The sequence below is a fragment of the Barbus barbus genome (assembly GCF_936440315.1).
Source record: "Barbus barbus genome assembly, chromosome: 27".
NCBI classification, from domain to species: domain Eukaryota; kingdom Metazoa; phylum Chordata; class Actinopteri; order Cypriniformes; family Cyprinidae; genus Barbus; species Barbus barbus.
This window is the reverse complement of record NC_136755.1, coordinates 20,068,718-20,197,329: the sequence shown is the minus strand read 5'-3', so window position 1 is coordinate 20,197,329 and position 128,612 is coordinate 20,068,718. Positions and strand designations below refer to the sequence as shown.

The window sequence follows — 128,612 nt, the reverse complement described above, 5'->3', positions numbered from 1 at the left end:
GGCAGCAGAATGTAATCTTATTTCCTATTTGATGAAAGAGGGAACTTGAGAGAGAGGGATACAGACAGAGGAAGAGCAAATGTGTGTAACTGACTGAGTGACTAATGGGGGAGAGAGGCCGAGGGACGCAGAGAGGAAAGGCGAGGGAGACCATCTGTTCTGCTCTCTCCTTGTTCTACCCCCTCTGCTTTCTAATAACTATCTCGCTTCACTTCAGATTCATGATGGGATATGGACACACACATAAACATGATGCAGAACAGCCACTCCAATTAGACTACTTTAAAAAAGATTTTGTGATTAACATCAAGCTAAATAGAATAAGCATGACAGCCTTGGCAAGTGCAGGAAATGACGTTCATCTGTTGGCTGGGCTGCAAAGATGGGTCCTGATGGCAGGCATCACTCAGCAATACCAAAAAAAGAAAAGAAAAGAAAAAATGAGAAGAGAAGAGAAGAGAAGAGAAGAGAAGAGAAGAGAAGAGAAGAGAAGAGAAGAGAAGAGAAGAGAAGAGAAGAGAAGAGAAGAGAAGAGAAGAGAAGAGGCAAACAGACGAATTAAATGGAAGGGATGGACGATCTATTACTGAATAGCCGAAATTGAGACTGCCTCTCAGAGACCTTATTAAATTCTCCAATTAGTGTGAAGACATAAATAACTGCTTCCAATTTCAGTGTGTCACTCAAGGGCAGGATCCAGCTCCAGGGAAACAAAACAATTTAAATTACGTTCTTCTCGCTTTGTGTCGGGCCTCTCTTTTAATGCCATAATTACGCTGCCATTCTTTCGCTCGCCCTCGCGACGATACATCACCTCCTGCGACCCCGATGATAAACGCCCTTCTCAAGAGAAACGTGAGCTAAAAAACAGCCGCTGTCCACTTTCCTTTTTTTCGCAGGAGCCCCTCTCTCTCTTCTTCACCGTGACAGTATTTCACCGCGAGCTGCTGAGCCCCCACATATATAATTCACGCGTCCCTCGACTCGGTAGCTGTCGGTAAAAATAGGAAATCCATCACGGAGACAAATGGTCGTTAAATGAAGCCCCGCGCAGCAGATAGGCAAAGCGGCAGATGAGGTTTAATTGTCTCTGCGTGCTCATATGAAATCAGTTCATGACCGTGGCGATACGACCGCGGGCCTTTTGAGGTTGTGGGGCACATTCTTTAGGGCTACATAGAGTCAGCCAATAATTAAAAGGCTTTTAATATCGGGGCATATCATATGAAATGGCAGCAGGCTATGGTTACTCGGTCTTTTGTAGCCTATCGCTGACAAATATGATACATAAAGATGCATTAAAAGGGTCAGATATGCAAACGTGGGGCATGTTTTGGTAGATTAACTTAAATAGCTCACTTGTTTACGGCCTGTGACCATGTTAGGACTGCATTTCACTTTGCCTTCAAGTGGAACAGACAATGTTTTTAAGTTTATGGTAAGTAACCTTTGTTTGCTGGATTTAGCCTAATACAACAACGTCTTCAGATAAATGAGTCATGAAAATTGAGTAAAATTAGGGTTAAAATGAGTGGTTAAGCTAGTGATAGTCAATATGGTAAATATCAGAAATGTGATATCCTTAAAACAACCTGAGGACATTGGGTTACACCAACAGAAGTAGTTTTAGGAATCAATATAATAGTATTTTTAACTACCAACACGTTTTCACTTTATATGGTGCCTGTGGGAGTCACATTCAAAGAGATACATTTTCTCTAATTGTACAAAAATACATCTATTGAGACATGAATTACAAGTTATGAAAATGTTTTAAATATATGATCGGAACACGATAAGCCTGAAAGATGAATAGCAATTAGCAATATGTTCATTTTAAAGAGGTTAAAAAGACAAATTGGTCTTTCAGAGAGGCGCTAATGAAGAACATGAAATACTACCAGACCACTAGAGGGCACTGGCCATGTGGGGGAAAAGGGGAAGGGTTAAGTTTCCCGCAGTGAGACTTAAGGTAAGATTTTCTGCATCACATCGCATATGTAAATATCACGCATGCAGCAAAATACAAAGTGCCAGATGTGTTCTCTGCAGTAATGAGATCAGACCTGCCCCTAGGAAATATATGAGCAGTTTGTTTACATCAGAGCATGTTAATGTGAGCCAGAAAAAAATCCATTTCATAAAATACATGCTTTAGCAAACACTGAAAATAAAAGTGATATTCCAACCATATACAAGCATATACGTTCCAATTATGAATGGGCTGCGTAAAGTTAGCAACCATTACCAGCATGGACCTTATTTGGCACAAAAAGGAAAAAAACTGATGTGATTGTGATAAAGAAATAATTGGCATACTTAAATTTTCAAATATTTGTGCTTGATTAAGACAAGAGCTTGTGCAGGTTCTCTCTCTCTGTCTGTGTGTGTTTGTGTGTGTGTGAAGGCGAGTGCACTTGAATGCATTATTCATGGGTCAGTTTAAATAGGAATTTTAGGCTGTACAGCAGCCTTTTAAATCTCCCATCAGTCTGTCATCCTCTGATTCACGGCAGCACTTCATCACCTACCTGAGAAGGGAAAAGAGAGGGAAGGAGAGAACAAAAGAAAGACACAGAGAGATCTTTTTGTCTGTCAAGCTGACAAGCTGCAGTTGCTGTGGCAACTCCGTAACATCTTTCTCTGCCAGTCGGGAGGAAATGAGCTGCCATGTAGCCTGTCGGCCATCTATCACTCTACACTTAAATGTGCACACATACACACACATTCATTCTCTCTCTCGCACACAAACGCTACATCATGTTGCAGGCTATCCGTGTTTTTTTAGCAATATGTTTGTATTTTTCTCTTATTGATTAAACCTTTTCAAACTGAAGTTTTCAGAGAGAAAGGGAGAAAGAAAGACAGGGGGGGGGGGGGCGATAACAGAATGAGCTTAATAACTTGCTTCCCTCTGCTGTTGTCGAAATAATTACAATGTGCTCTTCTGTAGCTCATTACCATAATACATTTACAATGAGTATGCAATGTCATTCAGAGGGCAGCTTCTCTCAGACACAGAGGGAGTCTGCAGGCGTAAAACTGCCCTGTCAGCAGCTGGAAGTCTCCCCAATAGGTGGCAGGGCTATAATAGTGCAGCATTAACTTCTGCCGTGCTGACAGTGCTCTCTCTTTGAGCCACATAAAACATAGAGGATAAAAGAGATAGATAAGGAGAGAGCGAGAAAGCTGAGAGAGTGACAGATAGAGGAGGGGGACATGAGGGAAAGCGTAAGGTAAAGTGAAAATGAGATAGAAGGGAACAGGAAGGAAGAGAGCAGGACGCAGGAACGAGACCTCTGGCCTAAAGGGCTCCTGGACATCTGATGCCCCCCTGTGCCATGTGTAGAGTTGCTTGTCTTTTATATAAACAAGAACACACAACTATGTTTATTAAGCTATTTAAAAGACTCCTGTTGTTTATATATAAACACAAATTCTATACAATTTATATTGATATATAATATATAAAAAATTAATAGTTTTAAATGCAAAAAAGTTAATTTAGGCATCACAACATTATAATGTACAGAATTCAAAAGGGATATTCATGATGACATTACATTTATCATTTTATTGACAGATAACATTAAATAAAAACCAAATCTGTGGTAACACTTTATTTTAAGGTGTCATAATACAGAGTAATTACCTAATAAAGTACTTAGTAGTAGCCGTTGTACTTACATGTAAGAAAATGTACTTATCATGTAACTAAGTTATGGAACAGCCTGTAATTACAGTTTGTAATTATATAGATGTAATAGGCAGCTACTGTTACACATATGTAACAACCCGAGTCTGTTACACAGCTACTAGTATACTTAAGTGCAATCTTGATACACTTTATTTTAAGTAGCTTATGCCTGTGTAATATTCTGTCATTTTAATGTAATTAGAAAGGTATTACATGTATTTAAGCTGTGTACTGGTGGGTTAAATCAAACTGAGGTACAGCTGGATAAGGTGTACAGTATAGATACACTTGAAGTACACTTAAGTACAATCTTGGTACACTTTATTTTAAGTAGCTTATGCCTGTGTACTTACATTTGTAATTGTGTTGTATAATGTCTGCAACACATGTAACAATCTTTTGGTTACATAAGTAGCTGTATAACAGACTCTGCCTGTTACATATGTGTAACAGTAGCTGCCTATTACATCTATATAATTACAAACTGTAAGTACAGGCTGTTCCATAACTTACATGGTAAGTACATTTTATTGCATGTAAGTACAACTGCTACTACTAAGTACTTAACTAGGTAATTACTCTGTATTATGGACACCTTAAAATAAAGTGTTACCAGATCGGTAATACTGTCTGATAATCAAAATGATATTGTGTATCCCCAATAGATAATAGCTGTAAAAATTGACATAATATTTATTAATATTAGTATAATTAATAAAGTGTGTGTGTATATATATATATATATATATATATATATATGGCTGTGAAAATAAATCTACATTGTACAATTTTTTTTTGTACAAAATTCTAACCTTTCATTGAAGTAAAACAATGGAAAGAGGGGGAAACTCACATTATGAAATTAATGTTTTTCTCTAGTTCACGTTAGCCATAGTTATTGGCACCCAATTATTGCAACGTCCTTTTCCCAAGATAACAGTTCTGAGTTTTCTCCTATAATGCCTGATGAGTTTAGAGAACACTTGTCAAGGGATCAGAGACCATTCCTTCATCCAGAATCTATCCAGATCCTTCAGAATACCAGCTCGATGTTGGTGCTTCCTCTCTTCAGTTCACTTCACTCATTTTCTACAGACTGGGACAGGCATGGCAGAAGCTTCATTTTTGCTCAGTGACACATTTTTGTGTTTATTTTGATGTTTGTTTTGGATCATTATCTTGATGGATGATCCAAACATGGTCCATTATAAGATTTCTAACAGAGGCAGTCAGGTTTAGATTTCTTATCTGTTGATATTTGATAGAATCCATGATGCCATGCATCTGAACAAGATGTCCAGGACCTCCGGCAGAAAAACAGGCCCACAACATTAAAGCTCCAGCAGTATATTTAAACGTGGACTTTTTTTTATCCCTGTTTGCACCAAACCCATCTGGTGGATTTGCTGCCAAAAAGCTCTTTCTTAGTTTCATCTGACCATAGGAGACAGTGCTGTTTGGAGTTCCATTCGTGTCTGACAACTGAATATGCTAAAGTTTGTTTTTTGGATGAGCCAGGAGTTTTTTTCTTGAAAACCATTAGAACAACATGTGGTGATGTACGGGCTGTTTGATATTTTTTAAGCTTTCTGACCCCAAGACTCAACTAATCTCTGCAATTCTCCAGCTGTGGTCCTTGGAGAGTCTTTGGCCACTCAAACTCTCCTCCTCACCGTGCATTAGGACGATATAGACATACGTCCTCTTCCAGGCAGATTTGTAACATCTTCAGTTGATTGAAACCTCTTAATTATTGCCCTGATGGTTTGAAATGGGGATTTTCAATGCTTTAGCTATTTTCTTACAGTCACTTTCTATTTTGTGAAGTTCAACAATCTTGTTCTGTACATCAGAACTATATTCTTAGGTTTTACTCCATGTGATGGATGATTAAGGGAATTTGGCCTTTCATATTTATAATCTTCTGGAACAGGAATTAATTTCTGGACAATTTCATGTTCATAATCACCCTGGTTGTGCTAAAAATGTAAATATGAATAGGAATATACTTCAGAGATATTTTACTCAAAATAATTTCTAGGGGTGCCAATAATGGTAGCCAACATGCATTGTAGAAAAACCTTTTTTCATAATGTGAGTTTACCCCCACTTTCAATTGTTTTACTTCAATGAAAATTTAGAATTTTGTGAATTTGTTAAGATAATGATGCAGATTTATTGTCACAGCCACCTTTGCTCATATTTAACAAGGGTGCCAATATTAGTGGGCAGCACTGCACACACAGTATTAGTTCAAATGTTATATTAATATATTACTTTAAGTATAGCCTATTAACAATTAATATTACAAAATATTATCTATAGATAGATAGATAGATAGATAGATGGAAATCTTTCAGCATTATTACAGGTTCTTTAAGAAAATTGTCATTAAAACACTGAAATATTAAAAATTGGTACTAAATAGACCAACAATTAAGAATAAATTAAACAAAAATTAAATATTAAAAATATGCAAATTACTGATCTGAAACTACAAATCTACACATGTAGGGAATTTGGGAATATAACTGAATATCTATGTGAATAATATGATATATATATATATGATGTATTATCAGAACACGATAAGCAGGATAGATGAATAGCAATTAGGGTTCATTGTAAAGAGCTTAAATATACCAAGATATACAGTATATGAATATATATTAAAAATACAGATTTTTTAAAATACATGTATATTCATTTAGTTATTTAATGTGTTAATTTTTACTATTGTTGTTGTTCCTAAAAGAAGGTTTTGTCAGGTTATCTGTTGGGAACAAATTTGTCCTCAAATTATAAGTAAACCCACACATGCAAACTTACACACAGAGATAAACATTTGCAAAAAGCCTGTCAACACAAGCATAGTTCCATTTTATTTCTACAGTATTTCCAATATCCACGACAGGCAGTTTGTGTGTGTGTGTTTATGGGTGTGTGCCGAGCGGAAGCCGATAAAGCGACAGCTGTCAGAATGATGGAGTGTCTGTCAGACAGGATGTGAGCAGCGAATGAGTTCAGTGCTGCTGCCTGCATCATTGACTCACATCTTTCAAGTCATTCAGAGACACATGCAGTCAAACTGAGACCCTCACAGAACTCTTAGAATCTGTCTCTCATTTGCATAGGACACGTGTTATATAAATGTTTAGCTGAGCCATTTCTTATAATCATTTTCAATATTAATTTTTTGTTTAAATGTAATTATTTACAAAGACACTAACTGTTGTAGGTCCTGTCAGCCATAAGGGAGAGAAGGCCTACTCATACAAATTGTCCCAGGCCCTGATGCAAAGACTAATTGTTTCCAAGCTTCAGAAGCATAAGAGATTTACATAATTATTCCATCCATTGATGCTCATAGTTTTACAGAAAGACACACAATCTATCCTGTTATTGGCATTTGTTACACTAAATAACTAAACTCAGACTAAGTAGATTAACTTTAAATTTAATTTGGCCATGGAATATGTATTAATGTTTTGTTGTTAATCTTGCCCACCTAAAATCAAAACATGCTTAAATCTATTTCTAGTGAATTAGCCAGTAGCTCCTGATAGCCTGTAGTCCCAATTTAAATGCTGACAAATCTCCATAGTACAATATAAGATCTCTAGTGCCACCTAATGGAAAATTGACAAAGGACTGTGCAGGTCAAAATCTAATCATCATGAGTGCTCCTTTTTATTATGTACCTGTCCTTGTCCCGTTTCCATTGTGTCTGGAGTGTCATAGACACAGTAGTAGGCCTATCAAAAAAGCCAATAGAAGTAACAAAGCAGATTTACATCTATAAATAAATAAATTAAAGCTTGAGCACAAATGCGCAACCAATTGTAGAGAAGGGAGTTGGCAAAATAAAAAATGAGGGAAAAAAATAAAAATTAGATTAGATTATTACTTTTATTACATTATATTACATACTAGATTACATAAATTACTTGAGAAATATAAAAAGAGTATGCTACGCGCGAGAGAGATTGGAAATACAATTATAATGAGCATAGTTTGCTTATTTATATTCGGTCAAACTCCTAAAGAGACCTGCAAACAAATCAAATAATACTGCAAATTTATCATTATAATGAACAGATTCATCTTACAATTTATCTCGAATTACTGTTGCAAATGTGACAACAATAGCGAAGGAATCCATAATACCCATTCAACTGCATGCCGTTTTTACCATGATTCTCTTCCCTTTAACCACTAGGTGTCACACAACATCATTTAACGAAGACGAGGGGGAAACGCTGGGAGCGCGCTGCGCGCTGCCAGGTGAAGAGTTCAGTGCGCGCCTCCGAGTGTGATGATGCGCGACCTCACATCAAACTATAACTCAATTTGCCACGCTCCGACATGTAGTATTGCGATCGTCTAAATAACGTCCTTAAACTGAGGCATGCCAATAAACAAATGCTCCGGACTATTACGAACACTTAACCTTATGGTCGGAATATGTCTGCCCCCATTAATTTCAGCGTTTCACAGCGCGCTCAGACATTGCAGCCACGAAATGTATAACGAGAAGGGGCCGTTTATATCTATTGAGTATTATAATTTTAAGATGATGCCATGATTGAACAAAACTAACTCTACTGCCATGGAGAATGTAATAACTCTGACATGGAGGGTGAAAACCTATTCATGATGTTTGCTGTTTGTAAATTTCTAGATATGATCTCGAATATTACCAGAAGAAGATCTATAAAATTTTACTTTGTACCTTTATAGACAGCCCATGTTTTATACTTTGTAGTGAATTAAATCAGTTACTTGTAATATACCACAAAAAAACATCCCACTGTTCATATTTTGTAAGGTGTTTTTTTAATGGCTAATTAAACAAAATGCCTATGAAAATGATTAAACATTTTCTTTAATGGGCTGATGTATGTGCTATCAAAGAAAGTGTCCTTTTTTTATCAGCCAGAAAGCTTTAGGGACTTGCAGGTCAGTTGTGAGCAGAGCAAAATTCTCATTCTTGAGAGCATTTTATTGGACAAAAATAAAAAAATTCCGCCCATTTTCCCAGAATAGAAAGAATATACATTTTAAATGCATATATCTGCTAAATCATTGTTTTTATTCAGTTTTGAGAATACAGTAGCTTCAATGCTAAAAGATATAAACCAAAAAATCTTGACTTGAATTTTTAATTCAAAGTTCAACCCAGAAGTAACCATGTGGGACAGCAAAGGTGTGATCTTTTTCACTTTTAGAAATTCAATTTCTTATGCACACTACATTAAACAAACACATCTGTGTTTTATGTATTTGGAATTGCCAATCTGCACATTGTTTGATACTCAATCCCTATGAAAACAGACCTACAAGTACTCATAAGTCCTGTTAATTGCCATAATTACGAAGTGAAGACATTGTGATTAAATTACGGCAGCACCAGCTGCTCTGAACCAGTCACATGAGACGTTCTGGGCATGTGTGTTTGTGTGTGTGCGATGCAATGACTGTAACCTTGACCTGTTATCATGAAGTTCATGCTGTCATTTCCCCAAGAAATAATTTATGTGTACACAGAAAACAAAACAAGAAACTAGGATGCACACACATGTCGGATTCTTCCTCTCGTGGAGATTACAGAAGTTGCCTGAAAATAATGCACACATGACTTTTGTCAGACTGACAGGAAGAGTCGTACACCTTTGCCCTGCATGCATCGCAAAGAGTAATAGTTTATCAGCCAGCTTTGCAAAATTATACACAGACACACGTGCACTGGCAAAGACAAAGGTGTGAGGACTGATAAAAGTAATGCAGTGGTCAGCATGCAGACGGCTTCTTCTGTTGAATGCACAGGCTTCCTGTCGTAGATCCACAAATTCTGCCCTTTCACACTCTAAATGAACATATGGAGAGCACTAATCAGGAGAATAAACCATGTTGGCTTGAGCCAACTTGTGGTTGAAATACAGTCTGTCCCAATCAGAATGTCTCCATTACTTTCTGACCATCTGGTCATTCGTGTTTACACATAGAAATGATTCAATTAATCAGATTCATTTTCTTTTCCATGTTTAATGGAATAGTTCACCCAAAAATTTTTATTTGCTGAAAATGTACTCACCCTTAGGCCATCCAAGATGTAGATGAGTATGTTTCAGATCTGGAGAAATTAAGCATTACATCACTTGCTCACCAGAAGATCCTCTGCGGTGAATGGGTGCCGTCAGAATGAGAGTCCAAACACCTGATAAAAACATCTCGGTAATCCACATGACTTCAGTCCTTCAATTAACATCTTGTGAAGTGAAAAGCTGTGTGTTTGTAAGAAACAAATCATCATTAAGACGTTTTAACTTTAAACTGTTGCATCTGGCCAAAATTTCAAGTCCATAATCCATAATAATGCTTCCTAAATTTAAAAAAAAAGTCCTCTGTTGTCCTCTCACTTTCACGTACACTGACATATTTGTTTAGAACTGTTCTGGACTGTTTTCACTTGTAAACGGTGTTTGATCTGTACATAATTCAGACAAGATGACAATGTCAGTGGAGAAAGCAACATTATAAATAGAGGACTTGTGTTTTATAGTTTGAAGTTAAAAATGTCTCAATGGATTTATTACAAACACACATCTTGTGGATTACTTACATGTGGAATATTGTGATGTTTTTATCAGCTGTGTGGACTCTCATTCTCACGGCACCTATTCACTGCGGAGGATCTGCTGGTGAGCAAGTGATGTAATGCTAAATTTCTCCAAATCTGTTCTGATTTAGAAACAAACTCATCTACATCTTGGATGGCCTCAGAGATAGTAAATTGTCTCCGTTCTTTGTCGTATTCATAAAGTAGACTTCATTTTGTGCAGCGTGACTCTGAATTTGACTCGCTTCTTAATGATATGCACCGTGAAGATATTTGAGCTGGGCCAACATTTGTGCTGTGTATCTGAGGATCGATGAGTGGTCTTAAGTTTATCTGATTTTCCACTGGCCGGACCGGGAACAGGTCGATGGGACTCTGCCGGTGTCAAGTTGACCTTTTCAGGGCATTGGTGACCGGTCGTCCCCTGGGCACCCCCAACGTTCCTGTGTCACACTCTGAGTGACACCGGTCCGCTCGGCTCAAAGACAAAGTCCGGCCGGACGTCTATATTGCGCTGTCGCGGCAGTGACAAAGATTGGCTGCAGTATTTGTGAGCTGTCCTTTGCTACTGACACTTTGCCAATGAATGCAGGCTAATTTATGCAGCCAAATCTCCTCTGTGCAAAAATGAAAGCTAATTGAGTCATTGCCTGCTAATTCAAGGCAGGATTGCTTGTGTAAATTGGCTTACTTTGTAAAGCCATGTCCCAATAATCTCTATTATGTCTCTATCTCTTTTTAAAGGTTTTTAGACTCGCTGGTATTCAATGTTTTTCCATTTTGTATTAAAACATTTTGTTTTAATGTTTTTAATTACATTTTCTTACTGTATATCATGATTGTAACTCATCAGGGCATTGCATTTTTACAAGTGATGTCAATGTTTTTCAAAGTGCCTAGAACTTTTTAAAAAGTAAAAGACCTTTTCATTTTCTTTTCTACATTATATGTGATTGAATTATTGTGTCAGTTGCAATTATGATGTTAAATGTTCATTTTAGTCATATTGCTGGAGGCTTTTCCTATCCATACAGAACAGAACTGATGGCTTATCATACTGATAAATCAGTACGCTTCTGATACAGAAAGAGCAAAAATGATCAAAAAACAACAATTAAACTCCATTTAAAGTGAGATCTAAGAAAATAAACTTTTATCAAACCAGTTTACACTTTTAGGACATTATCTTATTATTTCACAATCTCAGAAAATAATTATTTAATTATTCACAAGCTAATGTCTGCAGCACTGCATCATTCATTATGAATCTCAGTGGTTTGTTTATGAATCGATGTAGACTTTTCCGGAAGGACAGTCACACTGACATCATCAAGATTAATTAAGATGTTTCCTGCATAGCTAATGGATTCAAAGCCATCACCATGACAACTGTTGAGCACCTCAAACTTGATGTGTGTGTGTGAGTGTGTGTGTGTAGATAGAGTTGTAGCAATAAACAACTCTAACTGCATTTTTCAGACGGTTGTGGTTTCCAGTGGAATTGAATGTAATGATCTTTCCTCCTCCGTGAGTCTGGTTGAAATAAAACTGTCCATTTCTCTTCCTCTGTGGTTTCTTATGGGAATAAACACAGTAATTTGTCTTTCTTTTGTGGTTTTAGCGGAGTAAATGTGAGACTAACATCTGACACCCACCCTGACCCTACTGCCGCAATATGTACTAAAAGGCCCCTACACTAAAACACTTTCATTTGCTATTAACCAGTGATTGGATTTTACAGCTCTCGAAAGACAAAAGTTTCTGGCTTTCATACAATGTCCAAATATTTTGTGTAATATAGTGTATATACAAATATAGTGCATATTTGAATGTAGTGTGAATAATGTTGGTGTCAATGCTTAGTGTTGGTATTTAATACAAGTTATCGGGGCATATCTTTAATATTTCAATATAAATTGTACTTTAATTTCATGGTTTTATCACTTTAGTAATATATATTCAGTAAATTGTAATCGGCTGTATATTTAACTGTAGTAATCTCTTCTTCAAATTGAAAGACCTGTGTTCCAGTGTTGAATTATATACAGTATCTCACAGAAGTGAGTACACCCCTCACATTTTTGTAAATATTTGATTATATCTTTTCATGTGACAACACTGAAGAAATGACACTTTGCTACAATGTAAAGTAGTGAGTGTACAGCTTGTATAACAGTGTAAATTTGCTGTCCCATCAAAATAACTCCACACACAGCCATTAATGTCTAAACTGCTGGCCACAAAAGTGAGTACAACCCTAAGTGAAAATATCCAAATTGGGCTCAAAGTGTCAATATTTTGTGTGGCCACCATTATTTTCCAGCACTGCCTTAACCCTCTTGGGCATGGAGTTCACCAGAGCTTCACAGGTTGCCACTGGAGTCCTCTTCCACTCCTCCATGACGACATCACGGAGCTGGTGGATGTTAGAGACCTTGCGCTCCTCCACCTTCCATTTGAGGATGCCCCACAGATGCTCAATAGGGTTTAGGTCTGGAGACATGTTTGGCCAGTCCATCACCTTTACCCTCAGGCTTCCTTCTGGGATGACAGCCATGCAGACCAATTTGATGCAGTGTGCGGCGTATGGTCTGAGCACTGACAGGCTGACCCCCCACCCCTTCAACCTCTGCAGCAATGCTGGCAACACTCATACGTCTATTTCCCAAACACAACCTCTGGATATGAAGCTGAGCACGTGCACTCAACTTCTTTGGTCGACCATGGCGAGGCCTGTTCTGAGTGGAACCTGTCTTGTCAAACCGCTGTATGGTCTTGGCCACCGTGCTGCAGCTCAGTTTCAGGGTCTTGGCAATCTTCTTATAGCCTACGCCATCTTTATGTAGAGCAACGATTCTTTTTTTCAGATCCTCAGAGAGTTTTTTGCCATGAGCTGCCATGTTGAACTTCCAGTGACCAGTATGAGAGAGTGAGAGCGATAACACCAAATTTAACACACCTGCTCCCCATTCACACCTGAGACCTTGAAACACTAACGAGTCACATGACACCGGGGAGAGAAAATGGCTAATTGGGCCCAATTTGGACATTTTCACTTAGGGGTGTACTCACTTTTGTGGCCAGCGGTTTAGACATTAATGGCTGTGTGTTGAGTTATTTTGAGGGGACAGCAAATTTACACTGTTATACAAGCTGTACACTCAATACTTTACATTGTAGCAAAGTGTCATTTCTTCAGTGTTGTCACATGAAAAGATATGCATAATGCGTAAAAAAAAAAAAACTTAACGAAACAAAACTTTTGAACAATATAGGTATATCTGCATTTTACCATTTATATATATGGAAACCATGTAAAAAATATTGTTTTAAAGAAAAAGGCTTTTTCTAGCACTGGCTGTCATCTTAAATCACATTGTTACCTGAAAGCCTCTTCTCCTGCTGGTGATAAATGGGTGTGGCTGTGACCTGGTTTGCCTAGTTTCTTCATAATGACTTATTTTAAGCCATGCTTAAAAATGTCAAGGAGATATTGGGCCATGTTTTTGGATGGCTCCATAGGGACAAAAGGAGAAAGTTGAGGAGACAGAAAGAAACCCTTGTTCATTCCAAAATGCCAGGCTGAATATATATGATTTATTGTATGGTGATAAATTGTCAAATGTAAAAATGTTTTAAGGGGATTTTTTCCCCCAGTTTTTAAGTATACAGTTAATAATGATTCAGCATTAGAGCAAGTCTCTGCTACTAAAGTACTGGGCTAGTAACTTACGATATAGTTGGTTGCATTTAATTTGCAGCTAGCCTCATAAGTTCTCCTTCCACTCTAGTGTAATGTTACATTAGTAAAGTACTTTCAAATTTTCTGAAGCTTAGTATGATGTAATTATATCATATTATGTTGAAGAATTTAACATTCACATATTGATGGATTAATGAAATCTTTCAATCACTGTACAGCTAACACGACTATTTTGACATGTGCAATATGATGATTGTAATTTGAGATGCCCTTTTGGCCGTGGTACCATCTAATGTCAAATAAATCCCTGGTTAAGTAGTTGGACTGTCCTTTTTCTGAGATTAATGGGCTTATTGAACTTACATTGTATGAAATATAAGAGACCAATTGATACTAAGGGAGAGGAAGACAGTGGCAGACTGATAGTGATCAACTCAATAGACCAGTGAAGGTGGCAAAAGATCGTTGATGTGCACCACGGTCACACTATTTTAATTGACAGCATTTCTCTCTGTTTACATTTATGGCAGTTTTTGGACAAAAAAGATGAGGAAAAGAATTTTGAATCACACTGAATCATAGTGGCCACGCAGGAACACTTCTGCTTTATTAACATTCTGTTATCAAACTGTGAAACTGTCAAATTACCTTAGTGTGTGATTTAATCTCTGCTGCTGACAAATCTGCCAGAGATGGGATTTTAATCTCTTAATAACTGTGCTAACACTTTTCTGCATCCCTGAACACATCTGTCCATACTCACCAGTTAAACACACTTTGGAAAAAGAGAGAGAGGAGTAGAGATACCAAGTACCAAGAAAAGAGACTGATAAATAAGCAGAAATTATATAAAGCAGTGCTTGCTTTATATAAAATTGCCTATACAAACAATCACAAAATACCTAATTATTGTTAGATCTTTGATTTGTTTTACACAAAGACATACTTGTGTCTTGAGTCATGCTGAGGTTTCAGGGTTCACAAGCTCTAGCCTTTGAAATGTTTAGTCACGACAACCAAAAGACATTTTGTGTGTGTTTTCTCTGCATAATATTTCCTGTTGAACAAGATGGTTATTAGCTAATCAGCTAATTAGAACCCCTGGGTTTAATTAGGGCAATAGAACACATATACACTCACACACACACACATTTAGACCATCTACATCTTGCTGCTCTGTCAGAGCGCTTGTTAATTACTTCAGTGTTCATTAGTGACAGAGCCCCAGGCCTTAATTAGAGAACTGGATACAAGAGGAATAAACAAGAAGTATGGTCTTGATTACACACGCACACACACACACACACACACACTTTCACTCCCGCTATTCATGCTGTATGTATATTAACCATGTGGAATCTCTGAACTTCCTCCATCGTGCCGGTTGAATTTCTTCTGTGCTTTGGCTCCACTCACCCTCTTTAGTGTATTGACAAACAGATCAGGTGAATGACTGACCAGATGACCAATTGATCCATTGATTTGCTTTAGACAGTTGTCCTTGAATAGAAATTCATTTCCAGGCGTATAGGTCTTTAGAGATAAAAGGTATACTTTTGTTAAATATATGTACAAATGGTAATTAAATGCATTTTAAAAATAAATTGTGCATTTTAATAACATTTTAAATGATGCCCTGCTTCTGCATAAATTTACATTTACGCATTATGCAGATGCACATCCATTGTAACTTAAATTAAGTTTTATTTTAGTAGCATTTAGTAGCATTATTATAGTTTTTATTAATATTTTGAATATCAGTTTTTAAGTTGTATATTCTCCATTTTCATTTTAACTTAGTAATTAGTAGTTAGTAATTTTGTTGTGTATTTGTCATTTTTGGTATTTTTATATACATGTCTATTTTTAATTTTTATTTCAGTTTTAGGTACTTTAATGCATCAAGTTAAACTACATTAAAATAAGAAATGTCTGCAACTGGCTTAAATAAAAATTGTTTATATTTTTTCAGTTAACCTTTATTTCAAGTAACAACGTTTTTAATAGTTTTAATTTTACTTCCAGATTTAGTTTCAGCTATCTATAATATCCCTGCTTGCATTGCATTAAAAGTGTATATTTTAGCATTATATATGTATTTTGCATTCCCTGCATTGAATCCATGACCTTGGCGTTGCTATTGTCATGCTCTATACTGTTTGACCTGTAAATGCTATAAATTAGGAACAACCCCAAACACAATTAACATGAAAACAGAACAGATCATCAAAGACAGGACATTTAATATAGAAATATAGTTTTTTTCATGGTTGTGTTGTTCACAGCTGTGAATGAGTGAATGTGCTCCTATGGGCATGTATGCATGCGTCTATGCTCATATGTGATGAGGCCTTTATATGAAAGATGGTCCACAGAGAAGCTGGACAGGTGTGTTCTGTATGTGGGAGGTTGGCTGAGTTAGAGTTTGGAGTTCTAGTCCATGTGTGAGTGTGTGTGTCTGGAGCGTAGAATTCAAAGCCCAGCGATAAATCATTTGGAACCTCCCTCTGTAATCACACACACTCAGAGTTGTGATGTATGAGCCATGTCAGAATCAGAGGCCCCATGACACACACTTCACAAAGGAACACAGGCAAACACACACACACACATGGTGTAAGAACAGGGATGAAGTGAGAATTTGCAGTAGTGTTTGGGTCTCCATAGGCTTCATGCTCATCCTCTGTCTCTCTGTCTCATCTGTGCCATTTTACTGTCTGCATCTCTCATTCTTTCTCTCCTCCATAACTTTTCTCTCCAGGTTACTCTCAAACAAACATTAAAAACACCACAACCTCTGTATTTCTTATATTCAAGACTTATATTGCTGTTGCAAACTGGTGTACTAGTGTATAGAATCAAAAAAACAATTTTAAAGAAAAATACCGGTTGACAGAATAATTTAATTTACATTTGCCAGTTTTGGCCCAGAAAGTGCCTTCTGAAGTCTAATTTGCTTCCCTGAAACATACCTTTTTAAAATGGGTATAGATATGGTAAAAGTTGCTGAAAAAAAATGTAAACCATCCTCAGCTGGTTTGTTCGTTTTATCTAGCCTCTTGGCTGGTTTAAGAGGGGATATGTATACATTTCACCTGCTCAGACTAGGAATCTAGGTAGCCGTCCAGCTAAACCAGCTAAACTTGACCAGACTGCGATACTAGTTTAGGACCAGCAAACCAGTTTAGGCTGATTTATGCCTTGTACTGTGCTGAAAATCCTTTTATCTAATTTGGTGTTGCCGGTCAAAATCATCAATTGCTTGTAAATCTCTCATTATATTATCTATATTATCACCAAATCTTGGATACAAACTTTTGTCAACTTGTATTTCTTTTTTGGATCTGATTTAGTCATAGGGCTCATTGACCTGATCTTAAACACTTTAGTTTGAAAGAAAAAAAGCCAAATAAATTATTCATTTGTAAATCTTATTGGCAATGTCCACTCAAAAATTAAGATGCATAAACTCAGATTAATGAGGCCTATGATCAGTCAGTTCCAAAAAGAAATACAGAAGATTGAACACAATATTTGTTAATAATATAGCATAACAATAAATCTCTAAACTGATATTTTGTTGGCCAGTCACTAAGGAACACAGTGTAACAAGGTGGAGAAAAATTATTAGGGTTAAGCAGTTTTTTTGCAATGTTGTTTTAATGTTGAAATGCAGAAGGTTAGTGTGTCATACGGAGTATAAGGCAGACATGTTGACTTATCAGAGGAAGAGAGAGGGTATCCACGGGGACAGGTGAAAGCTCTTGATCAGCAGTTTTCATAGTGATGCCTGGGAGAGGAGAGTCAGACATGATGAATACTTTAAGATTCATGCTGAACATTGGACATTGACACACACACACACACACACACACACACACACACACACACACACATACATACATATTTAAAGACAGGAGAGTATACTTGCTGACAACCAGAAGAACTATGAGTGCACTCTGGGACTCTTTCACACTGGCTGCCTCCTGTTCACTGGCATTCCATGTGACTTATATCCTTTGAAATTGTTTTAATATATGATGATATGCGAGTCTGAAACATAAAAATGCTGCCTCATCAGAGAAAGTCTGAATCAAATGTTGGCATACAATCCTTTCTACTGAGACAACATCATCTTGGCTGGAAATACTTACAATCCAATGCATTTGACTCAGTAGTTGATTAAAAGAAAAAAGATGCAATCTGACAAAATAGTTCATTTAAAAATGTATTCTGTTTTATTATCATGATGATTATTATTATTATTAGCATCATTTTTTAACAAGTCATTCTATAATTTGTCTATTGTAATCATTAAATATTGTTTGACTAACTGCAAAAATGTATTTTTGAACAAACCGTAGGCTATATCAAAGATAAAGCCAGTTATTCTGAATACAAACAGGATATTTTGTGTTTCACAAACTGGGCAATAGTGCAGCAAAGAAATTGCATTTTAGTTCATTCTTTTCAAAACTTTATTCATTCAGTCGACCACTGAATCATTCGTGTAATTACATCAAACGCCTATAGGTGTCAGCACTAACAGCATCTGCGTTGCTTTAAAAAACGTCGTATTGGTGGGATTAGAATCATTCATTCTCTGTCTAGTTGTGAAAATGCCAGTTTGCCAAAGTGTGAAGTCTTCCTCCTTGATTTGGGTGAGCATCTTTTACTTCTAGGCAATCTGTAGAGCTGTATTAGAAAGGTGAAACGGTTCAAATTAAAGCACCATCTGTTCTAATTCCACCACAAATAGAAAAATAGACCAAATTGGTTGTCAAGGTAACATGCAATCTGCTGGGACAGGTGTAATGGGGCATTCTGACAGAGTGTTCTGGGTTTGTGTGAGGGAGGCAGGTTGTTTTGTATTAGCCATTGTATGTTGATTTGAAAGAATATGCATTTACAGAAATATAGTGATTTGTTTATTGTTTTGAGAAATTATCAATGTTTTTATAAGGCAGTAGTGAAACACAACTGTGTTCCATTTCTTTTGCCTATACGTTCTCATGTTTGTCTGTATGCGCAGAAGTGGCAGGTTACCATAGCAATGCCCTGGCACCGTTCTATCACAGCTGGGATGAGAGCGAGGACTGGGGCCTGACCCCTGAGTGAACCTATGTGATGCCTTCAAAATACAAGCTGGTCACTTCACAGTATGAGCCAACATATGCGTTCCACAGACAAGCCATTATAGACATGTGGGGGAGAGCTGGAATATAAACAGAGACCTTCACACTGGTCTTTTTACAACCTCTGTATGTCCTTGGACTTAAGTCATAGTTTTGGTTTTGTGTGTCAGAAAAGGAAAAAATACATTTAATTGGTGTATATTAGTTGTGTTTTTCATTGCTGTTTATTGTGTGGATTTTTTACTTCAGTCTGAAATGTTATACCTAAATATCTGTGTCATATTCTTGTTATATTATATTACATTGACTTTTTTAAGTTATTGTCCTGTTTTTATAGATTACATGATGCTTTATCATATATTTCACATGATCATCTCTTGCATTTTCTTATGCTTTTGTTCTCTCTCTCTCTCGCACGCACATACACACCTTGAATTTACCTGTATTTCCTTCTGTTCACGTGCAAACACTCACTCTCTCACTCACTCACACACACACACACACACACACACACAGACACACACACATATATAAAAGACAACATCCCGTTGTGTAAGATCAAGGTGTCTACCTCTATGAGGCCAATATGTTGCTTTCAGAAACAACAGATAATATTATGGATGAGAGGATGTGTTTGCTGATGAGAATGAACATGTAGACACATCCGACTTACATGTCTGTTACCACTAGCAGCACTTGACCTGTTTATATGGAGCATACAATACTGATGCTTCATTGACAAAGCACACATGCAAGCATTCAAAGGATCTTTGTTGTTATGATGTATTGTCAACACAAGGGGCAGTAGTGCTGTGCTCTCCTCCAGTCTGTGGTATTTCAGAACAGAATTTGTGAGAAAATATTAACATTGTATCAAATTTAGGTTGTCCTGGTGGTGGTTTGATGTATCATAAACATAACATCTGATGTTCATAATCACATTTTTTAACTTAAAGCCTAGTTTCCTGGTATTGTTAGGTATATAATAGCGGATACAGCCAGTAAACTACACCCCCTGAAAACATATTTTGTATAGCTTATTTTTTTAGCAACTTGTTGGTATATCTGGGGCAGGCTGGAATAAGACAGTATATTGAATAATATTTATTTGTGTATCCAACTTGTTATTTGGCATTGTGTTATCTTTATCAACTGGTATGGTTAGAAGAAAGAAAATAGCCTACAGAAAACAAAATATTTGTTTCAGGTCATGACCCACTGGAGTAATGACCTCTTGTGGTTCGCTGGGCACGCTGGATATCATCTTTACAAAACAGTACCCACATGGACACATGCACACAAACAAAACATCCAAAAACTGGCAAAGCACAACAAAACATTTACATATACTTTGATCAAAAAAGGAAGTGTAAGGGCAACTGTAGCTCCTGGCTGGTTGGCAATCTTTGACATGCAGTCTCTGCATTTCAGTTCATGAATAACAGTAGTCAAGAGCTGTAATATGTCATGCGTGCCTGTTAAACAAGAGAAAGAGAGAGTATGAGAGACAGAGACCGATGATAGAATCTTCCAATTTATTACTGTCACATTTATAGCGTCTTATTCTTAGCACTGAATACTAATATTACTATATGAAAATTAGTAGTAAATGAAAATACTAGAAAATACTGGACAATCCAGCATATTCATGTCTTTCCGTTTTTATAATGGCCTATACTCCTTAAAACCCAGTCAAGTATTTTATATGAGCCGAAACAAGGGTCTCCAAAGTAAAGTAGAGTAAAGAGATATTTTCCGTGTGCTTGAAAACCACATAAATGAATAATCATTCAAAAGACAAAGAGGGGTTGAAATAAGACATGCCCTTAAGGTATCAGACATCACAGCTGCAAACTTGTGGGTCACCAAAATGTACAAAACATATTACCTCCATCTCTGCATTATGTGTGGCTGCAGGGCTTTGAAAAAAAATTCTCATTTGAAACTCTTTCAGAGGTGTGGTGTTGGTTTATAGGAGCATAGTTTAGGAGCTTTCAATCATTAAGATGGTTCCTGGGAGAAAAAATGTAACTCTGTCTCGTGTTGGCCTGTCACACAATATCAGTCTTGAGAACATGAGCTATTTTGTCTTCCTCTAGTACTAAATTAACAATGAAAACTGTGGACCCAGCAGGGAAAACACCCAGAGATAATTTAAGCTAATTTAAACAGATACTTTGCTCCTTTTCCCTTTATAATCATCTGAGGAGCTGTTTTCCCAGCATACCTTCAGCATCATCTAAGATGGGAAAATTTCTGTTTACTATGTAAAGGAAGTAGAATATTTACCGAATACAAATGTTTGACTGTGCCTTGTATATTAATGTATGGATAGTAAATATTATTGGTAAGATGTTGTAATTGGGATGTGAACAAAGGGGAACATTTCTGCTTAAACCTCCTTGTATTAACTACAAAGTGATTGCATTTACCTAATAGGCCCTTTCAGTATGCCATCTCAATCGTGATGTGAACCAGTGACCTAAGGATGATAAAAAATATCCTAACCTAATGGGATCTCAGTCATCTTGGTCAGCCCCCTGAGAGATTGAGAATGGATTAAACCGCTGTTTACGTCGCTAAGCTAACAGGCTAACACCATGCTAATCCCACTAAGCGGCTGTTTATGTAAACGCTCGAGCCGAGGAATCCCTGATGAGGGCTTTATTGACCTAAGGCTCAGACATGTGCTTGCACACCTCCACGCATTTAGATCACTTCACAGTTCCATGGACGTGTCAATGGAGGGATGGACAAATGATCCCAAAGGCACTGAAATGGACACACACACCCTGTCCGTTTCTATAACCCTTATCCACATACAAAAACCTAGAAAAAGAGTTAAAGAGTTAAGTTGACCAGATTTCTGACATGAATATTTACGACATTTGTAGTTCAGGGGTCAAATTATTACTGAAACTTCCAATGTCATTGTATATGTATTTAGGAAAGGGAGGCAATTCAAGCTTTGTGTATTTTGACCATAGTAAATTCACTGTGATACATGTAAAAATACTCAAATATACAGTACAATTAGTCATTAACATGTCAAGACTATTTAGAGTGACTAAAAAAATACTCTCGTTCCCCAGCTAATTATTTTATGTATTTAGTTTGTTTAGTTCAACAATGACATTGCACATTAATAAAACATTTCTGTAAATGAACCAGAATTAGCCAAAGGCTATTTTTCATCTGTAGTCCCTGTACAGAATGCTACAAGTCACTCTGAAAAGAAATATGATTAAAATACATGGAAAAACACATAACACAATCCATAAAGCAATAATAAAAACAATCAAGAGAAATAGAACAAATACAAAACAAATTAAAATAAAAAATACATAACACAATCTAAAACTATCTATCAATAAAATCAATCAAGAGCAATAGAAATGAATACAAACAATAGTAAGACAACCAGCTGATAGAATTGTAATACTGACAAAGCAAAATACTAATTAATAATTTCTTTAACTGAACGCTAAATAATTCATATATATCTAGATCTTTTATAGTTGCTGGAATAGTTTTTTTGTTCCTAGAACGTTTCAAGAATGTTAGTTTATAGTTATGAAAATATAACCTACAAAACACAGAGAACATTCTTTATGAGTTCTTATTTGTGACAGGCAAACAGTCCTTACAATGTTCTGGAAGTTATTCATGTTTTCTCTTTTTATAATAATTTATTATGTACATATATTATTTTGTTGTTCAGATTTATTCATTTAATTTTTTAGCCTAAAAGGATTTTCATTATAAGGTTAGGAATCATCTGAATGTAAGAAAAGAAAAATACTAAACTGTACACTAAACTTGAAGTGTTCTGTTTGCATGGTAATGATTGTCGGCTGGCGATGACTTCAGCGCGATTTCAAAACAATTTGTGCATTCACAGTTTGCTAACAATTTGCTATTTAATCCAAATGATAAAATATTGTGTATCCTCTAAATAATTATTGCATTTATATAATGTGGTAGAAGTAAAGGGGGAAAAAATCATATTTTATTGTAACTGTGTGGCTAGGTGGTTTGCAGATTGATTGAAAGATAGCCGTCATCCTCAAAGAACTTCAAACACAACATCATTTTTATAGGTTTTGAATATCTTGTGTTCACTGATGTTAATTTTTTTTAGCCATTTAATGAGATTACGCAAAGTGTACGAAGATTAGATGTGCTTGTTTTTTTCAGTAGGCTGTAGGCTAATATATATTCCACATATAGCCTACTGTTTAGCTTTGAATGCTGTTTTAAATGCATATCAAAACACAGGGACATTTCAGAAGACAACTTGCTCTAGCTTTACTTCACTTAACTAGGCACACAATAAAAACAAATGATTACAGGGAGAAAAGGTTTAAAAACTCAAACATGTAGATCTGTAACATACAAAAGTATATTTTCAGTTCAAGATCATGATTGCATTCCCTCTGTGTTATTCCACATGGTATTCTTCTTTTGTATTTAAGCAGAAATATAATAGACTGTCCTAAAAATAATCTCCACTGATTAATATACTAATCAAACAAATCATCTATTCTGAGAAATGCATTTGTATGTAATATTGTTTAAACTGTACTTAATTTTATTTTATTTTTTTACCTCCTTCAAATAATTTGACTCTGTGCAGCCAGCTGCCATTTGGCTATTGGCGCTTGTGTCTTTAGCCTCTCCCTGTCCTGTCTCAGTATTGCCGTGACTGCGTTAAGTTCCTGTCAGGATATTGGCTTACAGAGTGTTTAGCATGCACGCTGGGGTCTGGTGTCTGAGCGACCAAAATGCCAGTCTATAGATCATGAGAGGACTAAAGATCACATCAGCGGCCACACAGACACATGGGTGACACGTCACGCTCCGGTGGAATGATGCCTGCCAGCGTCCGGCAGTGATGGTTAGGGTAAAGACAGCTCTGTCATTAAATGCTGGCTTGTACTGGGAATAACTTAGTCGCTGTTGCACAAATTATAATGTGGGGAGATAATAGTGCACAGGTGTGAGCCTAAAAGCCCAAAGAGGTCAGGATCTGCATATATACCTAGGCTGCCTATGCAAAGTATCCTAGGCCTACTGAGGCTTTCTGGTCCAGCACTAAACAAAATAGCAGAAATGCATTTCTGGTCTACTCATCCTCATGAGCTATTTGTCTGTAGGATTAAATGGCACAACACTAGGCTCAATCCATAGTTTAGCATAAGTGGCAAGACGAAGGGATTGCCAGAAGGATAACTTCATATGGACCCTTTTGACAGACTACGATGATACAATTTCAAAGTTATAAACATCGTAAATCTTGAAAAATGTTCTTATGTTTTTATTCACAAACATTTTTATGTACATTTATAACACTATACTTTGTGTTTTCTTGCCTTGGAATTCAATAACATAAAACTAGTTAATGCTGCTGTGAGTGTTTTTTGATACAAAAGCTGAGAGAGTGACAGCAAACTTGACTTCCATCTCTCTTTTGATCAACATATTCAATCTCTCAAAATTTTCTTCTCTTTTGAAAATCCATAGACTGCTATTGTACTTTTTTCTTTTGGCTTTTGGGGCAAATGAGAATGCAAAATTGCAGCAGTAGAAGTTATAGAAGTGACATAAACAACTGTGATGACTTCCGCTTATGAAAGCTGGAAATGTGAAAAGTTCCTTTGTCAGTAGACATATTTTGAGGACCATGACCGTCCATAAACCGAAACGTCACAAGCTATTACTACCACAAATACAGAGATATTAGAAGATTTAAAAGGATAGTTCACCCAAAATGGAAAATTATGTAATCATTTACTCACCCTCATGTTGTTTCAAACCTGTATGACTTTATTTTTATGTTGAATGCAAAACAGATTTTGAAAAATATCTCAGGGATATTTTTCCATACAATGACAATCTGTGGGGTCCGGTGATGTTTGACTTTCCATTGCATGACAAAATAATCTGTGCTCTACAGAAAATAAAAATCATACAGGATTTGAAAGACATGATGGTGAGTAAAATGTGACAAAATTAGCATTTTTGGGGGGGTGAACTGTCCCTTTAAGAATACCTCTGTTTATCCTATTATCTATTTGTCTATAGCTAAACCTGCAATACTTAACTAGTTTAATTTCTCTAGCATCCTCCAAGTCTACATCAGCACCTGGTGATGATTCAGCTCAGTAACATGTCCACCATATCCAAGTCATCCAGTCAACCATGAACACCTATTGCCTTGTGGGAGATGTAGTTTGCATTTCAGTCCAGTCTCATGCAGGTGTGTGTCAGGTGTGATTTGGCTTTGCCTAGAGGGGACAGACAATAATTACTCTTGCATAGCTTCACTGTAAGTGTCTGACAACTTGTCTATCTTTGCCTTTTTCTTTTTTTTATATATAAATTACATTTAGTGTGAGAGTGAGTAGGTGTGTGAAAAAGCATGATGTTTCAGTTCATAAACATAGCTGAGTGTCATACCCACCCCAGGCTGCACTTTCATTCTTTTGAGAACAAGAATATCATTATTACTCAGACACTGACAGTATGACTATTGTAGGGATTAACAGGAAGCAAAGAAGCTGATTTTGAAAACCCTGATGTACAAATGATAACAAGCACATGCTTCTAGCCCTACAGTCATCTTTGTCACTGAAGACTGTACCTTAATGTGTGCATAAATGTGTGCATAAATGTATATGTATATATATATATATATATATATATATATACATACATATACATTTATGTATGTGTGTGTATGTAAGTGTATATATATATATATATATATATATATATATATGCACACACACACACACACACACATACATAAATATGTGTACATAAAAAACAGTGGCGAGAATATTGTCAAGTCTTAGAGCAGGACTCTTGAAAAAGTTTCTTAAATAGACTGATTACATTAAATCTTGTGATAGCTGAAATCTCCATATGTCCTTCCTTAGATATCCGACAACTCCAAAAAAAACAAAAAACAACAACATCAATTTGTCAGACAGACGGCAAATTGCACCAAATCCACATAGACAATGTTTAAATGGTAGGCCTGTCAAAAGGCATGTGAGCATCATTTTTCATTTGGATCTTGTGTATGTATGCTTTGTATATGTGCGTGAATGCTTTGCAAGGGAGGAGGACTATTTCCTCAGGGCTAATTGGTGCAGGTGAGCTGAACTTGAAACAGAATCGGTTTTATCTGATGAACTACGCTTTTGCTTGTAGGGAAAAACTGACTGTGGAAATGTTCCCCACTTCTCATAACCTGTCTTTTCTCTCTACTTCTGTTTTTGTACTCAAGGGCATTTTCACATGACCAGTATCAGTAGTTTTTTGCACACTGTAATAATACAATTAGATATAGAAAACTGAAAATACATAAGCACACACAAAAACACAAGGACCTAAACCATTTTGAACAGGAATTATATAAAAAATATTGTTATATTATATTATATTTTTAAAATGTATTAACATATTATAAAAAAGTTGGGTCACACTTTAGAATAGGTAACATGTGTTAACTATTAACTATGACTTTTCCATCAATAAATTCTTAATTTGCTGCTTATTAATAGTTGGTACTTGTTAAGTTTAGGTATTGGGTAGGATTAGGGATGTAGAATAAGGCATTAATATGTGCTTAATTAGCACTAATACATGGCTAATATTCTAGTAATATGCATGCTAATAAGCAACTAATAGATGTAACCGGAAAATAAAGTGTTATCAAGTTGCTTATGCAGGTGCTTTGACTGGAGCTTTTATCCAAATTTATTTTTTTAATTTTCCATAATATTATGAAGATTTAGCACTATAATTTGCTGGAGCTCCTTAAAACATATTTGAGATCTTTGCAGCATTTTGACTTCAAAAGTTGTATATATGTCAGGAGGCTGTACTGTAAAAAACTAAAAAAATAAAGATTAGTAACACTTTAGTATAGGGACCAATTCTCACTAGTAACTAGTTGCTTATTAGCATGAATATCACTAGCATATTGGCTGTTCATTGATACTTATAAAGCATTTATTCTGCATGAGCATATTCTAAAATCCTATCCAATACCTAAACTTAATAACTATCTAATTAATTATTAATGAGCAGCTAATTAGGAGTTTATTGAGGCAAAATTCATAGTTAATAATTAGTTAATAGTGAGAACTGGACCTTAAGATAAAGTGTGACCAAATGATTTTTCAAAATTAAAAAATGTTTTACAAGAAAATACTATTTCAGTCAGTCTTTGTAAGCAAAATTGTTTAATTAAATGTGACGTGTCGTGTCTTTGCAATTGTGAAATTATTAGCAATTTCTTAATTTGTATGATTTTTTTTTATCTGTAATTCAAATTAGCCTGTCAGTTCACTATTACCCTCAAAATGTTGCCCTATACAGCCATTCCTATGCCATGCATCTATGGAGCATCAGAAAAGTTTATTATTAAATGCATGATTAGATTGACCCTTCAGATAAAAAATATTCTATAATTAATATATATTAGTTTGTGTGTATGTGCGCATTTGTTTCCCTCATGTGAATGGTTGTGTCCTTATATGCATACAGTATAATCCGAGGTGCAATATCAGTGTGATATTGTGGTTCCAGTCATTTCTATCAAGTAGTGGCATTCAAATCAGTTAAGTTGTAGTGAGACATTCTGGGAGGTGTTGACAGACCGCACAAAAAGAGCATGCTAAAATGTTCAGTCCATCTCCACGGTTACCCGATCTCCTGCACAGACGGGAGGTGCCTCATTGGCTGCCAGGCTGGGGTCACTGTGAGGTTAAGACAGTGTGATGGATGGACCTCTCTCTTTCTGTCCTTTTTACTCTATCTGCCTCTCTCTACCCCCCATTTCTTCCTTTTTTCTATCTGATGCTCGCTTGAACACCCATCTATAATGTTCTTCTTATATCAGCTTTTTTGCTTTTATAAATTTAACATAAAAAAATACAGGCTTTATGTATGACAATGAGAGTAAAATTCTGTGTATATTGTGTTTGTGTTATTACAGTACAGTTCCTTTTACTGAAAGGAGGGGTTTACTACATAATCACAAGAACACAGAAAGCTGTGTTGAAGCTTCACACTAAAGTGAAAGTCCTTTTATAACCTGAGACAACACGTCTCATCTTATAAAAGTACAATTGCAGCTAATACGTAACACATTCCTTTTCAGCTTTCTACATGTATGGCAGTTCCATCTTTAGCTGTTTAAGGATGGACATTTGGAAATGTTTTCGTATGTTAGTGTTTTTGTCAACACAGGAAATCTCTGAAATTTAAGTAGCATGAGCATCATTCAAGCATGTAATCCCTGTAAAACAACTAAAATCATTTAAGAGACGTCATGCTTGAAAAATATTTTCATGAATTGCAGTCCAGAGCATTTTTTTAGTTATGTTATATGAAAAAACAATATTCTTTCAGAAAGAGTTTGATCTTTGAAGAAAGTATGTTTTTGCTTTATATGTGTTGCCAAGTTTGTATCCGAGTGTATCTCTGTGTGTGTTATGCTTAATACTCTTTCCAAAGCATTAGTTTTTTTTGCTCACCTGTTTTTTTTCTGAGGCTTTGTGTTATGTTATTATGGTTACTCAAAGCAAGGCCACAAGAAAATGAAAGCGTTTTGTGTTGATTCTTCATTTTTGCCTACTTTAACCAGTTACCAGTCAAACTGTATTCTTCTGGTTTGGATTCAGCCATATTCTTTTGCAGAGTGAGTGAGGTTTTTAATTTATACTTTTCATTAAAACAGGAGAGCATAACTGAGTGAAACTAAAACTTTTAATAAGAAGAAGACTGAATATAGACAAAAATTATAGCACATTTTTTAGGTTGCTTTACAAAATAATGAATTGTAAGATCAGTCCGATGTGGGATGGGATGTGTGTGTGGAAATTAATTATTGTTAGACATTTGTTTTAACATCAAAATTGCAACACATTTTTTCCTCTTGTACTCTCTGTCTCTCACACACAATCCAAAGTGACCATGCAGGTCACCTTCAGCAACCTGCCTAAACACAGACAAAGAAAATAATTGAAGGAAATTTGTGAAATTAAATGGGTCAATATTTGATGTAAATGTGTTGGTCAGTCATCCATAAAATCTAATCATTCATAGTAATATTCATATACTTTAATAATAAATGATTTAAATGTAGACTAATACTTTCAGATTCACATGTTAAAATGACTACATGACTGAACTCCTGACTCATTTGACATGAAATGACTCTTATTCCAATTATCTCTGTCAAAAGCAATAAATTAATAAATAAATTAAAATAAAAATTATGCATTTTTCTTCCTATTCTAAATGACCTTCAGACATCTATCATTAATTTGTGTTGATGCCTGAGTGCCTATATGTTCAATTAAGCCATTTTATAGGGAATTGCGTTTCTTATATATAAACAGCAGTGAATTAAATTATTTTTTGTTTTAAATGTATAAAACTTCTCACTCAGTGTGAAAATCTTGTACACAATAATCTCAGGGCTCAGTGGCCATTCAGTGACCCCGGGGGTTTTCTTTCGAGGGTCAGGTCAATGCAAAGTCGCATCTCTCCTGGATTTCGACAACAATTAATCTGTCAATGAATATTTGCTGGAAGAATACAATTTACAACAATAATATCATTTTTACAACGATAGAAACATCTTTATTATTGTTGTTGTTTTGGAATAATTAATAATAAGTTCTGTTTTGTATTTGTAGCGTATTCTATTTTCATGAACGCTCATTTCGTTAATTTGCTCTCTTAATTTCTTGCTTAAAACCTGAATGTTTAATGAAGTTTGATTGTCAAGAGCTTCAATATATTTTTTTTAATCCCTGATCATTCTTTCAGTTACTCAATGAATAAACAAATGTGTCACTTCAGTAATTATAATAATAGTAGATCCTGTCTCCCTTTTATAGAAATGTAAATATATATATATATATATATATACATATATATATATATATATACATATATATATATATATATACATATATATATATATATATACATATATATATATATATATACATATATATATATATATATATATATATATATATATATATATATATATATATATATATATACTCACTGTATAACGAACATGTAATTTCTTAACATTTATTTAACGTTTTTTGCTTTATTGTTTTTGTTTTTGGCGTAGGCCTACCTAAACTGCAAAGAATATGCATTTATGTTTTCACAGTCACGAGTCCTCCTGTTGAAATCTTGTTAGAGACGGAACAGGCTGACATTCAAATCTCAGAATGGAAATTTTAGATTGATTTGCGTTTATCTCTTCTAATTATTTCTTATGTTTACTTATTATTTAAATAATTAGATACATTTTTGTCTAATGCTTTTGTTACTCTTTTTTGTTTTTTGATAAAAATGTAGATAATTTGATCGAGTTCTGAACTTTTCTGCAATGGTTACTCAATGCAATAATAAATATATTATTAGGCGTATTATTAAATTCATACAAATGGCATAGAGGGCCTTCTTTTGCGTTGAATTTTTTTTTCGTCACTTCAGCATGAGGACAAATCGATGGTGCACGGCATTTTCAGTGAGTTCACAGGTGTGCCCATGCCCGGAAATGTAGAGAAAAATCTTACTCATAAATTTAAAGGAAAGTTGTCTTTCCTTTGATATAATTAATCCGAATATCTAAACTGATTTCATTGCATTGTTTTAGAAATGACATTAACACGATTATCGTTTTGAACATCCACAAACAAACACACGTCGCGCCTTAGGAAGAAGAACTTACGCACCAAGGAGACCAGGAGATATTTAGGCTCCATGCAGACTCACACGCAACCCTCATGTTCAGGTGGATTTAAGGTAAAGGTGAAGCTCAAACAAGACCGCTGTGAGGGTAGAGAAAATGGCGCGCTCTCTGTACACAAGGAAGTATTTTTTTTTAATTAACTCAAAGAAAGATATTAGTTTTTAAAAGACAGCATGCCAGTGGATCTTAGAAAATATTTTCTGTGCTCTATGGGCAACTGTTTGGTCATGCCTTTATAGCTGTATTTGAGAGTGTGTGAATGAGAGAGAGAGAGAGAGAGAGAGAGAGGGAGGGTGGGAGGAGGAATTGACAAGATATCTGAGGTCTACTTGAACGTGATGTTTGGCTTTCAGCTCTGTTATTCAGACTTTCTGCTCGTTATTTTGCTCTGTTACTGCCTCACTCGGCACTCTGTACGCAAAACTGATAGGTTGTGATATGAGGAATCAGACATGCATCTGATAGGTTGTGATATGAGGAATCAGACATGAATCAACACAATGGGGTCAGACAGACCCATTCTTGTCGATAGTTGAGATGATTTAATCGATGTTCTCTCTTTTTTTCTTGTCCTCCGTCTCCTTGGATAAACTAGCAGGTCAATAGGGGTGTCATCACGAATGACGGTGACAGCATTGCGCATCCTCTTTCGTGGATAAACATGCTTACCATGTGCCAATATAGCTTCGTCCCTGAGGAAGACACCACGCGCGGATGCATATTTCAGTTAAAGAGCCAGAGAGCAAGTTATCTGTGGATTGAGACTATGCAAACAATCAAATCGATACATCAAACAAAACAGTACAGGCAACAAAAAACAAACAAACAAAACACTCTTTGCACACATGTACCTAATACATGTGTGTACATACATATCTTGTAGATTATTTAAAGTTACCAGATAGTCAGAAATATTTTGACAGTCCTATACCAGGCATTGGCACCATCACGAATAAAACACCAGTATTCAAATAAATTCTAATTAAGTAACATTTTATTCACACATTTAATTCACCCGTATCTTGATCGTTTTCTAAAGCATGTTTCTAAAGGAGACTTGAGTCTTTATCTTTGACTGATAAAACTCAGTACGATGACAACTTTGAAGAGTTGCGCATCATGTTGCAGAACTCACAACACATACACAACATCAGGGTTAGCACTATGCACGGTCCAGAAAAGTTGTCAGTGTGTTGAAAAAAGCTTTGGCGAAACGTACAACTGATTCGTCTCTCTTAATAATACATCTCTTAAATATATTGCACTACTGCCTTTGGTTCTTGAGGTAGGTATTTTGACAAGAGGTGCAAGTCCGACCAAAGACTTGTAAAAGTGCAGCATTTGTTATTACTGTGCATGAAAATGCACAAGAAACTTGTTATTTCTAGGTGCTTGACACGGTGCCCTAAGACAATTAACAGTCATTTCAAAATAACACAAAGTAGCACAGGTAAATACGGAGTGGTCAAAATCTCTAAGTTGTGCACTGGTCTCTGTATGACACTGATGTTACATGATGATTTTGACAATAACCTTAACACGAGAGTCACTAACAGTAGGCTACTGCAATATCATTAACAGGTTGGCAGAACAAACGTGAGAGCCTTTTAATTCGAGGTGTGGGCATCAGCAGTCGGGGAAGGGGAAGAGGGAGAAGGAGTGGGTGGTGCGGAGAGCGACTTTTCGGATGCATCCTCCTGTTTTTCGAGACCATCCTTCGTCTCGGACTGAGATTTGGGCAAAAGACCTTCCTTTTCTCGCTTCTTCTGCTTCATACGACGATTTTGGAACCAAATCTTCACCTGAGTCTCGTTTAATTGGAGCGCAGCCGCGATCTCCACCCGCCTTGCACGAGTCAAGTACTTATTGAAATGAAACTCCTTTTCTAGCTCTGTCAGCTGTTTTGTAGTAAAATTGGTGCGTACAGTGTTTGGCTGCCCACCAAATCCATACTCTCCAGCTTTCCCTGAAGAGAGACGATAAATAGATGAATAAATGAGAGTGTGCATGCATAATCTTGTCTTAATTATATAACACCGGTTTTCCAGAATGTTACACAACCAGGGTGTTCGCAAAGCAATAGCCTATTAAGTCAGTACTCGTTTTCTTTTTCCTTCGTAACATGCATACTGTATCCTGAAAACAAAATCATGTGAACGTTCTCTAGCCACTCACCTGTTTTCGGCGGGTTCCGTTTAACCTTCATCCAGTCAAATGTCTGCCCTGTTGACACGCCATCTGATAGAGGTGAACAACATGCGTCGTGATGAGCCACATGCAGAGGGGATAGCGGATTTGAGCTGCCCGCCACAAACGTTAGGTTTGACTGATCCGAACTATTACCATATGTGGCTGATGCATACTGGAACTGGCCATGGAGGTGAACGTTTCCGCTGCTATAACCATGGCGATGGTGACGGTGCTGCACAACCGTGGAGGAAATATTTCCAGAGTAAACTAGCGGGCCGCACTGGGGAAAGCTCACAGATGAGTCCACATCCTGATTTAGGGCATAGTGATTGTATCCGGCACAAAAACTTTGAGTCCCGTAACTTGGATGGGCGCTGTAGGTGATTGACAGAGTCCCGGGGGACTGGTACGAGCCGGCTTGGTGTGGCTGAGGGTTAATTGCGTTTTGGGATGATCTACTGGACATGTACCTCTCATCCCCACCGCAGCTATTTACCCTGACAGCACACGATGACTGAAATGTTGAAAGTCCGTGGTCGCCATGAAACGCTCTGACTGAGCACGAGCCCCCGCCACCTGCATCTCCACCACCACTTATGGCCGAGAAATCTAGGAATGTGCTCATTGTGGCATCTTGCTGGGCGTCTTTGCGCGTGGCTGCCACACTGACAGATCTTTGGGCCCAGAAACAGATTAACGTCGCACCACTCACCCGGGGTTGAGCCGAGCCACCCTTCTGCCTCCTTCAATCAGTCGTGGATTGGGGGGTGTCCGCGCGCTAGTGATATGAATGACCAGTGACAGTCACGTGGGCTGGGTCAGCCAGTGATCAGTTGTTCTGTCTCATCTTGATCTTAAGTGGCCTTGCACTGACAGGTTGTCGTTAAAGACCAGGCTTATGTAAATGCCGACCTCTTGTCGATCAACGTGACGTAGGCCCACCTTATCCCCCATTGAAAGGATGGATTCGCTGGCAGAGGAGCAAGGAGGGACGTTGTTTCACAGACAGCGTCCAGGCAGCAACATATCGGTGTGGGGAAATATGTTGAAGAAATGCGTCAGGTAAGATGAGCTCCAAACAGGGGAATAATATAAAGTGAATGTATTTTTATCTCCTTTTGGGTTATTGTATTTTGAGTTAGTTGCGCTGCTTTGTGAGGTTGCTATGCAGTCATCAGCTTTAGTCAACTTGGCCTTGTGTATAAAAATGGTAAACTGGTAATAAAACTGATTGTATTTCATTAGCTTATCTTTTCATTAGGATGGTTTTGTTATTTGATAAGGCTGAGTCTTATTTGATAAAAAGCCTGCATAGCCCACTGTATATTTATTGCTTTAGCCTAAGCAATTTTTGTGTAAAATCCATGTAAATTTTATGCAAACATCCTGAAAAAAAAAACTTTTGTCACATATTCCTTAATAAACAATTGCTTGTTTTGCTGAATGATGTTTTTTGATCAGTGATCACAAAGTGATCAGTTATCACATGAAAGTGTATTCCTATCCCCTAGTTGGGCAGGGGGGACGTGCGCCCCCTCTGGATGAAAGGGAGATTTTTTTAAGAGATGTCCAATGTTATTTTTTGTCCTCAAAATGGCGCTTTCCACAAGCTTCTGACGGCCTAGTATTTCTCATCCTCTCTTCTTAACACATCGTTTTCAAACATGGTCCCTGACAATCAAGGCAAGGAAAAATAACAGCTGTTGTAATGCACTTACTGTTTGTTTATTGCGGCTGTTCTTCATCTTGTAGCGAGCCAGAGTGTTAACATAGTACAAATTAGAACCTTAAAACAATGCATTTAAGCGAAAATACGACTACGAATCAGTCATTTGAGGTTTAGAAAGTAGAACCAACTAAATCTTGCATAGCTTTTCAGCCACATTCACAGGCAATATTCGGGGAAGATGTATAGGAAGTGTGGGTGAGAAATATATGAACAAAAATATGACTTTGTCATTACGATTTTGCTATTTTATTAATATTATAAATATTTTTAAAAAGTTTTTTTTTATGTAGGGTTCATAAACCATTTCTATCACATTATTTCGGTCAGGCTAGAAGGACAAGAAAAAAACTTAAAAGAGACAAAGACAAATAGCGTATGCCACGCGCAATGAAATATGTAGTTTATGCGTCTTTTGTGTAATCCTAATGCCGTGTGTTAAAACGCCAATAAAAATGAATTATTATCCGTCCACGTGGGTTGTGCTTCGGGATCCAAAGTCTTCTTAATGATAAACAGTGAGTGAAAACACTTATTTGGGCAGACTTTTCTCAGGCAGTGATTGTCTTGGTGCTGTCAACTTGCCTGAAAGACTTTGATTTATGAGTTCGTTATGGAAAGAAACATCCTCGGCATTTCCCCACGCGGAGCGGAGAAAAGAGTCTGAGACAAAGAGCCCAGCTCTGCAGAGCTAAGAAGCCATATTTTAACACGGTTTTGTCATTTAAATTGTGACTTTAAATTAAAGATTTGAAAAGTGTACACGTTAATATGTAGGCCTATAATATCAAATATAGTAGGAGTAATTATACAGTTTGTTCATTTGCATCGTGCAAAATGGGCAACAACATAGCCTACTATTTCATAAGTAATTATTTCTTAGTGCACATTAATTCAGAAGTTTAAATAAATATTTAAAATGTTTTAACTGATTTCTCCATGTCATCTAATAATGTTTCAGCATGGAAATCACACATGTGAGGAACGTAAAATGTGAAATTATCAAATCAATGTACATTTAGCACACATTTGTATGACTTCTGCAAAGAACACTGCAGTAGACGTGAATCTAATAGTACATTTAATTTGGTCATTATTTATTTATATTGAAGTGTTATGACTGGTATAATGGATTTATATTTCGTAGCGACTAAGCATGTGTAGCTATACTTAGAAATAATAGGTTGTTGCAAATGCTGTTGATTTGAGAACAGAATATTGTCTTGACATTTGTATTTACAAAGTATGTTTATTTTTACAGAAATAAGCAGCACTCGATACAGAAATAAAAATAATCTAAACTAATTCTTCCGTTATGAATGCATTAGGCCTATGCATTATGTATTACGAAATACAGGGCACAGGGCTTATATAGCTTACCTTCGATATGTTATCATAATCGCGTCAGTTACACGCATATTGCAAACAAAAAATAATTTAAAACTCCTGATTTATCCTTTCATTTGTTCACTGATCCACTTAGATAGTCAGTAGTTTGCATTAAATAAGCCGTAGTCAGAGAATCCGTAAAGAAATCAAAGTCTGTTGAAACATCATCTGTGCTTTCCAGAGACTTGTACAGCAATGGCGAAGCTGCATCAGACAGACACGAGTCGGTGGAAAAAAAGTCCTGCACAGACATGTCCATAACATGCGGGGAATCGCAATGGTCCGGACTGGCACATCGGTTGCATATTATTGTCCCCTTGCCCAGAGCATTAGGTGACTGACTGGAAACATCTTTTAGACGTCTTTCCATAAAGCTGTTAGAAAACATTTCAAAAGTTTGCATGTCGTTATCATTACAGGACTGCCCAGAGAGGTTTGACAGGTCGTTTTGAAAAATATTCGACTCTCCATCTTCAACGCCCAATCTGCCATGACTGAGGCCACAAATGGAAGCGTCCTCGTCGCTCTGTGCACCACTATCCTCTCCGACAATTGTCTTGCTTAGCTCCCCGTGGATGTTTTTAGTCTGGGTCTTGCGTTTGTGTTTCATCCGTCGGTTCTGGAACCATACTTTGACCTGGCGTTCCGTAAGGTCGAGCAGCGCGGCTATTTCCACACGGCGAGGTCGGCAAAGGTATTTGTTGTAGTGGAATTCTTTCTCCAGCTCTAAAAGCTGTGTGTTCGTGTATGCTGTTCTCAGGCGGCGCGAACCTCCTCCACTAGACAAACCGCCCTCGGGAAGCTCGGGTGAGCCTGAAAAAAAAATAGTCCACAAAGGAACACACGAGCACTTGTTATGTTGCTTAGTCAAACATACGACTTAGGAGCATGACAATATTTGTCTATCGCAACGTTAATGTAATCTTAACTTTAAATTGCGATAACACAAACTGATGAACTAAAAAGTAGTAAGAAAAAAAACTGTAGACTGCGAACAGAATCACCGTGTGTGATACCGACTACCGTCTTCTAATGAATGCTTGAGTGGCTCCTTCCGCCACAAGAGTAATCTATCATTCTCCGTTACACGTCAGACACCAGAATTTGAATTAAGCTACAGAGTCAACAAAAATTACAGAAGTGGTAAATGAGAATAATATGAGGTAAATATCGTGGATGCAGATGTACGGCGATGCTCATATTTTCTGTCAGACCTTTAATGACCTTAATTCTTCCCATCTCTCTTCGCTTAGGTTTTCCTAAAACTCACCTTTTGGAGAGAAGCAAATGACTCCCGCTGTAGGAGTCAAGAAGCCGGTCTGGGTGAGAGGGCAGTATCTCTTGTTAGTCTTCTTTTCGCGCATCCACGGGTATGCCTGGGTCAGAGATTTGGCGTGTAGTGGGCTTCCCCCATCTACGCTGTGCCGGGGCCCTGCATGGCGTGGCTGAATCCCGAAACTCAAGCTTGGGATGGTGTGCCCGAAAGGAGGTAGGATAAGAGGGTGAGGGTTCGCGAGCGCTGAGCTTTTGATTGATGACTTCTGAAATGAGTCGTCAACAGGGGGGAAAGAAGTAAGGCACTCCGCGAGCGATGGCCGACTATTGATGAAACCCGTCTCACGCTCAAACTCGTAATTCATTGTAAACCTGTTGTCTCAGGCCCAAGAGCGCGGTTAGGCAAAGTTTGGCTTCGTTGAAGTTTACGAGTTTTCGCTCTCAATTAAAATAAGCAGGCTATGTGGAGAAAAAAAAGACATTCAAATAATTGTGTAATATGCCCGTGTGTACCGCTTATATTGACAATATTTATTCAAAAGGAGACCTGGTTGAAATTGGACGGAAAAGACGTGTCACATGATTACCTTTACCCAATGGCAGTTTGGGGTTTATTCAAGAGGATTCAGGTTGAAAGATCGATCCGTAGAACTTATCAGGGAGCTCACTGCTGTTATGTGGGCTACATCGGAGTCATTGTGTTCGCTAAAGGCAAGGGCCCTGAAGCTTCATTGTCAATCTCAAAACCGGCGGCTGGTGCATATAAGAATTAGAACCTCCCTTTTGCCCCTGCTGCACAGGCACGTGCATTCTCTCTGTGTAATGGTTTCATAAATAGTGTGAGGGAATCAGTCTTGCTTCAGTAGCCTATTTGCCAAATAAGTTAGCCTGCTACTGACAGAGAAGTTTTTTTTTTTTTTTAAGTGCATCTCATTTTGACTTGAAAAGACAGCTGTTTCAGCCTAGCCCCTCGTACCATTAACATGGCACATAAATACATCGCAATCACATATCCCCTCCCCCACACGCAAATCTATTGACGTAACTTTCCGCCTATCGATTTGTAAGATACACGGGTTAGACAAAAACCTACAGCTCCATAAAACAAATCCACTTACAGAACATTTTGTAAGGTCATCAACGATGGTAGATAATCGCACTGAAAGATATCATAAAATGCATTATTATTCTATTAAGCTCTATTATTTATTTATTTTTTTTTTTTACAAAATAACGCGCAAGATAAAATGCAAATTCGAAGTCTGCTATATTTAACTATAAGGATACACTCTCGCTCGCTCTCTCTTTGATAGGGACCTACATCGTTCTCTAAATATTTGAAGTAAAAGGCTTCCTGATACCAGATGTTTTCAACTGGAAGCTTCCGAGCATACCCGCAATGTTTGAACAGTGAAGATTAGAGTAAGTACTAAAAACCTTAATATCACATAAAACGTCACCTGTGCTCTATCTCGTTAATATGACACAACACTTTACCTCTACTCTAGCTTGTTTCCTAATCTAACTTCTAAACCTGGCATTGTGATGTCTACTAGCCTATATGTTTCTGGCTCTGCGACAAATTGCTTAATGATGTTTCAGTTGGTAAGTCGCTTTGCTTAAATCAGTGAATGTAAAATGTAAACATAAGTTAAGTTATTGTTTAAACGAAACAATTTGCGTTCAAGATCTTTTGGATTATGGTTAAAATAAAAGTTTTTTTTTTTTTTTTACATTTTGTTTCATTCTACACAGGGAGGGGATTTTTTTTTTATACTAACATTTTGGAAGTTTTTTTTTATTTTTTTGCCGGACTGTTTAAACGTAGCTATAAGGGAAACTAGTATTTCGGTCGTTTGTAGTTTCAGTGCTTATATACTAAACAAAGAGTTCTAGAAGCATGCACGCTATCAATCTTACTTGCCAAAAGGTCTGACAGCCTCATGCCCCCACAACACATTTAAACCTTCTAACTCTACGAGGAACAAATCCTGGTAGAACGAGCTGGAAAAAGCTCCATTAGAGAGATTTGTCCGTTTCTCTCGCTCATAAACAGACTAAAAGTGACCTGCATTTTCAGATTTACATACAAGGGCCAGTAATTTGCTGTCGATGAGTAAGTAGTTTCTTTCATATTAGCCTAATTTGACAAATGAAAGAACGCGCTAATTTTGTTGCGGCTTAGTGTTATACAGCACGTATCTGGAGTAGCCAAGAAAAGAGGTTACTATGTGGGATGTGGCACTCATTCCAAGTCGGTGAAAACATGGCCCTGTTTTTTTTCCCATGAAACCTATAACCACATATTGGGTTAACATGTCCTAAATTGATTAACTTGGTCTCACGCAAGCTCCTGCTAACAGTATGCTATATTAGGACATTTTACAGAAAACTACAAACTCCTAGTATTGCATTTATTTATAACATTAAGACGGCAGTAATGTAATTTGATAAAAATGGCTAAATATGCTAAATAGGCTATAGACTAGTGAAAAAGGTCTTTTTGTTTTAAATTATATTTGCTGTTCTTTTACTAACAATTCTCCTTTTATCCATGTATAGCCTACTAAACAACAAGGTTAAAGTAATTTAATTTAACGTCATTTCATGTAAAGTGAAATTATGAAACAACATTATTGATATTAAAGAATGAGTCTCTAAATTTAGACTTAAAATAGTTAAGAATTATGTGTTCATCTCGAGTACTATTACTAATGACAATAACAAAATTTGGACTCAAACGAGTTCTTTCAGAGAGTTTTGCGTTGTTGTTGTTGTTTTTGTGTGATGCGTTTTCTTTCTCTCTATTGCTTATGTTGCATCTGTCTTTTATACATTGCACTGTTGTTGGTCTTAAAGAGGGCTGGGCTTGAGCATTTCAGAGTTTTAAAGCCTTTTTTTCTCCCACAGGCACTGCTGGAGGCCTGTAGGAGACTGTCACGACAATGGATGGGATTTCTTGCACATTTCACAAATTGCAAGACTGCAGGAAATGACAGTGTACCACTCATACTCGGTACATCCATCAGTATTAGGTTGTCGCTCCCTATTTCAAAATGTCTTTGTCATTTTAATAATATATAAGTTTATTTTTATTTTGCTTATTTTGAACCAAAGAGCGACGCACACTGAGCAAATTATCCACTTATTGTTATATTGTTGATTTTGTGATGCTTTTTGTTGTGCAACACTTCTACTATGAAGGCAAATACATAAGTCAATTAGTGTCTTTTATTTCTTCAGAAGTGGAGCAGCATGTAATGTATGACATCAAAAAAAATGTTTCAAACTAATAAAAAGCTTCTGATCGTTGTCTTTTTCGACTGTTTAAGCAACACATGATTAACATTTGCACACATCGATTAATATTCGAACACATTGACCTTTGATAAAACAGTTTTGCCTGATAGCACTTGTTTCAGCACTGACATGACTGGGAGAATCGCAGAATCTGGATTCCTTTTACTCATTATCTGGAGGATTTGGGCTAAATAACACAATCTACTGTCCATGGAAACAAATAAATACATTTGAAAGACCTAAAAGACACGAGCTCACGCTGTATAAGACTGTTGAATAAAAAATCGTGTTCATATGCATCCTTCCTCAAGTGCAAAATGCAAAACAGAAAATAAATCGTGGACTGAGGAGAATTTTGAAGACTTAAAATTCACATAAAAAAAGTTCTAATATGTGTTCTCATACCCTGTTTCAGATTTCATCAAAACAATGCAGTATACATATTCCCATGATGCCATGACATTTGAGCTTTGAGGAACTTTAATTTCCTCTTCTATGTTTTAAGTAAAACCAACAACAATGTCGTTTCACCTGAGGCTACGTCAGGAAACCAATATGAACCAAATATATGCAGCTGTAGGTGGCGGAAAACTCAGTTAGACAGGGAGCGCAAATGTGTGCCGTGGACTGGGACAGACATTGAATCGACACTATAGATGCGTCAGTTTGGGCGCTTCCTGAATTCTTCCCTGAGAATAGTGCGGTGTAAGGTCTGTGAAAGTGCATGGGTTTGGTTCGCACGTTCCTTGCTGATGGCTGTTTCCCATGGTGATAGCGCCGTTGTAGTCTATATTGCCTTGAGGTGGATGCGGTAGATGTGTCAGGCCAAATACCGAGGCCCCCATCCCCACTAAAGAATCCGAGTAGCCTCCACCACCACTTACATAAACCGGGCTACCCTGCACTTGCGTCCCGTAATTGTTGTTGCCTTGAAGATGATGCGTGTCGTATTCCGGTGTGGCTGTGCCAGTCCCCGGATACCGCTTCTGAGGAGGCGGGCAGTTATTCAGAGGAGGTGGATATGACGTAGGAAGGCTGTACGCATTAGGCTGGGGTTTGTTGTACGATGCTGGAGAGGGTGAGTCGTAGGGCACGCTGTTAACCAGAGAATGCATTGAACTTAAATATGCACTTCCACCCCCTCCTCCGCCACCAGATATGGCAATGGGACTGTGAGGAGACTGTGCTCCAGGAGAGGGCATCATTCCTAGCCCCTTCTGGTCTTTTTTGTACTTCATCCTGCGATTCTGAAACCATATTTTAATCTGCCTTTCCGTCAAATTGAGCAGATTTGCCATTTCCACTCGTCGCGGGCGGCAGAGGTAACGGTTGAAGTGGAATTCTTTCTCCAGCTCTACTAGTTGAGCAGACGTGTATGCAGTACGAGCGCGCTTGGAGGCGGCCGAACCGGGGGGACTCTTGTCTCCAGCGCAGCTCTCTACTGTACGAGGACAAAAAAGTAAACGAAAAGCGTTATTGCGCATGTGCCAATATGAACCTCACTGTACAATATTCATCGTGCATTACCTTTACTGTTGTTTAAAAGACTGAATCACTAAAAAAAAACAAAAAAAAATCTGCTGGTACAGCACCATGTATTGTGCCATGGAAAGATACAGTTCTACATAATTTTAAGGATTATATAGAAATGATATCATGCTATCTCTGTTAAAGCAAGCACATTATAACTGTATCAAAAATATAATAACTTACTTCTTCTCATTAGGTTATACAAAAATAGGTATTGGCATAGAAGTGGGGCAGAGGGAGGATGCAATCAGAAGCCAACTGTACTGTTTTTCCACAACAGTACTACCCAGGGCCGGTTCTAGACATTAGGAGGCCCTAGGAAAAAACATGTTGGAGGCCCCCCACCCCCAATAAAAAGCAGTTGAAACAAATATGATTCCTAACATTTGTATTTATACAACATTTAACTTTAAATGTTGTATATTTATACTTATACAGTACAAAAATGTGGAAAATTACTATGTTAAATGTTTTTGAAAGAATTATCAAGCCTGGATTTAGCCTATTTGATCAAAAATACAGAAAAAAACAATAATATTGTGAAATATTATTACAATTTAAAATAATGATTTTCTATTTTACTATACTTTAAAATATATTTCTGTGATGCAAAACTGATTTTTCATCAGCCATTACTCCAGTCTTGAGTGTCACGTGAACCTACATAAATCATTCTAATATGCTCATTTATTATCAATGTTATAAACAGTGCTTAATGTTTATTTTATAACCTGTGATACTTTTGTTTTTGATTATTAAAAATATATATAAAAATCTAAATCTTTTATAGCAATATGGCCCGGTTTCACAAACGAGGCTTAGTTTAGGACTAGGCCTTAGTTAAATTAAAAATGTAATTAACTTCTAAAAAAATGCTTTAGAAGAAAACATCACAGGGCATCTTGACATAGAACAATGACACTGACATATTTTAATATATGCCAGAGCAAGTTGGGGGGGGGGGGGGGGGGGGGGGGGTCAGTATTTTTGATCACATAAATGCAGGCTTGAGGAACATAAGAAATGTATTTAAAAAACATTAAACATAGCAATGGGTCCAAACTTTGACCGGTACTGTATGTACATATTCATCAAACTTTATCTAAGGTAATATATTTTTTGTTTGATGAAGATGTTATTGTTGTTATTTTTGTGGTTATTTTCCTGTTTTATTTAATTTAATCACTGTTCCAGAATACCACTTCAGTAACTGCTTTTATCATATTTTCCCTAGCTGGGTTTGGGCAGGATTTCCCCCTCCCATTTAATCAATATTGACTACACATATTGTCATATTATTCAAAGCGTCGCGTCTGGGCGCGTCAACAGCGCGTCAACGGCGCTCTCGCTCCTTTAAACACGTAATAAAGCGGTCAATGATCGATCAGAAATTACGGTGATCGACAGAACAAGTTTATATTTAAAATATATTGCAATCACTCCAAAATAGATGACAACAACCTGCATTAGGAGCTGCAATTCTTTGCGTGCCTATTAAGCCGTTTGCATTGCATAGTTCTCCTAAGTTCTCAGCATCTGAAGTATGTTTGTTACGCAAACATTCAGACTGGCGTATAGGTGATATTACGGTTATGGAGGCCCCTCCTCAAAGCCCGAGGCCCTAGGCAATCGCCTGCTCTGCCTATAGCTAGCACCGGCCCTGGTACTACCAAATAATTACCAAATAAAATAGCTGAATGAAACTATGTAACTGTGAAGCAGATAGACAGGGGTTTGTTGGGGGTGTCATGCAGCACAGTCTTTGGAAAACTAGGAATTTAAACATCAAACCTGTCCGATTACCTCCAAAAGCACTATCATAAGTGTGGTTTACATGTGGTCAAATGTATCATAAATAAACAGTGAATAGCAATGGAAAGGCAATACAGGCTAAATTACAATTTCCATGCAGCATATAGGCTAGATGTCCGTTTATATATTTTATGACATTTATGTCTTTACTCTTTTTTACCATAGCAACAACACACTGCACAAATCATGTTAACGAATAAATTCCATGTGAAAACTAAATACATGGGCTAGATATAAGATTAGACGCGTTATAGCTCGTATTAATTTATTTCTTATTTTATAAACGTGTATATTTAGGCTATTTAATTTAAGGATTTACAGTGTGGTTGATGTAATCACCTGAAATGGTGCTATAGGATTTCTGCTTTGTGTTCTGACGGGATTCCTTCATCCACGGAAAAATGTGTTTTCTTGTGCCTGGCGTTGGAGATGCGTGCCCTGGGTTCTTGGCGGTGGTATCACTGCTCGGAATTTGGTTCAGGGTACTGGGGGAAGACGGTCCCGAATGGGCAGTAGGGGGCTGGTTGTTGTCGGGGATGTCTGGTACTGGGGCTTGTGTCCCGTTACTCCGTTGGCAGCCCTCGGAGATTTCACTGGGTTTGTGCAGAGCTCCAGAGCCACCAGGGGACTGCAGGGAGCAGGCCGGTCGATGGTACTCACTTTCCACATGAAGGGCCTGGAGATATTGCTGCTGATTGGCATCATAACCTAAACCGTTTGCGCTTTGATAGGGGAAGCCACTGTAAATTGCCGAGCCGTCGCAATAGGTCGCTTTTTGCATCTCGCCGTTTCCCAATGTTTATTTCTCTTTCTGACAAGGTCCTGACACCTTCGTAGAAGAACATTGGTTCGACGTAGTCACGTGACACCTCTTCGCCAATGGGCTCTACTGGTGAACCTACGGTGAGAGAAGATACCGTGAGCGGGTGAAATAAGGCCTATCCATCTTACTTTTCAAAGCTCAGTTGACACTGTGGCTAGACTGGGAGAGCCGGTCACCACTTACCTTATGGCCAATTGCAACAATAGACAGCATAACTGAGAATATGATGCCCGCTCAAAGTATTTAACTTAAACGCACAATCAAAATAAACTATTGCTATGTTAAAATAATCTATATGTTTAAAAAACAATAGACAAATAAACACACAAAACCAATATAAAAAACAGAGCATGCGTTGTTGTAAATAGGCAGTGTGAACTGAATTAAAGTATCAGGGCTACAAACATCAACAATCATTGTTGTGAATTTATGCTACTTTCATTTTCATTGTCAGAACAGCTTCTTCTAATGACGTCTTTTAATTTTAATGATAAATATAAATTTTTCTATTCTAAACAAAGCTCATTATTCGCGTCTGATTTTAGTTCTTAAGGTGATAAAGTGTTCATAACATTTTAGTCTAGCTACATAAATACAAGCCCCTGCGTGTATTGTTTGGGTTCGAAAGTTGTAGTAGCAGGAAACCTGAAAAACCGGGCAGACGCGCGTCTCCACACCACGCCATGATTTCTTCCTCGCCAACCCAAAATAATGGATAATGGTAACTGGCACCAGTGGATGCATGAGAGGTCATCAAGCTGGGAAAGCGATATTGCCAAGGCCCGGGACTGGCGCAGAGGGCGGAGATAACCACTGAAACGTTTTACATTTGCCTAGTATAATTTTCCACTCTTAAGTAATATTTGATATTATTGATATAGCAACATTAAATACCCTGTTAAATATATCCCACCAGTCCACGTGCTTTTATATAATAAAAAAAAACCGAAGACAGGATCACAAAAAAAGAAAATCAAAATAATCATGCTTTACTTGGAGCGCACAATAAAATATATGGAAAACAGTCTATTTCAGGAATAAAAGCGATAGTAATAATAATAATAATAACAACAACATACCCAATTAAGTACTAATCTGCTCAATAATAAAAACAATAATTTAAAAATGATTTATAACAAATACAGATACAACATTGCTAAATTCACGCCCAAATAGCACACTGAGAGCACATAATTGCACAAAACTAAACCAAGCTCTTCAATTTCTAGACGACCCATCCATGCTTGACTTCCACTCACTCAAGCTAAAAGAAAAGACACTGAAGCCACAAAATAGGAGACCCAGCTGCTGCACGGGAGGAATCTGGCTTGACTGTGAGTGAGTGTGTATGTATGTGCGAGTATGAACTCTCTCTGAACCGAGATTTCAGTCGCGCGGTCATAAATCACAAACTCTCCATTTAACAGCCATGCGAGAACTCTGCCTCTGTCCCGCTTACCTTCCTCTCTGACGAGCAGCGCGCAGCACGGCGCGAGTTTCTCTCATTCAGCGGCAGAAATCGATCAAACAGCGGTCCAGGGTAAAGCTAAATCGGGAAGACAACAAAGCCAGAGTTGCACTTGCAGGAGTCATGGGACGTATCTGCAGTAAAGCAGCGACTCGGTCGCGCTCGAGGACTTAAATTCCTTCCTTCTGTCTTTTTCTTTTTTGACGTAGATCAGTAATAACGAAAGTTGTCTCGTGCGCCTTGGTTGTAGAGATTAAGCACCTTCACACATAGCCACATATTACATGCTACTAAATGAATGCCTGTTTTCTCGGACCTATACTAAATGCCACCATGGGCTGCGCTCTAGTGAGTCTTTTGTGTACCACTAACGTGCTCAAACTAGTACGTTAACACATACTCATGCACACCCCAGTGAACTCCCTCGAAACAGAGCGTCACCGTAGACAAGAAAAATTATGCAAATGAAGCGCCTTCTCAAGCACAGAAAGCAGTTCCACTCTCATGTGAACACAGTCAGGACAATATACATACAATTTAATAAAATCTATAACTCTATAATTACGCAAAGAACTAGATTATATATTAGAAGTTTTGTGTTAAACAAATATAAGATTGATTGTTACTAAACAACTCAAAACTGATTGTACAGATACTATTGGCCTGAAAGGACTGAATTACTTAGGCCTAAATTAATTACAAATCATTTAATCATTTAACATCAGGCCTATACTACTACTACTGCAACTACTACTACTAATAATAATAATATAGTGCAACATTTTAATAAACTCCATCCATTTAAAAAATAATTGGTCATAAATCCTGAGCTAAAGACTATCGGTAATAAAGTAAAGGATGCTTTTTCGCTACACAGAAAAATAATATAAAACTCCCGGACCTCCAAAGTAGCAGGAAGAAAAAAGGGAGCCGCGAGCTGAGGACAGGAGGTTATGGATCAAACTCTTCTGCATACGAATGAATTACCAGCATCAGCTTGTGTATTTTCTCGGTCAAGCTAGAAGATTTATGTCCTTACGCAGCACGGCAGTAAACACAGAGACAGATTCTTGTTCTCGCGCTGCCCACTGGATTACAGATGACCAAAACTAAAGAGAAAAGAGCGGGCGGCGTGGGTTGGCGAGTGGGATTTTAAAAATCCTTGCGTATGCGATTTTTTGACAATTTCAGCATTTTTGACATTTACGCAATTGTTTCCTTTTTTCTTTCATTAAAACGATGACTAAGAGATTTCATTTATGGCGCGGAAACTGCTAGGTGAAAAGAAGATTAAATGTTCGGCATTTTTTGTAAAACATTTCAAATAGCATATATAGAGCTGAAGTTACTGCGATTTTACTTCTTATATTAGATGTGTCTTGCAGTACAGCATGCATTAACCTGCAATTAATCTGCATTATACCGCCTAAAACCGTTACAAGACATTTCTCACGTTAGCTCCTGAGCGTTGATCCAACAGACTCCCTCGTAATGACAAATTGCACCCCAGAAACATGGAAAGGAAGAAATTATGGGTCTTCAGTTTTCATATAGCCTAAGTGTGTGTGTATGCGTGCATGTAGCATGTGTAAGCCTCTGCATAAATTAAATGATAGTAAATATATATAGCAAGACATGGCAGTTGTGTAATCTAATAGAAAGCTCACCTTAAGCAAAACACAGTCTCTCGTAGGCTTAGTGATGGGGCACATTCATTTATTTGGAGATCTACGACAAGAAATAAAAGTATGATCATTTTTTGTTTCAACAGCCAGGAGAAATGTAGACAGTAATTAATGTCAATGTCTCTTAACTGAACAATTCAATAAGTGAACTCTAAACTCTAAATAAAAATAAACAAACACACTTCTGTAGGTTTGTCACTCATTTATGTCTTTTTTATTTTAACCTGTTAACCCGCATCGGCCCGCGGGCGGGCCGGAAGGGCGTGGTCGGGCGTGGTCGGACTTTTTATTACCTTTGTTTTAGAACAATATTCAATCAATTATCATTAACTATATATCATTTGAAAGCTAAAACACTCAAGATTAACGATGTGAGCTTGTTTTTGAAATCAATACACCAGAGAGGAAAGGGTTAACAGAAATGCTGAAAGACCGGCCATTTAAAATGAACAAAGCGAACCGCAGTACTCACGTTTGATCGCCAATAGCGCTGGTCAGCTCAGACTATTCCAAGACACACCAGCATACATTTCAAGAGAAGGGTCCACTCTTCAAAATGCATCCACTTTTTAATCCAAAACAACGAAAAAATAGGGGAAAACACGATAGATCCTCCTTTGTTTACATAAGCGATTCGAGTTATAGTTATCGATAGCGTCCATTTTCCAATAAATATCGATTATAATTCGTATTCCAGCTTTGAAACGCCATCTATTTCCAGCAGAATCGTCTCTTCCGAGTAAGAATAGCCCTCCCTCGTCTCTCTCCTTCAATCGCAGGAGCTGTTATAACCCGGGACAGTAAGCGCGTCCGTGAATGGGTCAGCGAGGTGTCAATCCGGACACATCACAATAGGGGTGTTTGAACCCAGCCAATGCCTCGCCAGCACAGTTTTGATGGATGGAAGTGTTAGCCAACCACAAGGACGTTTACAGTGATTGACAGTTTGAATAGTTTACGTAAGATTGTTTAGAGAATAGCTCGGCGTATTGTCCGTGTGTTTTCGTGCGCTCTCGGGTTACGCATGAAGCGTACACATAATGGCGTCGCAGCGCTACACAGACTGGCTATCAGCGAACAGATGTTGTCCAAAGCTCACATCTGAATCTCTCCATCGTGGATCTTCGACTTGAGAAGTGTTTCTGTGGCGTTTGGTGGTGTTTTGGAGGACGTGGGGAGAAAAATGGCTAATTTAGTAGCCGAATACGCGCTGAGATCGCTGGGAAGCGTGGATAGCATTAGCACGTAAGTGTCTCCACCCTCCTCTTGAATGTTTATGTGTCTTTATCATGTATTTGCAGCTTTTGTTTCATGTTAGCTGTTTTAGATTCTAAAAATGACAACGGAGAGGGATAATATGAGGGGATTACATGAGTTTTGTTCGTGTGGGTGGGTGGGTGTGTTTGTTTGTGGGTATGTCCCGGTTATTGTGTGTGTGTGCGTGCGCGCGTGTGTGTGTGTGTGTGTACAAAATGTAAACAGTGTTGCAAGTTTGATTTGTTTTGCTTACACACTTTCTCACTCTTTTTCTCTCACTCTTCCCGGTCTTTTCAGAGGTCTGGTGAATCCAGATGGTCAGAAAAAAAACCATTTTAGTGGCTGCTAGAGCGTCTTCCTCCACTGTAAATACTGTAAATAGTTGTTTTTTTTTATTATTTAGTAATATTAGTAATAGTAATCTATTACTATATTAGTAAAATAGTAATATTCATAATATTCACCATATAAAATAAATAAAAAATACAAATGTTGTAAAAACAATGTATTTTGCATGTTTTGTGTTTTCACTAGTTCAAAAATGATCAAATCTGTTTTGGTTCACTGTTTTCATTATTGGAATTGTTCAGAATAAAGACTGTTTAGTTATGTTCAAATTCTGAAATAGTTTTGTGTTTTTTTGTGGTTTCATTGGTAGAGCAGTTCTGAATTGATATACATATGTAGTATGCAGTGTCTTATGGAGTCTCTAAATAGCATTTTTGAAAGGATTCCTAGACTTTTCTTGAAATAAAATATCCAAATGACTTTTCCAAAGCTTTTCTTGAAATGAAATACCATAAAGATGTACTTTCTGTAAGTCTTTACCTATAAAAAATTTATTATTTCATATTTTATTTCAGGAAATATTTAGGCGTTTTTTTTCAAAAATGCCATTTGTAGACTAACCAAATGACTAAATGAGTCAGCACTACAAATGCTGTTCAGAAATAGTTTTTTATTGTGTGTTTTGGTGGGCAGAGCAGTTCTGAATTGATATACATATATGTATTATGTAGTTTTGACTCATTTGGACATTTGTTTACAAAGTGTCTATTTGGGGTCTCCAAATGGCTTTTTTGAAAGGACGCCTAGATTTTTTTTAAATAAAAGCTTACAGAAACTACATTTTTGGGAGTATCATCCTCAAATTTGAATCAAAACATGGTCAGATGTTCAGCTTTATCTTTATGGTGTTTTCAGGCCTTTGGCATGAAAGTCTCATCCATTTTTCCCTTAGTGAGCTTCATTAAAACATATCGCGAGTCAATTTCATGTATATTTTACCTTGTTTTACTCTATTGCTATACTAATTTTGAGTTATTATGACTCTAGAGTAACAAAGGATCAAGTGTCTAGTTTCAAACAACACCAGATTTTTAAATATAGACCTTAGGGTTCAAGAGCTACAGACATTTTTATTTGGTTATATCGTTTTTTACAAAATGCTCAAAAATAGGGGCGCAGGGTAACAGGTTAAATGTGTATTTAATTTAAAGTTACCACATCAAATACTTAGAATTCTCCTTATTACAAATGGGTTACAATATTTTCATTGTAAATCCATTGCACTCATTACAAATAGTTACTTATTTGAACTCTAACTTGTGTCTAACACCAGCACAGTGATAAACTGACATAAAAAAAATTATTTAGCCTACTGAAAACGACCTTGGTATAATGTATCCTTGAGCTTTGAACAAACGAATATTAACATAAACAACAGACGAAAGCTCGACATCTTAACCCAGGCTTTAGAGAAATATCAGGATTAAAATCCTTTACTTACGACTCTTTGCTTCGCTAATGCAATTAATTACACTACTAATAGGTCTAAATGTATATAATAATGAATAGGAGGAGGAACTCTAACAATAACAGCACAAATAAATCAAATTAACGGATGCATTTTTTACAGTTAAAGATACAAAATATTGGCGCATGTGTGAAAATGAGAATGTATCATCAGGAATATCATAAGGAATAAAACACTCGGGCAAATGTATCGAGTTCTCCTCCATTTTGTTTCCTTTCTAGAGAATTTAGATCGAATAGTCATTAGCTCTCAAGCAGCGGCCGCCCTAAGTCCCCCAGCCCATAAATCAAGACTGGAGCGTCGTGACCTCGTGCGGCAGCGTGCTTCTGGATGATACTCCTTATATTATATCCTCGTTTCCCATGCGAGCCTCCGCAACAAACGGGCCGCCACTGCTCTGTTGAGTTTTATTCGCTGTCTTGTGATTTATTCTTCCTGTGAAAACCCAGTTTACACACCGTCTACAACCTAGAAGGTTTACAGCCACACACAAGTGTTACCGATTAGAGACTACGTGCAATACAAAGACATTATCATTAATCATTCACACAGTTCAAAAAATGAAAACATTTGGATAAACATAAATAGTTTTATTCTACTCCGACAAAAAAATGTGAGTCATATTTTCGTGATCGAAAATACTTTTGGCCTGTAGACAAATTTTGAAAAGTTTGAAATGTTTTTAGATATGAAATTTACTCCATGAAGTCAATAAATTGCTCTTTATCATCCTGCACAATTACTTTGTTTAAATACATTTTAATTGTATTTCTAACTTTTATTTATTTGTACATTAAATTGTATTTAATACAGTCTTGATAAAAAAAACAATACAGCAAAAAAATACAGACTTATCACAGAAAACACCTATCTATTTAAAACTCAGTCTAAACTTCTGTAATTTTGTAAAAATAATATTAGATTTAGAGAATTGTTGCTTAAAGCAATGTAGCATTTATGTAAATGGTTGTAACAATTAATTTCATTTACTTGTTTAATGGTTGTTTCAGTGCTGTTAGGTGAAGAATAAAAGTTCACTGACGAATATGCTTCAAGTTAAGTTTATTTTAATGATCTTAAGTTCGACTCTCTCCGCCATTCTAGGGTAACTGACCTTCTCTTTGAGCCGAAAAAGTCACTATAGTAGTGAACAATCAGCGGAAATACCTCAAAATAAAATCCATCCTCATGGTGTGCACGGCTTTCTGTTTTTTTCTGTGTAGAAAAACATATCCGTTCATGACAGCTGTATAACATCATCCGCAAAACGTACCAGGGTCTTTCGTTCTTTTTAATTTTTTCAATCCCTATCTCTCCGGCTTTCAGCAAGTCCACAATGACACAACCCCACTTTAGTGAAGTAGGCTAGCGCTATCAGCACAGCAGCAGACCGGGGTTCGCATGCCATCCACCCCCTTCATCATAATATCGCAACCATATTATGCGCCCCACTCACGTGACCAAGTGTCTATTAAAAAGGAAACCTTTTTTGAACTGTGAATCATTAATAGAGACTGCTGTTAGTCCCCTTTGAGGAGGATCACAAAGATGGAAAACATGGAAGTAGTGTGTTCGAAATACTTCGTCGCAGTTTAAAATTTCATTATTATTTTTTAGCCTTTTTTAACCAGAAAAAAATAGCACATCACAGATTAGTAGAACGTTGTATATGGGAAAAACATATGTTTTGGGGATATGGGGTGTCCCCCACATATACAAAAGCATGCCACAAGTATTTGGACCTCTAAACACTAATAGTCTTGTGTGCCAGTGTTATAGGAAACGGATGCATTCGCAATAGAACAATACCTGGCGTTCTGATTTATTAAAACCATATTAATAAAAAAATATAAATAATCTGAATTTCCTTGATTTTTCCCCATCTAGCATTATATTTTAGAAATAAACCACCCAAAAACTTGCTACCAACTATATATATATTAAAATCTAATATATCACTTTTACCTTTAAAGAACTCGTGTGTGCAAGGTGGCCCTCTCTCGGTGATTACGGTGTATCAGTCAAACAAGACTTAATGGAAGTTCTTGTTATCAGCGGACCTACCAAGCATATGAACTTTTTGACCTTAGAATTTGCTCGTGTCAACACTGCAAATGATGAATGTGCATATGTAACAGTGTATGTGTAGAAGGTAGTATTTTAGACATCATAACCTTTAGCTACAAGAGTCACAGGAGCTGAAGCTACAGTTCTGACATCTTTATAGAGCAGTGATCTATCAAGTCTACCTCAACAAACAAACAAAAGAAAGAAGACCCGTCCCGAAAGGGGCCTTCTCTTTACCACCATTTGGTGCTTGTTTTCCGGCAGCAGAGTGTTTAGGCTGAAAGCTCATCCAACAGACGTGGTGAAGCCCTGTATATAATTAATCACCTCAGCCAGGCAGGACCGCTTCTCCCCCTTGCTTTGTTCTTTCCAAAGCCATAATTTTAAGAAGTACAAAAAAAAAATCAGATTTTAACATGAGCTGAACTATGTTATTATTTTATTTCCATATGCAAAGAACTCTTGGACAGAGGCCAGCGTTGCCCGCTTTTTGAGTGAACAGTGCCAAAGCGACGCATTATACATCTTCATTCTGACGTGGAGTTACTGTGATGTGCTGTGTGCTTTATCAAGTGTGACTTATGAAAGTCTTAATATTTAAAAGAGTAAACATGTTTCAAAAACCCCTTTAGTCAGACTTGTGCTGTTTAGACCTTTTTGTATTCACCTGTTTGCTATAGAAACAGCTCTGGGGTGTTGCGAGACGCAACGCGAACCTGGTCCCTGGAGTCTGTCTGTTTGCTTTTCATACATTTCAGCATGCCTCCTAAACTGACCGAGCACAAAGTTCATTAAGAACGCTTTTATACCGTATTCAGGTCCAGGACAGTGCATAACGGGTGCAAATAATCCCCGTCTTTTTATGTAATTTTGATAACATCACTTATTTTTTATTTAATTAATTGTCATTACATTAGTGACTGCAGACCAGCATAAACGTATTTCAACCATTTAGTTTTTATTTCTTAAAGTGGTCTGCTGCTTTTCAAGAAGCCAACAGGCAGGGCTGTATTTTTACTCTAAATGGTTCGTGGAGTTTCGCCAGGGGCAGAACAAATCTGTTCTCAATGCTGAGATTTGGAGCTCTCGAAGCAAGCTAAGATTACTACAACACGCAGACGAAGATAATTATTTTCCTTAGATTTACCGTGATCATCATCAAAGCTAATAATGATGTACAGTTCATCGATTTTTGACTGTTTAATTGTTCTGCACATGAGTTCGGATAACGTTTGTTGAATGTGAATTAAATAAAAATAGAAGTTAAAAATCTTATCTTTTTTTGTAGCCTGTGTTTTGATAATGATGGAAACAGGTGACTGACATAGCCTACATAGTAAAGATATTTAGTATCTTATGAACATCTAGAACATATTATTGTTATTATTATTATTATTGTTGTTGCTGTTGTTGTTATCATTACTACTAGCCTACTACTTCTTGTTGTTATTTACAATTACCTTATAATTGAGATTGAGTCCAAAAGTAGCCTACATAATGACTACATACATCTAAAAGTAGGCTACAGTAACTCACTATTTAACGTTTTTATATAAACCGACATTTGACACTTAAAAAATCTGAATTATTCAGAGAAAATTCCCTATACTAAATTGTTGGATATGGTCATGAGAAAACGGGTTCACATCAATGCAAACAACATCTGTATATAACCTGTACTTTGAACATGTGCTATATAGTTTTCTATATCTAACATCCAAAATTTAGGATTTTAAAAAGCTTAGATTACTTACTTCAAACCCTCTTTTTGAAGACTGAGCAGCTGGTCGGTTCTAAGAGGTCTCGCTAAGTCGACGGTCAACTGCAAAATGAAAAATCCGACCGAACCTCCTGTGTCTATTTCTAACCAAGAGATATCTATTATTTAATATGGTCATGTGAGCCAGTCAATTAAAATTTAAGCATGGTAGATTGAGAGGTGAGGTGCTGGTGTCATGATGGAAGTTTAAATTTCCTGTCTGTCAAGATCTGAATCAGTGATGACTGTGACTATCTTAGTGGCTGCAGTTTAAGTTTTCTCTCTCGAAATCTAATTATTTAAAAAACGGTCACCAAAACTGGTTCCAAATTCTACAAAGTAGTAAACAGACCAGATAGCCTACTCTTTCAGACCCACTACTATTGTTGTCTCTGGGCAATAACTGCTATTCTTGGTGAAAGTTAGTCTAAATGCACGCAAACAAAAATATTAGTGCACTTTAGATTACTAAATTGGCATCCTTACATTATTATCGACCATTGATTTCTTCTACCAGTTTAAATAGTCAATTTCACAGCTTTTGTTCTCTATAATAAATAATTTCGATACGTTTTGAAAAGAGTTGTTGAAGTGTAAATAATTTAGCCAATTTGAACATTTAATTTATATTTTATGTCAAATTAGTCGTGTAAAGTAAGTTCTGCATAAACAGAGTACGGTTTTGGTGTCCGTCTAAATTTTTAAATACAGGCCTTATTCAAGTTCCACTACTGCCTCATGCGTTTGAGGAATAAATAGACCATGGTCTAGAGGGTGCTGAATATGGCGAGGTCAGAGGTTAAGGGGTCGTTCACAGTGCTTCAGTTTGATGATTGGACAGCTCGTTTGTGTCCTCTGCTTGACCCCAACAATAGTTTACACTACTAAGTAGCTTACTCTCCGTCTCTAATTTATTTCAATAGACTTCTATTGGGGAAAGAGTTAATGGTATTTGTTATTTAAATAGCCTATATTTGATTTTGGAAAGGTACTGCACAAGAGAAATAGCTACAGTTTAGATTACATTTACAACGGACGTAAATTCAACTAAGTAGGCATTAGATTGTCCTGAGAAAACAAAGAGACTGGGTGGTGCAAACGAGGTCTGTTTGTACTAAAATTATTATCATTTCAAGAATGGCTCAAAGTGTTTAGGCTAATATCAATGTATATTTTGTTATAATAGCCTACAACAGTTTGGATATTTAGAAATAAATACTGCAGTATTTAAGTTAAATATGCAATATTTCAGCGAACTATCAAGTATTTTTTTAACGCTGTATCGTAATTAAGTTCAGCTTAAAGGAACAGTAATATATAACCGCTATGCGCGCTTTAAGTATTTTACCAAAATGATAACCAAATGGAATAAATAAAAACTAAATGTCACAAGACTGAGGACAATATAACTTGGTTTGTGAAATGAACCGTTTTTATAGGCTATGTTATAATACCTTGAAAAATCAAATAAGCAAACCTAAACCGGTGGCCTAAGTAGCATTGGCAATTTACGTTATACAAATTTCGGAGGCAAGCTTTTAGTCTAATAGTGACTTTTTAAAGTTTTTGTTATTAGTTATCAATATAGCCTACACTGGAATAAAATAGTAACATGATTAAGTAAACAGCTAAATTGCACAGCCTACATTAGTTCTGTGGATTAAACTAAGTAGATAATACACAATAAAGTCATTTTTATTATTTTCACGGGAAGCCTACAATTACAGGCTTACTAAAACAACATAACATCATTCACCAATATACAAATAACCAAATACACGAATATTCACAGCTTTGTTGACACTTAACAATACTCTAAAATATGGGACTAAGACAAATAAGATAACTACTCCAGGAAGATTGTTCCTATACTTGTGCCTTCAAGTTAAAATGTCAATTTGTACACGCGTAACTAGCGCAGATCTTTACAAATAAGACTCGGTATGTCTCGGTTAAAGACAGAAAACGTAACGATCCATTGTCCAAGTTAAAGTACATTCTACTATTGTTCCTTTAAGAGAGAGAGAGAGAAACTATTTTTACAGGAAGGATGTGATTTCCAGCTCAAATTAGAGCGGAGGAAGAGGTTGGGAAGGCGAGGTTAAGTTGCCTCATCGGACACTGAATAAAAAGAAACCCTGTGAAGTTCCGATCCTAATACTGCTATGTGTTCTTCTTTCTTGTTCAGTTCCGTTTGTGCCGATTTGCTTCTAGCACTATAGGTTCGAGGAACAAGGCGTAGGAAGCAGTGTTTGCTGCTGCTGAGTGGCGTCCGTTTTCACGTGATGGTTGGAGGGCGCAGAGCTCGAGGAGCGGATCTTTGTATTAGGCAGCTTATGGTCTTTCTTCCATTTCATGCGGCGGTTCTGAAACCAGATTTTCACCTGACGTTCAGAAAGACACATAGTGTGCGCTATCTCCACTCGTCGACGTCGAGTCAGATATCGGTTAAAGTGGAACTCTTTCTCAAGCTCAAGAGCCTGCTGGCGCGTGTAGGCGGTGCGAGACCTCTTGGGCACTCCTCCAGAGTAGTTGGCGGTCACTAAACACACAAACACATAACCAAGCAGGTGTTATTGACATTCTCGGGTATTGGTGAGATGTCGGATAATTAGTACACTTACTAAACATTTTGAAGAGTACTAAATGAGTAGAGTATGAAACAATGGACATGCGTTCTTCGACGACAGCATTCCATTCACACGCAGTAACCTCTTGATGTAACTATTTGGTAGCACTGCAAAATGGAAAATAACTAAATTAAAAGGCCTGTTTGGTGCTAACTTGGTAAACGATAAACTTTCTTTTGAGTCTTACGAAACAAACGCAAATGGGCAGAGTGGAACATCGAGGGAAATAAAATTTGCGAGAACTCGTAATCACCGGGACTTCATCTCGATGGCAGTAAATCCTCTAAATGAGCAATTACAACAGGGTATGTTCCCCACATGCCTTACGACGAACGCCCTCCACAGGGCTCCTAGAGCTTTTATTGCCCCTGCACATTACTTACCGGTATTAACATGGACTTTTTTCATCCAGGGATACACCACCGGCTCTTTACCCTTCTGTGCGCCTGGGAGAGCCTCTGACACGAGGCTACAATCCTTGTTCGCAGTTGAACCAGCACAGCTCTCTGTGGTGAGGCGGGGTCCATGATTCTGCGGAACGGATTGAGGTTGCGCGTGATGACGGTCGGTGAAATCGTTGAGGCCGTTGGTTGACACATTACCGTAATCATAGCTCGGCTCTTGGTAGTTTGATCGCGGGTATGATGCCTCCTCGTGATGGGGGAAGCCCGCGTCTTTCGGCCGCTCATAATAATCAGAGGACACGGGCATGTATCCATTCTGCTGATATTCCTCGCAGGGTGGGAAAGAAGGTTCGATGTAATTTGAATTGATCAAGTAGGAACTCATGATCATTAATTTGAAAAGTGCAACAATTCTAATTTTTATCGTGCTGTCGTTTTTCTGATCTCTCCAAAACCCACCTACCCCTCTGTCAAATGTACAAAGTTGGTCGGTCACGTGAGAAATGCGACCAATCAGCGGCTTCTGTGGGCATCGTGTAAACAAGCACCAATAGCAGGCCAGGCATCAGCACAGGAAAAAATGTGTTCGAGCGGTCAATGCGTCTGTTTTTGTTATCGAATCAAAATATATCAGAAATAAATTCGATATAGTTACCATATGCATCGCATAGAAAACGAAACAGCTGACTGAATGTACAAGATGTATGTTAAAATGCATTATACAATGAAAAACAATTGAGTGCAATAGAGAACGTAATTAATCACGAAAGCATCCCCTTCTAGTGTTAATGCCCTTTCTCATGATAAATGTACAAAATATCTCATTTGTTTGCGAACCACGACCTGCAGTTTTGTATCCTTCAGGGACTTTAACATTTCTATAGGTTCCTCAAAAGAACCTTCAAGAAGGCCCACGACCACTTTAACAAAAGCAACTATATCAGTATACTCAGTGACTAAGTATGCACCTGTTAACGAATAGCACAAAGACTATACTTTTAAGCCAGCAACCACATCAACCAATAATTTCACACGTCTTTTGTAACAAATGTAACAAACACAATGAACAGACTTAGCTTTGGGGGCTCCACCACTGGCATAGTCACAGAAATATTACAAAAGTCCATCAGTTTGACGATTTGCTCGACACTAAAGCGGCCCAATCGTGTGTAGTCAAGAACAACGAGAGGATGCTACATGAGCCTTTTAGTTGCAAACATTTGCATCTTTCGATTTTTATCTTATTTATTACTATTATTACTGAATTAATAAGAAAAATCTCAAATGTCTTCAGCAAAAGCAAAAATACATAAAATGTAATGTCAAAGTTTCTAAATAAAGAAACGTGGCTTTCCTTTTTGTCTCATATTGTCTTTTACGTTTTATTGTTTTTTAACTGTTTTTTATCTTGTCACCTTTCATGTATTGCACAGTGGCTTAGATCCATTGTATTTCGTCTTCTACTCTAACAAGAGTAGACCAAATCTAATTCATATGGACGTATTAAACTATCATATGTAGTATGCAGGCAACCACTTGTTTAATATAGTTGGCTTTTTTAAGTTTACTGCAATACATAGCACTGTTTATTCAAATATATCCGTATTGATATTGCTTAAATGGTAATGAAAATGATTAACATCCATTATAATACAGACGGCAATGTCATGTTTATGATCTTGAAATATCTCTATGAAACAACCACCTTAAAAATAATTATCAAGCAATTACACTTTTTTCAACCATTTCTCGTTTTCTGGGAAATGCACAACGCAGACAGACTCAATTCCATAAAGTTACCATATTCCTTTTAGACTTTTTAAATAGCAGTGTTTATATGAACACTAAAATATAACTCAGAAGGCCTACCTTGTGTAAGTTAGTGAGCAAAATATTATCCCTGACCCTGAAGTTTGTATGCCAGGCCCAGATAAACCAAAAATAATGACACATTTGCGCGACAGGTAGTAATGTTTCTTTATCCTTAACATTTCCATAGTGAATCAACAGCCACCCTGAAGTGAAAACTCCTGTATCCACGCGAGCTTCAAGTTAGTATTAACTATGTGAGCCTCATGCGGTTCCCTTCAGAACCGCTCTGGCTACCTTTCTTTAATAGCTACACATAGATAACTTGAGTTTGACCTCTCAGTGACTCAACGTCCATTTCGCCTCTTATTAATCTTGTTCATTGACAGTCTTTGTTAAACAACAAGGCGTGCCCTCTGAAAAGGTGACATTTTCATATTTGTTAGACGCAGTGACCTTGCGTTTACCCCGGCCTTGGACTTCGCTTAGCCCCTCAGGGAACAGGGTCCTTCTGGAGGTCGGCATTCAGCATCTATATATATATATATATATATATATATAGATAGATAGATAGATAGATAGATAGATAGATAGATAGATAGATAGATAGATAGATAGATAGATAGATAGATAGATAGATAGATAGATAGATAGAGGGATAAGGTATGACAAATTCATTATTCATTTTATTTTCTACTTTATTATAACAACATTTATTACTACTAGTTCCACCACAACTATAATAACTCTTATTATAATGTTGTTTAATTATTGGATTTAACTTATTGATAAATTACAATTGCTAACGAAAAGTCTTTTAACCGTACGAGTTAAAGCCAAGGCTTTAGTTTTCTGAGGCCCATAAAAAATAATACCATGTCGTCTGTTATTCATTATATATACTTCTCTCTCCTTTGTGTACAAAACTGGAGGGCTAAAAATAAAACAAGTAAAACTAACAATTAATCACAGGATCAGATGAAAGAAAACTCTGATTATGTATATTTAAAACTTGCATCTAAAAGTCTTCATCATCGATATTACGTCGATAAAACATAAATAGGGGAGACCGGTGTTAGCTGTCAATTTTTATTCCACGTATGTTACTCGGGATATTGAAAGTCATTTAAATGAGAGAAAATGAGAATGAGAAACTGGCAATACATTGGCTATAAAGAGCCTTGAACATTAAACCAACTGTTACGAAAAATGTAAAAAGTAACATAGGCTACATTTCGCCAGCAGATTGTATCAAATCAATCTGATTACACAATTTAAAACATTCGTCGGCAACCTGCACCATCGACCTGTGTTTTTTTTTTAAATACCCTTGTTATGAAAACCTGCTTTTACTACACAACTGGCTTAAGTTTAATTTAACCTAGTGTAATCTTATTGTGTTAAACTGACCCAACTGCTTTTACAAAATACAATGATTTTTCACTTTAATTTGAGGATGTAATTTTAAGATAAATATCCCAGATTATTGTTAATTTGAACTGCTTTTGTCTGAAACCAACATATAAAATCAAAATCATTTCAAATCGCAAGCATTTCTGTAATTGGACTTTTGACTCAAACTCTTATGATTACAGAGATAACCGATAGCCTACAGCCGTTGTGTTTCCCAGTATAACATCTCCGGTCTCTTGTGAAAAGCAATACGGCCATATTAAGTCATCGCGTTTTCTATAAACTCGTGAATTGAACGAATATACAACATTGGACAAAATTATTCGAAATTACTTACATTGAACAAATTTTGTCGACACAAATGTGTGATATTCAGATTTATTTATAATAGCATTTGTTGTTTAACATTTCTGTATTGCAAAATTATGAAAGTTTTTTTTTCTGGAAAAGGTCAGATATTTTCACAAAATGTAGGCCTATGCATTCTTAAAAAAAAAAAAAAAAAAGAAGAAAAAATATTAAACAGAAATAAACAGTTAGGATATCCAATAAAAAATATGTAAATTTGATGATTTATTATTTGAACAATTTGAGGCCTGTGTTCGAAATAAATAAATAAAATAATAAATAAATAAATAAAATAGAGAGAATTTAATAATATATTAATATTATATAGCTATTCGATTATTCTTCGCTTGTCTAAAACGGGATTTGTCCAAAAGTGATGAGTAGGCTATATTACATAAAATTATTTGTAAGACAATTTCAAATCATTTTACTACAAACCGTCTCAATACCATTTCGGCATCGTTTAGTCCTTACCAGTAAATAGTGCTAACAGCATATTCTCCTTCTATGGTTTTTCTCTTTTCTGTTGTCTTTTATTTTCTTCTGTTAAAATTAACGAATGTTTCGTTTTCAAGATGCTACAACATGAACAACATGAAAAAACTACTCTTAAGAACTATATGCAAACATAGAAATGTTCATTGCGGAAATATTATCAATCCTAAATGCAAATGTCCTGTCGAATTTATGGTCATCAAATGGGATTTATTCAAAGGAAATTCACCAATCAAACCCCTTAATAAAACCTGAATACTCAATCTCTGGCGCAGGCGGAGGAGGTAGTCTCTTGGGGATGCTAACCCAGGGTCACCCAGCTTGCAGAGTTCATCGCGAGGTTAGACCAGAACTCACGGGATTCACAGCTATTCCATCTTTTGTGCCATTATAAAAGTGGCACTGCGCTCTACAAGAACAGATGACAGCTACTTGTTCTGCTATAAACTTTTGACCCCGGCCCTCCCCCTGCCTTTACAATCTCACTCTCTCTCTCAGACAAACAAGCACATATAAACAGATGGACACAAACAAGCCTTCGAGCTCTTCAACTTTCTTTCTCCCTTTTTCTCTCTTTTTCATTCTTTTCTAAGCTATTGTTTTCCCCATACATCTTTAATAACTTCCATTTATCATGACCACTAATATTAGGCCAAAACTATTAATATGTTATCAAACAACCTTTATATCTCCAGACAGCTTGGCCTGCTGTAGTCATCAGTTTCGTTCTGCTGATATCCATGCTGCACCCAGATTTGTAAACCATTTCTATTCTACTGAGAGTCCCTGAAATTAAAGGTGTATGCGGGAGTTATTATTCTTTTTCTTTCTGTCTTTTCTACCCTTATAGGGAGAAGGGGCGGCAATGCGGGTGACACTGAACTTGGCCAAAAGCAAGCTCTGCTGGTGGTTTACGGCGTGTGCACATTCATCTTCCTGCCGCCGCTGACCTCACGGTGAACCAGGAGCGAAGACATTTTTCTTCAGTCCCTCTCTCTCCTTCATTATCTATCGAATTCTGTCTATCTCCCACTCGCTCTCACACCTCACTTTAAGTATGCGAATGTTATATGCGCATTTCCTCAAATAAGGCAAGCAAAAACATCTTTGTGTTCTGCATTAACGTTTTTATTTTTCCTGATACTACGTTTTGTGTGCCTTAAAGATAAAATAAAACAGCTGTTGGTTTTGATAACTAAGTGTTGCTGAGCAATAGTGGTGCTTCCAGTCACAAAACAGCCAGTTGGTCAAAATGTGCCGAAATATTAACAAGTTATAGCCTATATATTGAAAATAATTTTAACAGAGGGATATGAACATTTTTGAACATGGAATTAGATAGATAGATAGATAGATAGATAGATAGATAGATAGATAGATAGATAGATAGATAGATAGATAGATAGATAGATAGATAGATAGATAGATAGATAGATAAGGTCTTCCTATCCTCTCTCTCAAAACTTTTAGGTAATTCTGGCGGAGGGGGGGTTGCATCAACGTCCACTAGAAAAACTGACAAAAATAATCGAAAACATCTATATAAATATGATAAGAATCATTATTTAATGCATGGATACAAAGGGCAGAGAACGTTAGCCTACAGTGAAGGAAGCAATTACAGTCAGAGAGCAATGCCCCCCATCTGCCGGACAAGCAGGTCTTCACAGTACAAGCCCCAATTAACGCAGTTGGAACTTGAGTGCGTTTATATTCTGCTCATTGTTTCACTGAGGGCCTAAAGAAAATAATCTCTCAACAGCAGCGAAAACACGAAACAAACAAACTCGAACTTACCAAGAGCTGACCCTCGTCCACCCGAGTGAATCCGGTCGACGTGTTTCCAGTCCATAGCAATCTGGTTTGTCAGAAGCAGTTGAGGATAGTCAAGGAACACCTCTACGGTCTGCGGAGAAAGAGAACGAAGCTCCACGTCAGAGCGATTAAACTTTATATGCGATATAGTGTCGACTCCCCAAAACCATAAAACTGACTTTAATTGCCACCACGTGACTGTTTTATGGCCAGTGAGCCTATCTGCCGTCTCACTCCGGGTGAATTTTACGATCTAATTCGTGGACCAAACATCATTATTTATCTCACCCGCCAATGTCACGGATCCAGAATGGTAAAGGGTCTAGTACAGGGGGTTGCCGCTCAAAACCCTGTCCAGATTTCGCAAGAAGAGAAGAGTGCGAGACACTGGGCGTGGACTCACAGTCATGTTGAGAAGTTGGCAAGGGGGACCATAAGTGCCCTTTCCACATCGGGTGAGTAAAGTAGTGATTATAGTGCGTCTCATACCTGTTGAACCACTCAAACAAACTTTTACAGAAATTAGGAAATTGTTCTAAACTATCTAGATTCTAAACAATGTCTTGGATAACATTTTATTCAAGTGTCACAAAGTGGAATAGCCTATGGAATTTTGAAGATTTATGTATATACTCAACCCTCACTTAAATAATCAAACAATTATGTGATACATTTTACTTTTACGTCTGTCACTTACACAAAAAAAACACCTGACAAATCTCCGAGATCTCATTTTTAAAGTAAAAACTTTATTGTTGTGAACACTGCATTTGACAACACTGTTTTCTGCACTTCCAGTTGGTATTCAAATTTCACGAGAAGGAAAATAAATAATTAGCGTTTTCCCCAACATTTCAAAACGTACAACACTCAAACATAGGCCTACTCAAGTAGAAAAATGAGGACATGACAAATATGCGGATACGACTGAACGGAACGATTTTATCAAAACACAAAGATGACAGTAGCCTACAACACAAACAAAACAGGTTTTCTACTTCAGCTTCACAACAAATAAAATACAATCGATATTTGATATCGAATTTAAATAAATACATAAAATACAACAATTCATATTTACAAAGCAAAAGACATAAAAAACCAACAACAAAAACATTTAAAGGTATGCTTCATTTAGTAAGAGTCAAATACTTTTACAGGTTGGCTTTGCACCTTTCAGAAACTTTTTAGAAGCATTTTTCGTCAATACTTGTTATATTAATTTACACCTTCATGTGGCTTTTCTAAGACAATGCATAGATCTTTCCACATACACAACATTGCATGAAAAACACAGAGAGGAAGTGTTTGTTTCATTTTTTTCTGATCAAGGACGCAGCGCAGGGCGTTTACTCTCTCAAGATCAGTGGAAAGTTCTTTTGTAAAATGGGCAAAGTCTTCATCCCCTTGTCGAACACACACTTAGAATAAGGAATCAGACGCGCACCCGCGCATACACACACCTATTCAAACACTAACATATTTAATTTATGTATGCACATATACAATATATACACATTTTCACGGCCGGTATCCGCTTCCTGCAGCCGCCATATTCATACTCTTCAACTTGTTGTCCTTTTTCCATTTCATTCTCCGGTTTTGAAACCATATTTTAATTTGTCTCTCTGAGAGACAGAGCGTGTGTGCAATCTCAATTCGTCGGCGACGTGTCAGGTACCGGTTGAAGTGGAACTCCTTCTCAAGCTCAAGTGTCTGGTAGCGAGTGTAGGCTGTCCTGGGCCTTTTCCCCTCCGGTCCGGCCAAACTCTCTGTTACACACAAAAGTGTGACATTGACATTTTTAGAATTTTAATGTATTATAATACATATTATGTAATGCACGACACAAAACATGGCTGAAAGGATATGCATCAACCTCAAAGCATGTGTAACATTCTCAGGGACAGAAAGCATAACATTTAATTCCGGTAATTTCCTCAAATGATCTCAAATTAAATCAGTTTTATTTAACGAACTTAATAGCACGGACAATTCATTACTGGATAATCGACAAAACTATTAATAACATTATTAGGTCCTTTCATTTTTATAAAATAAATTCCATTTAAAAAATGTTATGAGACATGGGAGTCTGTAAAATAGGGCAACATACTGGCTGAGACATATTTCGATGTAACAGTCCAAAACCAAAGTAAACAAACTGTATTTGCATTAAACGTCCCCAGCTGATTTTATGTAAAATTAGACAGGAGGTCATTCACACCCAAACTACAACACTCAGAACACAAACAGAAAAAAGCAGAACACAATGTTTGCAGTTTACCATGACTTATATGAAGTTTTCGCATCCATGGATAAATCTGTGGTGCCTCGGATGCATTCTGTGCAGCTGTCTGCGCACTTCCCGGTGGCTTTTCTTCCTCCATAGTGCTGGACGCTTTAGAGACGTCCTCGCGACTGAGAACCGTCCCGACGCTGTTGGTCGTAGAGCCAGCGGCGCTCGATAGTGAGGTTTTCAGAGCGCGGTGTGACTGCTCGCTGACAGGAGAGTTGGCTAAGGATGAGCACGGGAGAGGGTCAGAAGGCTCAGTGCTGCACGCGGTAACCGGGTGATTGTACCGGACAGGCGTCGCAGTTGGACTGTCTGTGTAGCTTTGAGATCGCTCACCAGATGAGAGAAAGTGTCCGGTGGTAGAGCGCCCGGTGCTGAGATCCATTCCATTATAGCCAAAAGCATACCTGCCCGAATGCATGCCCGTAGAATCTCTGCATTGGCCACTAGAGCTGTGATCTCCATAGTTATGTAAGGGATAGTCCGCGCCATTTGGATAGCGGCCGCAAAATGAGTTAACAAAATAAGAGCTCATTGGTTGACAATTACCTTATAATTATTTTTAGTTACTACAACTACCTTTATGGAGAGAACAATTCTGCCGTGTGTGTTTGATTTGTGTCTCTTGATGGTTTTGAGCTTCTATTGCACCCTTGCACAATTTATGATGAATTATGGAAATGAGTGAGACAGACTTAATGCTCCCTTACGTAGACTCCCAAATATGGGGTACGGCTTAGAGTCACGTGTTTTTGTTGACCAGTCGTAAATCCTATTCTGTGACCTCCAGCGGTAAACTCACGCGTAAGCAGGAAATCAGGGTGGAATTGTTTGGACACGGGAGCGCGCAACAAGAGTTTCACCGAACTAGCTTGGTGTGTGCTATACAAGATTGTAGCGGCGCGCCATCCTCTGGTTAGAGACGGGACTACCTAAACCATCAGACTTGAGACGAGCACGCGATGGGGTCATTCAGAGGGTAACGACTCTGCGGTAGAAAAATTGTATCTGCGGAAACAATGCGCCGTGACCTGCACACAAAACACGTGCACCAGTATGTCTAATGGATTTAGTAGATTCAAAAACACACGCATCTATAGGTTTGAAATAATCGTCAACAAGAACACAATATCAATAAAATAAAATAAAACCCCCAAAAGGATCTGATTCTTGAGTAGGCTATGGCATGTCCACTTAAAATACGCCTCATAATTCCTCATAATTTCATATTTGGTATAAAAACAGGAAATTTGTTTTAGTTAATTATGATTTAGTTCGATCAATTCTAAATATTTGTCTTCAAAAGTAAACAATTCAGGAGACGCTGTACAACAGACTTTGCATATCTTTTCGAACATATTGGACTTAAGTTCATTAATTGTCAATTACTGTTTTTAAGAGCATAAAAGAAAAATGTCTCCGAATACTAAAACAATATAAAAAGGTTATATAGTTCACACAGTTCACAGTGTTTTGCCCGATTCCTTGACGAACTGAGGTACAAGCAGGAAAAAAACATCAGCATCATACGATTATGAAAAGAACTAAGCGGTTACAAAGTAGCTGGTCTTGGTTAAACACATTTGAATGAACACGCTTTTTGTAACAGACACTGTAACTTGCAATATGTAGAAAACTCACTCAGTAACGAGAACCTAAATTAACGAATTCACTACTAGAAGTCCTGGTGATATGAGCTGTTTTCGGCCTTAGTTCAGCACCTTAAGACCCGACAGCTCCGATGTCGAACAATCTCCTTGACTGACTGCGCTCATCGCAAAATGCACAAAGATAGTTGGAGAGCGTGACAGCGTGATTTGTTACAGAAAAGCCCATTATTTAGAAACTAGAAATTGTTTTGTCTTTAACTGAACTGCGTATTTAAGATACAGAGATCCTTTCATTCTGCTTTCTGCCTCTCTAACAGAGATGCAGCTATAGCTTAACTATGAAATAATGTGCAAAAACGTTATATCAATTTCTTATAGGTTATATCAAACCTTCAGAACGAGTGAAACAGTCTACACAAACAATGTATACATTCCATTAAACAAAAATTATAACGGAAAATTAAATACTTAACATTTTCAGAAATTCAGCATGCAAGTTGTGACATTGTGGCAAAACCAAGAGCTCTGCACATTCTGGTACTGCAGATGTTTCAAACAACCTGACAAGACCTTTTTCTGTATAATGTCATTGCTATGAAAGGTAAAAAAGGATCTGTAATCTGTAGGATCTGGAATGATTCCTTTCCACTTCACTTCGCATTCTAGCATCTGTTAATAGGATAGCTTGAACAAACTAACTTAAACCTGCTAAGCAAAGTGGTAGGTCACCACCTAGTGGTGGTTTTGATGTACCACCATTTACATCGTCGTTCACAGAAGATCTACATAATTATGCCATCTGTTATATTATCTTCTTTTGTATTTATAGATTTTATTTAGGATATAAATTAAACATCCTATAGGACCTCTTTCCCTGATAACGATAGACGTTAGATCTTAAGAGCGCTCTAGAAGATTTATACGCTTTGCTTGCTGAAAAAAAGTTAAATTATTATTTTTTTAATTTTGAATTTAATACATTTAAACTCACATTGTAAAAACTACTGCAGAGTGTACGTATATAGCCTATATAGTCTGTAATAAGTTTAGGTGTAATTTTGCAGCTGCCCCGAGTCTGTCTCTTTGTTGGGCATTTAAGCACTCGTACAATGATTTTCAAGTTCTAATATGAAGCTTTGAGGGAAAAGATTATTTGTAGCAGCGTTTCAATTAGGCTATCTACGTAAGCTAAAACATAACCTACACCCTAATTACAAATAGGCCTATTATTATTAGTCAATAGACCTATTATTATTGCTCGAAACAAACTTTTCTGAAACACGGACAACACCATAGCTCTTGCCTTAACTCAAGTGCACTTGTTAGGCTATATCGACATGCTGAATTGCACAGCCATCTCACAGAGGTATAGGCTGTAGCCTACTTCTTCAAATAGCCTACTGTTTTGCTAATACAAAAAAAAAAAAGTTCCATATAGGAACATAAGTTTTATTAATCAGCCTTCTTTAATTAAATTGTTTTTATCAAGACATGACCAATATTTGAAAGGTTTATATACACTACTCTAGTCATAAGACAGTTTAAGGCACAACAGTAGACATAGCCTTGTGGATAATAAAAAGCAAGAAAGACAGCTGCATCAAACACGATAACGACCTCTCCATCCAGAACAACAAACAAACCTCTTTGTTTGTTTTTAATTAAAAAAAAAAAAAGTGTGTGCAGTATTAGGCTACATGACATCAGAGATGTTCGACAGTAGCCCGTTAAAAACAAACCGATTCCTTACCGTTCAGTATGTCTGTTGGTCGACGAAGGCAAGAAACAGAGGTCGGTGACGAAAAATACTTCACAGCTCTTCGGAAAGCTTCTTTATCACCTCATAGTGTGCCAAACAGGATGAGCAGTTCTCTCTTTACTGTCAGCCAATGTAATGCCGAATGTAGAATATTACTTTAAAATTAAAAGACAATAAATTAACAACCGACGAAATTTTGGAAAGGCGGAGGTAAAAGAAGGCTAGACAAAGCAAGGTCAGGAGAAGACTGCAGCTCTATTTTGGGTAGGGATGTATACACATAAAAAGTTAACGTTCATGTGGCCTTAAAACACGTGACCAAATAGTAGCCAATAGGAGCTAGCGGCAACTCATAAAGTTGTACGGGAAAGTAGTAAATTTTCATAAACAACAACAGATTTATAGCTTCTCTAGGGAAGAGGACAGAGGTGGGGGCTGGTAAAGCAATGTTTGCAGCCAGGCGCCATTTTACAAATAGGAGGAGCTCACTGGAAAAGTAACTAGATACATTTATCAGAATTGTTGAATTGTTATTATACTGCTAATAATTTAACCGAATAAATACCGATTTAACTAAATATCACATTGCTTAAATATAGTTAATAATAATAGGCTAATAATAAAAATCTCCAAATATTGTGGAGGAATTTATACTCGCCTGCAAAAACCCTTTTAAATATTTGTATCGGAGAAACGGACCACAATATTTACACGTTTTACTTTAAAATGTATGTTTAACACTTACAGTCTACGTCAACTAAGATGTATAGGATTACAAGAGAAAAAGATTTTGTATTATTTAGTTGTAAAGCTGTCATTATAGCCTATACGACCAATGTTCTTTGTGTCCACATTACCACTGTGGGTGTTAAGTTAATATGTTCCCAGAATTTAGAAACTTCGTACTGATGTTAATGAAGCAATAAAGACAATGTTGCCATTTCAATTATGTGACTACGTGTTTACATTATAACTTCTAAATAACCTATGCACTCTATACATACGAGTTTTCACATTTGTTGTCCCCTCCTGAGTCTATTGTGACATAGGATACAGTTTACATAAGGCCTGCCGTTGATGTAATGTTGGCTTGTCACCTTGTCAATACTGACTTATAGCCTAATGATCGAAATATAAACGTAGCCTAAGTCTAAAGGTATTTATGCATTTCTTTATAAACTACACCACTGCTTCTAGGAAAGACGACGTTTTATTTATTAGGGCGACGTCACCGCTCGTAATGACTAGTTCAAATCAGTTCATTTTTTATTTTATTTTTTAGTTAAAATTCTTAGTTTGTATTAATGAATTTATTATATTACAGTATGAAAGTTTATACGACTGAGCTAGTAGATCTTGGTCAGCAGTTACAAGAAACAAAATCCGTGGTTTCTTCAACAGGGTTATAAATCTTGGGAGCGGACACGACGAGAGAAATCAATTATGCAACCAGATACGCATAGGAGATCCTCTAAATTAAGACACACCGAGTAATTAATTTATTACTACAGAGCAGAGACATTAAAACGTTTACGACTTCACATGCATGAACAGCTGCATCAGTGGTTTAATGGATGTAGTTGTAGGACAAGTCTCTGTAGCCTCTGACACTAGATATACAACAAGCTGTTTCAAATAAAACGTGAAAGTCATACCTTAATTCCCATTTGAAGATACACATTCGGGAGGTTTTGTCCGTTCGTGCTTGCTATATGAATTTGGGGCGGGAGATGTCCAAGTCCTTTCTAAATCCCCGATGATCCGCAGCTTGACCGCGTCATGTGTAAGCGCTATTTTAGAAACAGTCATTTCCTCCTGTAGTAGACAACACATTGTACGCAAAGCAACATTTTTTGGCCAGTTCTGAAGAGGAGTGAGTGCTCGCTGCATATGACTGTAAGACATTCCAGTTTAATTCTAATTCGCATACTTTTTCATCCTGCTGAGTTGTTGAGCAGGAATCCTCGGTGTCGTTTTTACGAGGGTGATATACAATCCCATTATAGCTGGAGTTCATATTAAATCCCACTTCTCTGGCATTGGGCCCATGAAATCACATGATCACTCCGCAAGCACTAGACATCCAATAAGTATTGCTTTTGCTTTTTCATCAGTTTGAACAGTAGTTGATCTTAGTCCATGGACCGCTAATGACCACGATTATTATGAAAATGAGTTGGCCTATCTACTAATATAAGAATGAATGCATTGGTTTGGCAAAAAAAAGGGATAAAGATAATTATTTAAAGAGGCAATATTGGATGGGTGAGAAAAGCTAGACTTTTTTTTTCAATTACAATTTATATTTGTTAATTATTTGTTTAAATTATTTGGAGAAAAATATTAAAATTTAAAATTAAATTAACAAAAGAAAAAGAGGAAGAAAAACAAAGAAGACTGGACATAAAACAAAATCTTATGTAAGGAACATTAGTAGCCTTTAATGTTAACTCTGCGACAAGAAACCCGTTTCCTAATAAAACACAGTAGTCCAAATTATTGAAATTAGGCCTACATTTATTTAAAATTTTAAGATATTTAAAAAAAATACTCAAAAATTCGTGTTTTAAGCTTAAAGATATTTTAAATAGATAAATTAGATTGTCTACGGTCTAAAAACACTGGGTCGAGTAGGTTATTTTCACGACAGCACACAATGTAACGCTGTATATTTTTTCGATGTCATTTTAGCAACGTGGTTGCATAGGTTTCTATATTGGCCTATTAGCCCATTTTTTTCCCACAGCCCGCGCTATACTGATACCAGCTATATTTCCACAGATGCCAGTGCAGTCTATTCTTGTGACCCCCCCCCCCCCCCCAAAACTTTGGGAGTATTTTTTTTCTTCTTCTTCAAAATTTTCATTAAATGTTACGAACTTTAAACCAATTTGTCTAATTGACTTATTACCAAATTAAGATTTCCATTACAAGCTAGTAGGTGTAATTTTGGGTATAGGCATAATTAAATCCACTATTAGTTAATTTACACATTTTCTATAATTCATTGTTGGGTTTAATCCAACATGTGCTCTATATAGGTATAATTTACCCAGTCGTGGGTTACTGATTTTTTTGCGGGTTATTTTTTAAAACAGGAATTTACATCATAAAACGTCATAAAAGAATGCATTGACATCCATCCATCTATCTATCTATCTATCTATCTATCTATCTATCTATCTATCTATCTATCTATCTATCTATCTATCTATCTATCTATCTATCTATCTATCTATCTATCTATCTATCTATCTATCTATCTATCTATCTATAGGCTATATGGGGAAGTCGTGGGGAATGGTTAGAGAGTCGGACTCGTAATCCAAAGGTTGTGGGTTCGAGTCTCGGGCCGGCAGGGATTGTAGGTGGGGGGAGTGAATGTCCAGCGCTCTCTCCACCCTCAATACCACGACTGAGGTGTCCTTGAGCAAGGCACCGAACCCCCAACTGCTCCCCGGGCGCCGCAGCATTAATGGCTGCCCACTGCTCCAGGTGTGTGTTCACGGTGTGTGTGTGTTCACTGCTGTGTGTGTGTGCACTATGGATGGGTTAAATGCAGACCACGAATTCCGAGTATGGGTCACCAAACTTGGCAGTATGTCACTTCACTTCACTATATGCAATTGCATTGTTCAAACTAAAATGCATGAAATGAATATTATTGATGCGTTGATGCAAAAAAAAAAAAAAAAAAAGTCTTTTAAGTAGGCTACTTTAATACTCACTACTAATTAAAATTCCAGACCAGACATGACTTAAATTATTTTGAAAAAGGAACAGGAAGCACCAACAAGATTTTTTTGTTTGTAATTTCAGACAAAAATTTAACTAATGACGACTTAACAAGAAAGAGGGAACATGGAAGCTATTGAAAATAGGCTACGTTGTAGAGACTCACAAACACAGTCGCGATTTTGAGGTTTTACTGACATCAAGTGGTCAGACTGTATAACAATGCAGACAACTTTGACGATAGAGTGGTTTCATTTAGGCTATGCTTGGACGTCCACGATTAGGCAATGTGTTATGGGCAAATTAATTTCTGCAAATGAAAGCAAGAATGTGAAAGATTTTCATGATTTTCATTTCATCAGCATTGCTTTAAAGCTTCTGTAGAATTTGCGCTGACGCCTCCATTTAATCGTGTAGACCCACACAAAGGGTGCCGTAGGGCAACCTGCAATCAGAGGCCAATAAAACTAGATTATTTCCGATGGCTTTTTGTGCACGTAGTCGAGTCTCTCTGAAAGCGAAGGGAGTGAAGAAGAAAAAAACTCCTCTCCAAATGGGTGTCGGGCCTCTGGAAACGGTCTAATTGTGTCTGGACGGCCATAAAACCATTGAAAATGGAATGCCAATGTCTGTTGCCGTGTCTGCGATTTATTGCCTTGTCTCCGTGATGAGGACTTAGAAGACAAAGTCCCCCGCTACCTGTGCCACTTTTGCCTCCAGGTTACAAGGCCGTAGCCTACATAATATAAAACATTAATTTTTATATTTTAATGTTTGTATGTTTGTACAGACATCACGTTGAGCGAAAGCACCTCATCAAGGAGGTCAAGACTATCTGCTTTTTTAATTCCACAGATTCACTTGGTGCATTGCTCACTGGACCCAGCTGTCGAGTCCTAGAAGATCTCTGTTGTGTTGCGTTCTCTCGCCTCGCAGCGCTTTGCACACCATAAACGGTTATAGCAGTAGCCTATTGGTCTTTTATTGCAGCATGCAGCTAACGACCTCATCTGCCAGACCGGTCTACGGGCTTGCTCTCCCCGAGTACAAACTCGCCCAGCATAATCTGGCCTCAGAACACATTCCTCAAGATGGCAGGTCTTTGAAATACCCATCTCCTGGTATGGGTAAAATACATTTGCGTTTTTATAAGACTTAAACACATTTATATAAGGATGTTTTACGCTCTCGTTTTTTTGTAATATGGCTGCACTATAAAATGCGATTATCATATATAGCTACTATGTTTACATAGAATATATTAATTACATTAAACCAATGTATCAACAGATACAAATATTAACAACAAAAACAACAATTCTACAGAAATGTAATTAAATATTTATTTTTCCATGATGCAAAATACAGCTCTATGAAAAGCATAGAAACTACAAAGGAAAAAAATATATAGGCTACAGAATTAAATGTTTACATATACACGTAATTAATACATCGTTCTCATCTTAATTGTTATTTAAAAGGTCACGAGGACTACGGAATCTAAGGGAGACTTGTTTGGAGATATGAAATGCTTTTATTATTCAATAAATAAAATCACAAATTACATCTGAGAAATGCAAGTAAACAAAACAAAAACTAAGTAAACTAACAATATATGACGGCCAACAGACCATGAGGTATTTGAAAAGTTGCCTACAGTGCTTTTCTACAGCTCAGTATTTTTTTTATTTTATTTTTTTTTTTACTTTCCCTGAAGTTCACCCAATATCACATCGACTGATATGGCGTGAAAATTTTGGTCGATTCAAAACAAATAGTTAGGTAGTAGTGAATAGGTAGGTGTAATGTCATAATTATCCATACAAAACAATTTCTAAGGACACATACAAAAGGAGATAATTTCTAAGGGGTACATGATCTCATGTACTCAAGTGTATTAACTTAAACCTGGGCCCATTTCTTTCTAGTGAAAATTAAGGAAACGCTATAGAACATATAAACGGCTAATTTGCGGCCCGAAATACACACTGATATAGCCTACTAACTACAACTGAACAGGAACAGCACATATATATCAGACATGTTCATTCATTACTAATAAATCTGGTCCAAATGAAATACAGAATTTGAAAGAATACTGCGTCAGCGAGTAGGCCTATTTAAACATAGCTACGTCTGAAAAATAGATTTGTGCAGTATTTATTAAAATGGAACCACTTATGACAAACAAATAGCCTAATCCAATATATCAAAGTATTGGATCCCAGCATGCTTTAAGAAAATGCTTAAATAACACAAGACCCAATGTAAAATTCCACGACATTATCATTTCAGTAAAAGGATGGTTTCTCTCACATCCTCACGTACACGACGTGCTTCATTCTTACTCGTCCTTCGTTCCATCTTTGTTTATTTTTTTCATCTTCATCCTGCGGTTTTGGAACCAAATTTTGACCTGTCTCTCCGTGAGGTTCAGTAGACGGGCGACTTCGTACCGCCGGTCGCGCGTGAGGTAAGTGTTAAATAAAAACTCTTTCTCCAGCTCGAGGATCTGGTGCTTAGTATAAGGGCATCGTTTTTTACGCGTCGAGCTCGCGTGTAGCCAGTTGGACACAGGGTTTTCTGGGGAAAGTTAGAGGGAAGGGAATGAGGGTTTCGAAAGCAAAAGCGAGTAGAGAATGATTTTAACACAAGACCCTATACATCTCAAATCCAGACCATGGCATAAATCAGTTACCCAAACATATCTCAGGGCCTCGTAACAATCCCGCCTAAACCGAAGTGAATAGCCTATTTTGCACGATTTTACAGCATTTAAGTAGAATGAGAATAATGTTAAAATGCAGAAATTTATCAACAGTGCTTAATATAAATTTAATATAGGCCTAATTGTACTCATATATCCCACCATTTGGCCAGCCTTACCTGGATCAGCGCCCGGTTTCTCCTCTATATCGCCTCCCTTGTCAGCAGTCCGGCCAGATACTGTCTCAGTGTCGGTAGAACATCCTCCGTTAGTGAAGTCTCCAGAGAGGAGTACGGCATGTGAACTGGCCTCTGTACCGTTATCATTCGTTCTGTTTGTATCAGGTTTGGCATGATAGTGATGATGGATCGTCGGTACCTCAGTGAGTGGTAGCCCACAAGCAGAGTCCAAAAGCCAAGACTGCACGTAATCCCCAGCTGCTGGAGGTTGCGTATGCTGCTGATACACTGACGGTACACCACTAGAGTAATGCGTTGGGATGTGGCCCCAACCCGAGCCACAATAAACGGGTTGCTTTGCCGGGAATGTGCAGGGACCGAGCTCTGTATGGTCTGTGGCTAGAACGGATGGCCTGTGCTGAATGATTCCTGAACCTGAGGAGAAGCGAGTCTCCTTGTTGTCCGACATAACAAGAGAATCAACATAATATCCTGTCAGAGCTCCGGATGTCGACATGGCCGGGACGCACTCTCATTCATACACACACACATAAAAACACTAACACACACATACAGTAACACGCTCACAAAATAACAATCTGTGAAAATGGAGAGGCAACTTCCCCCTCACAAAGCACCAGTCAGCTAATAAGTTGAGCGCAAACTGCCATTTGATTGGATAAGGTGCACACGTGACCATTGGAACATATAAAAAAAAAAAAAAAAAAAAAAAAAAAGGAATTTCTGTAGGCTTAAAAAAAAAAGATTGGTTTGCTTTTAATCTTCTCCTGTAAAAACAACCATCGAGCTGGTAAAAAAATAAATAAATATGGGCATATTTACACAATTTAAAAAAAATAAAAAAAATAATAATAATTATTCTCTGAATTTGTTTAGATGAATGATTTAAAGCACAATCCCAAGGATTGTTGTTTACAAAATTTCATGTCTCACGGGAACTGACTGCATTCGAGCCTTTCTGCAGATAAACATCATGGACATGAGACATTGCCAGAAATGCATTCAAACTGTAACTAGCCTATATACGACAAATTGAGAAGAATTAGATTCACTACGGAGGAACGGCCTGTTTCCTATACTGCACATAATATGTGTTCCCTTCTTGCTGTGCGGTTTTAGTTTTGATATTTTAACCACTCAGATAAAATAGTTACAGTACATTGTACATGACGACCTGGATTCACTACATGTTCACTTCATGCAGTAAGCGGCTACCGCTTGTATATTACCAGTATCAGTAGCATCCCTATAGAAAAGCAAGAATGTTCTTTATAGATATAAAGTCTTCGAATTAATTTTGAATCTTAGAATCTTTGGTATTTGCAAATTTAAGAAAAATTGGTCTAGAAAAATATACGTCGCAGCTAAACAGAAGCCTTACATGTCTCGAAGTATTAAATCCACAAAGAATACGATGAATATGGAAAATACAATTTGTCAATTACATTACATTTATCAAAATATATCAATCTGCTTAATCGAAAAGACAACATAAAAATAGCTATGGCATTCAAAGTGACTTAGTAGAATAAAAAGTGCCACTTAAAAAAACAAAGAGCTTTTATTAACACGAATAGAAATAATATCAACATAATATAGCAAATTAGTAATATGGCCTAATTATTATTGATACTTGTTATTATTATTATAAGTATTGTTATTGTATGTTTTATTCGGCAATCATTGGCCATAAATGGATTCCATTTATGTATCATTTTGATATAAATTATGTTTGCCAGACAAAAAGCATTTAAAAGACGTTATTATGCCTTCTATAATATTTAGCCTATACCTGCACAAGCAAACAAAATAAAATAAATAAAGGAAAGAAAGGAAATAACAGCATAATACAGTAAATGAATCTCAAGTAAAACCATTTTAATCAGGTTTATTTTCAACTGACATATATAGGCTACAAAAGAAGAAAGTCTAATTCACATCGACTCAGTAATTGTGAGTCTCATACAACAATGAAAATGCAATATAACTTTTTAAAATAATTAAATAATTGTTCACACTGTTTAATAGTCCATCAGTGATTACCAGAAGGGCATTCAGAAGGATTTTACTATTTTACAGCAGGAAACGACACTACTTCGCAAAAAAGAATAGAGAAAGACGGAAACAGCATGGCGCTTTGATGCCGTAAACTGCACCGGGGTGTTTGTTAACTCAATAACGTTACCATAGGCGTTATTTATGCTTTTTAGGCACAAATAAATTCCCTTTAGCTGTACTGGAGAGCCACCATAAAGCCAATCTTTCCTTTTGTGTTCAGACACTTCTTACGGCGCTAGGCGGAAGCCGGGAAAGCAATTTCTCGAGCTCAGTGGCACGCCACCGAGGTCGCTGTTGCTTACAGACAAGACTCGATTGCCGTGTATTGGACGTAACCGAGGCCTTGTCAAGTACTGTCTACACAGAGTTCAACAAATCAGTGTCTACATTCAGTCCGAAAATGCAAACATCAAACAATTTACGGCGATTGTGTTCAAAAGGCATTTTCTGAAATAATAATAATGCTTAACATTTGATGGGAGTTTAAAATTATTTGGGACTCTTTCGATGTCCGCTTGGTGAAAAAAAAGTAGATCTTAGGTTACGGACGACTGAAACTGGGGCAATTAAGACAGTTTCGTGTTGCAGAGTTTAAATATACAATCCCAACAACATGAAACTACCTAAACCACTCAACAGTCTGCATTCAACTCTTCAGACAAAACAACTAATGATATCAAAACAAATCGCCCGCATTACCTTTCATCTAATCTATAATAGCTATGCATTTTCTATCAAACAACATACGTTTTTCGTAACAGACAAGACTATTCAAATCAGAATCGCATCTTACCTGTGTTAACTTGATTTAAATGAAACGGCGAACCAAAAAAAAAAACTGTTTTCCATCGCCTGACATCCGAACGTCTTCATTCTTGCCTCCATCCAGTCTGTACTGAGGGCAGTCACTCAGAAAAGTGAGCCTCATAAAGTAGCCAGCAATAAAATGCCACAAAAGCAGACTAAACTCGCCATAATACCACGGTGTCTGTACATGTTGTGGTCCTTCGCTGAAGTATGAATAAATATACATTTCCGCCGGAGATAACGGGAAATTTCACTGCAAAACGAAATTTGACTTCAAAAATCAACTTAATAGGCTGCATCTAACTCTACCCTTTCACAGCATAGCTCATCAAAAGTCATATAAGCACAAATACAAAATATACACTGAAAACCAACATTATAGCCTATGTTTAAATTTAGACACATAGAAGCACATTCTTTATCCGATGCCAGAACACTAAATCATTTGTTTTACACTGAGGTTTCATACTAGAAGATAGATAGATAGATAGATAGATAGATAGATAGATAGATAGATAGATAGATAGATAGATAGATAGATAGATAGATAGATAGATAGATAGATAGATAGATAGATAGATAGATAGATAGATAGATAGATAGATAGATAGATAGATAGATAGATAGATAGATAGATCGATCGATCTACACGCGAAATTCCCAAACATTACAATGGTTTACAATTTCCTTGTGGAGAATACAGTTTAAGATATGGCGATCTGAATTCACAACAGCGCCTTTGCAAGTAACCTATGCTGTAGTATATAGCCAGGATCACTTTTATAAAAATAAAACGCATGTGCGAGAATACAATTTTCATGATTCTTGAATAATGCCTAATAATAAAGAAAAATAAGTAGCCTGCATTGCGATTTTAAAAATAAATAGCATAATTGCAATATAATAAATGTATTCAATTGTTTCTTTTGCACAATGTTAACATACTAAACATAGCCTATTAGGCATGGCAAGAACAAAGCGAAATCATATACATTGACACGTTGGTAAATGAATCACATGATTAGGCTATTGTTCTCCCAAAAATGAGGAAACAAGTATAAAATTAAAAGGGCAAACAAACAAACAAACACACACACACACATATATATATATATACAACCCGATCTCGTGAAAGTGTTTATAAATAGCACGCCAAATAAAAACAAAAACTCGTGGTATTGATACGCAAAAAAATCGACTTTGGCATGCATATGCTACGCAATGGGTAGGATTAGGTTTGTGGGGTAGATGCGTATCATATATATGCGACAACTGCATTTCATACAAATTTAGTATATGCACGCGAAAACTGCGTATTATATGCACAGCACGCCAAACACGTGCGTATCATATGCACTCCAAAGTCATTTTTTTTCCATATCAATACCACGAGATTTATGTTTTTATTTGGCGTACTATTTATACGCATTTTCATGAGTCCGGGCTCATACAAACATACATACATACATACATACATACATACATACATACATACATACATATAGCCAACATATATAGGCCTTATATATATGTGTGTGTATACACACACACACAACCCGAATTCCGGAAATGTTGGGAAGTGTTTTTAAATTTGAATAAAATGAAACCTAAAAGAATTTCAAATCACATGAGCCAATTTTTTTATTCACAATAGAACATAGATAACAAATGTTTAAACTGAGAAATTTTCACATTTTATGCACAAAATCAGCTCATTTCAAATTTGATACCTGCTACAGGTCTCAAAATAGTTGAGATGGGGGCATGTTTACCATGGAGTAGCATCTCCTCTTCTTTTCAAAACAGTTTGAAGTAGTCAGGGCATTGAGGTTATGAGTTTCTGGAGTTTTGTTGTGGGAATTTGGTCCCATTCTTGCCTGATGTAGGTTTCCAGCTGCTGAAGAGTTCATGGTCATCTTTGACGTATATTTTCATTTAATGATGCACCAAATGTTCTCTGTATAGGTGAAAGAACTGGACTGCAGGCAGGCCAATTCAGAACCGGACTCTTCTACTACGAAGCCATGCTGTTGCAATAGCTGAAGTACGTGGTTTTGCATTGTCCTGCTGAAATACACAAGGCCTTCCTTGAAATAGACGTTGTCTGGAGGGGAGCATATGTTGCTCTAAAACCTTTATATACACCTTTCAGTATTCAGTGCCTTCCAACACATGCAAGCTGCCAAAATTTATAAAAAAATTGTAATCTTCCTAAATTTATCTTTTAAATTGCATAAATCACTTATGCACCCCCATACCATCAGAGATGCAGGCTTTTGAACTGAACGCTGATAACACGCTGGAAGGTCTCCCTCCTCTTCTTTAGCCCAGAGGACACGATGTCTGTTATTTCCAACAAGAATGTCAAATTTAGACTCGTCTGACCATAGAACACTTTTCCACTTTGAAACAGTCCATTTTAAATGAGCCTTGGCCCACAGGACACGACGGCGCTTCTAGACCATGTTCACATATGACTTCCTTTTTGCATGATAGAGCTTTAGTTGTCATCTGCTGATGGCACGGTGGATTGTGTTTACCGACAGTGGTTTCTGGAAGTATTCCTGGGACCATTAATAATGTCAATGACAGAATCATGCCGATGAGTGATGCAGTGTCGTCTGGGGGCCCGAAGACCACGGGCATCCAACACAAGTCTTTGGTCTTGTCACTTACGCACAGATATTTCTCCAGTTTCTCTGAATCTTTTGATGATGTTATGCACTGTAGATGATGAGATTTGCAAAGCCTTTGCAATTTGACATTGAGGAACGTTGTTTTTAAAGTATTCCACAGTCTTTTTACGCACTCTTTCACAGATTGGAGAGCCTCTGCCTATCTTTACTTCTGAGAGACTCTGTCTCTCTAAGACATCCATTTTATAGCTAATCATGTTACAGACCTGATGTAATCAAAATTTCTTGCATTTTCAGCCCTTTGTTGCCCCGTGGCAGCTTTTTTGAGACCTGTAGCAGGCATCACATTTGATAGGAGCTCATTTAGTGGATAAAAGTGTAAAATTTCTCAGTTTAAACATTTGTTATGTTCTCTATGTTCTATTGTGAATAAAATATTGGCTCATGTGATTTGAAAGTCTTTTAGTTTTCATTTTATTCAACAACAAAAAAAAACGTCCCTACATTTCCGGAATTCGGGTTGTATATATAGAACAATAATCATGTGGTTAATTTATATGCACTTATGTACGTATATATGTATATATATACAGTGCCTTGCAAAAGTGTTCATACCCCTTCATTTTTTTCACATTTTGTTATGTTGCTGCCTTATGTTAAACTGCTTTAAATTACTTTTTTTCCACATCAATCTACACTCCATACACCATATTGACAAAGCAAAAACAGAACTGTCACAGATTCGTAAATTTAATATAAAAAAACTGAAATAAGCACATTGCATAAGTATTCATTCCCTGAACTAACTATTTAGCTAAAGCACCTTTACAGTCTCAAGTCTTTTTTGTTTGATGCAAAAAGCTTTGCTCATCAGCATATGGCAATTATCTGCCCTTCTTCACCTTGGAATATGGATGGGGCAGATGCAAATGTTCAGGTTTCTCCAGAAATATTTCATTGGGTTGAAGCTCAGGCTCTGGCTGGGCCTCTCAAGGACATTCACAGAATTGTCTATAATTGACTCTTGCTGTGTGCATAGGGTCATTGTCGTGTCGGAAGGTGAACCTTCTGCCCAGTCTGAGGTTCTGAATGCTCTGGACTAGATTTTCATTAAGGCTATCTCAATATTTTGGTGCATTAAGTATTTCTTCTACTCTGATGAGTCCCTCAGTCCCTGCCGCTGAAAAACAGCCCCACAGCACGAGGCTGCTACCAGCACACTTTACTTTTGGGATGGTACTCTGCAGGTGATGAGCAGAGCTGGTTTCCTTCAAACATGATGTTTGGAATTGAGGTTCATCAGACCAGAGAATCTTGAGTCTGAGGGTCCTTTAGGTGCTTTTCTACACATTCCAAGTGTGTTTTCATGTGTCTTCGCAGAAAAGAGGATTGAGTCTTGCCGCACCGCCATAAAGCTCAGACTGGATATGATCATGGAGCTCAACTACAGTGACCATCAGGTTCTTGGTCACCACACTAACCAAAGCCCTTCTCCATCAGTTGCTCAGTTTGAACAGATGTCCAGCTCTAGGAAGAGTCCTGGTTGTTTCAAACTTCTTCCATTAAGGGTAACAGAGACTACATGCTTCTGTGACCCTTCAGTGAAGCAGACTTTTTTTCTGAACTTTTCCCCAGATGTGTGGCTTGACACAAACCTGTTTCTGAGCTCTACAGGCAGTTCTTTTGACCTCGGGGCTTGGCTTTTGCTCTGATATGCATTATCAGCTGTCAGACCTTTTATTAAGACGTATGTGCCTTATTCAATTGAATTAGCCACAAGTTAACTTTACTCGAAGTGTAGTGACATCTACAAGCAATATGTATGCTCCTGAGCTAAATATCAACTGTCCCAGATAAGGGTATGAATACTTATGCAATGGAATCATTTAAGTTTTTTATTTTTAATAAATTTGCAAAGATGTTAAAAACGTTTTTTGCTTTACCATTATGGTGTATGGAGTGTAGATTGATGTGGAAAAAAAGGAATTTAAAGCAGTTTAACAAAGCAGGAACAAAACAAAAAATGAAAAAACTGAAGGGGTATGAATACTTTTACATGGCACTGTAAATGTAGAATAAACTCATAATTAAAAAAAATTAATTACCGTTACAGACTTTGAGGATTCCTTCTTTTGCGCTCGTCATTTTCTCAATTTTCCTACGGCGATTCTGGAACTAGGCTATATTTTGAATTGCCTTCTGTCGGATGCACATTGCGGTTGATTTCTAGGCGGCGCTCCTGAGTCAAGAACATCTTGTAGACTGTAGACGAACTTCTTCTCCAGCTCTAAGGTTTGTAAGGACAGCGCTTCTTCCGGAAAGTCTTCCGTTAGCCAGTTTGCTGAACACTCCAAGATAGCACATGTAGGCTATTAGTAAAGCTAGTGACAGCAAAATGGGGCTGCATAATAAATAGTTTCATGGTCTGCATAATTAAATGTGTGTTGTTTCAGACATTTATTTTCAAAATAAAACACAAAGTAAAAATATTTGAGAAATTTTATGAAAAAGGAACGGAATGTCGAAAATTTAGGAAAGGAATATCATAATATTAGGCTACTGTATATTTTTTTATATACCAAAAGTGACATACAGACTTATTTTAAGCATATTTTGTAGTATATGCCTTTTTATTAATGTATATTGATACGTCGCACTCGATCGACACCGTTTAGAATCTAAACTTTTTTTTTTTAACTGAGCCATGCATATTCTGTCGTGTAGCATTTTATGTTTATGTTGTTTAAGAGTATTTTTCTGTCAGTAAATGTCTGGATATATACATTCATTTGGATTTGTATACAATTCCAATTTATTTAACATGCAATTTAGCTAGGCTATAGACCTATTGTAGCCTATATTATATAGTCTCTGCACCAGATGAATACAAATGGCTTCAAATGAATGTTAGTAATTAATTAATAGTATCAAATTGAAGACCTGACCTAAACAGACCTTACCTTTGCCACATTGCACCAAGCAAGTCTGACATATTTGCCGATTGTGCTACGTTTCCGGGTTGCGTTTCCTGTGCTTTTTCCTCATCGTTGCCATCCGGCGTATAGACAACACTAATATCATCTCCATCTTGTTTGCTTGATAATAAATATGTGGAAGTCTAAATAGGCAGCCACTGCAGTGACTAGGCTCGACGTCAGATGGCCTTTATTCCTGCAAGATAGGAATCGGATCCTAGCACAAACCCGACGCATTCCGTGAACCATAATCCTCTTTCAGGTTTGGCTGGATGCTACTTTAGTGCATATCCGTGGCTCGAAATTCTTTGATGTCCTGAGGACAGTGGTAAAATGCATTAACGATGCGACACGAGCTGCTCCAACCACATCGCCATGCTGGTCACAGTTATGGTTTGAGCAGCCACATTTGTTTGAAGTTTTGCTGGGTTGAGTAATGTAGCTTTTCAAAGTAAGAAGCCAAACTCCGGTTACTGATGCTTATCTAGCTGCCAGGTTCAGTCCGCTTATTATTTAGGGAATCCAAAAGGCACTCACTCCCTTTTGTGCTAACACATCCCACGCCATTAGGGGATAGTGCATGAGAAAGCTCATTGGTGGTCATTTACTTCGTTTGACAAGCTGGGTGTGCTGAGGTGTCCTCGATCAATTCAGTGAGCACGTTTCAACCAGTTGGAGCCTGGAAACACAAAGAGCCACACCCCTCCAAGCCTGCGTCACCTGTCTGTATAGCGGCAAAGTTTGGAATGCAGAGAAGACCAGATGTGGAACGACTAGATTCTTGCGCTATGCGCCATTCTGCGCTCAACCTCGCGCACACGAGCTAAAACATGTGTGCATGTGTGAAATTGCGGGTTGCCACAATTTTTTTTTTCACCCTCAGTTTTAAAACATGCATTAAAATTAGAATAAACAAGGCCTGTATTAACAAGCACATACATTTTCGAATTCAAAACATATAGATCGAAATTAGGAGAGTCAGTTTATCAACAGTGTTAACATCAAAACATAAGCTAAATGTTAATTCTTTAATTAATATTAAGTATTTGTAGAATTAGCCTATGTCTGAGAAAAAATAACACTACTGCCATTTCTGGTGCACACATTAGAAAGTACAGTTTTCAAATTCAACGTAGGCTATTATAAATTTTTCGAATCATTTAAATATCCACATGCTAAAACAAAGCAAACAAAACACAGACAGAACAACGTTTCACGCTGTATTGACACTGACACTGGCTTGTTCAAATTCAAGTTTAAAAATAAACGTGAAAAAGGGCAATTCGTACATATTTTACGAGGTGGCTAATTCGTACGAATTCGTACGACCTCACTCGTACAAATTCATACGATTTTAGCTAAGTCGTACGTATTTTACGAGTTGCCAATTCGTATGAATTTGTACGAATGACCTACACCTAACCCCGCCCCTAAACCTACCCATCACTGGGGTTTAGACAAATCGTACTAAATCGTACGAGTGAGGTCGTACGAATTCGTACGAATTAGCCACCTCGTAAAATACGTACGAATTGCCGTGAGATAGCGTTGGATTTATCGCTTATATTCCAAAATATGTCCACATTTCTTAGGCTAGCCTTTATCTTTTTATAAAATGTTTTTTAATAGCCTAATATAAATAAGACTGCTCTAACCCTTATTTACTTTTTTATGAAGTTAATGTAACAATGTAAGTAATTTAAGGAACTGTGGACATTAAAATAATGTTGCTAACAATACCTTTTCCCTGCTTTCGTGTTTATTCTTCCTTATAAAATTTTCTGAATCATAAACCTTTAATTTAAAAATGTGATAGGGCTACAGAAAAACTCATCATTTTTATGGTTGTATTTTGTTTGTCTTTAGTACAGATCATAGGCTAAGTAATCCACCACCTTAAAACAATAAATGTATCTTATTAGTCTTTAGACTGGAATATGGGAAATAGACAAGACTAGGTTTAGGCCTCATTAGGCCTAATTTGGGGACTACACTAACATGCACTTACACATACAGACATTACTATTTCCGTCTTCATCGTGTAACGCATAACAACTCAATACATATTTAATATTTGTCGATCTAAACATAATTTCATAGGCTTATGTGTTTTAGTTATTATAGGCTACCTGCCAAATCTGAAATGCTAAATAAACTCAACCCTTTCATTTCCAAGTTTCTTTGTTCCCAAGATCGAGTTCGCTGTAAGAGAAACTCAAGAACAGAAATATCACATTTTATTGCTATCAGCGGAAGCATTTATTTTGCACTAGAGACAAATAGTCCTCACGCACTGTAACACTACCCGTCCGTCTGCTCTCACCACTTCACGCTGTTATTTAAGTCCTAATGCGGAAAGGCACGATTATGTATCACAATTACAAACACCATTTTAAATGACATAATATAATTTGTCAACGGGAGAGAAAAAAAGAGCTGTTCAGACAGCATCACTGTTCTCCCCTTAATGTTCGATCATCGCTGAAAGCTCGAATGAACGAAGTGCGTCATTTTTTAGACCAATTAATCCTTGATTGCAGCTGGCTATAAATTAGCTTGGCCATTTTTGTAAAAAAAAAATCTCTATTAATCTTGCTCAAAGATATAAGCGAAACCGTTTTTGGTATATCCTTAATGGATTTCTTAATCGACGGAGCATAAGGGCCTAGTTCATTTGCCATAAACGTTTTGATTCAGTGGTAAAAGTGAATTTTTAATACCGTAATATTTTCCACTATCATAGGCTATTTAATAAAATAAGAACAGTGGACATTTAATGCGTGCTCTGTTCCAGATGGTTAAAGATGTGGAATGTTTTAGTGACTGTCTGAATTTAAGGCATAGGTCGGAACACCTGCAGGGAATTTGGTATGTTTCATCGAACCCGAACTAGTTGAACTCTTTATCGACCATATTATATATATATTGAGGCAACATCAAAACAACGATTCAACGATCTGACATTCAAACATTTGAGTCTGCAACTATCCTCCTGTTCAATCAATGACCCACGGTCATGACATTGATCTCACGAGTGCCTCCCAACGGAGGCCATTTGAACCTACTCGTGGGACAGTTGTCAATATGTAAGTCAATATGTAAATAGAGAAAAACTCAAATAAAATAAAAACAAGTAATAAAAAGTAATAAATAAAAAACAGAAAACAGCACAACGCACGCCAGGGAAAAACTTTTAGTGTGAAATTAATACAACAGGCAGAAAGCACACGAGCACTCCTGAAAGCAGCACGTCAAAACCCTTAGCCTCTGTCTCCTTGGAATCGTGGCTAATAACCTTGGTTCTCAGAAGGTTTATGACACCACACTGCAATTGCCCAAATGCTCCAGACATAGACAGCTTTTATGGTCGTGTTGCTGAAGCAACAAGGAGGATGTCCCCGTAATTAGGTGGTTATTCCTCAGAGCCTCAAAGGATGCGCCTGCCAGGCCATGTCGCTCTGCAGCAAGTAACCATAAAGCTCAGTCTTTCTCTCCCCTTTCTTCTACTTTCTACTTTCTTTCTCTCTCCCACTGTATTAGTTTAATGCTCTTAGGCTGTCATATATGAACACTATACGAATACGGCCAAAAACATTCAGATGATAACTGCAAATAGTAGGCCTACTGTAACCACTGTGACGGTATAACTGCCATAACAATCGCTTCTTCTTATGGTCCGAGAGAGTTCTTAAGAAAAAGAATAAAAACAAAACAAAACATTGCTTTTTTATATAAATGCACATAATGCGCAAGTGTATACTCATGCATAATATATATAATTATTTTATTATATATATGGATATGCAATTATAGATATATTTGAAAAGAAAACGGTGTACTACAAATACGTCGTACCCCTTTAATTATTTAATTTAGGAAGTATATATTGTAAAGATGATTTTCTGAATTACAATCAGCCAAACCCTATTTTAACCCCAGGATAATGTTCATAGTGGTGCAGAGTAGAACATGGGCGAATAAGGTCATTGTGAAAACGTTATTTCTTAAGCTTGAGATCCACTTGAGTCCACTTCATAAAGATGATCTATTTCGAGTACGAAAATGTTTATGATTGGGGATGAGATTCAGCGAGATTGCATGTTCTCCGTTCGGTCAGGCTCGCTGTCTGTTTAATTTCTGTGTTCACAGAGTTTGCAGCAAGTGAAAATGATCGCATTTTAGTCAGTACACAGTTGCTTGTAATGAGTCGTTTACATTCCCGAGAGACAGCCGTAGAAGAAAGTGTTATTGCTTAAAGACGTTCACTAACAACGATGGATGAAAGTTATATTTGGTGGCAAATCAAATAAATAATTTGGAAACGGGGAGCAGTCACACTAACATGTTAGCAGTTTTTAAAAATATATATTTGGTCACACCAAAGTCATTACGCCAAACTGTACAACATTCCTCCACACAAAAAAAAAAATTAACACGCCATAGGAATGGCTTGTCAAAAACCTTTCCTTGTTTAGACCCAAATATTTCAGCCAGTTTCACTCAATCTTCGCGTAGTCCATCACAGCTGCAAGCGGAATAGTCCATGTTCAGTGTGTATCACGAGCTCTAAATTAAATTGTTTCTGTTCGCCAAAAATGGTATACATTTATCTATTACGAGCGCAAACAACCCGTATTTAAAATGTGAATTTCAATGTCATATAGGCTATGCTCTCTATAATTCTATACACGTGAATGGTGCCTTGTCACGAACTTGAAGTTAACCGCTGAGAGTCTGTATAACGTCTCGTTTGTGATCTCATTACTGCAGCTGCTGTATTGTATCTGTTGTTATTTCCTTGCCCTAGAGCAGTGGGTTGGTACTGTAGTACTGTAACCGGTCCCGATTTAGTTTCTTTTCCTTCATCCGCCGGTTCTGGAACCAAATTTTCACTTGACGATCGGTGAGGTTAAGCATCCGTGAGAGCTGAAGTCGTTTCTCTTTGTTGATGTACACGCTGAAGAAAAATTCCATCTCGAGCTCCCGGATTTGAAATTTAGTATAGGGACATCTCTTCTTGCGAACCCTGGGTCCACCTAACAGAAAATGACCAATAAACAAACGATCTTTACTCCAAAGGGTTAGATTATGAAAAATAAGATTATTATATAGCCTATGAAAATAAGTATACAGTTAAATTAGTACAGTACACGCAATATATATCTATCTGTCTATCTTTCTATAATCTATCTATCTATCTATCTATCTATCTATCTATATATGATTGTCATTATTAAGGTTAAATACAAAGACAAATCTATATCTAAAGTTTATTTAGGCTACAAACAAAAGATTTTCTATCTAAAGGGTTGTCAAATTTAAAATATATATATATTTTATACTAGCATATAATGTATTTTTACTTTTTTTTTAACATGTATTAATTACCAGAAAATAACTAGGCGCTTGTTACTCTTGACTTGTAAACAATCCTGTGAAATCACTGCGGCCACTTAAATACAGTTTAAAGTTCAAGTTAAAAATGCGCTAGCTTTGAGTCTTTTCATGGCCAATTTCAATTCAAAGCACGTGATTCTCAGTTTATATGTAGCCTAGGTTTTGTTTGGGAAATCTCAGGCCCTCCATAAACCTTATACGCTTATAAAACAGCATATAAAAAATTTAACAGGAGCGCGCAAGATTGCAAACTTTCTCTCATGACAGTCTCGCTGAGCTCATACTTACTGCTCGCACCGCTAGTCTTTTCCTCGTTGTTTCCGGAAGACGATTCGGGGCTACTGGTCTCCTGTCGCTCCTTTCCTTCGGACTCCTGCTCCGGTGCGGGCGCTGGCGCTGGCGTTGACTGTTTGCTAGAGTGCATTTTATCCCTCGCTGCATAGTCGCTGTTCGCTACACTGTCCGAGCCCCCGTAGGAGGTGTCAAAAAACTGGTCAAATGTTTGAGGAAGCACCCCGTTTCTTCCAACATTGCCGTAGAAATTGGACGCGGAGGTCGAGTTCGATGAGTGATAATACGCAGATGCATTATTCTTGGGGAATATTTCACCAACTGTTGTTGCCGCTGGTAAACACTCCCTGTGTACTATGTCCTCCGACGGATAACACTGAGCCAGTGGACCCCGGTGAGGCCATTTATTGGCGTCAATAGCATAGTCTCGGAATGTAACCTCCCTGACATGCTGTACCTGAGGCAGGTTAGATGAGTAAGAGTAGGTAACTGGACGAGAAGACGGACTTTGGGAAAGGAAAGAGGGCAATGTGGAGAAATCAGCCCCCGGAACGTAATACGTGCAGCTGGGCAGATACATGTTGGAGCTAACGGAAACCCTCTCGTCAAAATCCATCATTGTACCCGCGCAGCTTGTAGCTTGGGCTAGTGAGACCCATACGCAACGCCCACAACATAGCTCTCATGTGCGCGTGCCTCTTACCCGAGTTGTAGGGGTATCCGCGAGGCAGAAATTATGAGACGTAAGATGACGTGGAAATCCATCTCTATCCAGTCCAACTGAGGCCAGGATCACGTGATCTAGAAAATAAATTTACAGATCCTCGCTCACTAGTTTTGTTTGTATATTGACAGTGAAAGATACTTAATTGTAGACTTTTAAATGCCCTATTTTAAATGTACAAATATGAAATGACATTCTAAAAAAAATACATACAAAGTCTTGCCAAATTAGGCAACTCTATTTTTAGAAGTTTGTAAATCAAGAACAGTGTTTGCGACTTAAGGCTTGCGAGCGATCAATACTATCATAACACCATCGGCATTAAAAACAGAAAATGACTGTTTTGATACAAAGGCTGGTATACGTGTAGCCTACATGTGGCTTCTGTAATCCAGATTTCCTATAAAACTCTAGCACTACAGTCTTACATCTTACATTTTTGTTGTCATTAGTAAGTTATTTGACACAAAATGTGCATGATGATTAATGATTATGCTTGTAAATAAGAAGACATGATTACTCAAAATAATAATTAGATCATTACTTCTCCGTTCAAATTTTGCAATACAAAAGTTGAATTCTCGCGACGAACGAACTATTCAGAAAATATTGACCTCGGTCTACTGAATAAATGACACATTATGTGTACTGACCTAATAGTGCCTAATTTTATTTAACACAATTCCAGCAGCTTTCAAAATTTTCATAACGTTATTATAGTGTTTTTTAACTATACGTGAATTTTGTCCTTGCAGCTCATTAAGTACTATAGAAAACAGTTTAACTGAGTTTTGAACGGCCTTAGAATAAATGAGTTTAACCGTGGTTCTTAAACCTGGATTAGGCCAGTATAGGCCTCACTTTTCCACAACACATAACCCTTAATCCCCTTCGACCCTATATGTGACTCCGAGGAACGCACGGGAGGTGAGTAACATGAGCCTCGTTTAGTGCAACTTTCATAAAGTCTGTAAGGTGTGATTGTCGGACGTTTTAAGATATTCTGATGATATGATTACTTTATGCTAATAAATTATCCACGATAATTAGCAGAACGATAGGCTACAAATACAAAATCGATGGCGCAAGACTCGTCAACTCAAGACCAATTCCGCGCCGTGTGTTGGAAAGCTTTCAGCAGTAATTTGGGGCCCGAGTACAACGGAAACCTGCGATAAATAACTGGAAAGCAGAGATTTTTTTTTTGTAATTTGTAGGTTCTACATAATGCGACCCCCTTTTTACTCTCCTTTTAACACAACAGAGCGAGACTGCTCAACCAAGATGAAGAGGTCCCGCAACATGTAGCTATAAGACAACAATTTCTCTGTAACAGTTTCAAATATAACGAAAGATAATTTAGACAAAAGAATAGTTAGAATAAATAGGAACATGGATGAAAATAAGAATATACGAATTTAATGCCATAAGAACATTAATATAGGCTAGGCCTTTACAACCATCTTTAAATATAGGCCTAAGTAATGCGAAGTAAGAGATTGAATCATATAACCTGCTTTTATATAACGTTATGATATAATCTCATATAATCTCTTTTTTTTCGTTCCACAGTGTATCTATGTCTAGTCTGGTAGAGCGGCCCACACCCCCCTCCCTCAGGTTTACCGCACAGACTTGGCTGTGCGGTCGACTTCAAGTTCGGGGAGGGGGCGCGCAAGTCTGAAAAAGAGAATGAACAACAAACGCCACGCAAGCCACTCTATGCCCCGGATGGAGTGTCACAAACTTCGCTTTCACATCAGGGAACCATACAAAGGAACGACAGAAAGCATATAACATATAGGAAAAACAGGCACTTGAGAAAAAAAAAAAAAAAACGAACGAAACCCAGCCCGATCTCACGGCAATTCGTACATATTTTACGAGAATATAAGCCTGCATAGTCTCTTTCACACACAGAGTAAATATATCACACACACCAAAAGCTAAATAATATTTAATTTGTTCAAAAATCACGTTTTTGCAGCCAAACTGTTTGTATGTTGAACCATGAATGTCCGTTCACCTGTAGCTACAGTGTGAATATAACTTTAGGTACGACTAAACTGTCTGTTGTATTCATACAACGCACAGCAGAAGAATTAAAGCCATTTGTTTGGAACCCTGTGCTTTATTAAACATGTTTGGCATGTTTGGGAATTAATTGACTGCTATTACAATCACAAATTAGATTACTAATGATACGAAATAAAATGTAATTGTTAAAATGCGTGCAGCTATAGCTATACTTTATATTACAATTGCACTGCAATTATTTAAAGCGATGATTAAATACAACAGTGTAATGTACACAGTAAATAACAATATTGATAATAAAATAAATAATGTTTGATGGCGATACTAATATCATTTAGCGTTGGTTTTCTTTGTTAAGTCCAATGAGGATTAAACGAAAAAAATAAAAATAAAAAATAACACTATGGTAAAAATACCAAACGATTATTTCTGTATTTTTGTGTCACTTTTTAAATAAATGTAGGCTAAGAAAATTGTTTTAATAGTGCACAACAATTCAGGAATGGACTGAGAATCAATAAAACGCAATAAAATCATAACTAAAATATTTACATGCACGATGAACTATTTGTTTACAAATGTTAAAGCAAAAACAACTAGGCTAACTCATGAGATTTCAAGAGTATCGCGCATTGTTGGTGTTTTGCAGGTTTAAGACAACATAAACTAAAAGAGCTAACCATAACCAAACGTATTTAGGTTATTTAGCAATGTTATTTTTGACTAGAACAAAATCAGTTAGCCTAATTAATGTGTTACATTTAGGTAATTTTTCTGTTTGAATTTCAGATATAGCCTACTGATTAAACATAACCAGCGTTGTTTCAGACTTATTTGCATTTATCTCTACCATCTACATCCTTCACTGTTAGAAGTGTGTTGGTTACTTTATAGCAATAAAATTATTGGGCCAAGTCGTGTTTTGAAAAATAGCGCGACAAATTAGCACACAAATGTATTTCTGTATCTGACAAAGACTTTGCGTCATTGATTTCTATCTTGTGAGGTTATTACCTTCACAAAACCATCAAGAGGAAAAAGCAAAAATACTAATTAAACGCAACCAGCAACACTTGTGGAATGCAGAAATTAAGGAATAAAAATGGAATTTAAAAAAGTTCTTTATTGTATTAACACGTTTCGGCGAACAGGCCTTCATCAGGTCTTAAAAGCTAAATTTCTACATCAAATGCATTATTTAGAAAATGGCAAGAAATTGTTATCAAATTTATTTATTTATTTTTCCTCCAAAAATCAACAAACAGATATACAGATATACATGCTAAAACAGATATACGCTTGAGATATTGTCTGTGGCCTTGGCTTTCATTGTCTAGACGACCACCCCGAGGTTTAACCCCTTTTAACGGCGCCCAGAATGAAACCTGAGAGAAAAGCCGCGCCATTTTACTAGTCATTCACACAATCCGAATCTGTCTCGCCAACGCTATTCTTTAATGAAACATTCAATTGTTTGAGCCAAACTGAGTATCGCCCAAGTATAAATAAAATGCATTTTTTAATTCAAACGTTTTTGTCAATTGTCTATAGGCTATTTATGTTATTATGTTATTTTATTTAGAATTATTGAATATTTTTTATTTTATTTTTTATATTATTTTAATTGCAGTTTTATGTTTTCTATCACATTAAAATAATTTAAACAAATCAGTGTTTCCAGTTATGAAAGGTCCTTATTAAGATGTAGGCTAACCTACAATAGTCGAATTCAAATTGGTTGTTAGCTAACCGACAGCATATATATATACACATACATACATATATTATATATATAAAACAAAAATTGCAGATGCAATTCTATTTTTGTTCTTTAGATGGCGCCAGAAACCAGATTTACTAATGAGCACAGGATTCGTGAATGGTCAAAATGCGTTCACTCCCTCTAGACTACGTGCGCGCACATGAGACATTACGTCAACACAATAGACCTTACACAGACACACACACACACACACACACACAGACACACACACACACAAGCCCACACACACACACACACACACACAGACACACACACACAAGCCAACACAGAAAACTGAAATGTGAGTTTGGAACGCCTAAGCACATAACCATGGTCAATTCTTTGGATTATTTTGATTTGAATATTGTGACTCTCAAATAGTCGGGGAAGTTATGATCTAATATGAATGTGGGTGTGTATGGACATACAAAAAGAACCTGAAAGCCTTCTACATAATAATAATAATAATAATAATAAACTATTGTAATGGAAATACGAAGTACATATGAGACAGTCGTTACAAGGAATTATATGAACAGACCATGAGGTTGTAATATTTGCCAGTAGGCTAATTCACACGGAAAAACTGCAGATTTAGCCACAAAATAGGAAAAAAATATGGTTGCCTTGACACCAGGGTGGTATAATTTCCCCCTAAAACTTTGAAATTTACTTTCATAACTGTGCCAACCAAGAGTTAAACTAATTACGGTTTAAATATTTTTTATAATTGGTCTATATTTTTGGGCTACAGACTAGCCGATTTTGTCTGCGATAATTCGCAGCTTTGAGCAGTCAGCAAAGTTTACCGTTGTATTCCCATCTTGATAAAAAAAGTATTTCTTGCTAAATTTAGTTGATCATAAGTTTTATATTTATTGTATAATGTAGCAATTCACAGCTTCTTGCTGAGAAAAGCTAAAATAAAGAAATAAAAAAGCTTTTTACATGCATGTCTGATCGTGAGCGTGTGGCTTCTCCTATATGCCAAACAAAACTACAAATGGGCCTATTGTAACACCCCATCAAACCTGATCTGAAATTACTCATGACATGACTACAAACAAAGTAGGCCTACTACTCCAAAAGCTAGGCTTACTTTACTCCAAAAATAAAATGAAAGATCAGATCGTAACGCTAAAATTCGAGAGTATTCAACAGCAGCAGTAAAATGCCGTAAAAAGTTCTCAAAGATTATTCCAAATTGTTCTCAAAGAACTCCGTCTTAAAAAACTCTTTAAAATGTAGGCTATATTTTTTTAAGAAATAAAAAAATTAAATAAAAAAAATAACCACGTTAAATCAAATGGCTGATATGTCATAAGACTCGAGCAAAACATGGCGTGTTTTTTTAAAGATTGATATTGACCTAAGTAGGGTCGATTTAAACGCCAGAGGCTTGATAAACACACGATGTAGCCTACATAAAGGACTCTTACTTGTAAACGTATCGTCATGTTTAATTTTAATCAATTAACATTTATCTACAATACCTCATTTCTGTCTCAATCAATCCATTCCTCGGCAATTTACATTTTCAATGTATGTAAAATAACTATGTAATCGTACATGAACTTAGCACTCATAATAATTTACATTGCTTGTTGATAATTGTCATAACCAACAAGCAATGTAAACAGATCCAATCTATCTCGCCAACAAAACAGGCAAAACTTTATTGTTAATAATACAGTTTTAAAAACAAACAAAAATACAATTATTTACAAAAACGTTTCTGTGTTTGGTGAATTTTTGTATATATTTTATTGTTTGAGTGCATTTTTGCTTTCTTATTCTTATTTTATATTATTAACCTATACACATACGCTGTGGAAAATAACTTCTAAAACAGGCAAACGTAAAGTTAATGAGTTATACATTGATACATAACAGATTATTGTGTGTGATTCATTTTGTACAGTTATTTATTTTTAAGCTTTATTAAATTTAATTATTAACATAACCAAGACCAGTCGCTTCACTTACAAATGTGCATCAGAAGATGGCGCAATTGCTCTATCATACGGCTGAGGAATGCAGTCACCTAGTTTTCGCAGGCACTCGAGAACAAATCCAAATGCATCATTTCTTGTTTCAGTCTATGAACAAGAAAAAAATGTATAGCCTATTCACGAAGACACATATTTTACAGTCCATAAAGTTTTGGAAACCATCCAACAGGTTCATTACTTGCTTATACCAACTAGCTACTACTTTTACAAAGAGCTCAACATGTTAAATCCAGTTCATATTCAAATTTAGTATTTTTGCCATATTAATGGTTAATATTATCGTGTGGTTTGATGTTGCAATACAAAAGTGTAAATTATTTCGTCGAAATACATATTTTTCTTATGAATGGTTTATTAGGACGGATTCGCGCAACACTATACAATGACAAAACACACTTACGGTATACTTTATCACACAAACACACAGTAAGTCTATAGTGAAGTGTATATTATTTTGGCACAAATATAACCACTTATTGTACATGGGCTTAATAAACTACAGGCTCCATACCTCATATTCTCCAGCATGAGACGAAATTTCATGAACTTGAGATTTCAAGCAAGGTATAATTTCAGTTATAATCGTAACTGGAGGTGGTGAAAGAAAAGTCGTACCACACTGTAAAGAGTTACAGTATCACAATTTCAATATCCAATGTATTTCTCTCCACAATATATTTTGGTGAGCAGAAAATAATCTCAACAAACAAACTTATCTTTTGGCTCTCTTTGTCCTGAGTTGGTAATATGGCCATACACCGTTTGCAGTCAAGAAATGACGCACCGCGTCACCAACAACCCTGTCCGATCCAAAGTGGTCACTTCAAAGCGGTAGTCCAAGGAAAACAAATATTCGTTAAAACGTCTATAATTTCATAAGCTTTGAGTGTGTATGGGCCATCGCTGTTTAAAATTGTTCACTTGCATTTACACAGAGCAAAGCTAACTGTTACTTTTTAATTTGATGACGACTTTTTTCTCCTTTACCCGTCGGTTCTGGAACCAGATAGTAACCTGTCGTTCAGACAGGTTTGTCTGAGCGGATATCCGCCTGCGTTTGTCCTTGGTGATAAACTTGTTTGCGGCATACTCCCTTTCAAGCTCCTTCAGCTGCACCTTGGTGTATGGAACACGTTTCTTCCTCCCGCGGCGAAAAGAGCTACCGTCTGCCCCTCCGTGAGACACTGCCTCTGAAGATAAAAATGACAATATAAGTATTCAAATAATATGTTTAAGTATAATAGTTTAATGGTGTTTTGTTATATAAGCAACATGAACATAGCTATAAGACAGCTATAATAAATATTTATTTTGTGAAATATTTGTTTGTTCCTTATTCTGCCATTAGCCTCACCTGGTATAGAAGACTTCCACACGTTTCCCGTCTGTGGCTGTTCTTTTGTGCAGTAGACCTGCCCGTTCCAGCCACTAGATGTGATAGCCCACGGTTGGTAGCTCTCCATTGGTAATAAGGACTCATGTCGGGTCTCTGCAGGCCCGCTCATTGCCTGGACTACGGGAACATCCAGATAGCTGGGAACTGGCTGATACGGGCTCGAGGCGTAGCTCGAGTAGAAGGCAAACTCTTTGGCGCGCGAGGTGGTGTAATCTTCGCCTGTAGAAGCGGACGTGTCCATGTATTTTTCACCGTAAGGTGAGGCAGAGGCGGGGGACTGGGCGCATGTCTTCACACCTCCACCGGCCCCGTGATGGTGGGACATTCGGCAAGGATAGTATCCACCGCCACCGAAATATCCGTAGGAAATTGAAGCACTGGCTGAACCCTGGACGGCTGCGCAGGGGCTGCATTGCCTCCCAGGCTCACCCGCTCCAGCTGCAGCCACTTCGCTTGACGGATAAGCAGCGCTGGGAGCAAGAGAGGCAGGGTGAGCCATCAAATTCCTGCACGGGCTCGGCGAGAAGTTACCTCCCGTGAACCCTTCCATATTCTTGCCGGTGTCGTCCAAGACGCCACCGTTATCATAGAGAAACATGACCGGTTCAATCCAGCGCGGGCGGAGAAGCAGTGACGTTGTCATAGCCCGTCGGACATTGAGACATATGGCTCTTTTTTGAGAAGCCCCGAGACTGAAAAAGAGGAGATAGTCGATTCCGCGAGAGCCAAGCGACTCTGACGCACCCTGAGCATAACCAGAATCACGCCTTGATTGGCTCAAAACTGGTCATGTGATATGTAAACGAGGACGATAATCAGCTCAAGTGCTAACAATTAAACCGAGAACAAATCCAGTGATGTGAGATGACAATCTGTCAAAGGATTCCATCCATTTCAAGATGCTCTAAAAGGTGAAGGGATGCGTAAGTAAATAAACGAAAAAATGAAGAATGCTGTGGTCCTTCATGAGATTTAATCTCTGTATCCACCTTACTAAAAGTCTAAAACAAATGTTGCATTATTGCTTTATTATTTAAAATAGCCCTGGGCGCTGGAGTAATCACTGAACGAATATTGCGTAAGCGAATAAGATCATTCCAGATAAGTTTTGCAAGCATCCAGGTACGTTTAAGACCCATTTGTGAGTTGCTGCCATTGTGCAGTCCTTGGTGGCCCTTCAATCAACTTAAAGCTTCAGTAGACACATTGAAAATGTTTTTTTTTTTTTTTTTTTTTTTTTTTTTTAATGATTATTACTGTGTTAACTGCTTAAAAATGGGTTAGCAATTACATAATCGTCAAAATAAAAATGAAAAATAAAAAATTGTTTAAATGTTTGACTAATTTCTATACATCCTCAAACATTAGGCTGGCTTTCATTCAACAAAATTGAAAGCGTTGCATGTCTTATGATGCAATACAAGTGTGCTAAAGCGAGCCAGGTGTGCCCTTTAACGGTTAACAATGAAATCTACAGGTTATTTTCACGATACTTAGAAAATTGGTTGCAAGTGATGGCAGTTAAAGAAAAAGGTCCAATTTTTGAACGTGGCATGACGTCCTGCTGCGGCGGCTTCCGTTTTGTTTACAAGATGCGGAGACAGGGAACACCCCTGTATTCGTCTGTGCATTTTACGTGCGGGGTTGACGCGTCTGCAGGCTAAGGTCAAGTTGAAAGTTGCCGTCTGGCCGCAACACTATGCCTGTTGGCCTATTCAGGCTTTGATGGCCAGCCTAAAAGCTTACAAAGGAGACGAGTCCAATGGTGAGAAATCTTTGGTGGATGAGATCCGTCACGAAAGCCTTTTACTTTTACTGGCCAGCCACTTTGTATTACAACTGTTAGCGAATCTGTGAAGAATGTTATACAATTTAACACCATTTACATTCGATTTTGTATTTTAACCAGTTAGATGTGGGTTAGAATGCAGCTGTTGTTTTTTTTGTATTAAGGTACGAATGTTGAAAAGTGTCAAACTACCAGTATTGTATTGTATGGGCGCCGTGTTTTCGGACTGCTCCAAAGCAGGAGCAAAAATCAACACACTCTCTATTTGGTTCTGATGTTGCAGGAAAATGGTGATTTTTTTTCTGCAGAAATTTCGTACAATAACACTACGAAGTTTCAGTCCAAAGCGCTTATGTTAAATGTAATTATACATATTTAAATAATGCTGATTCATAAAACAACACACTGAATTCGAAGTAGAAGGCTTCCATTATGTTTAAAAAAAGAAAGAAAAGTCTAATTTCTTCCTGATGTGTAAACTAAACCACCTTTTCTTGTCCGGATAGCTCGGACATGTTTGCTGGTACACAAGTGCGTGCATGTGATATGTGCTTTTTCGAAGACGATGCACAATAAGAAATATACTAAGGTGGACTACTAAGAGACTACTAAGGTGGGCAATCAAATTATTTATTAAATCACATAATTTGAATAAATATTTTATGTAATTTTAATTTCTGATTATTCCGCACATCTAAATTACTAAAAGTAATGAATTAGTATTAATAAATGTAATGACAATGCAATAATGACAAAATTAAAAATGAACACATATATAGTCTTTATCGGACGATGTTTGAACCACAACACCACCACAAGAGCCTGCAAAATACACATTCACTACCAAATATTGAATTAGAAAATAAATTGGCAAATGAAAATTAAGTATTTTGTCCAGAGAAACACACAGCACGGGATACATTATTTAAAAAAAATAACATCTTACCAAGATTTAACGCTGTAGTGAACTGAAATTAGTGTTTAAAAATAAATTTTAGAAAATTACGTGGGGAGAGCATAGCGCAATCGTGTTGTGATCTATGGGTAGCACGGCTGTGTATGTTGGATAACAATAATGTGTGATTCTAAGTATAGACACTGAAAGAAGAGTAGGAGTAATAACACATCTCTTATCACACAATGATACTCAGCCCATGTTTTGTGATATTTCTTGTTTAGCCAACAACGTGTTTTCAACAACAACACCGAATAGGAAATTTGCACTGCAAAACCAAAATATTTTAATATAATATTTTTTAACATGAATTTCCAAAATAGTATTTTTAAATAATAAATATTATAAAATAATTCATAACCGCAAACAATTTAGCCATAGTGAAGAATAATGAGGCCATGCGGGCATCCTCAACTGTACTGGAAACAAAAATTGATAAGAGCCTAAATTAATTTTAATATTTGGCTGTAGATGCACGAGTCACTGAATCAAACAAGTTGGAAAGTAAAACGCATTTCATGGTAAGGAGAACTGGGCACCAAACATTATCGGTAGTTTAACATTTCTTTTTCAGTAGGCTATATTAATTAATAAGTATTTAGTTAAAACAACAAAAATAATGTTAAATAATGGTTCATTGACATGAGATTAAAAATATATATATTTTCTCGATTACAATATATAACGATGCTGCCTTTAGTTTTGTGTCTCAGTTGCTTTGTTGCCCATGCATGTACAAATAATGGTAGGCTAACGAATGCCTATAAAACGAATTAATCAACGGTGGCCTAATGATGCACAAAAAAAAAAATTCAAAGCAAATGCAATATTTGATCGAATTTATGAGTAAAAAGAACACTGCAAATTTAAAATTCATAAATATATATATTTATTTATTTTTTGGTTTATTTACACTGCAATTTAAATCGCCTTCTGTAGGAAATTGAGAGTCTCTGCCTTTGCAAGCAGAAAATAATGGCGATGTTTAAAGATGAACCCTTAATGACAAAATTCTAGTGAATTTATATGAAGAAAAAAAAAAATTTCACAGTTTGAAAACGGTTAACGATTCGTCGTTAACCGTTGTCTGTAAAGAAGCCCAATTCAAAGAAGGCCTTGATCAGCATTTTAAACAGACACTTCTGTGAAACTCATTCGATTCGTCTTTCTATTTATCCAAAATACATTCATAAAACACAAAAATTAGCTAGCGCTTGAGTTAAAGCAAATTCAAAGCATTTATTAAATACAAAGTTCATAACATTAGGCGCTACAAAAAAAAAAATAAGACTGGATAGTATGATAAATGGAAACCAAAAGTTCGCGTTTTGACATTCGACTCTTCTAAGATGAGCATCCTTTAGTTGGCCACTGGATCACTGCAGACGTGTGGTAGAAGGTGTTCTTTTGACACAGTGTACCTTTTGTCCAATAGTTCTGCTTAAAGAGGCTATTCAATTACTACACATTCTGCTAAGACTGGCCACATATTAAAAGAAAAATCGCCCTCTGAAACTTTTAAAATGGGGAGGTGGCGACGACATTCTGTGCTCGCCATGGTCAAGTTCAAGTTGGGCACAGCTGTAAACCTCTAGCGGAAGTTTGGTAAGCACTATGGGCGGATCTGGTGCAGTCGACGCGCGACTAGGTCTTAAAATTCCCCTCTGATCCGCCCTCACACCAGAAATACGGAAACCGCAATATCTTATGAGTCTTCCCACTAAACCTGACAAGGAAAAAGATTTGTCAATAAGAAACCGCTATAAACAAGAGATCAGGTTTAGTTACGTGATCCTATTCTACAAAGAAAAGATCACCTTAATCAACGCTTTTAACCAAAGAGTAAACACTTAAGCATGTTGCATGGTGACCAGGGAGTCATGACGCTGGAAGTTAAATAAGTTGTCATCTCTTCAACTTTTTCTGATAACAGTTTAAATATGATGCGTGTCTTCTCCACTAAATGTCTTACTGATTAATAGGCCTACAGGTGATAGTACATCTGTTTCACACTGAAAGCGAATGCGAATTACAACATGGATATTGCTAAGTAAGCTTCGTGGGAAAAAAATATGTAGAATGGGGAATACAATACAAAATAAATTGGTAAACGTACATAAACGTGATAAGATATAGGCCTATTGTTTCTCATAGAGCAAATTTGTGTTGAAATTTCTGTCGTTCGAGAAAAGTGTCAGACAAGGAAGCCAGTCGTAATTAAAGAACTAGAGTATCATTATTAATAGATAACTCAGGAGAATAACCCTTGTAAAATGCCAGAATAGTATCAGTTTTTTTTTTTAAATGAGCAACATACAGAGTGGGAGTATATGAAATGAATATATTCAAGGAGGTCTAGCCAACAAACTCAACGATATACCGAATTTGTCCGTTTAATTTAAAGACTTGACTGTACAAAAATGTACAGCATGCAGTAAATGTGCCTGCGTTTTTCAGGAGAGAATGACAAATATATGATTGTTTAAAGTTCAAGGACGCCTGAGAGGACCGCCAACAAAAAGGTTTATTGGCGGTGTAGGAATGTACACAAAATAAGACACAAGGAATGTGAATGAGGGTCAAAAATATGATTTAGTAAAATAAAATAAAATTGCTTTATTAACAATTTTACGCAGTTAGGTTTGTTTTGAAATCTGTACCTTTTATTCCTTACTGTATTACCTTAAAAATTGGACGGCACCTCTTGTTGAAATACGAAGTATACCGAAGTATTAGCGCAGTATAGAGAGAGAAAAAACGGATGCATTAACACATAATCATCTTTTTGCCAGATAAAAAGGGAAATACCAAGAAACATGACAAAAACCACAGCTAAGCAAAAGTCCGGTTAATAAGGAATTAATCACATTCCGAAAACATTTTAAACACATTATAAAGCTCTGCAGTACCAAGAGTGACAACTAGTTTAAGTACTGATGTTTCATTAATATCTAACCACCATCACACTGACACTGACCAAACAAATGACAATAAACAAATTACAACAAAAACAAAAACAAAATTAGGTCACCCATTGAGAAACACAACAACAAGGTAAAATACTATCTGGTCATTGAAAAATAAAAACGGCCTCACTAGAAAAGGACATGAAAACATGGCTGCCACAACTGGAAAGGTACTGTGATCAATAGAGAAGACATAACTTCATTTTCTGACAAAATCAACAAAACACAGGGACGTCCTGTGAATGTTTAAAAAGATACACTGCACATCTGACAACCTTGACACAAATACTGCAGTGAAATATTGTATGTCTGCCTGTCATAATATAAGACTAATCTGTCTCCTTAATTCAACTTTATGCTTTCAACTTTACGCATTTTCGAAACCAGGACCAGGGTTGCTAGTGCTATAATTGCGCTACAGGAAAACTGCTTCAGTTTACTCTGAACCGTTCCTCATTTTATTTTACATTTTGTGCACTACTCATATTTTATTTAAGATTACTTTTTATTTGCACCATCAGTATACTTCAAATGTATTTTTTATGATATCTCACATGTTCTTGTTATATAGCTATGCCTCAAATGTTTTAGGAAGACAAATGCACTGTTTTTCCTTGTCAATAAGGAACACCAAAATTGAACATTGAGAGAAAGCGAGAGAGAGAGAGCGAGAGAGAGAGAGAGAGAGAGAGATACTTATAACCAAATAGGTCCCTAAGATCCAGTAATCTTGGTCTCCTCTCTGTTCCTAGATCGAGGTTCCACTGCAGAGGTGATCGAGCCTTCGCTGTTGCTGGTCCGAGTCTATGGAACAAACTACCAGCTTCTATTAGAGCTGCGCCCTCTTTGCCTGTATTTAAATGCCGGCTTAAAAAACATCTTCTGTCAATAGCTTTTATCTAGCCATGTGAATTGTATTTTTATATTGTGTTTTATTGTTTTGTGGTCTCTTATTTGTCTTATTTTAGCTGTATTGTACAGTACTTTGGATCAACCGGTAGTTGTGTGAAAGTGCTTTATAAATAAAGAAAAGAAAGAGAGAGAGAGAGAGAGAGAGAGAGAGAGAGCGCTCTTATTTTTTCCAACAGACGAGGGCGCACGAGGACAGCTTTGATGATTGTGTCACAGCGGCCACACAAATGGAGAGTCTGACGTCACTCTCCAACATGCGTGTCCCATCCACTCAAGGCGGTTATGTGTAGAGGCGCTTGTAAAACGTCCCCGGATTTCCCATACGCTAAACGAGATGGGGAGAACATGGACGAAGACTGATGAGAAACGAGAAGATGGTAGTGATGTAGGAATATGCCTAAGATAATCACCGTTTTCAACAAAGCCTTTTAAACGAAAAAACAATTACAACATTAAAAAAAACTAAAAACTTTACTAATTAACTCTTAACCTGGCTACTTACTCACTTGCTCTTTGTAGAAAAAAATACATGAGCATTTTAATTAGCATAACTATTTTAAAGAATGTAGCCTAATTAACATTAAATATTGGCCTTATTTTCGGAAAACGTCTCTTGTTTTTCAGAGAGAGGGTGGTTAGCGTGCAATTAAGATAAAGAAGTTGAACTAATTACATCCCAGTAGGTTATGATCTTATTGCTGCCTCTGCGGTGCATCATCGGTGTTGTTAAGTGCGGTTATAAGGAAAAGCCACGCAGTTGTAGCTGGCTATATTACGCCACCAAAAACGATGAAAGCTATTTGGGTTGAGAAGTAATATCAAGTTAAAACCTCTCGAGGCTATATTCTTTAAAGCTATTGAACTTCATCACAGCTTGTTGTGAATTTTTACTGCCTGAACTCCAACATCAAAGCGGAGGAGGGAGCGGCCTCCTCCCTAAAAGCAAGCAGTGCGCTAGGTTATCTTTGCATATGTTATAATATCTCGTCTCCTGGAGCCCGAAACTCATAAGCCTTACCACCAATAAAGTGTTGGTTTTGTCAATGACCAAGACACAGAACAGGATTTTGAACTTTGTCCATTTCAGTCGGCTACTATAAGACATGAACATAAAACTAAATGTAAACATGTCTAAAAATAAATAAATTAATAAAACAAGACAACGAGATCTAATAAATAATGTCAAATATTAATTAAATTTTATTACAAAAAAAAACAAACACTGAAAACACTTACGTATTTATGAAGAATATCATAAATGCATAGACTAAAACTAACGTAAAATTGGATTATAAGACAAAAAACAATTATTTTGCATTTTGTAATGATGGGCAGGATTTGAAGATCAATATTTGATCTGTTCCATCATTATTTTATTACTTTTATTGTGGTTCATTTTATATCGGTATGAATGATATAAATGTATGCAAACATATTGTGAAATTAACGTGCTCTAATAATTGTGACTAGAATAATAATTTGAATCCTGGAAAGTTCCAATTGAAACATATTCCAGAAAATGAAACCGGACAGCATGCCTCCCGCCAGAAGGCGGTGAGGGTATATGCATTCTTGGTGCGGCTCAAACAAATCTAATTAAATGTCAAATAGCCTGTTATTCTTACTCTTGGTCACGGGGACCTGACCTTTTTGCACTTACTTGACACCACTTTGGAAGATCGAGTTAGGGCGGGAGAAAGAGCGGAGGGAAGAGAGCGTGACTGAGATGGTGTGCTGAAAGAAGAAAGGATGGAACATGTACACTTCAAATTACGCTGCTGGCGGAGAGACAGCCCTCCTCATCTTTGGAATATTCCCATTCAGTTTGACGTCTTCTAACGCGCACTGACTGTGTTGATCGGCGAAGAACATGTGCTAATATATTCCGAAAGGCTGCCATTATGACTCCTTCTTATCCAAGTGGACTCAAGACAGGGAGATAATAGATAGGGTTTGACCATATCTGAGTTCTATCACATTATTCAAACCTTGACTTCCTCGTTAATGGACATTAGGTTTTTTTCAGCCATCAAAAAAGCCCTTAACCATTTTCCTTCTCTTATGTGAGAATATTATTTAACCAAATTATCTGAGTTCAGTGAAACAAAAATGATACTGACATTCTGATTATTACTGGGTCTACTGTTAGTAACTTCAGTTAAAATAAGTAAACAAGCAGAGAAAAAAAAATTCTAAGAGGAAAATACGCGAATAGTCAAACACTTTGTATGACTCAACCAAAAAGTGTAATTATCTTGTAACTTAAATGTGTAAAACGTTAAAGTTGGTGCATCTTACATGCTTTAGTATTTAGCTGGTGATGTGTCGTTGTTTTGTGTTATAGCCTTGAATTCACCTCTAGTCTCTGCTGGACTCTCCCGCTCAGTCTAAATCGACGTGTGGCGTCACTGAGCCTTCTATTATGACGACTGCCCTATTAAGAATGACAGCGCGTGAGGAGAGAGAGGGCAATGGTGATCCCTCCCAGAGTTCGCGCAGCACTCTCAAGCGCTCGCATCGCACAGCTTCTCGTCTGCGTTTGCTGCTCCAAACTGTCTTACCAAGCTCCGGGAGATCTGGCATTCTGCTCTCGTCTAACGGTTATGGACAGCGCTAAGGACATGCTGATGCGCGCCGAGGGTGGTCAGGTTGGCACACTGTCTGTCAAAACTGGCTCTAATTCGACAGAGGCTACTGGAGACCCCATGCGCAAGCTACCGGACAAACAGATTAACCAGAACAGACTAAGCCCCGTGCCTTATTCGCAAAACCTAGTGGATGACGTTACAATGAGACACCGTAGCGCAAAGTACGGAGATGTGACACTTGCTAGCAAGCCCTCCGCGCCGGACAGAGACCTGTCAGACATCCCTAACAAAGATGCCAGCAGCTCAGATGCGGAATCAGACCTCTATGAGGAAATAGATGTCAGCTGTACCCCAGAGAGCATGGATTACCCGACCGGACAAGGTAAAAACTGCGGCTCAAATATTATTGTTTATTTGTTTACTTATTCTTATTTCCTTCTCCAGTTTCTAAATTGAGTGAAATTATTGAGAAAACAAGCGACCACGTTTAATCGATCTGCCGTGTAGTCCACTGCTTGTGAGAACGTTCGATTGTCAGCTCCTGTTACGTTATTGCAAGCTTTTTTAAATTAACGAGTCAATTACAAGGCCACCGTGTATCTGGGGTGTTGTCCAGGCTTTATCAAGTAGTCAAGTCATCTTGCACCAGTCTCCAACATCTCAATAACGTTGTGTGTGTGTATGTGTGTGTGTGCGCGCGCGTAAAATTGCTGGCTTATTACAAAAACAATGTTTAAGAATGTCCATTGTAAATACGTCTGAATTTAACTCTAACATAATAATGTAGTACTTTTAAATACTTAGGGAGTATGTTCATACCTTTTTGTTTTCCTATTTAGAATTTAACGTACTATTTAGAGTAAAGATTATTTAAATGAAGTATACAGCTATTCTTAAGAATGCATAAATTAACAAAGGAATGATTCAAATAATTTTCATCGGACGTGCACATTAGTTCAGTTAAATGTATTATCAAAGAAAGTTATTTGCTTAGTCTATATTTTGGAAATAATAATATTAATATTTTCAGAGACTGAGATAGCACGATTTATTAGCTTTTCTCAAGTTTTTTTTTTTTTTGAGCTAGCTATTTTTTTTTTCGTCTATTTGTTCGAAATCTCACTAATATTAAAAATATATATATATCGAAATTCGCGAGCAATAGCCTACAGTATGAACGCCATAATAATAAATCGGCAACCAGTGACCTTGCAATGTATGTCTTAAAATGTTATGTCACTAACGTTTTTTTTGTTTTGTTTTTTTTTTCTGTAAGGACTTGCAATGGGCTCGCCGAACCACGTTAAAGAAGTCGGTGTGGACAATAAGATGGGCTCAGGCCCCGGTGCTCTCAACTATGGTTCTGACCAGATGCGAAGGTATCGAACAGCATTCACGAGGGAGCAGATAGCACGACTGGAGAAAGAGTTTTACCGGGAAAATTACGTGTCCAGGCCACGTAGGTGCGAGTTGGCAGCTGCCTTAAATTTACCGGAAACAACAATAAAGGTAATGCATTGCGCCTCTGATTCTATTTTACGTTCATTTTTATTTTTTTTATTTTTGATAAAGGTGGCCTGATAGATTACCATCGGGCTACTAGGGGTATAAAAATAACCCCGCCAAGATTGCTCCATCAATCAATACGAGCAGATGAGAATTTTAAAAAGTTAAAATAAAACACAATTCTATAAAAATGTCTGACCTCTTATTGTTCAATTATGGGACCATTTCTCTTGGTTTATTGTCCATCGAAATTGGTTAGTGCCTACATGCACTAGGCCTCAGCCATTACTATATTACCTTATGCCTACTTTGTTACTTTTGGTTACAGGTTTGGTTTCAGAACCGTCGCATGAAGGACAAGAGACAGCGGTTGGCTATGACTTGGCCGCATCCTGCCGACCCCGCCTTTTACACCTATATGATGAGCCATGCTGCAGCTACCGGCAGCCTGCCCTATCCGTTTCAATCTCACCTTCCTCTACCATACTACTCTCCACTCAGCGGTGTGACTGCAGGTTCAGCCTCTGCCACCGGAGGTCCATTCTCCAATCCTCTGCGCTCGCTGGACAGTTTTCGGGTGCTATCGCATCCATACCCGCGTCCTGAGCTGCTGTGCGCCTTCAGACACCCATCACTGTACCCCAGTCCGGGTCATGGGCTTGGTCCTGGGGGAAGCCCATGCTCTTGCCTTGCCTGTCACGCTGCTAGTCAGTCAAACGGGCTCCCACATAGGTCCAACAACGCAGACTTCTCGTGTTCGCCCACGACCAGGACTGAGGCCTTCCTCACGTTCTCGCCAGCAGTCATCAGCAAATCATCTTCAGTGTCTTTGGACCAGAGGGAGGAAGTGCCACTAACCAGATAAGACGACAGCAGGAGGCTACAGTTTCTTCGGGTACTATCCGGATCAGCTTTGGGCACTTTGGCAGTATTTAGTCATCTCATGAACTACTCAAAGCAGCTTGCGCACAACGGCAATCTGCTTAAATTAAGTTTCGAAACTGTGGATGTTTTCCAGTTAAGAAGCTATATGTTGTGCAGACGGAATCTACTTATATACACTGTCAGGCCACGGACTTTTAAATAATCTTTGGAGAAATTAGATATTGATAACAGTGATATTAACTCAAATACATTTTAATAGGCTACACCCTATAAACAAAAATGTGACAGGAGACAGGGAAATGTATTTGTAAAAAATTACTGGAGGATAGCACACAAATCTATCATAATTTATACTCTTTCATACCCATACAAATTGACCCACATGCAGTTTCTTTCACATTAAAACGATGTTTTTCATCTAGCTTTTTAACAAGGGGATTTGTTAACCGAGCACGGTTGGCTCATTATTCCTCCTCCACGAACACCCGGTCCCGGTAGCACACCGAAATGTGCAGATGCGAGGGAAATTAAGGAGTGATGTATTCGGAAGGGAGAATTTTTGAATGTTGAATTAATGATAATGCTGCACGCTCAGAGACTTGTCTGCCAAACCGGTAACAAGGCGTCAGGGGAGCGGATTAAGAAGCTCCATGCGAGGCTTGCTGGTTTGACGGGAGAACATGCGCTAGAGATCCATTGGACAATCACATGCGGCAAATTGGGGCAAGCCAGAGATGCCTCTCTTACCCGCATACCGTCAGCTGAATACTCCCATCCAGAACCGTCTCTTCCTGGCCTTGCTGTTGGCTTCACCTTCACACTGAGACACACAATACAAATAAACACACACACACACACACACACACACACACACACAAGTAAAATGATAAATCAAGCATAAATGACGCTAATATTTATGGACATCATCAGACGTGGCATTATTTATTGATTTATCGACTGCAATGTTTTTACATTTATGTATTTTGAGTTCAACTCTTGCATCAAGTTTTTTTTTTTTTTATGTACAGTTTACGTATTCCTACTCTTCTCAGTTATATAGGTTGATGGTTTTGGAAAATTCGCGAAAATGGGTCAGTAGTGTTCTGATTAAATTCTATTTAATAATAAACTATTTCAAACGAAATGTGTAGAGTGACTAATGTTTATTCTTGAAACAAAAAGGGTATATACTGAAAAGATTTTACGTAGTCATGAAATACTGTAAACTATTTTCTCGACGATGTGTAGATTAATTTAATCTATTCACGATCTATTCTGTACATGTATCTTTCTAGGATTTCTGGAAGACAAACAAGCGACAAATCAGTCTGATGTGAAGAATCTGAGAACGAAAATTAATAAAAGCCGACAAGGCTTCGACAATAAAAGTACGACAGCAGCAATCTTCAGCATGACACTGCTTTAAATTTACAGTGCGTTGTCCCCTTTATCTCTTATATGGCCTCTATTATTTTCTTCTGAAACACTGAAGAAATGATCTAATAACTTGGACATAACTGGACCTCTTGATCTGAACGAGCTGTTAAGTAGTCCCCGGGCACCCAGCAGAAGCCATATTCCGGCGCTGTTAATAGAAAGATTGGAATGAAATGTCTTGTAGAGATATTGGAATGCAAAAAGATCGATTATGCCTCCACCTCACCAATCAACTCACGTCAATTAGCTGGGTTGTCCGCGTAATTGTTGCACTTGGAGCGGCAAATTGAAGCTTTCTGGACATAGAGAAGGCTGGATATTGCGTCTATATAATGTTTTTCATTGAAACGAGGTGCTTTGATTTTTAATTGCTCTTTTCATCTTCTATTTCACAAACAAAATGTCAACAATTGCTAGTGATCGCTAACCAAATAATTCACCTCCTCCCACACACACGAGCCCAAGCCAGAAGGTCCTGGTTGCGCATGTGATTGATGGCCTTATTAGAAGCAGTTCTTGTAAGTGTGACCAAGTTGATTAAAATGCATATGTTTGGAATAATATGCCATTTAAACCGGAGCAGTTAACTCAAAGTCGGATTTATGTCTGGTTGTTACATTAAATTACCTACGGCGAAGGTAGCCATGTAAGAAATGGCTAACGACTAAATTGACAATTAAAAATAAAAGAAAGAAAAATCTAAAAACCACGATTCATGATAGTTCACCACCGTCTAATATATTTACGATTGTTCGATACCTAAAATGTGACATTTTATGCGCGTATCAAAGCCAGCTTACCTGCACCAATGAGCACGTGTGTTAAAAATAAATCCATGTCAGTTCATGTAGTTTATTTTCAGTGCCTAGGAGCAGAATAATATTACAGCCATCTGATTGATCTGTTATTTGATGTATCCTATGCACATTTAGGTTGCATGTCCATCATAGAAATCCAAAAACATGTTTGTAACCGTGATCACATTACACACCAACAGTGAAACAAAAACAGTGGTAAAGATCTGTATGACTGTATTGAGGTAATGAGATTTGACATCTCGTTTCCTTTTTTCTGGAGCGACAATACTCCACAGGCTGGGGCGGTACTGCGCATCTGTCACTTAGAGCGCATCTCAAGGCGGCGACTGTTTAAAAGCCTGTTTACGTTCTAATTTACAGCAGGCAAAGCGAGGCGTGAATGGACCGCTCACTGCCTAATGATGATGAATGGGGAATTAATGCGCAAGTGTACGGGACAGTCTGAGCCTTCATCTGGTTAAATAGGCATCCTATAGCATTAAGAAAGTAGAGGTCACATTAAATCAATCGGGTGTGTGAAAGTCATATTCCACTGGCGTCTATCAGCGTTATTTACGGCTCACCGGAGACAGTGAATGCAAGTTGAAGAAACACAGTATCGTCAGGCAGGCCAACAAAAAATGCCCTTTGTAATTTATCCAAGAGAGAACAAGCATGATGGGTGCCGTTTTATTTGGTATAGAACTGATCCGCTGTCTTATTAGCGTATGTTATTGTAGAGGATGTCTTCATTTATAGCATTTCTTTCAGCACAGTCTATTCTCTATTACACTGTTTCCCAAAGCAGTCGACTTGGGCCTGCGGACAGGCTTTTAGTTTAGCGTTCTAACTCTCTTCTAGCGTTGCTTAGCAAATTACCCTTCCTCCTCTGATGTATTACAGGTGAATAGGGAAGATTCTGTCTCCAAAGCAGTCTTGATCAGGGGTAAATCAATAAACTGATTTTTTAAATTATATTAAGATTCTATCTCTCTTTCTGATATTTTAAGTCACATTAAGTCAAATTTGCAACCTCTTATAAAGCTGAGAATATCTTCCAAAATGAACCTTATTTTTCACTAGTATGAGATTTTTAATATGAACTAATGTTTTTCAAAACAATATCATTTGAATGTGTCTTTAAGAATATTAATCAAATCTACACCACACTGTAAGAAATGGGTTGATAGTTTTCCAAACCTTCTGCTTTACTAGTCTTAAAAGTGAAATATATCCAACTTCCAAATATAGCCTATTTTAGAAATATCACTGAATTTAAGCTTTCAGTACACTGCTGTCTATTCAGTCCTCTAAAGAACAAACTTGTCTTTATATGTAAATCTGTTTTATTGGTACCAAAGCAATCAATTACCTACATAAGGTCACATCATTCCTCATTTCAGAGAACTCAAGCAAAACATTGCTATTGAAACACAAGAGGCAGTAGAAGTAAAAAAAACAAAAAACATCTGAATATTAATCTAAACACGATTTCAAACAATAGTGTCATGGTATGTTCACAGTTAGAAACATTTGTAAAATTTCATCTAATAAAATTTGATTTAATTAAAATTTAGACTGGTTATCTTTAATATCCCAAACATTTCCTCAGCAAGCCTTAATTAAACTAGAGGTACATATCATATTCCAAAATCAATCATGCTGTTGTACATCAAAAAAAATAATAATGAAAAATACTTCGCTTTTGCTCAACAAGGGAATGTAATTGGATTTTCTCTAAAGCATACATTGATCAACTGAGAAAACCATGCTGCTGAGGTGGGCTTTTTAACCACAAGAATTAACATAATCACATAAACACATTCTCAATCCTGCTTTGGAGATCTACCTTCCTGCAAAATGCAGATCCAAACCCAAATGAGCACTAAAATAATCATTTAAAACAGTGGCTTTATATATTAGTAGAGGCTCCAAGACCTAAACTATGTGCCAGACAGGCATGGATATCCAAAATGTGCATTGCCTGGGTACTACAGAATCAGACTTGAAAACCTTTATCTTACAGCAACGTTAAATGAAAACCAGAATCATGCATGTACACAAAAATTATGTTGTAGATTCTCCATGAAAGTGAACCAAAAGAGAAAAGACTCCATATACAACATAATATCCATCAAAATCTGTCAAAACGTTCAGCAATGAGCAATATTTTTAAGGCTAAACACTAAATGGAAATTTTTATTAATTTGCAGAAGGAAACTATAAATTCCAACGACTACATACTGTTACACTGCTGTGTGTGTTTTGGGAATCTTTAGTTTAGAGTAAAATCATATTGGTGTCATGTACACAGTCAAATTATATATTCAGTGTTGTATTGGAACACTGTTTTGTTCATGGCCATCAACGGACACTTAAGGATGTATGGTCAATTTCACCACAGAGAGCCATTAATAATTTCTAGCTATAAAACCGCGGTAGAATTATTCTCCTCTCTATCTCTCTCTCTCTCTCTCTCGCTCTCTCTCTAATTCTATCTCTCTTTCTGTATTGTTCTATACAGATCTACTGTGGCCCTCTTCAGTAGCTGCAGCGGTAATAGTAGCTCTGTCCAGCTCTTCATTGCCTATACTGATGGATTCACATATCAGAAGAGCGGCCCCACATTCTTCATTTACCAGCGAGAGAGAGTGAGACAGAGGCCAAGCAATGTGTTTAACCTGGTCAATGCTCAGAGCTGAGATGCAGTCAGAATCTCCTACTGGTTAGGGTGCAACATGGACCTCTATTGCTTAGGAGGTTATTATTACAATCCACAAAAACAAATTATGAGCATACCTTAACAATTTTGTCTCAGGCGTGAGAAGATACAAATTTGGTGCTTCCTCGGTTAATTTTACCTTTCAAGCATCTTACATGCTTTTCTGAATGTACTTCTGAATCCAGAAGTACATTCAGAAAAGTGATCAGAGAAACCTGAGTGATCAGAGAAAATATTTTATGATTATCAAATGCCAAAACAAACTCATTATATAATGGATGGAATCCAAGATGAAATAATTATGCAACTATTTGACATTTATGCATAGACTCTATTACGTAAGATGCTTTACAATGCATTTAAGGTATACATTTATTACTTCTTGCATTCCTAGAAAATCATACCCATTACTTCAGCACTATAATGTGCGGTTTAAACTACCAGAATGTTATAATGCCACTATGCCAGTAATACAGGTTAGCCTCTAAATCTCACACTGTAAATTAACTAATGATGAGCCTTGGATTTTTTGACATGTTCTACTCACTTAAGAATGAAGGGATAACCTTTTTGTGTTGAATATTAGTTTATCATTTGGCACTACACCCCATTACAAGTAACAGACTGAAACAAATTGAGACTTGTGTAAAATGGCAACATAAGCAATAACAAAATTTCAACCTTGATTTTTATAAGAAAATACACATGAACATAACAACCTTGGTGACTACTGTGTCTAGGAAATCTGCTTTTTGCCTAAATACACTTCACACGGGGAATATGATTAAGATGCTTTAAAACTGTTATTTGGATAAATTGGACTTGTAAGAGCACACTGGTTAAGTCATTAATAATTATGAAGGCAGAAACAATAAAATGTTTCTATTAAAATAAACCCATTTTATTTGAGGACATATTTAAAATAACCAAGAATATATTTTGTTGCCATCAACAAAATAAAATCAATAGTCAAGGTCATGGTTGTCTGTTTTTTCAGATAGTAACTCCACCCCTTTATTATTTCTCTGCACTAGTCTGCTAACGCAAATAAATTAAATTGTGTGACGCTGAATGTCTATTGCAACAATAGTACAGTTCCAATATCCATCTGGCTTGAGACAAACCGATCTTGTGTTCTCTTTTCAATATGTACTTTACCAAATGTATAAATTATAATCAGATTTTTATTAGGTATTTTTTGTATTGCAGACTTGGCAATTCAGTTTACTATATTATTATATTTTTTCATAAAATTACTTTGTTAAATTCTCCATGACAGGTTTGGAAAGATTATACCAACAAAAAATGTATTGTAATCACAAAATATGCATATCTTAATTTACAGCGTTTACATTAATGTACAACGGTAAGTGACAATCAATTTATTTTCTATTTTCTCATGCAGCTGTAAGAGCTCAGCTCAGCTCAGTGTGTCCAAATCATGCGATATTGTTTAAAATAATTTAATAAGCACTTTGTTTTATGGGAATGAGTTATTGTTTTATGATGACTGGGGGAGCCAATGGCTTTGCAATGCTCTCCAGCTCTCTCCACACCTCGTTTTTTTTTTACAGCACTACGCTTTATTACTCGGCAACCAGGCTGTCGAGCTGCACGGCAACCACGCCAAATCCTGAGTTTTCCCATCTTTCTCAGTCCTTTATCAGAGAAGAAATCTATAACATTCTGATATATCAAAACAACTTAAGCATATCAACATATACTTTACAAAAATGTACAGTTCAAGAAATGTTCTCAAACACAAGTACTGACAGCATTTATACTCAATTGACAATTGCTAATAAAGATAAATATTTAACCTAAACTTTTAGAACGGATGATGAGAGGTGAATGTTGCTGGTGAATGTTATACAAGAGAATGTCATGTAGAGAAGTGTGAACGCAAGAACTGTATGTGTGTGATGGTGTAGCCCTGGGAACAAGTGATGTGTTTTCATTACAGCTCTCTGGCCCTTTTACTTGTGTCCGATATGCTCCAACCCCCAACCCCCAGAAGGCAACAGCACAAGGCGTGCACTGACAGGAGAATCATTGGCGCATGACAGGGGTGTCCTGGTTTTCCCCATCTACACGCTAGCTGCTGTTAAAGATTCAAGACATGAGCTATGTGCAGTGGCTAAGCTGCTTGCTCAAGCTTTCATTAGACTGTATAAACGGAATAATTCCCCCCAAAATGAAAATGTTGTCATCAGTTACTCACCCTCATGTCATTCCAAACCTGTATGAGTTTCTGGTAACACTTTATTTTAAGGTGTCCATAAAACAGAGTAATTACCTAGTTAAGTACTTAGTACTAGCTGTTGTACTTACATGAAACGAAATGTACTTACCATGTAACTAAGTTATGGAACAGCCTGTAATTACAGTTTGTAATTATGTAGATGTAATAGGCAGCTACTGTTACACATATGTAATAGACCGAATCTGTTACACAGCTACTTATGTAACCAAAATATTGTTACATATGTGTTGCAGACTTTATACAACGTAATTACAAATGTAAGTACACAGACATAAGCTACTTAAAATAAAATGTATCAAGATTGTACTTAAGTGTGCTTCAAGTGTATCTATACTGTACACCTTATCCAGCTGCACCTTATGTTGATTTAACCCATCAGTACACAGCTAAAATACATGTAATACCTTTCTAATTATATTACAATTACATAATATTACACAAACATAAGCTACTTAAAATAAAGTGTATCAAGATTGCACTTAAGTATACTAGTAGCTGTGTAACAGATTCGGCCTGTTACATATGTGTGGTTACATATGTTACTTAACTAGGTAATTACTCTGTATTATGACGCCTTAAAATAAAAGTGTTACCGAGTTTCTTATGTTGAACATAAAAGAAGAAATTCTTTTGTATCTGTATTTTTAGTCTTTTCTCCTTTGGTTATGTTGAACATTATATTGAAGAATACTGATAATCAAACAGTTGATGGTCTCCCTGTGCACCCTGATCCAAAAAGTTTCTATAGTTGTTATTTAGACAAATATCTTCAAACTTCAAGGCTTACAAAGTCTGTCTTGACAATCTTTGCTTTTCCGTTTAAAAATTACAGTAATTTTGTCCACATTTAATATATTTGAATTCTATATATTAAACTGGAATTCTGTTTGCAAAATTCAAGGAAATTCTTGAATTTAGCCACATTCATTAAATAGCTGCATGACAATAACTTTTATTTCTGTGACATAAATACTTGCTATTTTACTTATGGCAATAACAAGACTTACATGTCATATATGTTACACGCATGTTATTTCAGTGACACTTTAGAAGAGTATTAACTCTAAATGATCTACCATCACTGACTGAGTTAAACACAGAAAATGACTCTTATAAAAACACAAAAAAAGGTCTCTGACTCAAGTATGTGTTACGCAACTTTGGCTCCAATGGAATAAGAATAGATTTTTGAAAAGGGGAAGAATAGGAATGAAGGGATGAAAGAACAAGGGATGGAAGTGGAGGGTGGATCTGATATTTCCATCTTTAATGGAGAACTTTAAAGATAACTCACTGTTTGTGTTTGAGCCACTCACTTTGAGTGTGGGAGTCAAGCACATTAAATCATGCCCCTACAAACTTAGACACACACACACACACACACACACACACTGGCGTCTCTGTGTTGTGACTCATTCAGAGGAAATGCACGGCTTTAAGCTCGGTCAGATAAAGTATGTTAAGGATAGAAGGGCTCTGAGTATAACCTGTATGTGTGTTGGGTTTTTATGATGATGTTCTGTTTGTGCTAGTTGTCTATAGCTATAAGCTGAACAAGCTCTTAACTCTAAACAGGTTAATGGAACTTTTATGGGTCTCTCTTACAATCAGTTGACCTCTTGAGTTTCTCTCTGTCTATTTTACTCTCTCACTATATTCTGTCTGTCTTTCGCCTACTGGAAAATGTTATTTCACGAACTGCAAGATCATCCCCTTTTCAAATAATACATCCAGGGTCAGTTTTACAGACAAGTACACAAACCACATACCACAAGCAGATTTACAGTTCCCTTACAAGTACAAAATTCAGAAACGGCAGCAAGAAATACTTTGAACAATAAGGTACATGGGTATTAATGGCTGACTTCTACTTTGATGGATTTTGCAGATATTGAATGTGTCAACTGCATCAGATTTATCAGTGACATCTGAAAAAAAAGCTACTGAATATGAGCTCCCATCTCTCTTTCTCTTACCAGTTCACTCTATTCTTATTCCCTGTTCTATGAATGCCCAGTCCAATACTCTCTCTCTCACACACACACACACACACACACACACACACACACACATAGTCTGGGTGATAAAGGTGGGTGAGATAGCCTTGTAAAAGTCTTATCTCATCACAGTCACTTTTATTCATGTCCATCATCAGAGTGTCAATAGTAATCATGGACCAATCAGAAACAGTGTGATGGAGCACCAACCATGAAAGGACACACACACACACACACACACACACACACACACACACAGTTAAACCATATTCAAGCATTTTAAAATGAGATTTGAACGCAATAAGCCTAAAATTAAAACTTAACATAAAGTTGCTCTGTTATTTGAACACATACATACCTTTCCTCTTCTCACTTCATAAACGCAATCAATATGGGATGTCCTATAGGTTGTGTGTCTTCTTCTCCTCCTCCTTCTCATTTCCCTTGCACCCTTCTTTTCTCCTCTCCCCTTACAATTTATGTTCACTGATAAGTAGTAACTCCGGCACAGTAGAAATGATGATGATGATGATGTGAAATAAAATACAGCTATGCTGCCTCCTTTCTCTCTATGCTGAAGACTAGACATGACTCTTAAAAGATAATAATCAATATTGATTTTAAGTGAGTGAGAGGGAGTGAAAAGGGGATTAATAGAGGAGAGAGATGGAGAAGGAATAGATGCATGGGGATATAGAGGGAAAAGGTGCATGTTGGGGTGGTAAAAGCAGGAGGGGGAAGAAAAAGAGAGAGATGGGTGAATGGACTCCTCTCCATCTGAAGCTTGACAGAATCAATGAGCTTTAGAGGATAGAGCCTCAAGGTGCTCCACTAAACTGGAAACTGTGTGTGTGTGTATCAGTGTTGCCATGTCTGCTTAGAATATGCAACATTGGGCTTATAATCATAAATACTATAGCATATGAAACCTATGCTGTAGGATCAAAGCAGAAGACACCTCCCTTTGGGGATGTCCTCATTTGTAAAATGGGTTTAAAAATAAACTAAACAAAGTTTTTTTGAAATTGTAAAAATGCAGAAAGTTCCCTGGAAGGGGTTTAGGTGTAGGGTTGGTGTTGGGCGATAGAAAATGCGCTTTGTACAGTGGAAAAACCATTATGCCTATGAAATGTCCCCATTTAGATAGCTTAGTAAACGTGTGCGCGTGTGTGTCTGTGTGTGTGAAATCATGAAATTAAGTTTAAAAAAGCTTATTTTCACCTTCAAAAAGTTGCCTTCTTTTTCTTTTGCAAGTTGTTTTATTTCGCAAGGCCTGGAAACACTGGAGTATATTATGCTTCAAGGCTTTAACACTAACAGACATTTGCAACTACAGTGCCCTCCAAAAGTATTGGAACAGTAAGGCCAATTCCATTATTTTTGCTATAGACTGTAAACATTTGGGTTTGACATCAAAATATGAATATGAGATGAGAGATTAACATTTCAGCTTTTATTTACAGGTATTTTCATCTGGATCTGATACACAACTTAGAAGATAGCACATTTTGTTTGAACCCACCCATTTTTCATGTTACCAAAAGTATTGGAACATGTGACTGACAGGTGTGTTTTGTTGCCCTGTTATGTCCTATTAATTGATTATTCAAACAATAAATAGCACTGAATGTCTGCGCTCAGTTTCAGATCCGTGCAGACTGCATTTATGGTTAGTTAGACGTGTAACTAACATGAAAACCAGAGAGATGTCTATGGGTGGAAAACGAGCAATAGTGAAGCTGAGAGAAGATGAAAAATCAATCAAACCATTGCACAAACACTGGCAATAGCAAGTACAACCATTTGGAATCTCTTGAAGAAGAAAGAAACCACTGGTGTACTAAGTAACACACCTCCAACGGGTAGATCAAGGAAAACATCTGCAGTTGATGACAGAAACATTGTGACAGCTGTAAAGAAAGACCCTAAAACAACTGTTAGTGACATCAGCAACAACCTTCAGAGGGTTTGGGCTTTCATCGCTTCTTCTGGGACAGGTTCATTAATCTTCATTAATGATGTAACACATGATGGCAGCAGCAAAATTAACTCAGAAGTCTACAGAAATATTTTGTCTGACAATTTACAGAAAGATGCAACCAAACTGATTGGGAGATCCTTCATCATGCAGCAAGATAATGACCCAAAACATAGTGCCAAAACAACAAAGGAGTTCATCAGGGGCAAGAAGTGAAAGGTTTTAGACTGGCCAAGTCAATCTCCACACTTAAACGCTGTAGAGTATGCATTTTACCTGCTAAAGAAGAGACTGAAGGGAGTAACCCCCCAAAACTGAAAGAGGCTGTGGGGAAAGCCTGGAAAAGCCTCACAAAAGAAGAATGCAAAAGTTTGGTGATGTCAGTGGGTCACAGGCTTGATGCAGTTATTGAAAGCAAAGGATTTGCAACTAAATATGAAGTCTTTTTCACTTTAATCTGTTAATTCTATCTGTTCCAATACTTTTGGTAACATGAAAAATGGGTGGGTTCGAACAAAAGGTGCTATCTTCTAAGTTGTGTATCAGATCCAGATGAAAATACTTGTAAATAAAAGATGAAATGTTAATCTCTCATCTCATTTTCATCTTTTGATGTCAAACCCAAATGTTTTCAGTCTACAGCAAAAATAAAAGAATTATATACAACTGGATACAGTGGCAGAACTGCCTAAAAACGTCCCTTACAAAAAAGAAGGTTAAGTATGCTGTTAGTATACTTCTTTTAAAGTACAAATAGTAAAGTATACTTTCAGTCTACTTTTTATGTACTTCTCAGAAATGTGCTTTAAATGTGATTCTCAGAAATATACTAAAATGAAAATTTAGTCATTAATCACTTACCCCCATGTTGTTCCAAACCCGTAAAAGCTTTGTTCGTCTTCGGAACACAATTCAAGATATTTTGGATGAAAACTGGAGGCTTGTGACTGTCCCATTGACTGCCAAACAATTAACACTGTCAAGGCCCAGAAAAGTATAAAAAACATTGTCAGATTAGTCCACCTGCCATCAGTGGTTCAACCGTAACATTATGAAGCCACGAGAATACTTTTTGTACGCAAAGAAAAAAAAAAAAGACTTTATTCAACAATTAATCTCCTCTGCGCCAGCGTAGCGCCATTTTGGAGAATATCCGCTGGACGCAAACTGCATATATGCTGTTCTGTGTCAGCTGCGCTGATTTCTTGAAACTCGATCTTCTGGTGAAAAGACATATGCCTACTTTGCCATTTAGTCCACTTAACTCCGCTTCTTATGACTGCATGCTCATTTGACGATATGCTTTCATCCAGTTTCAATAATTTCTTTCCCTCGGATGTATGCCACAATACAGAATAAAATATCTGCCACTACATTACATTGTAACTTTTATGGTTTCATTGCAACAAATTTCCTGGCTATTTGGGCATGTTGTGTGTTCAGTTCCTAGACACTGGATGACTAATTTTCTTTGCTGTATTATAAAGAAAAAGGCTTGAGAAGATAAGGGTTTTAAGACCATGAGGAAAATACTTTCAGTCAAGTGTGTCCAAGTGTTTAACTGATATTGTATCTACACTTCATGTGTCATAATTTGCAGATATAGAACTTTTGCACCAGATTACAAAATAAGTAGATGTACAAGAATTTCCATTGTGTGTAAAATGTGAACAGTTTGTTCAGAATGATAATGAGCTAATAATAACAAGAGTTTGGATTTTTAGGTAAAAATGTTTATGTGCAAGGAAAAAATGTTTGGGTATTTGTATATGCTGTGTGTGTGTGTGTGTGTTTAGAAAAGGCACTGAGAGGGCACCCCCATGTCCATCTATTCTCTTTACCCTCTGACAGCCACACAGGAACTCACTGGCCTTTTCTATTCCAATCAAACCAATTCTATCTATATTTACTCCCATCTGCCCAGCCCAATGCTCCACTGAGCTGTACGTGTGTGTGTGTGTGTGTGTGTGTGTGTGTGAGTGTGTGCAGCAGCTTTAATGGCACAGGGTCTCGCTGATAGATGAAGATTTAGCTCAGTGGATGAGAGCGCCGGATTAGGAATGACATCGCGACTACGCTACCCCATCATTCCCTGTCCAGCACTGCATCCCAGAAGCCCCCGGCCAGTTCCACCCCATCGAAAGGGCATGATGGGGTGATGAATGATTGGAGCTGTGGGAGAAGGGAGAGAAAACGAGGGAAAGAATACACTGTGGCCACCTTTGTCCTCCGTATTTTTTCACGCTGTTATTCGAAACACGCACACTTGCTACTGCTTTTGTACAGATGCAACCAGCCACACGCATACAGAGTTACCAGCTTTTCATTGGTTATCTATGCTAAAGAACAGTGGCTAATCCCCAGGTCCATTATGCACAGGCTCCTCCCATCTCTAAATGAGCCAATTATGGGTGTTTATGTGTTTGTGTTGCTGTGATGAGGCTGAGTTGGCCGAGAACCACTGCAAAGCTGAACAGCTAATCAATGGTGCTTTAGTGCTAAATCGCTTTCTCTCTCTTGCACACATTTTTCTACACTAACTCCCTTTCTCAGTCTCTCTAACTCTTGCCTTCTTACCTCGTTCAATTAACAGAGGCATGGATGAACTGCCAAGTCAATTGACCATGAAGCAAACATCAAGTGCAGCAGCAGAGGTATTGGAAACAGTTGTTCTTTCATTATGACATAATGACTTTAAGAACTTTATCTCCATAATGTGAATTCCGCTGTTAAAGTGACATGCTTAGGTGTATAGATTACATTGTTATATTGCCTAATTTATACAACTTGATTGCCCTGGTTCATCCAACCCAATTAGGGTTGCCAAACAAGCCCTGAAGCAGTGTTTAGAGGCTGTCAAATTAAATTTTGAAACATAAAGAGGAAAAAAGGAAGTAAATGTTGTCAGGAAGAAACATAGAGGCAACTATTACAACTGACAACAATTTAAAATATGATCTGAAAAATGGAATATCATCAGCTGAGAGCATTTTAGAATCAGATATATTTGCCTCTGAAGATCTAAGAAGCCTACCACATTAAGGTACACACAGCTGCACAAAACTAAAAAAAATTGGATACTTCCACACAAAAGGACTGGGAAATTTGAATAAACCTGTGCTAAGATGAGTTGCACTTGAATTTGGCTGAGGACTACTGGCGAGCAGCACACTGCTGTTAGCCTAGCCTGTTCTAACATAAATAAATGTACAAGAAACGCCCCGTGGGGTACAGTGTGCCATCAGCCCGTACACTACTGTCATCATTTACCAGGCCAATCGTCTTGGGATCCGGCTGGCGATGGATTCTGATCACCCCGGGAACCAGCATGTGATGGATTCTGATTGGGTCGATGATCACTCTTCCAATAAGAGTAATTAATATAATGAGGACCCTCCGAGCACGTGCAGGAGCGGGTGATGAATATCGGTGCCCATCGCTCGTTACTCATACATGACATCATACAGAGAGAAAGCAAGACAGAGAGAGGGAAAAACATTCACATAATGCACATAACAAGCACAAGCACAGAACAAAATATGCTCAGGAAGACACAACACATTTATAATACAGCAAATTAAAATAAAAAAAACATCTTTCTGTAGATTTGAGCAGCAGAGTATGAAAGGGTGTGAAAAAAATTAGCGATTTTGAAATGTTGAAGATCCGGTTTGGCGATTTGTAAATTGCTGTAGCCTTTAGCTTGCAGCATTAGCTTTAAAATTATACTATATTGTATTTTTTTTTTCATATTATATTATATTGTATGTACACTTCTTTAGAGAAGCCACCGCTGTGTTTCCAAACACAAGACGTGCTCGGTAGCACCAAGTGATGCAGTGTCTGAATTTACAGATTGCCCTTTCAAGACACTGGAAATTAATCAAGGGCCCTTGATTCACTAGCCTGAACACCCTTCCCCACCTCCTAACCCTAGGGCACTTAGGCATGCATCTCTCTCTCTGTAAAAGCTGCAGTTCTAGTTATTAGAGTATGATAATGAACACAGTGGAATGAACTGAGGGCTCACCACAGAGGAATCTAAATGAGTCTACATACATATACACTCACTGGGGAAAGGGCAATTAGTGTAGGCCTTTCTACCTGACCCCCATAACGCACACACATACACAAGCAGACAGAGAGGGACCTCCCACTGCACAACATGAGTACATATGCAGATATGTCGTGGGATGTGACTAATTGGCTAATCTAGTGCCTCTCACACACTTAATCATCTTAAGCACTTTTAAAGGGCCGAGCAACAGGAATGTAATGAGAGAAAACCGCAGACTCCCAGTGGTGCACAATGTCTCATCCTCTTTCATTCTGCTCTATCTCTATTTTTCATCTGGTTTTTTTTTCAACCATTAATCAGCGATTCCTAAATGCAATGGTTAATCTGCAATTGTTTCCCATCTGTACATTACTGACAGGCTTGCTATGGAATACTGTTTGAGTACTCTCGTTGCACATTCTTTAAAGGCCATCCAAGCTCTGTTGTAGTTTTTGTAAAAGGAGACTCTATATTAGTTCTTGACTGCAGCAGGTGAGATACAGGAATCCAGCGTTTAGGCATACTTTCAACAATCAAAACACAGAACACAAAACTTTCATCTGCCACCACTTTGTATTGTTTATTTTTTTGAATTATATGAAAATCTATGTAAGTTATAAATAAATTAAAAACAATATATATAATATATATATAAACAATATGTAAAGTATTACACAATTTTTTCCACGATGTACACATTGAGCAAAACATAATCAAAATATTATTGATTGTTTATAAAGGAAAGGTAAAAGGATAGGACGTGAGGCCAAGTATGGTGTCCCATACTTGGAATTTGTGCTCTGCTTTTAACCCATCCAAGTGCACACACACAGCAGTGAGAAGTGAACAAACACACCCACACACTGTGAACACACACCCGGAGCAGTGGGCAATGCTGCAGTGCCCGGGGAGCAGTTGGGGGTTCAGTGCCTTGCTCGAGGGTCTCATTTCAGTCGTGGTACTGAGGGTGGAGACATTCACTCCCCTCACCTACAATCCCTGCCGGACCTAAGACTTGAACCAGTAACCTTCGGGTTACAAGTCCAACTCTCTAACCATTAGGCCATGACTGTCCCCATTTATCATTTTAAAACAACGATGCATCAAAGACTAATACAAGTAATTCCCGCAATTTATGTTGGCCAGCTAGATAATGTTAATTGTGACACATTTAGCCTAATTTGCAACAACAACAATGTTCAATGATTAATACATCACAGAAAACTACACTGCAAAGTGTGCAAGATGAAAAAAGAAGTAACATTTACTGGCAATTGCTATAATAACAGCACTGGCCTGAAACTCACTTTCATTATACTTGCAACTGTAAAATATATGTATAAACAGTTCAGAAGTTTGGGTAGGTAAGTTTATGTTTTTGAAAAAAAAGTCTCTTATGCTCACCAAAACTATATTTATTTTATGAAAACTACAGTAAAACAGTACTTTTGTTAAAATAACTATTTTTGTTATATTTTCTAATTTAATAGATTTTAAATTTAATATTTATAGAAAATGTATTTGTGTTACGGCAAAGCTGATTTTTCAGCCGCCATTACATGTGTCTTCAGTGTCACATGATCCATCAGAAATCATTCTCATATGCCGATTGGCTGCTCAAGAAACCTTTATTATTATCATTGCTGAAAACAGTTGTGTGGTGCTTAATATTTTTGTTGAACTGTGATTTCTTTTCAGGATTCTTAGCTGAATAAAACGTTCAAAAACTGTATTTATTCGAAATAAAAATCTTTTGTAGTATTACACATACTTTACTGTCATTTTTAATGCATCCTTATTGAAAAAAAATGCTTTATTTAAATCTTACTGACCCAAAACAGTAGTTTATATCAACAGATCTTTTATGTTTGCATGTCTAAAATGACTGGATGACATCTTGATTGGCTGGGTGGATTGAGATGCTTAAGATAGTTCTGACCTCTGCAGTGGATGTGAGACCAGGCCCGTCTAAAGAGTCTGCTTGTCCATGTGTGTGAATGCACAGACGTCAGTGTGGGCCGGTTTCACCGCTGCTCTCTTTACAGCTCCTTTCATGTCCTGTTAATGAGAAAACCGCAGCACCCAGCATTCTCCTTGTAAACGAGGACTAATTAAAACCCAAATATGAATCACACTCAACATGGCTGACGCTCAAAAGTTGTAGATTTTCACCGAGGTCAGACTGGACAGCGCATCGTCTGGGCAGCTAATGACATCCATTCATGGCACGTCCGTGTGACTGCTGCTACTTCCCAAAGGCCTCATTCCCAGTTTGGTTTATATAAGTAAAACCTATAAAAACCTTTTGGCTGTAAGATAAATGCAAGGTAGATGGCTCTGTTTGAAACATCAGAAGATTTCTGATGAGTGTAGTTAAGGTTTCTAAAGTAGATGACCCACTACCTTTCAAAAGTTTGGGGTCAACAATTTTTGTCTGAAAGTCATTCTGAATTCTTTCAACTTGAAAGAGCTTACTAAGAATCCTGAATAAAAATGTATTAGTTTTCATAAAAATATGAAGCAGCACAACACTTTTCAACATTGATAATAAGAAGAAAGGTTTCTTGAGCAGCAAATCAGCATATTGCAATGATTTCTGAAGGATTTTGTGACACTGAAGACTGGAATAGAATTACTGAGAATTCAGCTTGGCCATCACAGGAATAAATTCCATTTTAAAATATGATAAAATAAAAAAAAAAAAAAGTTACTTTAAATCGTAATAATATTTAACAATATTTAAAAAATGTTTTATTGTATTTTTGTTGGGTTAGACTTACCAACCCCAAACTTTTAATTGGTAATTTAATTACATTTTAATTTGTACAGAATGTCCCAACAGCATGGACTAGATGTTTACACAGTACTGATAAGTTCAAAGAAATACGGTGTGGACTATGAACTCTGTGATCTATAATTAGATCATGCAAACAGACATCTATTGCTCTTATAACTCTATGTAAACTAAATCAATACATCATCTTTTTAAAACATATAGTAGAGAATTACTATTCACTAAAACTCACCATCTAGCTATAATGCCTGCATTTTCAGTTTAAAACGCGCTTACCCAACTACAGTCTTTAAGCTTCCAGTTAACAACCGACAGTCTCAGTTAAACAATTAGTGCACTTATAGTGTGTAGGACTGTCTGAGGCTACAGCCACATAACTGCACATCACGAGCATTGGTCATAAAATTAAGTCCTACAATTAAATGTTGAGGATAAGAGCGATTTTAACGACCTCTGCACTAGTTCAGACTGGGTTGGCCTGTCTGAGGCTGTCTACAGACACAAACAGCACTGCCAGAATATTAAAAACACACGAACGAAAGACCAAAAACACCATTAAAGAAAGGGCCCACGGTTGATGCCTTGTTTTGTTGGCTTTC

The 128,612-nt window shown here is 37.2% G+C and overlaps 9 protein-coding genes across 17 annotated transcripts; 1 reads left to right on the top strand and 8 right to left on the bottom strand.

Moving 5' to 3' along the window:
- Positions 1–32,561: 32,561 nt before the first annotated feature.
- Positions 32,562–33,769, bottom strand: LOC306847447 (homeobox protein Hox-A1a-like; the record flags this gene model as incomplete). Its single annotated transcript, XM_079381399.1, has 2 exons — positions 32,562–32,920; positions 33,130–33,769. 2 exons carry the CDS (start codon positions 33,767–33,769, stop codon positions 32,562–32,564), a joined length of 999 nt encoding a protein of 332 aa, XP_079237525.1.
- Positions 33,770–36,108: 2,339 nt separating this feature from the next.
- Positions 36,109–37,899, bottom strand: LOC306847297 (homeobox protein Hox-A2a-like; the record flags this gene model as incomplete). Its single annotated transcript, XM_079381169.1, has 2 exons — positions 36,109–37,072; positions 37,530–37,899. 2 exons carry the CDS (start codon positions 37,897–37,899, stop codon positions 36,330–36,332), a joined length of 1,113 nt encoding a protein of 370 aa, XP_079237295.1. The 3' UTR covers positions 36,109–36,329.
- Positions 37,900–40,748: 2,849 nt separating this feature from the next.
- Positions 40,749–52,670, bottom strand: hoxa3a (homeobox A3a). Of its 9 annotated transcripts, none has more exons than XM_079381166.1 (5): positions 52,393–52,670; positions 48,135–48,195; positions 46,459–46,545; positions 44,516–45,074; positions 40,749–42,275 (listed from the first exon to the last, which is right to left on the bottom strand). In XM_079381166.1, exons 4-5 carry the CDS (start codon positions 44,955–44,957, stop codon positions 41,485–41,487), a joined length of 1,233 nt encoding a protein of 410 aa, XP_079237292.1. In that variant the 5' UTR covers positions 44,958–45,074; positions 46,459–46,545; positions 48,135–48,195; positions 52,393–52,670; the 3' UTR covers positions 40,749–41,484. The 9 variants fall into 9 exon arrangements, with proteins under 9 accessions (XP_079237292.1, XP_079237289.1, XP_079237287.1 ...); XM_079381163.1 differs by having other exon boundaries at positions 52,340–52,563; XM_079381161.1 differs by lacking the exon at positions 46,459–46,545 and having other exon boundaries at positions 52,340–52,617.
- A 4,063-nt stretch (positions 52,671–56,733) lies between these two features.
- Positions 56,734–58,535, bottom strand: hoxa4a (homeobox A4a). Its single transcript, XM_079381157.1, has 2 exons — positions 58,065–58,535; positions 56,734–57,593 (listed from the first exon to the last, which is right to left on the bottom strand). The coding sequence occupies exons 1-2, from the start codon at positions 58,474–58,476 to the stop codon at positions 57,268–57,270; spliced, it is 738 nt and encodes a 245-aa protein (XP_079237283.1). The 5' UTR covers positions 58,477–58,535; the 3' UTR covers positions 56,734–57,267.
- Positions 58,536–64,702: 6,167 nt separating this feature from the next.
- On the bottom strand, positions 64,703–66,930 carry hoxa5a (homeobox A5a). Its single transcript, XM_079381159.1, has 2 exons — positions 66,253–66,930; positions 64,703–65,737 (listed from the first exon to the last, which is right to left on the bottom strand). Exons 1-2 carry the CDS (start codon positions 66,794–66,796, stop codon positions 65,487–65,489), a joined length of 795 nt encoding a protein of 264 aa, XP_079237285.1. The 5' UTR covers positions 66,797–66,930; the 3' UTR covers positions 64,703–65,486.
- An 8,779-nt stretch (positions 66,931–75,709) lies between these two features.
- hoxa9a (homeobox A9a) lies at positions 75,710–76,768 on the bottom strand (the record flags this gene model as incomplete). The annotated part of the gene is made up of 2 exons (XM_079380892.1): positions 75,710–75,948; positions 76,252–76,768. The coding sequence occupies 2 exons, from the start codon at positions 76,766–76,768 to the stop codon at positions 75,710–75,712; spliced, it is 756 nt and encodes a 251-aa protein (XP_079237018.1).
- A 12,783-nt stretch (positions 76,769–89,551) lies between these two features.
- On the bottom strand, positions 89,552–91,055 carry LOC306847384 (homeobox protein Hox-A11a-like; the record flags this gene model as incomplete). The annotated part of the gene is made up of 2 exons (XM_079381310.1): positions 89,552–89,784; positions 90,434–91,055. 2 exons carry the CDS (start codon positions 91,053–91,055, stop codon positions 89,552–89,554), a joined length of 855 nt encoding a protein of 284 aa, XP_079237436.1.
- A 6,858-nt stretch (positions 91,056–97,913) lies between these two features.
- On the bottom strand, positions 97,914–99,010 carry LOC306847042 (homeobox protein Hox-A13a-like; the record flags this gene model as incomplete). The annotated part of the gene is made up of 2 exons (XM_079380781.1): positions 97,914–98,155; positions 98,326–99,010. The coding sequence occupies 2 exons, from the start codon at positions 99,008–99,010 to the stop codon at positions 97,914–97,916; spliced, it is 927 nt and encodes a 308-aa protein (XP_079236907.1).
- Positions 99,011–107,592: 8,582 nt separating this feature from the next.
- On the top strand, positions 107,593–109,948 carry evx1 (even-skipped homeobox 1; the record flags this gene model as incomplete). Its single annotated transcript, XM_079380922.1, has 3 exons — positions 107,593–107,959; positions 108,854–109,086; positions 109,412–109,948. The coding sequence occupies 3 exons, from the start codon at positions 107,593–107,595 to the stop codon at positions 109,946–109,948; spliced, it is 1,137 nt and encodes a 378-aa protein (XP_079237048.1).
- Between the last annotated feature and the right edge of the window lie 18,664 nt (positions 109,949–128,612).

Coding starts and splice junctions, on each gene's coding strand:
- hoxa3a (XM_079381166.1), bottom strand. CDS start 44,957: ATGCAAAAAGCGACCTATTGCGACGGCTCGGCAATTTACAGTGGCTTC. Junction 42,276..44,515: donor ATCCTATAGCACCATTTCAG/GTGATTACATCA, acceptor GTCCTCGTACAG/TAGAGAGCTGCGCTGGAGAC.
- hoxa4a (XM_079381157.1), bottom strand. CDS start 58,476: ATGATCATGAGTTCCTACTTGATCAATTCAAATTACATCGAACCTTCT. Junction 57,594..58,064: donor AAAAGTCCATGTTAATACCG/GTAAGTAATGTG, acceptor TTGTGTGTTTAG/TGACCGCCAACTACTCTGGA.
- hoxa5a (XM_079381159.1), bottom strand. CDS start 66,796: ATGAGCTCTTATTTTGTTAACTCATTTTGCGGCCGCTATCCAAATGGC. Junction 65,738..66,252: donor AAAACTTCATATAAGTCATG/GTAAACTGCAAA, acceptor TGTGTGTAACAG/AGAGTTTGGCCGGACCGGAG.